Source organism: Python bivittatus, unplaced genomic scaffold (genome assembly GCF_059951505.1).
Source record: "Python bivittatus isolate LINGU-HERP-01145 unplaced genomic scaffold, Pbiv_v1 ctg000480_np1212, whole genome shotgun sequence".
NCBI classification, from domain to species: domain Eukaryota; kingdom Metazoa; phylum Chordata; class Lepidosauria; order Squamata; family Pythonidae; genus Python; species Python bivittatus.
The window spans coordinates 28,884,346-29,028,524 of NW_028277075.1; the positions used below are offsets into that span (position 1 = coordinate 28,884,346).

At 40.4% G+C, this 144,179-nt stretch overlaps 1 protein-coding gene and 1 pseudogene across 2 annotated transcripts; both read left to right on the top strand.

The window, feature by feature from the left end:
* The first annotated feature begins 23,393 nt into the window (after nucleotides 1–23,393).
* On the top strand, nucleotides 23,394–38,382 carry LOC103062272 (deubiquitinase DESI2-like; annotated as a pseudogene).
* A 13,276-nt stretch (nucleotides 38,383–51,658) lies between these two features.
* On the top strand, nucleotides 51,659–83,173 carry COX16 (cytochrome c oxidase assembly factor COX16). 2 transcript variants are annotated; one of them, XM_088145586.1, is made up of 4 exons: nucleotides 51,659–51,772; nucleotides 65,985–66,062; nucleotides 73,059–73,121; nucleotides 82,850–83,173. In XM_088145586.1, exons 1-4 carry the CDS (start codon nucleotides 51,674–51,676, stop codon nucleotides 82,940–82,942), a joined length of 333 nt encoding a protein of 110 aa, XP_088001712.1. In that variant the 5' UTR covers nucleotides 51,659–51,673; the 3' UTR covers nucleotides 82,943–83,173. The 2 variants fall into 2 exon arrangements, with proteins under 2 accessions (XP_088001712.1, XP_088001713.1); XM_088145587.1 differs by lacking the exon at nucleotides 51,659–51,772 and adding an exon at nucleotides 51,906–52,253.
* Nucleotides 83,174–144,179: the final 61,006 nt, after the last annotated feature.

Genomic DNA, 144,179 nt, shown 5'->3' on the forward strand with positions numbered 1-144,179 from the left:
CCATCAGTTCTGAGAAATGTTGATGTCTCTTCCAAAGTAAGGGCCCCAGTTACATGTATTTTTCCCTTGAATGCTAAATCAGAAGCAAACAAGCACATCAGCCACCAGAAATCACACTACCCCACTTCTTTTCTGAACAGAGCAAAGCCATCTGCAGATGTCCCTTTTTCCTACAGAAAGATTGGATAAATTATTAGAAGTGTAGTGCACCCTATAAGTACCTATTCATATATGAGTCCAAGGCTTATTTCTCGTAAAAAAGGCATCAAGATCACAGCTTACTTAATGAAATCAGGCAACCGAAGCTGAACGAGACAGCACTGACTGTGTTTGCAACTCTGCAGGACCTTCCTGGAAATAAACATTTCTTCATCTCTATCTCCCAAATTCACTTTTAAAAATACATTTACAGTATATTAACAAATTATCATGAGGAAAAATACATTTATAATTAGCACCTCCTTTTGTGTGTCTCTCGCTCATATCATTCAAGAATCTCTGGCTCTGCTCTGAACCATTCTTAAATAAATAGTAAACTCTGAGATCCTAGGTGTGAGGCTGCCAATTGGAAGACACTTCTAAGGTTGGTAATTATAACTTTGACAACAATCCAGTTACCCTTTCCCCTTAACTGATTGCAAAAAGATCACACTTCCAATAATAGGAGGAAGATAAATCTTTTATGGATAAACCAGGTACCAAAAGAGCATGCTCAGAAGAAGCCTCTTAGAAGGGAACATAAAAAAAAATGAAAATAGATCTTAAGGAAAGTTGATTCATTTCAGCGGCTTCGGGCCTGGGAGTGCACTTTGAAGAATGTGATGATACTGGAGAAATTCATCACAGCAAATGGGTATAATGTTCCAGTTTGTAAACAGCGTTTTAGAGCTTCCTGTGCTGTGCAAGCTCAGGCACTGGTTTATCCAATAAACCATTGTTAAACATGGTTAGCATAATGTGCAAACCCAGTCACTGTGAATAGGTCAACACAAGTGTAAGTTTGGGGCAAAGGGATTTATCCTTTTGTTGTATTTAATCCAAGTTCCATTCGGAATAGAAAAAAGAAACATCCACCCCCATTTTGCACTAAGTGGGCTTGTATTTTTCCCAGTGTGTTTATAAATATATACCCAAGATTATGAAATGTCTAGATCTGAAACATATTGAAATGTGTATTTTACATCAGCTGAGGAAGGAAAAGATGCCACAGCTGTAGGTTCTCTGGTCTCTTCCTTCCATTAACCTATTTTGGTCCCCTATGCTTATTTGCTATGCTTCATATTGTACTTATTCCATCAGGCAGGGAAATCTTTGCATTTACCCTCTAAAGCAGACCACCAAGTTGTCTGGCAAGTTTCCAATGAATCATCTCATCATCATCATCTCTGCAGCAAATCTTGTAAACATCATTGGAAAGGTCTTCCTATATATTCCTCCCATGGTCTGGGCATGCGAGATAAATGCCCAGTGTGCCCTGCCCATTTATACATTCCCATTTTTGGAAATTAGTCTGTCATCAGATTGCCTCATTTCTGATCGCAGATCAGACTATCCAGATGAATAAGATGATAAAGGGATTGTGAGAAATGAAAGTGATGGCCTGGAGGTCCTTCTCTGCTTTCCCATACCACAAAGTGGGGGCCACCAATTTACTGTAAGCTTCCTAGTAGGAGTATCTGGTCCCTACTCTTACATCTGTTTCACAGCAGGTGTCCTCCTCCAAGCCCTTTTAATTCCATTTTTTTGCATTTTGCTACAAGATGGTTGTTGAATAAATGCAATTTTTGATGGTTTTAATCCCTGGTGCTTAGTAGACATTTTTAATGATTCCTTGAATTCTGATTTGATATTTTAATAGCTTTATCTATTTTTTAATTTTCTAATATATGCAACTATTTTTAGATTATATTTTTAGAATAGGCTTTTTATCATTTTTAAGGTATTTGATTGCACATCATCTTGAGAAATTCTGTTTTTAAAAGGGGTGAATAAATCTAAAAATAAATGTATCCAGTCTAAGCTAGTTCCCAAAGGCATTTTTGGATCCAAAAGTTCCAACATAGTATTCCTTTGGCTGTTGGCTTATTGGATAGGGCTGTGCGGTGCTTCAGTTTCACTTCCAGCTTTGGAGAGAGTGGGAATGCAAATCTGCTCCTGGTTGCAACTATGTCTTTCCTGGATTGCAAGGCTGACCTACCGTATAATTCTGGGATAAGATGCAGCTGCTATAAAGAGTTGCAGAGAGGTGCTGTATTAGCATTCTGTGTACACTCCTAAACTCGTTTTTGGAACTGAATCCAAACTCTGCACAACCTAATATCTGCTCACAGCACCTGAGAAATTGTCTGCCATTTTGAATTTCCTTCAGTGCTCCAGGGCAGTCAACATACTCTAGGGTTCACTTGCTATGCTAATCTATAGTTTGTTTTAAGGTGAATTGATTAAGCTACAGTTGATGGGTTAATGCACCCCTTGAATCCTTAATGTGGTTTGCTTCGTTTTGTCTTAGTGTGTAATACTGTGATGGAATGGAATTATGAAGGCCAGACAACGGGAGAAAAACATTTTCTTTCATCTCCTGAGGCACGAGGGAGAGATAAGAGGATGAGACTGGCACCTCCCTGAAAAATTCAGTGTTGTGGCTGGCATTACTTGGGAACTGGGGTTTCAGTCTGGGAAGATTCTTGCTAGAGGTTGTAGCTAATAAACATTGCTGGACTGAATTTACATGGTCTCTTGGAGTTCCTTGGGCTAGGCCTGACAAATACTGACTTAGACATTGTTTTGATAGCTAGATCATATATAAACTCAGATCATATATATATATCAACCTGGTTGATAGCTTAGATCATATATAAACTCAGCTTGTAGCTGGCCTGCCCTAACTTAAAGCAAGTGTTGGATTTTCCATAGTGGGTGAAGTCAGATGATCGTAGTAGGGTTTGCAGGGGTTTGAAAAGGTCTTGCAATGAAGTCCACTTTGGAACAAAGTATTAAATATAGTTCCATTCATATATTTTGATTATTAGCTTGCTTATCAGCCAACATATACAGTATATAAGAAATGTTTGAACTGATGTTAGATGTGTGTGGATTGGAGATGTGAACATGCATATACTTTTGTATGTGGATGAAATGGTGCTGTTGGTTGAGAACCCAAAAGATTTGCAGTGAATGTTGAATTGAATGACGGAATGAGAAAGTATGGATCCGAAAATTAATGTACCAAAGACCAACATAAGTGTGTTTGCAGGATAAAATGGAGAGAACAATTGCAAGTTGGTGAAAAACTAGAGCAATTAGATTGACTTGTGTGAAGAAAAGTTAAGACATGCACATGCTAATAGAAAGGTGTGTGAGAAGCAGTGTGGTCTACTAGCTAACAAGTTAGACTAGGAGTCGAGACCCAGGTTCCAGTCCATCCTCAAGAAGGTCAGTGGGTAACATGGCCAGTCACACTCTCTCAGCCAACCTACCTCAAAGGATTATTGCTTGTGGGGAAAAATAGGTAGAGGGACCATTATGTATGCTGTCTTGAGCTTTTGAATGAAAAACAAGATAGAAAATAAATAAATCGATAAAATCAATAAATAAAGTGTGATCTTTTTAAAGTACTGAATGTCTAGCAAAAGAAGCAAAAATGGCTGTGTCTAAGACCATGCTTCTATCAAGAGAAATATAAAAGTAAGCTGAATGCAATGGGAATAGATTACATGTGATTATGTAAGAGCCCTTCCAAAAATCACCCATAACACATCAGTCAAATCGTGGCATAGCACGAAGTGTGAACTGTGAATTGGTTTGAATCAGACTCATATGATGTTCTCCTTGGCAAACAGGTGGTCTTTGTCTCATGGTGGATGTAGAACATGAGTAGACTGAAAGCTGAGTCAAGTAAGTTTGTGATCTTAATGACTTGATTACTCTATATGGGGCAGAGTCTTATCACTGAAGGTTGGAAATTAACTGAGATAATTTTTCAGTATGTGATTAATGTGTTTTTCACTTAAAGTTGTATTCATTATGTGATGAGCCAGTGTGCGTGGACCAGGTTTATATTTCTTTAGGGATGGGCATAGCTCATAAGCATATAGATGTAGTTCTTAAACTCTATATATAGTGATTTTTTGACATACTTCATGGACATAAAGTTTTGCCTAGGCTTAAATCCAGATGACGTTAAAAGAGAGGTCATTTAAATGTTAAAAGATGAGAATGGGGACAACGCAGATATAATTCTGTTTTACTGAGACAAGCCTGTGAGATCTTGAAAGGATTAATGGACTTAGTGAGAAATCTTGCATGAATTCTGATGAACAAAAAGGGTAGAGAGAGAGGGGGAAACTTTTTAAAAGTGCTCAGCATGCCAGAAAGTATGCAACTAGTCATTACTTTTACTTTTAAAATTTCCATATGCATTATTTTTCCAGCTGGTAATAGCTTTAATGACTCTGGAAATGTATGCTTAAAGTGTAAGTGGTGAATTACATGCTGCAAAATAATTGCATGTCACGGCAAGAGACTTGGAAGAGGTTTATTTATATACTGCACCCAGAGAGAGCTAAAGGGAAGTGAGTTGTGTGATTGGCTCCTACTTTTTGTTTTCTTACATCCCACTGAAGTAAGGGAAGAAGCAGAACAGAGGAATAGAGCTAAGGGTTAGCTTATTTTTCTTTTTTCTCCCCCTCCTTCTGATTCAACTAAGAGCAGGTTTCCTCATGCTTGTTACTTAATGATCAGGGACTGGGGACTGAAATGGGCTGCTAGGTGTGGCTGTTTTCTACCCACATTGCATTGCTTCAAAAGCATGCACAATGTTAATGCAAAACTCTCCAGCTTGAACTTCCCACAAGCATCTGGCTGACCCCTGTAGGATCAGATCTGGAGTCAAAAATTCTGAGCAGCAGGACTCCTTTCATGTTTTTATTACAAGCAAGGGAATAACAGCAAAACCTCTGCTCATTCAGTTAATTCTTCATCTCCTACCTCCTATTTGCCAAATAACTGAGGCTGTGACATCACAGCTTTAAATTCAGCACATCAGCATTCCTTATATTTTTCAAACGTCTCAGCTTTTCTTTCCTCTTCCATGCTGTTGTTTTATATAGGGTCACTACAAGCTCATGCTTTGTTCATGGCGAGGCTGTGCTCCTCCTTCTCTTCCCCCTCCACTGTCCCCTTCCACTTCCGTGCACCCAGCTGGTCCATGGAATCAATATCACACTGAGGAATAATGATTTGGGCTACTTTTCAATCTTGATATTAAAAATGGATTTTCTGATGCTTTGCGTGAGTTGTACATCTATCTCTTGTGGACACATGTTATTCTTAAGCAGTCCATGAAGGGCTATGCGTAAATACATTAAACAAATGGAACAAAACAAAAACAAAACTTGTACAGTGATCTGTCTGGTGATCTACTGCTTCTTGGCTGCCCACCTGCCATTAATTCCCAAGGAAGACATCAGGGAACTCCTCTCTTTGGGTTTTTCCAGTAACCATGTTACAATCACCACTGATATAGTCTCAGTGAAAAATTTGGGGACATTGCTTTAATTTTTATGCCAACACATTTGATGGAGCATTTCAAAATACCATTTGTCCTGAGCTGTAATTAAAGGACATTTAAAAGACTGCAAGAATCAACTCCTTTGCTTTGGGTTGTAAGGGGAACTCTGGGGGAGGGAATTTCTCAAACAAGTGTCAGCACTGAGAAAGCTGGTCATCCCTGCATATTGGAAACAAATGAAGGGGAAGCAGATTTAGCTTGACTTTCCCTATGAAGTGCAAGGTGGGGGGTTGTCTGTGCAAATATGAATCTCTTTCATTCACAGTATGAAGCAGGGCAGTCTTCAAATGATTTATAGCTGCAAAACTTGCTATTTGTGATAGGCCACATCTGAGTAACCTTTCCATGTTATACATTTTATGTGCTTGATATGACACAGTGGCTGGATTTAAAGAGCACACTAAAACATAATGTGGTTTGTTTGGTTTTGGCATAGTGAGATACATACACACACACACACACACACACACACACACATACAATATACAATATAATAGAGATAAACAATGCATAACTATGTATTGGTAGAAAAATGTCCATGTCACAAGTCCATGATAAACTTTTTTAAAAATTGCAAAACAGATTGTTGAGTGGAAGTGTAAGGCCGCTTTCTTCCCACGGGTCTCCAGATCCTTAAATATCTTTGTAAACACTCCCTCCCTCATACTTTCCTCAGGAGATCAAGGCTGCTTTTTATTATGAAAACCTATTGGGATTTTGTTCAACCAATTTGCTTTTACCCAAGGGCTTATATACTTGGCCGACCATGCATCTCTGTCCTAAAAAGGTTGCATACATTTGTGCACTTTCCTGTGGAAGGACAAGAATTCTTCCTTTGAACAAGATCTCTAGAAGGTTGTGTTGCCATGACTATGAACCTAATTCTGAGTATTGGCAGAATGATTAATTCAATCCAGGGATGCTTCTTTGGAAGGTAAATTGGGTACTAATGGCCAGTGACACTCAAGTTACCCTTGGCTTCTAGCCTGCTGAAATATAGGAGATTGTGTTAAAAAAGCAGGATCTTCAGTGAAATAAAATCAATCATTCTGAACTCAATTCTTTGCTTCTAGTTAAGATAGCATTCATTGTTGTACTAAATCCAGTACTCTTGAAGATAGTTGGAATCCAAGTTTAAATCCACATCCTACTCCAAATACTTTTTTCACTGATTGGCTCAAAAAGTCTCCTGGAACATTGTTCCAGGAGGAATACTAGGACCGCTCATCAAAACCAATATGTAGCTACCATGACCATTTCTTCTTCACTGATTCTCTCTGGGGAAAAAAAAATGTTAGAAGCAGCAATGGGTAAAGAATATTGTGTTACAAATGGAAATAAAAAGCAATATTTATTGATCCATTGGTGAAAAAATACCAAAACCTTAGCTGGGTGATACATTAATTATGGCCAACCAAAGTATCTGAAAATGGCATGCACATTAGGCCAGGTTTTGAAGCCAGTTCAAAGTGGCGCTGAGCAAGCCCCTGAGCAAGCCCCTGGATCTAAAGATTGAAACAATTCTTTAGAAAACATAGGAGGTATAAGCAAAGCCTTCTTTTTGATTTTTTTGAGATTTTCAGCCCTACACAACTGTTTCAGAAGTTGTACCTAGCCGCTTTGCCTCTCCCTCGTCCTCAAGCATTCCAAAATATAACTTTTGAAGACATGTGCAGCCCTAATTCAAAGCATAAGTGGAAAATGGTAACAACTGGACCCTCACAAAGTTCCACAAAGAAGGCCGGGCATATCCACAAGCAAAATCTCTGGAAGCGCTTGTCTGCAGAACATTTTATGGACTTCAACGTCGAATTTAATTTTAGTTGTTCGGTAAGGAAAATATCCACAACAGGTCCTTGTGCTGCTTCCGAAGTAGCCCTCCCTGTGCGTGGTCTCCCACTGTCATCTTTGTTCAGATTGAGCTGATTCATTTCTGGCTCAGCTGCAGTGTACTTAGAGTTGCCCAAAAGGCAATTTTACTATTTGCAGTAGTGAAGCTCTGCAGAACTTGTGGGCAGACCATTTCCCCATTGGTGGGAACTTGCTTTGTTCCAGCTCTTGGGTTGAAGCCAGCCTCTCCCTCTCTCCCCTGTAGAGGTTCAGCTGCCATGGCATCACGCCAAAGTGCTCTCATTTCAACAAACACTCTTAATGCTAAAGAGGGATAGTGCCTTCATAGCTTGGCTTTCTCCTCCCAACATCTGTTCATGGGGAGGGGGGATCTGTAGGAAAATATACACCACACGAAGTAAACCCAAGGCCCTGACTGAGGACTATTTGTTGCACTCTCCTAATGGACTACAGGGTTAGCTCATACCATGCTCAGTGTTGTGAGGCAGGTTTGTGGACAAGAAGGTAATCACAGAGGCTTCCAACTGTTTTTGCACAAGTAAAGATGGTGATAGTGTGGAAATGTCCATTTTTTAAACAAAGATTTGGAATATATCCCACTGTTGCTCATTTTCAAGCTGTTAACAACATTGCTGATTATTCCAATAATGTCACAAACTGTATGTGATGCTCAGCTCCTTAATTTTTTCTCCCCAATGTAACAGAGTGTTCCCTGCCCCTTCATCCCCAGCACATTTCCTCTAAAATTCAGCTCAATTTGCCTTTTCTTATGTTTCCCTCCCCCAATAGAAAAGGCTACAGAGGAACTTACAGTGGAAAAAAAAAAGTTGGAAGAAAAAGGGTCAAGCAATATGAAATTATGTAATCAATGAAATCTGGAAACACGTATAACTTCAAATCTGGAAGTTATGTAATCAATGAAATCTGGAAACATATATAACCTCAAACACATTGACTGGGTGTTTGTTCAGTTGGAAGTTGAAGCATTCTATGTATGGGTCTGAGCATTTCTAAGAGCTAGAATCTAGCCTGCACAAGGATTATCGTTTTGTAACTATAACAGAAAGGTTATTTATTTACTGGAAAAAACAATACAGAGACAGCCAAGCCTAGCACCCACCTAAGAGGGGTCAAAGAACATATGCTTCATGCTTGTCTGCTTGGAAGAAAGGCAGAAAGAAGTGACTCCAGACTAGCAATCTCTTAAACAAAGACCAGGCAGAGTGACAGACAAGAAGAGGACAAAGTAAATCCCTAATTCTCTATCTACACTGTACTCCCCCTCGTGGTCAGTAAGTCATGAGATGCTGAAGAATTAGTATCATTAGAATAGATTTCCAACATACACATCAAGGCTGAAAGTGACACAGATGAAGGACGTGAGCTATTCTCTATAATCCTACAATTCAAGAGAGAAAACAATGCATTATTCAGGTTCCAGCTGAATGTTAGAAACATACTTACATTTTAAAACATGATGCCATTGCTTTATTGCAATCGCAAAACAAAACAAAAAATAAAAAACAAAACCACAATGTGAACAGAAATACAAAAGAAAGTGAAAACCAAGCAAGCGGAAAAAAATGTTAAATAAGATACTGTAAGTTAAAACAGTAATAATAGATATATTGGAAATTAATACAACTCAGTTTTTCAACAAGTGAACCTTGTTTATATGGAATCATAGTGCCCAATTTTTCCTTTATGCCAGTCAAGAACCATTTCAAAGGCTGAGAGCTGAGACATTTCATCAAGCCAGCCTTTTGTATCTGTTGTTTAAGTGTCTTTCCTTAAACACATGCTTTTTTAGCATGCTTCTTTTTTCTGTTTACTGTCTTTTATTTTAAAATGTAAGCTGCACTGAGTTGTCCGGAATCAGGTACCCTTTTACATTTAATAAAATAAATAACAATAACTTTTGCAACAATCCTGGCATGGTAGGTTGAAAGTTCTTCATGAATAGAACATTCCACATTCTTGAAATAAAATTTAACAACGCATTAAGAACTTTAAATCTTAATTACTTTCCTAGAATCTGGTTCACCATGCTGAGAATACCCAACCAGTGTGAAGGAACAAAAGTGCAGGACTCAATAATGTTCTAACATACTTTCAAATTACTCCCACATGGGAAGGTAGACAGCCAACCCTATTTAAACATCTATGAAAGAGTTCAACAAACCTGAAAAAAACATTTTTTAAATGAATTACTTATTCAAAGATCACAAGAACCATAATTTAACATGTTTTAAAGCTTGAGAGGATTGACCTGGTTTTAAAAAAAACACTTCAGTTCTACATTTAAAATTTCTGCTAAATTATCTATATATATTTTAATACAATTATTTAATTAAAACTGGAACAGAATTGTTGGTTTGGCCTCTTAAACAATGTTTGTCTGTTATACTCAGGAGTTATGCTATACTATATAATACTTGGAATTTCTGAGGCAGCCAATGTATTTGGTCCAAACACAGAACATAGCAACATATGTTCTGAACATATTCCTATTTAGCAGTTTTAAGCAGATCATATTCCGTTTGTAACCTTTCAATAGTTTTAAAAATATCATTAATAATTAGCTGATCCAAGGTAATGCTTCCATTTCAATCCAAATTTTCCAAATCAAAGTTTAACCTGCCATCTTTAAGTAAGGGTTATTCTAAAGCAGTGTTTCTTAACCTTGGCAACTTTAAGATATGTGGACTTCAACTCTCAGAATTCTGGGAGTTGAAGTCTACATATCTTAAAGTTGCTAAGGTTGAGAAATACTGTTCTAAAGGGTCAACATAACAGCAGTTTGATGGCAGATAAATTGCCTAGAGAGTGGTGGCACCTCTTCACTGGATGAGCAAGAACTGGACAGTCATCTGTCATAGGATACTCTAATTTGGATTCCTGTCCTTAGCACCTGATGACCAAAATGGCCCCTTCAGCTTTTGAGATACTATGAAGAAAGAGGAAGATCCCATGCTTTCCTCATCCCCCCGCCCCCCGCCAAAGTCATCCTTCCCACTCAATTTTTTTTTTAAGAAGAAAGAAAACTCCACAGGAAACAGTTCTTACTCCTTCAGAGACAGATTATTGCAAGAAGAAACAGAGAGCAATTTACCAGGATAGAAATACTTCAGAAGTATTTCTCCTTAAGGATGCAATGTTAGAACTGTGATGGTAAGTCATCTCCAGGCATGAAGAAGGGAGTCAGGCAACTGTGGAATAAAAATGAAAGATGAGGGTGGTATGATACATTGCAATGAGGACTGGTACTTGGGCTCCAAGGAGGATTGTTATGTCTGAATCCAGATTTATTCAGCAAGAGAACAAGCAATAAAAGGTTAAAGAAAGGGGTGGGTGGTGAGTAAGATACAGAAAAAATAGGGACAAGACTACACAGTGAATGATAGAGCTGAAGAGGGAATCCAAGACCTAGAGGGTGACATGGGAATGTCTCTGATTCATTAACGTAAAACAAAGTTTGCCTGAGTTTTTAAACCAGCTTCTGAAAATATGGGCTAGCAGCTAATCCTTTAAAACAAGAAAAGTCCAAATCCTGTGCATGATTCCATATTTTAGACCTGTGGTTCACACAAGCTTATGTCTTTCAGTAACATTTGTTAGTTGGAAAAGGTGCTGCCAGTTTAGCAAGATGGCCAGATACAGAAAGAGGCAGGGCACTCCACCTTTCAAGGCTATCTAGATAAGAGAATTTCATTCAGTATAGACTGCCAGGTTTTGTTGTTGTTGTTCAGTCGTGTCTGACTCTTCGTGACCCCATGAACCATATCGCGCCAGGCCTTCCTGTCCTTCACTGCCTCCCTGAGTTTGCTCAGTCTCGTGCTCATTGCTTCAGTGATGCTATCTAACCATCTCATCCTCTGCCGTCCTCTTCTCCTTTTGCCTTCAGTCTTTCCCAGCATCAGGGTCTTTTCCAAAGAGTCCTCTCTTCACATTAGGTGATCAAAGTATCTGAGCTTGAGCTTCATTATCAATCCTTCCAATGAGCAGTCAGGGTTGATTTCCCTTAAGATTGACTGGTTTGACCTCCTAGCAGTCCAGGAGACTACCAGGTTACAACTGACTAAATACAATTTTCTGTAGAATTAGTCCAGATATTGAAACTCCATTCACTTTTGCATCTGATCGTCATACAAAAGTAGCCCAGCACCTCTGCATTACTAAAACTCCAAGAAACTCAGCCTCCTTCACTTCCTGCCATTTGTCCTTCCTAAGCAGAAGTCCTACAATGGGCTCAGACATAGCACTGTTTCTCACCTCTCAGACCATGCAGGTTTATTTCCCACTTATTCTTGGTTTATCCTACAACAAACAAGTGTTAGATACCACCAGCCCTTCTCTTTTCCTGTTTGAAGCCATACTTTGTAGTTAAACGTATGCGTACGCATTAAATTCTGCTGTATTTCCCTTGAGCTCTCACTTTTTCATACCAAGGTAATAAAAAAGCTCTCAATGAATAGAATTAAATTAAGCAATTGCATTAGGAAAGTGGCCAGTGTATGCACCTGCAGAAGAACTGAGCCATACAACTATCTGTATGGTTTTCATGTAATAGAGCAGTGAAGATGATATAGGAGCATGATCAAATGCTGTGATACCAGCAATTAATTGTCTGGGTAAATTAAATAAATTAAATAAATAAATAAATAAAATAAAATGTCTTATGGCCCTCCTGCTACCCATAAAAGTGATGAATGGACCTGAACCATGTTGTGACAACTTTATGTGGAATAGCTTCTCACATGGTTATCTGAACACGTCTTGTTTGAATAAGCCACAATCAACTAAATGCATGCATCATGCAAAACTATCACCAACAAACCATGATGGCTGTACCCCTATGGGGGACTACACCAAAAGCAGACCAACCTTTTCTGTGTCAGCACAGCTGGTTGCCAGGAAGCAAAGTAGAGGCTCTGTCACAGGCCAGACATAAGCAAGACTGGGCTCAATTTCAGCTAGCTGAAATAAAGCAGCCTTTGAAAAAGTCTTTTCACAATACTTTTGAGGACAGATTGTACCTGTGGTGCAACAGGCAAGCAAGATCGACTGACAAACCCAAAGGAAAAGCAAGCAACAGGATCAGATAAAATTCAGGGTCCAAACACAGGATATTCAAAAGCAAGAACTAAGTTTTCACAGGTTGTTCTCAGCACTGTCCAAATGGAGTGAGTGCCATAAATAACCAATGCTGAACCTCCACCCAACTCACATCTGAGTGTTATCAAAGCGTAGCTGCAGAGGCAGCTGTCTTGTTAGCACTTGCACACCTTTTGGCTAGCCTCTCAGTGTCAGGTTCGGTCAGCACGAGGTTTCAGGGAAGCACGGGGCTGCAGGGAAGCTCGCAACCAGACCACGCGGAATCCACCGGCGGTAGCTAGCGGGGAAAAGAGGAACCGAAAGCGCCGCTAATTAACGAGCCACCTGCGGCCAGCTAAACAGGAAAACCGCAGCGGAAGCTTTTAATTACGAACTGATAACGGCGCGAGCAAGCAAGGAACGGGGCCGCAGGGCAGCGAAACAAGATCGCAACGCAGCACAGAACCTGCGGTCTGCACGTAGCAGGGAGGGGCCAACCCAGCCGGAGGGGGACTGGCAATCAAGGACAATGGACTCTGACCGACCCTGCCATCATGAACGATCAGGGGGACATTGGGGGCCTAATAGCCCACAGCCGCAACGCGATCACGAGGCGGGAAAAAGCGCGGGAAGGGGGAATATAACAAGTGATGCAATTGTACCAAGCCAGTCCTGGCTTTGCTTGTGACTACTACGTTACGCATGAGTAAACCTTCTTTGTGAACCACACGTGTCACGAGAGTTTCTCTGTCGAACGGGGCAAATCTCACATAAAGCCAGGACTCACCGTCAGCGCTACCCGGTACCACCGAGGAGCGTTTTCTTTCTCAATACAGGCATGACCAGCGACGAGGAATCCGTGGGTCAGCTGGAGCGCGAGGGATCCAGGCTCGCGGAAGGGCGGTCGGAGCCGCCCGGGAGCGACGGGGCAGCGGCCAGGGCCGGGCGCACTCCATCCGAGCGGTGGTCGATGGGCGTGAATCAAGGACCAGACGATTCGGGCGTTACGATGACCCGGGGTTCGGGGTTCCGGAACCGTGAGTGGAGCGAGAAATTCGCCCGACTAGAGGAGAGAGTCGAGCGACGCCTAGACGCCGTGGAGGCGATGCTCCAGACCCTACTACAGAGAGTGGGGCCACCGGCGGTGAACGAGGAGGCGAGCGACAGGGGGCGGTCCGACACCCCCGCCGGCACCACCCACGGCGCCCCGGTCGGAGGACCAACGGGCGGCAGACGCCCTGAGACTTCGAGGTATCACTGGGAAGTTCTCAGGGGACCCCGAACAGCTGCCGCACTTTCTGACGCACGTCAGGGTTTTCATGCAGAGGGGTGGTCACCTATTCGCTAGAGACGAGGACAGGGTATCCTACGTGGCCGAGCTGCTAGATGGCCAAGCCGCCAGCTGGGTGATCGGGCTGTACGATGCCAACGCGGCGGAACTACGGAGTTTCCCGGACTTCATGCAGGCGCTCCGGGACAGATTCGAGGACACATTGAGCGCCAAGCGGGCGGAGGACGACATCCTACAATTCAGGCAGCGGGGCAAATTGGTATCGGAATATGCCCTGGAGTTCCGGAGGTTGGCCGAGAAGCTCGCGGACTGGCCGGAGTCCCTGAAGGTGAAGTATTTTAAGAGGGGACTCAACCCAGAGATCCTGGAACGGGCACTGGGGCGGGACGACCCGGCCACAGTGAAGGATTGGATCTGGCTGGCCGGAACGGCGGAATCGGCGTGGCGGCAGATCCAACAGAGCACAAGACGACGGGACCAGACGAGGGACCGGCCGAGGGAGAGGACCCCGAGGAGAGACGGAGCGGTCGACGGCAGTCCACCGGGAGGCGAGAGGCGACCAGAGCCCCGAATCTGTGCTTCCGATGCGGAGGCAGAGGCCACCGAGCGGCGCAGTGCCCGACGGAGCGGGAAGGCGCCCCACCACGGCCCGAAGTCAAAACCCCGCGTGCGAACGGGAAAGGACCGGTGACCGACCGCGGAAGGGGGCAGTGGCGGCGGTGACCGAGAAAGGACGCGGGGGGTGGTCGACCCCGGAGACAGCATCCTCCGGAGAGGACTCGGAGCCGGCGGGAAACGAGGCGCGCTCGCACTGAACGGCGTCCCAGTGCGAGCAGGGGAGTCGAGGCGCGCGGACCCAATAGGAGACGAGGACTGCCCACCGTTCCGGGTGAGGATACACGTCCGGGGGTGAGATCCGGAGGGGAGGCGCAGCTACGGGCGCTACTGGACTCGGGCTGCACCCACTGCTTGATGCACCCAGCGGTGGTCTCGGGGCTCGGGCTACAGCTGAGGCGCCTCCGGGAGCCCATTTCATTCAGCCAGTTAGATGGCACGCTGGCAGGGGGGGGGCCAGCTCAGTATTACACCGAGCCGGTCCAGATGACGATCGGGAGTCACCGGGAAGAACTGAGGTTCGTGGTGGTCCCGGTGGCCGACTACGCGGTGGTACTCGGCTTGGCGTGGCTGCGGCGGCGGAACCCACGAGTCGACTGGACGGCGGAGGCAGTGCGGTTCGGGGTCGACAGACCGGCGAGGGGCGAGAGCAGAGGGGACCGAGCCGTGGAGACGGAGGCAGCCGCAACCACCGGCGGACAAGCGGAGGGTCCGGGACACCGGGAGACGGGGCGAGAGCAGATGGGGCCCGAGACCCGGGCGGCAACAGCCACAGCAGCAGCAGCAGCGCCGGGACCCCGGAGACCCGCCACGATCCTGAGGCGAGGGGAGGCAGCGGCGACTGGCGAGGCAACCGCAAAGCGAGGGGCCGGACCCGGGGAACCCCCGACGGGCGGCGGAATCCCGAGGCAGTATCGAGACCTGGCGGCAGCGTTCGGGGAGAAGGAGTCTGACCAGCTCCCACCACACCGGCCCAGTGATTGCGCCATCGAGCTAGAGCCAGGAGCGACCCTGCCTAAGCCAAAAATGTACTCCCTGTCGAGGAGGGAGATGGGAGCCCTGCGCGAGTTCATAGACAAGAACCTAGCACGGGGATTCATCCAACCCGCGAAGTCACCATTAGCGGCCCCGGTGTTATTCCGGGAGAAGAAGGACGGCTCGCTCCGTATGTGCGTAGACTACCGGGGGCTGAACGCAATCAGCACGGAGTACAAATACCCCTCCCCCTGATGAAGGACTTGATGTCGCATCTGTCGAAGGGGAGGGTGTTCACAAAACTGGACTTGCGCGAAGCCTACTTCAGAGTTAGGATCCGCGCAAAAGATGAGTGGAAGACGGCGTTCAACACCCCGCTCGGAAGCTACCAGTTTTCCGTGATGCCGTTCGGATTAAAAGGGGCACCGGGGGTATTTATGCAGCTAATTAATGAGGTGCTGCACGACCTACTCTACCGGGGCGTCCTGGTCTACCTGGACGACATCCTCATCTACACCGAGACCCTGGCGGAGCACGTGAGCCTGGTGCGCACAGTGCTCCAGAGACTGCTGAAGGCACAGCTGTACGCAAAGCTCTCGAAATGCGAGTTCCATCGAGAGCAACTAGACTACCTCGGCTACCGAATATCCAGCCGGGGAATTGAGATGGACCCGGCGAAAGTAAGGGATGTCCTGGGCTGGGAAGCGCCGCGAACCCGGAGGCAACTCCAAAGCTTCCTAGGGTTTGCGAACTTCTATCGTCAGTTCATCCCGAACTTCGCCCAAATCGCCCTTCCCCTAACCGACCTGCTAAAACCCAAGGGCACTGGGAAACCCCCAAGCCCAGCATGGCACTCGCGTGGACTGCAGAATGCCAGGGGGCGTTTGAGGAACTAAAACAGCGGTTCACCGCGGAGCCGATCCTGCGCCATCCCGACCCAGACCGGCGGTTTATAATCCAAGTGGATGCATCAGATGTGGCAACGGGAGCAGTCCTGCTCCAACCCAGCCCGGAGGGGGCCATCCACCCGTGCGCCTACGCCTCCCGCAAATTCACCGAGACGGAGAGGAGGTGGATGGTGTGGGAGAAAGAGGCGTACGCGGTCAAGTGGGCGCTGGCCACGTGGAGGCATCTACTGGAGGGGGCAACTGAACCGTTCGAGGTGTGGACGGACCATAAGAACCTCGAGGCCCTGAAGACCCCGCGTAAGCTATCCCCCAAACAGGCACGGTGGTCCCAATACTTCGGGAGGTTCAGGTTCACACTGAAACACATCCCCGGGAAGCGCAACTTCTTAGCGGATGGACTGTCTCGCATGCCCCAGCACGCCAGCCTACGGGAGGAGATCGTGGACTCCGTCATCCCCGCCAGCAGGCTGGCTGCAAAGGCGGTGACCCGAAGCCAGACCAAGGGGGAGCGACGGGACGCGGCGTCTGAAGTAAGGCAAGGGTTCGCGGAGGCAGCGGAGCGGGACGGTTGGCTCAAGCAGAACCGAGAGGCGCTAACCGGCCAAGAGGGGTTGTGGTGGCACGAAGGAAAGCTGTACGTGCCCGAGGGTTGCCGACGGGAGGTCATGGAGAGAGCCCACGACAGCCGGAGCGCGGGGCATTATGGCTTCGTAAAGACACTCCACTTAATCCGGCGGCAGTTTTGGTGGCCCACGCTCCGGAAGGACGTGGAGGCGTACTCGGGGGGTTGCCCGGTGTGCGCAACAGCGAAAGGAGCCAAAGGCAAACCTAGAGGCCTACTCCAGCCGGTAGCGGAACCCGACGGCCCTTGGCAAGAGGTCGCCATGGACTTCATAGTGGAGCTCCCGGAGAGTAAGGGGAAGACCGCCATTTGGGTGGTCACGGACTTATTCTCCAAACAAGCGCACTTTGTAGCGTGCCGGCGAGTCCCCACGGCCGAGGGGCTGGCGAAACTGTTCGTGCAACATGTCTACCGACTCCACGGCGCACCTCGACGTATCGTCAGCGATCGGGGCGGCAACTTCATCGCGCGGTTCTGGCGGGAGTTCCTGAAGCGGGTGGGGACGAAACAAGCCCTATCCTCCGCGGCGCACCCGCAGACAGACGGAGCCACGGAACGCCTGAAGGGGGGCTCGAACAGTACCTGCGCTGCTACGTGGGGCACCAACAGGACGATTGGGCGGAGCTACTACCATTCGCGGAGGTGGCATACAACAACACCGTCCACAAGAGCACCGGGTTCTCTCCGTTCAAAGTAGCCACCGGGAGAGAATTCGTCCCCATGCCGGAGCTGCCTCAGCCGGAATCCCAGATCAACTCCCTGGACGCCTGGTTCGCCCAAATCGACGAGACCCGGCGAGCGGCGCACGCGGCATTGCAAAGAGCCAAAGCCGACTACAAGAAGCACGCGGACCGCAAGAGGCTCCCCGAGGAAAAGTGGAAAGTGGGGGACCAGGTGTATCTGTCAACCAAAAACCTAAAGACGCACCAGGCATCGACAACACTCAGCCCGAGGTTTGTGGGGCCGTTCCCCATTTCGGAGATCATCAATCCGGTGACCGTCAGGCTGACGCTCCCGAAAAGCCTCGGGAAGATCCACCCGGTGTTCCATTGCAGCCTGCTAAAGTTGCACCAGCCGGGGAACGCCTGGCACAAGGCGGAGGGAGTACCACCACCCATCATGGTCGGGGGAGCAGCATTTCGAAATCAACCGGATACTGGACGCCCGGAGGCACAAGGGGCAGACCCAGCTCCTAGTGCAATGGAAACATTTCCCCAAGTCCCACAGCGAATGGGTGAGTAAAACCCACATAAGGGCGCCGGACCTAGTGCGGGACTTTTACAGTAAATACCCCGGGAAGCCGAAATAGGACCGAGGGGGGGAGTTGTCGTCAGGGGGGCGGCATGTCAGGTTCGGTCAGCACGAGGTTTCAGGGAAGCACGGGGCTGCAGGGAAGCTCGCAACCAGACCACGCGGAATCCACCGGCGGTAGCTAGCGGGGAAAAGAGGAACCGAAAGCGCCGCTAATTAACGAGCCACCTGCGGCCAGCTAAACAGGAAAACCGCAGCGGAAGCTTTTAATTACGAACTGATAACGGCGCGAGCAAGCAAGGAACGGGGCCGCAGGGCAGCGAAACAAGATCGCAACGCAGCACAGAACCTGCGGTCTGCACGTAGCAGGGAGGGGCCAACCCAGCCGGAGGGGGACTGGCAATCAAGGACAATGGACTCTGACCGACCCTGCCATCATGAACGATCAGGGGGGACATTGGGGGGCCTAATAGCCCACAGCCGCAACGCGATCACGAGGCGGGAAAAAGCGCGGGAAGGGGGGAATATAACAAGTGATGCAATTGTACCAAGCCAGTCCTGGCTTTGCTTGTGACTACTACGTTACGCATGAGTAAACCTTCTTTGTGAACCACACGTGTCACGAGAGTTTCTCTGTCGAACGGGGCAAATCTCACACTCAGAACGCTGAAGTTCAGCTCTCTGATCCTGGATGTTTATTAAATGCTTTAAGTGAACGACATTTTGAATTTGAGTTATTGTCAATGGATGGAGACAAGAGGCCCTGTGAACTGGCAAAAGGGGGCCACCAGCTGTAGTACTGCTGGAATCTCAAGCCGCAGGACTGCTGTCACTTGATGCTTCTGGATCCACTTCTTCCCCATCCTCCTCGTGTGAAGACACATCCCTAGCAGGGCCATAAGACAATCGTCTTCTGGCTCAACACAGCATGTGAACCCAATATAGTGTGGCCAACCTCTTAACCCCAAAGGCAATATAGATTATTGGGTCCAGAGAGGCATCTGTGGCAGGGCGGGGGGGGGGGGGTGTTTAAAAAAAAAAGGTCAGGATGGCAGCTGCTACCTTTTGATCAAAGTCCATTCCCTTTCTTTACATGTGCTGCGCATGTAAAAAAAGGGCAAGGCTTTGATCATATAGTTGTGGCTGCCATCTGAACCTTTTTGACCCCACTTCTTCTGCAGATGCTTCTGATTTTCATGTTCCTCTGATAGACACATGCTCCTTCACTTGCACCATATTAATTGATTAATTATTTCTAGGACCCCATGTGTTTCATCACTCTTCCTCCCTGTAGTCTGGTCTCCAGTATCTAATCAGACGATCAGGTAGCTGTCAAGGACCAAGCTGCATGTTCTTCTGTTATTAATGACACCAGAAAAACTTCCTGAACAGCTTTCAATCAGTTAGTCAATTAAGTAAATTTATGTCCAGCTTTTCCACCTATAGGGCTCACAAACTGGCTAACTTTAAAACATAAAGAGGTTAAAAACTAAAAAAAGCCCAAACATTATTAATGGTACACATAGACTAGCATACCCATCATGTTCTTTCCTTTTGGGAAAGCAATTTATGCAAAGTGCAAAAAAGGGGCAAAGACTAGTAAGCCAAAGAAATTAAAAGCACGAGAAAATATAGAGAAAAGGAAGTATAGCTAAATCTAGTTTACACCAACGCCTTTCACTTACACCTCCCCGTAGCTTTCTATCCTTGCAAACTATAATGATTTCCACCACATCTGTATACCACTGTCCTTATTTGTGTTGTACTTTCTACTTCTTGATTCAGGCTCCATCCAACCACAATTCTAATTATTAAAATTACATTTAATTAACTAAAATTTAATTAAAAGTGAATTAATCTGTTTAAAAGTCTCCCTAATTACAAGGGACTCAGGGTGACATACAAAGAGGATTACAAACATATCATAAAAAACTGAGTAAGCAGAATAGAAATAATAACAGTGCCTTACAAAATACAAAAGCCTTAAAATATCAGAACATTCCAGCAGATTCAACCTGCCCAGAGACAGCTGGGCAGACTAAGTTACCAGGCTTAGTTCCATCTGTGCCACATGCAGCATTCCTTGCTGACAGAAAAGACAGTAAAAGTCAATTCTGGCACATTTTGGCTCATGTGCCACCAGTGAACCAAAACCCAGTTTTATCCCAAAGAAGCTCATGCTTTTTTATGCAGACTAGAATCTGACTGTGGACACTAATTTGCAAGCCAATATAGTGTTATCCACATCCTACCAACCCAGATATAGAGACAGTGTACTGATATACATTCAGGGTGCATTGTTTAATAGTATAGTGATGAATGATAATAGTATAATTTCTTAGCTAATTTCCTGAAAGTAGAAAGGGTGGAAGTTCAGTGCAGCTCTCTAGGACCAATGCCCTGGACAAGGTGCTTTCCAGACATATTAGACTTCAACAGCCACAATCATAAGGGAATTCTAGGAAGTGACGTCCAATAGATCTAGGAAACAGCAGATTGGGGAAGGAGATCCCCAACTTTCCCTGAGTAGTACAATTCTTTAATTCTAAGATTTATTATAGTCCTCATGCTAACTGATCTTCTGTAGTAATCTTGATTTTATGCTGAAATATATATATATGTATGTAGTTAGGACTGTGTTTTTTTAAAAAAAGAAAAACAAATTAAATTATACATTTTAAATTTAAAGAAATTAATTTTAAGTGAAGTTTGTCATTTATTGTTTTACAACTGAACCATATTTTATCCTTGTTATAATGTTGCTGTGTGAAGCATCTCAACTGCAGCCACACTATGGAATACTGCCCATCGTTGTTGTTGGTAGGGTTTGGGGGTGGGTTTTTTTTGGTTTTTCTCCTAACAATCATGGGAGTGTAACCAGGAAGCATACTTCAATCTCTTCAACTGGTTTTTCACTAAAGATATGTTTTACTTCTGCAAATTTTTGCTTCCCTGAAGCTTGCTGAAATTCCTCCGGAATACCAGTGATATCATTTTAGCTACCCAAACCATGGAACTTTCAGCCATAACATCAAAAATAGATGAAATGTTTCTGCTAAGTAGGCCTTCATAGAGAGATAGGGTTCCCAAATCTCACTAAATCATAGGATGTTTAAACATGATTTCCTAAACTTACCAAATGTGGCTGGGTTCACATAACTCATTGAACCATAATCCATTGCTTACTAACCAGAACTGCCAGGTTTGTACACAACAGTGTCCATAGCAAAGTATGATGTTGCCAGAATGACAAGTGCCCAATGTTGCCATCACACAGTACTTACTTACTTCTCAACATTCAATGCAAGTACATTAAGTCACAGCATTTGCATTAAGACATCATCACACACACCATCATTTCCCTCTTTGCTACCTGTGAACATCTAGGTTTATATAATATCTGAAGTGAAAAGCAAACCATATTTTGGCTTAGGACACTGTATGTGGTCCTCCAACAGACATGTGTCAGGATGAGCGCTGCATAAATTTGGAAGATTACATGGTACAGCAAGTTTTTAGAACTCCCTTCCTTTGCTGACAAATGTAGAAGATTATGCAAAGTTCAAAGTGAAGATGTCTACCTATTACAGATATATTGAGATTTATACCTTAATGGAAGACTTGACAGATTGACCAGGAATCAAAAAGACTTGGGACATTTCCAGGCTTTTTTCCTAACAGGTAAAGTTTCTCCTGTAGGTTAAGTCTGACTCCTGCTGACTGGGTTCATGCAGTTTTCTTGGCAGGCTTTTCCCCAGCATAGCTGTACATCTTGGTATTCCAGACATTGACCCTTATTCTGGAACAGACCACTTGGCAAAAGTCTCATAGAGAAACTCAGCTGGATTAGATTCTTTATTACAGACAAGAATGAAACCAGACCCATATCAATGTTTCCTATCCTAATAGTAACCAGACCCAATTCTGCCTAGCTTCGGAGTCTGCCCAAGATGAACCAGGTGTTTCCACTTGTTAAGGCTCTTTCCTAAATATCCTTGATTTCTCAGCCAGAGACCAAGGAACAGTAAGGGGCTTTCTGGCAGGGGACACACCTGTAAAACTGTGGACATTTGCTGGCAAGGCAGTTTGGAATTAGGAACTTACATTATTTGGGTTGCGGCTGTCTCCTTTGAAGCACCTTTGGGATTTGTTTGTTGAATAATAAGGCAACTCTGTTTTTATGTGCAACCGTAATGTACATTCAAAATGCATCTCCAGGTACTTAGTGAGCTACTAGGGCTGGCAGACTATCAATAATGCAAATAGAAAGGCAAGGCAAGTGGATTATATATATCAAGTATGAACATACTAGTTGATATTCCAACATATTAGGACCATCCAGAGATGGTAGCTATATACAGTCCAGATGGCAGGAAAGTCCTACTGAAGCAGAGGGATTGTTGACAGCACCGTAGTTGATTAGCTGAGAGAAATTACCTAAATATTCCAACTGATTCATTATCATCAGGGGATCAGAATCAGGGACGCTGAAACTCTAGCACGTAAAATGAAATCCAGTATCTTGAGAATACTGAACAGGTTTCTAGACCTTTGTGGTGTTTGAAAGTACATGGGATATGCCCAAGATCATACTAACATGCAGAGAGGAATTCAGAGGAGGTTAGGTCTTCAGTGCCTGTGACAGAAGGCTGAGATTTAAACTGAACAAGATATTAAATCTGTAACATGCGGCTTATCTCACTTTCTTCATTACAGTAGAACAGCCTATTTGCTTCCTGAATTTTACTTTCGCCTTTGTGGAGTTTCCCCCCAAACAACATACTTACTCCACTATAAACAAATAAAATAGGATCAGCTATCTGTAACATATTTAGAGGAATGCTCAATAAGAATTTGAGTGCCTGTCTCAAAAGTGAAAATCTGACCTTGGAAAATTCTAACCCTGTCCCAATACACTGAAGTCCTATGCCCTCTCCTGACACCATTCACCCAGCACTCTTTAAAACCGGCCAATCTTCAGGAAAAGCACTTTGTAGGTCAAAGATTCATTCTCTTTGTATAGTAGGTTTATTTGTTGTGATGTGTGAGAATGGAATCAGAATTGCTTTAAACCAGTACAAGTTGCTTGAAAATTATTTTAAAAGCTACTATAATTGACACAATTGGAACCACATTGCTGGAAAAAGCATCACACGTGCCTGTGCTGGATTAATGTATGATCTGAAAACTGATCAAGGACCCACTTTCTGTATAGTTATGGCCAAAGTTGTTGCCATGAAAGGTAGGATTTCTAGCGGCCCATCCCAGTGAGTATAGAGAGTAAAGAAGATTACAATGATGGAAATATGCAAGAACCATTATCTAGGCCAGTGTTGTCCAAACTTGGCCACTTTAAGATGAGTGGACTTCAACTCCCAGAATTCCCCAGCCAGCCATGCTGGCTGGGGAATTCTGGGAGTTGAAGTCCACTCATTTTAAAGTGGCCAAGTTTGGACAACACTGACCTAGGCAAAGGGGGGTAAAACATTTTTTAAGCCCTGAGGAACAAAATAACATTCAGAAGTGGCTCAGGCAAACCCTGCTCTGATTCACTGGAGTATAAGAAGGGAGAGGAAGTACAGCATAATCAGACTTACAAGATTCGGTTATTATAGCCAATCTCAAGAAAAGTAGTTCTAGTCTTCCTGTGGAGTTGATTTCCTGGTCTGTTCTTCCTAGTTGGGCTGACAGTGAACAAGCATTTACAGAAGAATTGTAAGAGTAAACTTTGTGAAAAGGCTCAGCACTCAGGCGAGTTGGCTCAGTTTTGGAATCAGCACAGTTTTACTTAACTGTCTATTTTTTTCTCTACCAAATATCTCTCCTCCCCTCTTGGAGCCTATGTGGCAACTCATTCAATAATCCCATACATATATGATGTAAAAATAAGTGCAGAATTTAGGGAAGGTAGATTTGTTTTTTAGGAGAAGGACCAGGGCATTGCTACCTAAATTCAAGCAATATACTGTAGTTACCTGCCTGGTGCTTCTTTGCAGCCGAACCTGAAGAGCCATAAGAAACAATTTTGTCCCCTAGTTCTTCAGCCCCTCAGGTAGAACTAGAGAGTAAAAGAAATTCCAACCCATCTGTAACTTTCATCTTTCCACAGTTGACAGACAGCCCCTTTGCTCTGCTGACACACCCCACAACCAAAGTTGTTTCCTCTGCAACAGTCAGGGTACCCGAAAGGAACCTTTCCTTGGCCTTACCTATCACTCCCATTCCGGAAGCCCCCTCCTTCAAGGCTCACCCCAGCCTTTTACTCTCTCCCATCCCATCTGCTGGCCCAGGGCTCCAAGGGAGAAGTGGGCGAGGAAAAAGGGCTACCTTCGCACCTCTCCCCTTCCAATCTCTCACCCAAATAAGGCTCAATGCTTCTTGTCCTCAAAAGGCCTACTGAAATTCATGAAGCAAAAAGCAGAGGGCACAGAAATGGCAGAGAAGGATTCCATAAAAGTCCCATCTTCCTTGTGATTGATCTCTGCAGAACTGAGTTAGTCCAGCAAGATAGTCCAGACAAGAGGCACAACCAGGAGTGCCAGCTCTATCTTTATCATAAGGTTACATTAACAGAATGTTCCAAGACTGAATGTATTTCTCCCCTCCTTTCCTTTTACTCTCCAGAAAACTAGGGAGGGTCTCTTTTGAAATGTTTCCCATGTCATCCCCTCTTCTGTGGGCTGAGACATTTTTTTACATGCCGGTTGTCCAGTCTGCAGCTCTCCCTTCTGTCTCCCAAGGTCATTCCCACGTGCCATTACAAGCTGTCAAGAAAAGACTAAAACGAATGTGGAGGCCCAGGCTAAAAGATGCACAGCAACGGCTAGTAAGCTAACCAAGATGTCACCATCCCATCAACCAAGTACAGTGGTGGTGATAGTTGTGAGATGTGTTTCAGCTTCTTTTGCCAGGATCGCTGCAGTTTCCTTCACTGTGCACTTTACTTGAAGTAAGCAATTCCTTTTCTCTAGAGATACAGATCAGCTGCTATCAACACATCACATTCTGAAATTTGAGAGAGCTGCCATCTCCAGCCTTATGTACCTCAGGCCACCTGCTCCTTCTTGTGCAAGCACATTAACCTTCCATCCCCTTCCCCTGACAATCTCCAGTGACAAATCTGTCAAGTGAGACACTAGTTTTGTGATTGTTCTGACACACTGTCACAGCCTGTATTCTAACTCAATTCTGCTGTTCCGCAGATTGTAGGCAACTGCAGTCCAAAAATGTGTCACGGCATTCAAAAGCTCAGGAAGTGATCATTCTAGAAGCATTTGAACATCTTCTAAGCCAAGGGTTCCCAACTTGGGGTGCCCACACCTCCAAGGGGTGTGAGAGGGAATTTCAGGGGGTGCAACAATTTGTGGCTCAAAAATTAGAAATTAGACTTCTTCATCTTCAAATGTGATATTACTTTTGTAGGAGGTGCGAACATTAATCAAACATTTCCTAGGGATGTGGGGCATAGAAAAGGTTGGGAACCACTGTTCTAAGCAGGCGTTGGATAAGCTATTCTTAAGGATTTCTTTAAATTATTTTTGTTGGCTTTTGTGCAATTTTATTTTCAATAGTTTAAAGGTTTTGTATTTTAGTTGTTTCTTTTTGTGCTTCAATTCCAGAGCTTGTGGGGCAAAAACAAAGAAAAAACTCTCCAAGCATTGCTTCTTCATTAAATGCTTTTAAATCTGTCTTTCTCTAGTACTGGATAAATGAATACACCTCCACATTGGGTATTGGAGTCTTCCATTCTGGTATTGAGATCTACGGCAGAGGTATGGAGCTTTCTGTGAATTATGCCTGAAAATGGGTGAAATATTCCACTTTGTTTTAAAAACAAAGGGGTGGTGGTGGTATCTCCTTGAGGCTGTTTTAAGGAGAATGAAAATGGTATTTTTCCTCCTCTTGATGTGTGCATAAATAGTATAGGTTGCAATTTCCATCTTTTTAGAAGAAAAATACTACATAAGTGGCGGGCTGGAAAAACTAAGTGTTAACAGCAGCTGTTAATTAGGAAAGCAAAGGTGCAGATGAAAACCCACTGAATAGATCAAAACTGCAGAAAAATTTAAAGGTTACCACAGTTAATGCAATGGTTTTTCTAGTAGTATAATGTATGGCTGTGAAAACTAGATACTGAGAAGGAGCAAAGGATAGGCGATGCCCTTGAATTATGGATTTGGAAACGGTTACTAAGATTACCATGGACTGCAAGAAGAATCGATCAGTCCATCCTGGATGAAATGAAGATTGATGATTCCCTTGAGGCAACAATCAGCAAGGAGAACTCAGCTACTATGGGCATCTGATACAAATGGATGACAGACTATGCTTGGCAAAGTTGAGGGAAGTAGAAGAAGGGGAAGACAACAGATACAGTGGATGGACAGGATCTAGATAATTGAAATGTCCTTAGAAGAGCTGTGGATTGTTGCTGAGACAGATTGAGATGGTGGTCTTCAGGGCTGATCCTGATTCAAAGGCACCTTACTAAGTGGTCCAACTGTTCACATCAAGGAAAGATTGTAAATAGGGAAATGACTGCAGACATGATCAGGTACATTAAAACTGTAACCCGATGCCTTATACAGCCAGCAGTTATTGAGATTAGAAGAAGCAATTTTTGAAACTCAACTTCTTTGAAATGGAAAATCTCTAGCAGTGCGGATATTTTTCTTTTTTCTTTATTTCAATATATTTCCTAGCTCACTCATCAAAAGCAATTAGTCTTCTGTGGTGGTTTACAATTGCTGAATCCATTTTGGAAGGCAGAAGGCAACTCAAATTACAGACTCTTTACAATTTTACACCATCCAGTTCCAAGAGCTATCAGTTACTTTAAAGAGTCAAGAAGATGGCCCAGGAGTGCAGGCAAAGAAGGGAGTCAAGGAGAAGCCAAGGGCTGGATGGGTAGCTCTGCAGAAGTTGAAGTATTGTAATTGAGGTGTTAGACTAGGATTGGGGCAACCTAGGGTGAAGTTCACCTTCAGTCATGGAAACTCACTAGGTGAGGTTTGGCCAATTATTCTCACAGGATTGTTGCAGTGAGGATAACATGAAGGAGGATTCTCATATAAGCTATCTTAAGCTTTTAGTGGAAAGGCAGAATATAAATGTAATAAATAAAAATAATCCAAAGCTCTTTGTCACATTGCTGTTGCTGCAAAAGCTGCTTGGTATTCTAATGGCTGTATCACTCAGCATTCCCATGACTGGGCCTCCAGACTTGGCCTGCAATTCCGATAATTCCTAGCAATGGCATGAGGTTGCTATGAAGCATAAGGTTGCCAAGGAACATGGTATTTTATTCTAGGGAACAGTTCCCAGAGTTGGGCATAATTGGTCCAATTGTTTCTGGCTGATCCAAGAATGAATGCAACCTCCTTCATAAAGCTATATATTTATTCAGCGAAGATGCCCTATTTTAAAAACAAATGCTAGGGAGTAAGACAGGCAAGACAGGTAAGACAGTCAAGACTGCTTTTTGGAAAAGAACAAGCATCTTACAAGCTTGCTCCTGATGATCTGACTACCATATTACTTCTTGGACTCATCTGTAGAGCAGATTCCAAGGGATATTCTAATTACAATAAGATAATCTGACAGTTCTGCTAGTTTCAGGTTGCTGAATTTTCTCCCCTGCTGTTCTATATGCCATCGCTTATTTAGGCAACTCTACTATAAAGATATGAAGAAAAATATTAAGGGAAAAAAAATTTAGGGGACTAAATAGTTCAGTGAGGTTGAGCCTGCTCAAGGGCCACAGAATTCTGGCTGACTCTTGGAAGATTGAATGGAAAATAGGATGGAAGGAGGGGACATTTTATGGAGAGTCGGATATCATATACGTACAGCCTCATTCCATGGATCAGCATTTTGTTGTAAGTTTTATTACTATTACTTCTTTCTCCATTTTCATCAGCATCACCACCACCACTCAGTCCAAAGCACCTGGGCCCATCCAGTCTGTCAGGCACAAGTAGAAAATCTGGTTGCTACCCTTTAATTCTGGAAAAGAAACAAGATGTGATCATGATATTTCGTGAATTCGAATTAGATATTTGTTTTTGAAGATGGCATTCTGCAGACTGCACCAGGCCACAGAATATTCCAGGAATTTACCAGCTCACCTCTCAGTTTTGGTGCTTGATGCTGACTGAAAGCCAACTCAGCAAGAAGGCTCTATTTGACAGAATACATTGGAGTAGATTTCAGACTTGTCTGGTCTCTTTTAAGGAGGGAAGAGAAGCAAGTTATGTAACTGTAGATGGAAAATGTCACCCCATACCCATCTTCTCTTGAGTCAGAGTCCCACCACAGATACTGCTGATACATTATTATTTACAGTCTCTTTCTTTTCTTGCTAGAGTTTGCCTATGGAGGACACCCCTATCCTTTCAGCGGGATTTTTGAGATCACACCAGGCAGTGCTGTGGAGCTTGGAGAGACCTTTAAATTCAAGTAAGGGCCTCTTCCACCCTTTCTCTGGACTGGCCACCCTGCAGGACATTGTCCCAATTTCTGCTCTCTTCCCCAGCCATTCTTTTCTTTGATTCCTTCTGATAACCAAGGAGGCATGTGAAGATCGGCATATACACAGATCAGTAGGGTTGTCATCTTGATTTAATAGTATAATATAAAATAGCCATGGACAAGCTTCCAAGTCCCCTGTTTGTACCTCTCAGAGCTGTTTCTTACCATGAAATTTGAAAATTGCCAGCAAAATTTCTCATTTTCAGGTGGAAAATAGAAAATAACTGTAGTAAAAGCCCTAAAATAGATGTATCACAGGTAGAAAACAAAGAACCTCCCCCAACTCCACCTTGCCAAAGTGAATGTGGCTCTCAGCTTCATTCCCCAGTCTTAAGTGCATTGTCTTAAGTGGAGGGGGGGACCTATTAAATGATCCCCCCCTCCATCATTTAAAACAATGCAGGCTGTGGATTTGAGAGGGCTTTCCTATCCTGCAGTAGGCAGCTTCCTCCAACCTGGTGCCTACCATGGGCCAACTCCCAACTCCCAACATCCCCAGCCAATACAGAGAATTGCCCTGGTGGCTGGGGTAATGGGAACATGCCTGGTCGACACCAGGTGGGGAAAAGATGGTGTAAGGAAGGCAATCTTAGCTTTTAACTAAATGTCAAGTTCTCTTTTAGTCAAGAAATTGATTGGGCAACCTTCGGGCAGTCATTATCTCTCAGCCTCCTTTATAAGATTGTTGTAGTGATAACATGTGAAAAGCTGTATGATGTGTATGGCTGGTTAAGAATGTACTATTTGCATTAAGAGATGCATAGCATATAGAAATGCATGAAGGAAGGAAGGAAGCAGAGCTTTTGTTATCTTCCTCCACTGAATGACTGCACCCTTTCTGGCATTATTTTAATTCAGAGTCAAGGTAAATTTACAAGAGTCAACAAAGGCTTAAGGACTATGGCTATAGTTCTCACATGCTTTTTCCTAGTTTCATCTTCTCCCCATACTTAAACTGCCAGGGGCAGATCCTTATTTTCCTCAAGCAGCACGTCAACTACTATTGCTGCAAAATTTCATCTCGTGCTACTGGAACATACTCTGGACTGTACAAACGCAGCCCACCCTGTGACTTACCAGATTGCTTTGTTGCCACTGGAGGGATAATACTAGTATCAGAATCAATTGTTTTCCACCCAGGCTTCTTATGTGGAAGAATTGCAGGAACATCCCCGCAGCTGTCAGCATATTCTAGGCTAAACTACAGCAAATGAAATCACCAATAAGCAGAAGGAAGTGGAAGGGGCAAACCATGCCCTCCCCACACAGATTCTGAGTATGGAGGCTTTTGATCAGCTAATCTAACCTATCTGTAGCAAACTGGGCAAGGCAACAGAGTAATTTGAATAAGCTGCTCAGTCTTAAAATCTGAAACTTCCGAAATAAATAATTTATGAAGTGCCTGGAGAACCTCGGATGATGGGTACAAACACATTTCAAGGGGGAGGGGGATTCTAGAAAAAGCAAGATGTAGAGCAGGTGTTAATCTGCCATGCAGAGATTCCTTGTAATTGTTCCACTTCGCTTGCTTGCTTTGTTAAACCAACAGAAGTTAGTGACGAGAATATGGGGCAAAGAAAGATACAAATATCTAATCCTAACAAATACAATCTGAATGAATCATTTGCTGTATAAACACTGTATATAACACTTTTTTCCAAAACAAAGGGAAGAGAACGACACAAATTTTATCTCATACTCAAAAGAACTCAAGGAAATTTGAATAGATTTGCTCCAAAAAATGTCTTCTTGACCCCACTATTTATTCAGTATTAAAATAGTCAGCATAGACATTAGGTGTTTCTCTTAAAGTATGTGACATGTAAATGCCAAATGAGTATAGTGGTACTACTATTTATACCCTATTTTATGTGTTGTTATTTCTCTAATGAGAATATCAATATAGACTAAACTAGAAAAATGGCTTTCAGTTATTTGGGATTTTAAACTGAATGCTATGGTGAATTACTTTAAAAGCATATTTAAATGTGTAATATTGCTGTGCTTGGAGGCTTCATTGAACATTAGTTAGACAAGGCAGATAAATAAACTGAGGTGTGTGTGTGTTTGTGTGTGTACTGGCATTGTGCAGAGTTTGAAAAAGACTTGGATAAAGTGCTTCAGTTCTCACATGAGTCTGAGTTCAGCTCCTTTCCACTTTTTATTAAAGTAGCCTGATTTTTTGCAGGCTTGCATGTGAGCCTGAAAAAAAGATGCTGCTGCTTTAAGGGGCCCAGTCTTCAAAGTTAATCCAGCTCTTCCAGCAGGAGCATTTTTTCCAGGCTGATGTGGAAGCCTGAAAAGAAGTTGGGCTATTTAAATGCATCACAGGGATGCATTTTCAAAGCATGCATGGTGTCTGTCTTTCTGTCTGCCCAATTTTTGTTGTTGACTTTTTTTTTACTTTTTTTTTAAAACCAGAGAATCCATTGCCTTGGGCACCACAGACTTCACTGAAGAAGATGTGGATAAAATCATGGAGGAACTGGGCAAAGAGTACAAGGGCAATGCTTACCATCTCATGCACAAGAACTGCAATCACTTCTCAGCTGCTCTGGCAGAGGTGGACTCACCTTCTATTCTTTCTCTGGGTATTACTTTATAATCCTCCAGCAATGTTGATGAGGCAGTTTGGGCCAAAATAATTCCCGTTATGATTAGAGCATGGTTGCTGAATCACTGATCATAATACAACAGATTACCCTAACTGATACCATCCCATCCTGCCCTGTTTAGAATCTGTGGTTTCCGTTTATTAAGAATCCAAGCTGAATTTTTTATACTCAGGGCAAGATCCAGACAGTTTCTTACCTGAAAGAGTTTCTTACCCTGAGATTTTCTTACAGCCTTTACATCCAAAAGAGGATGTGTAATTCAGACCCCAAGGTTCTTTTGGGCAAAGCTGTTATACAACTGTCCTGCTTCATTCACCGAAATGTATGGAAATAGTGGTGATTTTATATATAGTCTTCTATCATTTGGAACCTTCTCATGTTTCCTAATATTTTTTCTGCCTTCTTCTTTTCCTTATCACTGAACATCCCTTAAGGTGGAATGAAAGTGTGTCTTTTAGTGGATAGTGCTGGCAGCTGTCCATCTGGAGAGGGACAAGAGGATCATTGTGTGGTTCCCCTGTGCCCTTTTGTAGCCATAGGCAAACCCAAATGACACATCAATCCATTCTTGCTACTCTCAATTACTCTCTTGGTTGATGTGTTCTTAAGATGAAGTCTCCATTATTAAGAACAAAATGACTGGGTGGCACTCATTTGCTTTTCTTGAGCACTGAAATTATCAAGTAGGGTGTCAGTTAAGGATCAGATACTTTCCTCTTTAAAAAAGGAGGAAAAAACTCACACCTCTTTTCTCTTGACACTGATTTCTGAGATATTTGTAGGTGCAATCTAAATGAAGTGTCACAGAAAAGGTCACCAACTGCAGTTCTCTCATAGCAGTTTTCCATCCCCTGAGTTATTTATGTGTCTCTGGACTGTCATGAAATTGCTGTGCATTTTTTTAACATAATGAGAATGGAAAAGAGGAAAAGGCCAAATCAGTCATTCTGATCTGCTTGATGGTCTCTGAGGCCACAGATGAAAAACTTGTTTGCTTTGACAATCGAACAGATTCCACCATGTATAATGAAGCCTCAACAGTTCTTCCCTGACACTTGGTTTTCTACAGATATCCAATCCCAATCCCTTGCTGACTGGGGATACAGACATATATTGCAAGCCAGACCTGGGTTTATAAGGCTAGCAGACATGAAAGGAATCAAGGGGAGCTCAGAGGAAATCAAGTGGCAAGGAGGAAACAGTTAATTTTCCTTCCCCCAGAAAGGCACAATGCCCCTTCCAGCAGCATTTTGAAATACACAAAGGGGTTGATTGCTTCATGCAGATGACTGCAATGGAACTGCAGTTTCAGAGGTCAGATTACTGAGGTGTATTCAAGCTTCCTCTGCAGTGAAGAAATGGGCTGTGTAGGCGTGTAATGTGTTTTTTTTCCTAGGAGACTCTGTGGGATATTGAGGCAGAATTAAGCATCTCAATTTTCTAATTTGTTGCACTTTCACTCTCTAACTTCTGAAATGAGCTAAATAAATGTACCTTAAGTTGGAAGTTACACATCGGTACAGTACAGGATTCAAGCGCTATTTTAATCTGGAAGGCACTTGGTTCTTTTTTTTTTTTTTTTTGCTCTCTTTGGTTTGATTGACTTACGGAAAGCATTGTTCTCTTAGTGACAAAACCCTTTCCTCTTCTTTAAGGGATTGGCACCAGGGTTCCCATTCTGGGGATTGTAAAGTAGATTGAGTGATTTCTATAGCTGCCTGCGCAGCACTCAACGGAGGGCGGTGCATATCATTAATAAACAGCAATTAAATTCTTATAAGAACAATACACTAAACAAATAATAACAAAACATGAAAACAGTGTCAGAAAAAAAAATCACCCAAAGGGATCATATTGCATCCTGACCCTGTGCCTGGGGAAAGAGCCAGATCTTTAATATCTTTCAAAAGGCAGGCAAGGTTGGGCTGAGCCAAATCTCAGTGTGGATGCTGTTCCAAAGGGCAGAGGTGATAACAGAGAAGAGGCACATCTCCTGGATCCCAATAAATGGCATTGCCTAAGAGATGGGACCCAGAAAATCCTATTGGATAGGAAGAAATAATCAGAGATAAGCAGTCCCACAAATAACCCAGCCCTGCACCATAAAGGCTTAACAGATGAGAACCAACAACTTGAATTGCACTTGGAAGCTCACTGGTAACCAATACAGCTCATGAAGCAGAGATGTTACATGAGCATATTGAGGTATGTCCATAACTATTCATGCTGATGCATTCTGAACCAGCTGCAACTTTGTGTGGTTGTAAAAAGCACTCTATGTAGAGCACATGGCAGTAACCTGATTGCAAGGTGACCAAGGCATGAGTGAAAGTGAGCAGGGCCTCCTGATCCAAAAATAGGTGCAATTAGCATACAAGATGGAGCTGTCCAAAGGTCCTCTGAGCCCACAGTTGCTGCATGATCTTTGAGCAAAAGCCATGACTCAAGGAGGACCACAGGTTCTGTCTGAGCAGTGCAACCCTATCCAGAACCAAAGATGGAAGGTCTCCAAGTGATCCCCAAATCCACAACTACTCAGTCTCAAGATCTCTTTCATCCAGGTCCCTTCAACCCCCAGATACCTCATCTTGCTTGTATGTTCTGTCAGTTTTAAATTGAATGATCATAAAACTCATCCTCCTCCTTTTCTTTTGCATCTGTGGTTGGAACATAAACTTGGATAATCCTCATATTAAAGGATTGTCCATGAAGTCCAATTGATCATACTAGGTCATTGATTGCATTGTAGCCAAGTACTGTTTTTGCTATACCCTTCCTAACTAAAAAAGCAGTGCCATTCTTTCCTTGTTTTAAATGTCTTGACTCGTAAAAAAATGTGATCTTCTGACTGAAAGTGTCAGTTTTAGTCCATTTCAATCCATTGATGTCTAAGATATCAATATATAGTTGATTCATTTCATATTTCACTGTGTTGAGCTTCCCCCCTTCATGCTTCTTACATTCCACGTTCCTGCTGTCTTTGCAGTTTTGCATTTTTTCCCCCCTGTATGACAACATCAGCAACTAGATATCCTGAAGGCTTTAATCTAGCCATGTCATAAACACCATTAATACTCTAAAAGATCCTACATTTTTCCTCAGTATCATGCTGAGTGCCATCCAACCCAAGGGGTCCATTATTTAGCATTTTATCATCAATCATGATAATCCACCTCCAGCATCTTCCTATATTCCTGCTCTCCAGTATAGGTGCCTGCTTGCTTTAGCTGGGCAGCTGGGATGACCTTCATGCCTTGGGTGACCCTGCTGGGAGTAAATACTCTTGGCATTCAGTCCTGGCATTCTTCACTCATCTCTCCCAGAAATTGTTGTGAGGCAGCACAGCAGGACTTGGGGGGACTCAAAACAAAGCTAGGTCAGCTGATCAGGAAGCTAGGTGCTCCTGAAGTTATAATATTTGTGCAAAGGAGGAAATAACAGCCGTTCTTTTTCCCAGATGTGATATTATACCCGTTAAAACTATTGATTATATGATAGCAATTATTATATAGCAATTATTATATTGCAAGGTGGATGGACCCAATTATGGTGGCAATGGGTGAAATGTTGGAAGACCTGAAATACCAGGTTAGGGACAGATCATCATGGAGAAATTTTATCTATGTGGTCACTAGGAGTCAAAAATGGCTTGATCCATCCATCCATCCATCCATCCATCCATCCGTCCGTCCATCCGTCTGTCCATCCATCCATCCATCCATCCATCCATCCATCCATCCATCCATCCATCCATCCATTCTTATATTATTATAGTATAGATTATATAATAGCAATTATTTCTTGGGTATCTTAACACTTTCTACTAACTAATGGCTATGAGGAGTGCTTGCTGCTTGTGTGAGGCAGGGACTGGAGAGTTCTCTTGCATCCACCAGCTGCCCATCTTGCCACCACCCCACCTCTCTGGATATCATGAATGTTGGTTAGGAGTTGCCACCTGCTAGAGAACCCATAGTGGTTGGGTACATGCAATATGCTAGTATGGTATGGTGGTTAGGGTAGATCCAGGTTCAACTCCATTCTCAGCCTTGGAAGTTCACAAAGCAATTTAGACTAAATACTCTTTCTCAGTTCAATTTATCTCACAGGGCTGTTAATATGTGTAATAAAACTGCAGTAGTGGGACCAGATAAATTGCTAAGAGCTTCTGAAGAAGGGACAGGGTATAAATCAAATAAATAAATAAGTCAAAACCAAACCAACCACATTATGGCCGAGCATGATGTGTGAATTCAGGCAGTTGATAGGCCTATGTGACTCAACTGATATACACTTGGCAAGGTACTTCATCTGTGGAAGCATGGTGATCTACTCAATGTGGCAGTCTTAACAGAAGCTAAGATGGGGTTGATCTGCCCCAAGGAGGCAATTTATGTACTTTTTTATCAGCAACTTCTGCACAGATGCTGCATGTGTTAATAAGAGCCCATTACCAGAAGTGTCTGTTCTGCTCCAAAGGTCTACATTGTCCTGTTAGCTGAAACTGAACTTTGGAGGAGTTTGGTATTGATTAAGAGTTATCTGAAAAATTCCAAACTGGAAAAGTTTGTATTCTAAGCTCCCTCATTTCCAAACTGAAATCAACAATAAATATGACTCCTGTTTTTGAAGTGGTATATAGTTTGGTGAACTAATTTAATCCAGTAGGTGCCACTGTCATGTCAGTTTTGCAACATCATTACGCTGTTGTTGTTTTTTTTGAAAGACAACTCAAAGTTGTAATATAGATCAAATATCTAATGTAATATGTTTATACAGCAACGTTTGAACTATTAATTGTCTCAGGCTCAAAACACTGGCCTTGTAGCAATTCCTACTATAATGGGGGGGGGGGGATCCTTTCTTTTCTACCCACAGATTAAATTAGATGACTCGTAGTTGTTCCTCTATTTAGAGTGAAATCCATTATTCCCAAGCATCATAGACAATCTTAATTATAAGCAAACCATCCCCGGAGGGCCACTGATTACCTTTCCTGTCATCCTGCAGCTGTTCCCTGGACTTAAAAATCTTTGCCTTGGGACTTTCATGCCTAAAATGCATAGACCCATTGCAAGCCTGGTGTGTGTTGAACCAAAGGGGGAAACTATTGAGAGCAAAGAGGTCTTTGTTTGGCTGAATGCCAAGGATTCAGATTAGTTTTATTAAGGCCTCTATTCTGAAACCTAATTGGTTCTGACTGTTCCTATTGGTAAGTCCCCCTGCTTAGATTAGGAAATGAGAAATCACTGAAGTTTTTAGAACGTTAGCCCAACACACCCTTATGATTTGGTTTAGTGTTACTTTCACTTGGTTTGCTTAATATTTATGGAGTTTTTTTTTCTTTTAAAATAATAAGCAAGCAAACGTAGTATACATATAATATCCAAAATATTAAAGAGTGCAATCCAAATGCTTGGGTTTTGGCTGTTCAAAGCTGTAAGAAGAAATTAAAATGAGGCCCTTGTTACTCAGATGTAGCAGAGTTGAACTAGTTGGTCATCTTTCCTCCCCGCTTTTTTTTTTTTTCTGGGCAAAGGAGACTGAAGGGGCCTCTGGACCCTGCTAATAAGGAAACTCTAAACCCATGTTCAAAAGCATCCTGAGCAACCATTCACAGGTGCAGAAAGGGTTTTGCCAGGAAGCAGCAGAATGAGCACCCGTTGTCTTCCTCCTGCTTTGTTGTGCAGCCCCAGCGTGCACCCCCCCCCCCCATCACTGCTGATCTGCTATCGTTCTGGTGAGTATAGGGGAGAGGCTAGTTTGAAAGAACCAGCCTCTTTCAAAGACCTGAAAGACAGTATGCAGGGGCCAGAGGAGAGGGGGTACGCCTGCACAGGCCTAAAGTGCCCCAAAGGTGCTGGGCTCATCCCATCTCTTAGGGGTCACCTGACTGCACCATTGAGTGATGCAGATTTCATCCCCAGCAAAAACTGGTGGGGCTGGTTGCTTGCTTAAAGGGGAAAACACCACTATAACACCAGAACAGCCAACAACAACTTTAAGCTGTTTCAAGCATGAACTGGGGATGAAATGAAGTCAACCTGATGGCCTGGCAGAAAGCAAAGGATGCCAAAGCATGTTTGTGTTGTGGTTAGGTGTAAGTGGGGAAAGACACTTCGAATAGTAGAGAGCTTAGATAAGATTATCTTTTTTTGATTAACTTTCATCCTAAAACCGGAAACCATATGACCACAGAGGGCTCTTGGCCAAGTGCTGTTGGAGGGAGATCAAATGCTTATTAGATCTTTCACTGCATACCATAGAATAAGATTTCATGGTATGTAATGCAGGAACTGTGTTCATCATTTTCATCTGCCGTTTTGAACTATACACCCTCAGCACTGCAGGAAGAAAATTGTTCTATTTCTGGAATTTGCATGCAGAATAAACTATATTGCCATTTTCTCCAGATGTTATTGATTCCTTTAAACTCCTGTTTTTCTCTACAGGGAAGTTCTCCCCTCCCCTCCCCACAGGCAACCCCATTTTCAGGGTAATTGTAAGGTCTGTACTAAGATGAAAAATGGTAACATCCACATATCAATGATATGAGTGAATCAAGATTCTTCAGTATAGGGATTAAGCATAGATTAAGCTGTTGTGCACTGGCTAACTTGTTGAAATGTCATCTTGCAATCTATCCACCTATTGGTTAGTAAAGTTTGTTGGATTCTTTTCTTGATTCTGTGCCTCATGGCCAAGGCTTTGCATCTTTTCTCCTGCCAGGGGAAAAGGAGAGAGGGTGGCAGTAGCAAATTATCTTCAAGTAAAACAATAATTATTTTGTATGTGTGTGTTTCCCTATCATTTCTCAGATCCTGTGTGGGAAGGAAATCCCACGTTGGGTGAACCGCTTGGCCTACTTTAGCTCCTGTATTCCCTTTCTGCAAAGTTGCCTCCCCAAAGAATGGCTGACCCCCGCAGCTCTGCAGACTCATATCAACCTTGGCCTTCATAAGGAAGAACAGGGAGATACAACTGATGAAGAATCACCATCTACTTCTGCAGCTGCTTCAGCCCCAGGCCCTTCGCAAACCTGCCGGCATACAAGGGTCTGAACTCTGCCCATGGAAGCAGCCCTCAAGCCTCTTCCCCTATCTCCCTGGTTGCTCCCCCATCTTTTCCTGCAGCTGTTTGACCTTTCTCCCAAGAATCCCATGGAGCATCCTTTCCAGGACAAAATAAAACCCTTGCCTGTTTTTCAAAGGACTGCTGTTACTTAAGAACGCAACATGTTACTCTAGAATTGTATCAATATGTGTCTGAGATTAAACTCCTGGAGCTGACATCCACCATATTGTGAAAATAAAGCAAAAAGTGCTGTGATCTCCGGAATATGACACAGCAGACCTGAAGGGAAGCCATATTGAGGGACAGATGCTTCATCTGGAACTCTTTTAATTCTCTGCCTCCTGTCATACATGTGGAAGGCCTTCTCTCCCATTCCTCCAAAGCTGTACAGTATCTCCTTTAAGTATCGAAAGGAGGAACTGAAATTAGAGCTTCACTTTTCCTCTCAGACCAGCAGCAAGCTCCACTTAACTGTCTCCTCATTCTTTTTAAATCACTAGTTTCTTAAGCCACTGGAAGGATCAATGAAAGGTGCTCCTTTTCAACCACTGCAGATTTTTTGTGTGTGTGAATTCAAATACTGTATAATAGACTGAAGGACTTTACTCTTCAACCACAGTAGCAAAAATTATCTAGAAATAAGTGTCTGAGTCTGTTATTTTTTTTTAACTGAGAAAGAGAAAGTTTGTGATTATACAACATCCTAAATTGTGAAGTTCAGTTAATGAGTGGTATGCACCACCCTGTTGGAAGTACCTTGGAAGTGGTCCAAGTACCCCACCTTGGAAGTAATTCTAACTGAGGTTTGCAGTTTACCATGTCATCCTGACCCCAAAATATTCATTATTTTAGAGATATTTAACACAACTTTTGATACAAAGTCCAGTATTTGGACCTCCAAGATGGCATCATTTTGACTCCAAATAGAATAGTAAACTGCCACCTCATTAAGGAATTGTATTTAATCATGGCAACATGGTAGCACATGCATGGCTATTAATAATACACAACAGCTTCAGGGCTGTCTGGGGGGGTGGTGGTAAAAAAGTCAGAATGGCAACTGTGACCACATAATCAGAACTCTGCCTTTCTAAAATATATATTGTTCATGTGACAGATATAAAAAAGGGGTGGGCTTTAATCTTGTGGCCACCATCTTGACTATTTTGGCACACATGTGCACGCGCGTGCACACACATACACACACACACAGATGCTCCTGAACAGCTTAGATGACATGCAAATACAGGCACTGACCTATATACCATGCATAACCTTCATACTGTTCCCTCTCATATAAGCAATATTATGCAATTATTCCCAGAAAGGGAATAAGGAATAGTAAGTAAAAAAAAAAATTAAAAGTATAAAAAAGAAAGAAAAGGAAATAAAGCTAAAGCCAGTATACACTAACATTTATTATGTCTTGCCACAGCTTTCTATCCTTGCAAACCATCTTTGCTTCAACCATGACACACACCACTCTGTGCATTGCTTCTTGTTCTCTAAATGTCTCATCCCTCTCTTTCAGTAATCAACTCCATTCACCCACAACTTTCTTGGTCTTCCCCTTTCTCTCAACCTATCCACGCTTCTTTCATGTATTTGTTTTGCAATTTGATCCCCATCCATTCTCTCTATACTGTATAATCAAAACACCTCAATATATTCTTTTGTACTGATCACTCACTTTTCTATTCAGTCCACATTTATTCAGCCCCATTCATTCTTGACCCTATCCTTGTTTTATCTCATATCTTATCCCATTCTCACTAATTTACTGACACATCCAGTTCTTATCGCCATGTAAAAATATGTGCAGAATCACATTTTTATACATTGCAATTTTTGCTTCTTTTGACACACATTCATTCCTCACAACAGACTTCATACTACCTTTTTACCAGCATGTGCACACCTTAAAATTTACCCTTTCATTTTTTTCCCATCTTTAGGAAGCATTCTCTGATAGTTCCCATATTTATCTATTTTCTCTATTTTTTTTTACCAAGTATACATTAATCTTCAAAGCCATATACCTCACTGCATCATAGAATCTAACATTTCCTGCAATCAGTGGGCTCTCAGTCAACATGGCATCATTTGCATACAAAAGTACACACAAAAGTACACAGCTGCAGCCAACACACTTCTAATATCCCCATATGAATTCCTTATCTAGTCCTTTTATTTTCATGCATATATAGTGCTCTTTTCACATTCAGTAACCAACTCTGAACTTCATATTTATCCACATTTTTTGTAATTCAAGTCTATTCAATGTATGAATTGAATCTTCCTTTAAATCAACTTGTGTACAGTACAGTTTCTTGTTCATACACATACATTTCTCAGTGATCTGCTGAAAGGCAAAAATCTGTTCTACCCACCCCTTTTCTGGCATAAAGTTGCACTGCATTTCCCAAATTTTGTTCATTGACACCTCTTGCATCTTTTGATTTGAATTCTGCAAAATACTTTCCCAGGTACAGTGGTACCTCGGGATACGAACGCCTCTACTAACGAACATTTCGGGTTACGACCAGCTTCGGCAGGAAAATTTTACCTCGGGTTATGAACTTGCCTCTACTTACGAACCGGATCCGCGGCCATTTTCCCTGCTGTCACGCAGTTGCGGCTTCCTGTGGGCGAGGTCGCAGTAGCAAGGAGATGTTCGGTGAGGCTCGTGGTGTGTTTTGCGGTGTTTTGTGAAGGTTTTTGGTGTGCGTGTTAGCATGGCTCCAAAGAAAATGCAGAGCAGGCTTGGCGGGAGTCAGGCTCTGAAGAGGAAATTGCCTCGGGTTGCGACCAAATTCGGGTGGAGGGCGGAACGGATTAACCGGATTTACATTGAACCCTATGGGGAAATTCGCCTCGGGTTGCGACCAAATTCAGAGGGCGGAACGGATTAACCAGATTTACATTGAACCCTATGGGAAACTTTACCTCGACTTGAGACCAACTCGAGTTGCAACCAGAGTCACGGAACGGATTAAGTTCGTATCCCGAGGTACCACTGTACAGTTAACAAGTGCCCCTGTGGTTTTTGCATTCACTTTTGCTAACTTTCTCTTTTTATATGAGAACAATAACCACATTCTTCCAATCATCAGCACAGAAGAAATCATCACACACATTAAACAATTTGTACAGCCGCTATCTAAGTAAACCACACCCATATTTTAAGATTTCTCCAGTTATGCCATGTATACCTGTAGCTTTACTGTTCTTCAACTTTCTGACATCATTTATAACTTCCTTTTCATCATTTTTTCTTGGCTACTAACATTTATAGCACTTCATTTCCACTTTTTGACATACAACTATAATTCCAAATCTCTTAAATACTTCTTTCAGCATTCCCTTACTTCAGTTTCATCCCAAATCATTTCATCACTTTTATTTGTAATTCTGTTCGCCTTGCGGGAGGCTCTTTTTTTAGCCTCTTCAGTAACTTTCAGAACTATTTTTTAATTTCCATTGAGATCATTTGGCATTTCCCTACTTCTTTTAACTTTTCTTGCTCTTTTTGATTGCATTCTTCATAAATATATTGTTCTCCATATCCACACTATGCAATGTTTCTCTCATCCCCATTTTTTGCAACAATCACATTGTCATATGTATTTTTTTCATACATAGCTTATTTAACCATCATTCCACCAAGCAACATTTTTCATGCTTCCCATTAATTTCACTTCACATACTTATGCAGCATAATTCTTTTCACTCTGTTCCAAGCAGCTTCCACGTCCTCTTTTCTTTACATCTACTTCCCATTTATTCTGTTGGGAAACTTGACTGTTCTTCTCATACTTTTTGATACAGACTTGTACTTTCTCTTCCTGTAATTCTGCTTTCATTCTTCTTTCCTTCACTTCTTTCATTTTTTCATGTCCATTTCCCCCCCCCCAAAATCTACTCTTGATATTACCAAATAATGATTTGTTTCACATTTAGAACTTCTCATCAATCCTCATTAATTCTGTCACTCTTTCACTAGAAACAATCAAATCAGTTAAGCTTTTATATGCATATTCATTCCTCTATGTGCACTCAGCATGATATATATAGGTATTTATATATAATTATGATAATTATATGGTATATAATTTTAGTTAGGGATATCATTATCTTTAGGCATTTCATATATTTAATTCAGGGAGAGGCATCACTATGCCGATATACCCCTCCCTTGGTGTCTTCAGCGGCCCTCTGAGCTTCTTGAGTTTAAAGTTTTTAAAAATATTCTTTTAACTTGAAAAAGATAATAAGCTAGAAAACAAAGCTCCAGCCTCCAGGATAATCTTTACTTAGAAACATTCATCTCATGGGAAATAAAAATGATGGATCAATGCATCCCAATGTTTTGTTTAGGAGTGTACATACATGTCCAGTCAAATGACAAAGCTAAGCCAAGCTGGGAAGAGCATCTTGAGGGAATAGAGGGAGTGGTGGGAAAAAATTCCACCACTTTGCCTTCTGATAAAAGGGGTGTTCTTTGGTTATGTCTATCATGGCAGCTGTTTTGTTAAAAATCCAACTATAACTTTGCAATGTTCCAAACGTGCTCATTGGCCCACAAAGGTTGATCATGGACAAATGTAGCAGGTGCCAAAATTCTCATAATTGGACTGAATAATGGATAAAGCTGAGCTTCTTGCTTTGTTTTTTTTTTGGGGGGGGGGTAATGTCAAGACAAAAAAAGACAAAAAAAGAAGTCAAGAAGGCCAGCCTGGGTGGGTTTAGGAAGATGATACATGAAATCAGAAATCAATCTTTGGGCAGTAAAGAAAGACTTTTTAAAATATTAGCCTTAGCAGGTAGGGAAAGGGGGAGGTCTACATAAAAGGGCAAAGGTTTTGGCCCAGCACTGCACGGAAGCCTACGTCTGGAGTGGACCTGGTAATACTTGGTAATTTTAGCTGAGACTGGTATTTAGGATAAACTGATTGGCCTTGTTTTGATGCTGTTCATAATCTTTGTCTAGACAATATATGTGAGTATATAGAAATAGTAGAACCATGCAGGAATCAGCTGTTTCTAACTTTTAAGCTGCAGAGGATATTGTTTTATATACCTTACGGCTACAAGAGAAGACATCAATATGTCACATTTCATTTTATCTAACTGCAAGTTAGTACCCTGCATAATCTACTATACCTTTAATGTTATAAGTCAAGTTGCTGGATTTATGCCACCCTTCCCCAATCCAATGTCCTCCATTTATGTAGGGCATTAACTTCTATAATCTGTAACCAACACAGCCTTTGGTAGAATGTCATATGGGATATATTTCTGGCATCACTGTGTTTCCTATAATCTTGACAGCATCCAGTGATATGTTGGAATGGGAAACCCATGTTCTAGAATTATTTCTTGGAAATCTAGAAGAACTGTAGAGGGGCAATAGAATTTTCAGGGTTGATCTTAGAGTGGAGAAAAATGAATGGGTATGCTTGATTAGGATTTGAGAACTAAAAGTATACAATTTTTATATTACTTGTGTTCTGAACCATACATTTTATGACTGTTTGGAATTTTTTAAAAAAATAGTTGATGGCACTAGAGAACAGCTGAACCATTTCTAATATATCTGGTCAACTGAAAAGCAACCAAATCCAGACATTTGTCATATAAAAACACTTGTGAAATTTGTCAATCAAGTCTGTCCTGCATTAGAGAGATTTGATGTTTGTTCTTCCAACTGTGCCTGAATCCTGACATAACCTTAAAAAAACTCAACACAAGATATCAAAATAATAGTACTAAGGGTTACCACTTACTACTTTAACTTCCCCGCCTCCATTAAAAACAAAGCAAGAACAGTGGCTACTTTATAGGGCTAGCATTATTCACAATTTTTCAATCATAGCCCTACTTCCTACAACCTGGGTATAATAATTGTGGATTTAGCATGTATTAGTAAGCTGAAAAAAAATACAAATTCCCATCTTTGCTGTTGTCTTTGGTTGCTAGGTAGTCAAACTATTGACCAATCACAGCTACACTTCAGTTCTATGAACTGTTATAAAGGCACAGTAGTTCTCATTCTCTACCCCTTGACACAGCAAAGTTTCTTCTGTTACATGGTCTCTGACATTTCTTAAACTTAATTTGGATAATTATTAGACTGAACATTACTTGGATTTTTGCTATTCTTAGTTCTGCATTCTTTTTTTTTTTTTTTGCTACTTAGGACTAGTGACTCCATATTGTCTGCTATTCTGTTTATCCTCCAAATTGGCACCGCACTGTCTCTTCTTACCATAGCCACTGAGCATTTTTTATTATTATTAGAAACATAATAACAGTGCTTCCTATTAAAGGAAATAAAATCTAAGAGATTTTTATATACTTGGTCTATAAAAGGACAGCTGGAATTCTACAAACCCTGTGTTTTCTAGATGTTGCAATCATTTATCCGATCCATATACAATTTAGTTTTTAGGTTTTATTTTAGAATAGGCAAAGTTGTACTCTGGGTATCAATATGCCTATAGACATCTCCCTCCGTGCCTGTCAGACTCCTTACCTTACCTGATTAAACCCTTTATTTTTAGATTCGTTCATTTTCTGTGCCTGTCTGCGAAGAAGCAAGACAAAGGTAAACTGGAGATGGATGGAAGCAGCCAGGGAGTGGGGCCAGAGGAAATGGCAGGGAAGAACTTCTCCTTGGCAGTCATTTTATGAGAGTGCCCATGTAATGCTCCTAACATTGCAAAACTGGTACTGTATACTCCTAAACTAAAGGATTGATCTTAACACTTTTTCTGGACATCTGTCCTGGTTAAGGAGAAGGCATAGCTCTGGCATAAAACAAAGCAAAACCACTCTATATTTAGGATCTCAAGTGCAACTTGTGGTATCTCTGATTAAATTCTAGGAGCAGATCTCTGCTTCAGATTTTAGACAGGTGATCCTCGCACATATCAGCAACCTGACACCTAGCTAAATCCAATGCATTTTAAACTGGATTTTAAATGCACTGAAATTTCCACAAGATTGCAGTCGCAGGCTCGTAAGGCAATTCATCTATTTAGCATTTATTTTATCATTCACTCTATTTAATATACGTAGGTATAATTTGCCACTTCTCTTCTTACCTTTCCCCATGTTCTTTTTTTTTTTCAATTGCTTTTTCCTAGGAATCTCTGACTGCTTGATTCTTACCACTTTAAAACACTAACTGTCGATGTGGATTGCCAGCAAGCGCGTGGATAGCGCCACAGTACGCTTTATATCAGCGACAGCACATGGTCAATGGGCAGCTGTTGTATAAACACAATGCCAAATGCTTGTTGAGCTTGCCTAGACCTACTCATGTAGGGCAGCTGTACATGTGATCTACTAGGCCACTGAAATAAGATCCTGGTGCTGGCTTCCTCCTTTCCTATGTACGTGAGATCCACTCAATCACTGAAATAAGATGCCTGTTTTCTCTCACTGCATGCATGTCAATCCCAACTGAGGCCCGCGTAATGGCTAAGCATTAGTACCTTCTGCCTGTGGCTTGCAAAAGTGAGTGTCAGACTGACAAAAGCAGTGTTGTGATATTTTAATGCAAACCCCGCCCCTTTTCTACATGAGTCGTGATGCTGTATACATGCCCCAATGGCAGAGCTTGCGACGCTATGCTGTGGCATTGTTTTTATTAAAAAGCAGCAAGATCCTGTGAACGCTGCTGCCCCTCTCCAGCTGCAGCTGTGTGTGTAATGTTATGTGTTTCTTGTAAAAAAAAAGATAGAAACTTCCATTTTTAAACTGCTCAATTTAGTAAATATCTATCTTCTTCTGGACAGATATCTGTTTACATTCCACATAACACCTAACAGTAACGTAAGTGAAAAAACTGCACACACACACATACACACACACAATATTTCCATATGTAAAAAGAAAAGGATTTTCATTCACCAGAGACTAACTAAAAAGAAAAATAGGAAAAATGAAAAACATTGTATACAAATTTAAAGAGAATAGGATTTAAAAAACAACAACAACACAAAGCCAATACAACCAGGAAGGAAGGAAGGAAGGAAGGAAGGAGCAAATACTTTAATGGAGCCTCCTGTTCCCAGGTTAAGCTGGCCAATTCCCTGTGAAAAATATGGGAGGGAGGGAGGGAGGGAGGGAGGAAGGAAGATTGTTACTTCTTTGCTTCAAATGATCCCAGATCAAAATCCTTCATATAGGCCCTGGATCAAAAAATGTCCCCACACCCAAATCCAGGATAAAACAAAAATTGCTGGGGAAAAAAAGGGTTCAAAATGTTTACCCAAGCCCATATATTATAGAAGGAAATAACATTTCTGAACCTACAGGCAGATGTGGCTCTGTAATTACAGAAAGGGAACTGTTTAATAAGGACCAGTTCAGAAATGTTACAATTGCACATACTGTAGCTAATTTAAAATGGCAGAAACCAGGAAGTAGAAGCCCTTTAAGGAAAGGGGCAAAGAGGAAAATTAAGAAGAAATAGCTCTGGGAAATGTCAGTAGTCCTTAGAGGTCAGGCAGGAGCTTTACAATCATATTATCTCATCAAAACAAGCAAGCACAAATATGAAAAAAGACAGAAGGAGAAGCTGAAAACACTGGAATGCAGCAGGTAGCAATTATATTTTGGGGGATTCTTTTTGTAATCAGAGAAAGAATGGACAGGCAATATTAAGTATTATACTGCTTAATGGGCCAATTTCTCCTTCAAAAAGCTTTCCACAAAATTAGAAACTAGGAAATTTTACATAGGACTCGTAATAACCTTTGCATACTCCGGCTCCAGGAGCACGAAGCCCAGCAGGTTGAAAGACCATAGGCAATTCACTGTGATGCCCATTGACCTATATTAAACATACTAAATTTAATGGGACTAGGAGGGCAGTGAAAATCCCGCTGCACGAATCATTTGAAGACGGTCTTCTGTGTATGGATTAAAATATGGTATTGTTGTTCTTGGTGCAATGCAGCTACGTACAGTATTTATCCAGCAGTTCACAAAGCAGCAGAGAGTTGATTATAAACAGCTTATTTCTATTCTAGTTAAATGCTCTTGGACTTATATGACTATAGCAAGCCTGATCGCCTACGAGTGTTTCAGAAATTCTGTGGGAGTCGAGGTATCTCTGAAGCTGATCTTAATGAAAATTTCTGGGTCAGCTCTTAGGCTTTTCTTTTCTTTTGAATGGTATTGGTTTTAAAATATTGAATGCCTTTTCTTTGCTGTTTTACTGTCTGTGGCCCTTCCTGAGTTTTATTGTTGTTTTTGGTGCTGTTCCTACATTGCATTTTATTATTCCTAATTTTATAAAGTCATCTGGATTTTTTGAATCAGTAGTAGCTAAATAGTTCGTTAAATATTGTGTCCTTGTTTATCCAAATGATTGAAAGATCACATTCTAAGTGAGTTCTATTCCTATGTTATCAGAACAGGAGAAAAGCAGGGTTGGCCATTCCACCAGGCAGAAGTGAACCAACTGTCTTGGGCGATGCTGGGTTTTGTGCTAGGGTGGCTAAAAAGAGAATGGGGCATACAACCAGTGCTGTTGCCCTCAAAAGGATACTATCACATAATTAATCTTGAACTAAGATTCAACTGTTGATCCCGTTGTGTATGAAAGGAAGGCATCTTCATGTGAAACATCTGGGCTGAGCTCCAGAAGCAAGAATGCAATAGAAATCTGATCCATCACCCATTATTCTCTACTATATTTCCCTCAGTAACTGGATTGGTATAGGTACAACTATTTATCTTTTACATATTATTTGTGCAGATGCAACAAAAGTTATTACTGCACGAAGATTGGATTATTTAGCAAGACATTTATTCATGTATTTAAACTGCTTTCTGGACATTTAGAAATAGAGCTTAAATCTGTCATGTGCAAGAGTATAATAAAACCTGATTTTAAAATAATAATAACAAGAGAAGCAGCTTCAAAGGACTAATGTACAATGACAGACCCCAGTCATGAAACTCACGGTATGACTTCGGCCCAGTCTCTGACTCTTGGCCTAACCTACCTCATGCAGTAAGGACAAATCAGGTGCAATACGTACCGCAGTTTGGGCTCATGGGAGGCAGGAGGAATATAACTTCGGCAAAGAAAATAAAGAAATAAAGGCAAGGGAAAACTCATGACTTTCATCTTAGAATCTGAACAAATACTATAAATCTGAACCAATGGATCTGTTGCAGGAGAATACCATGATTGCTGATTTCATTACTAGAGAATATGAGTCATCCTTGCCCAGGCAAATGGCTTTCTTGTAATTGTAAATATTGCGTAACCATTTATTCCAAGTGTCATGAGCACAAAATGAAGCACCTGTGATGTACAGCTAGAAGCATTTCAGGTTCACCTGCCATCACAATATGGGACTGTTATTAGAATGCTGACACTTCATCATTTATATTTTCTACCATGGGATTTTCTTGGTAAAAATAGAGGAATGTTTACCATTGCCTTCTCCCATGCAGTATGAATCAATGCCTTTGCCATTGTCACTAAAGTTTGCCATTGTCACATCCTCTGCCTCCAGCATCTTCCTATATTGCTGCTGCCCAGTATAGGTACCTGCTTGCTTTATTGGGCAGCTGAGATGATCTTCACATCTTGGATGGCCCTTCTGGGAATATACACCCTTTGCATATGCTCTCGATGTTCTTTGCTCATCCTTCCCAGGAACAACTCCCCTGCCAGAAGAAGGCAGCACTGCAGGGTGTGTGTGTGTGCATGTGTGTGCTCACTAGAGGTACAGATGACCAGGCTCAAATGATTCTGTTTTGGACACATTATGCAAAGACCTAGCTCTCTGGACAAAGCTCTAATGATGGGAAAAGTGGAAGGAAAGAGAAAAAGAAGATGAGAGCAGCAAGGTGGATGGATTCAGTTACAGTGGTGATGGGTTCACCATTAGAAGACCTGAGGGACCAGGTTAGAGCAGATCATCACGGAGAAAATCTATCTATGTGGTTGCTAAGAGTTGACACTGACTTGATGGCATATAATCAATCAATCACTCAATCTCCATCCATTTCTAGGCTAAACACTTCTCAATCTATTGCTCGTGTACAGAACATTAAGGAATTAAACAAAAATGATGGACCACCTTCTTGAAATATAAGGTCACACTTAATATATTTGGGGACAGCAAGGGCTGCAGCTATGATGCAAGTGAAGCTGTGTCCTGCACACAGGCAGGGCCAGATTCCCCCCCCCCCCCATTTTGGTCGGGTTATTTGTTTTAAAACTATGCAAGTCTTTATGGCTTATCCTATAGATTCCATGTGTTTCCAACCTCAAAATGGCAGAAAACTGTGCCATTGTTGTTGTTGTTGTTTTTTTTAGTAACAGTGGTCCAAAGGAAATGTAAGCTGTAGAAAACAAGATAGGAAAACAAGCAAAGCATAGCTTTTAGAATTTTTCCTACCCCGTCCATTACTAGTAGTTCTCTGGGTCATGTGATCAGGAAGGAAGAGGGAGGAGGAATCAGTAACATTCTGAGCTACTGCTGAACTTTCTGTCCAATATGGATGGATTGCTGGAATTTGTTCTGGAACGTTTTTCTCCCCATATCCCTGGACCATTTTTGAACTTCTTGTTTCATTTGCTAGTTTCTCCCCTCATGACATATTTGATCCTGTCCCCCCCCCTTTTTTTAAGATTTATCCTGCTGAGTGACAGACAGACCCTGAGACCCTTTGTATAATTTCTGTACAACATTCTGATATTCTTTACAATCATCTGTTCAGTTGGAAAAATAACAAGGGGAAACCCAGACTGCATATTCCACAAAAAGCAATGCAATACTCATATGTGAATTCCAGTGTGCATTTCAGTACAAATCTAATTTACATCAGGAATTAGTAGATGTTTTTGTGCAATAGGTGTTGTTTCTACAATATATTAGTTGACTATAGGGCATAGTGCAGCACCCAAGGTCCATCTACTGACACAGCATTTCTGGTATAAATAACAGCCACTATGGTATAATAATTAAGATCTTGAACTGATATCAATGAGACCTAGATTCTAGTCCACCTTCAGCCATAGAAACTCACTGGATGACTGTAACTACTCTCAGCTCACTGATTTGGGAAAAATAGGAGGGAACTTTATGTATACCACCTTGAGCTTCTGAGTAAAAAGTGGGATATAAATCAAACAAATCCTGTCTCTTTGACCCTAAGACATACTGTTAATCTATACTGCAGGTTCAATTGACAGTGACATTATTACTGTTTTGCTATGGAACTACAGCTAGACTTCACTGAGAAATTTTATTTTTCTGTATTTATGGGGTTTATATATCCTGCTTTTCCTCCAGTAGATGGCACACAAGGTGGCCAGTAAGAATAATTTTAAAACAGTAGATTAAAAACTAATTATAGTACATTAAACATTCTATTATAAAGAAAAATATAATTGAAACATACATATATTAAAACACACTGTAAAACATCAAACAACCTTGCAGCATTTCAGCTTTTATGGCTCAAATTTATTTGGAAATAACAGCCTGTTGCTTAAGCTGTTCCAAGACTGACTGCTGGTGAATGTTAGCTCGGAATAAACTTTTTAGTTGATGACAGTTTTCACAGAAAGTCAGACTTGCATTTCAGTTTAATGCATTTGTATTGTTGTTAACGTGGACTTTTAAACATAGATCTTGTCCTACAAATATCTATGTAAGAGTCATTCTATATTAAAGGCATTACCTTGTCAAAGACACAATATTCTTGGTGAAAGAATAATAGCCCCATATTTATATCAAACATTACTCTACTTACTTCTCTAAAGCATAATTCTATTATAAAAACAATTCTTGGGGTTGATTCTTTGCATTCCTTTCAAGAACCTCTGATTGTAAAGCAGTATGACACAGTGTTGACTTGATTCTGATAAGAGTTTTGTGTAATCAAAAACCCTGCATACAACATATCACTGTTCATGTTTTCAGAATGTAATTCTCTACAAGCAGCAAGAAAAAAGTACTTTATGTCAAATCAACATTTGACATAAAGAAGGTGCCATCTAGTGGAGAAAGTAAGTACAATGTTCTGGGTCACCCTGAAATATTTTAAACACTTACCTGACCTTGAAGAATGCATCTATTTTTAATCAATTTTATGAAATCTGACTATTCCCCCCCCCCAATTCAGATCTGCATTCATTTCGTAGCCCCCAGTTTCAGCAAGTCATTTATTCACTGCTAAATATTATGTCACGGGCTGAGAGATCCGTTTGACATTGAGATCAGATGCTGGGATTATGCAATGTCCAGCACCAGCAACGTTTCACAGTCCAGAAAAAGTATTGGAAGAGGAAACGGCCTGATCCAGATAAAGGGGAGAAAGAGAAGTCTCTACAGATCTGTGGGTGATATTTAGTTAAAAAGATTAAGTTACTATTATATGTATGTTTAGCCCTTTCGAACTTGCTTCCGAGCAGACGCGCGTTATGACGTGTTCTCGCAGGATGATGCATGAATCATCTGGAGGAATGGAGTGTCGTTGGCGAAACTTTATGACATAGTATTGTTTTGCTTTACATCAAGAGTAGTAGAATTGCTCCGTGATTAGACTTGCCAGGGAGCCTCCACAAGGTTTTACGGGTTTCTCTCGACAAAGTTCCTTCTTTACTGCAGGCTCATCCTGCATACAAATCTCTGCCTGCGCGGCCCTTTCGCATAGCGGAACCTTGTTGCTTCCGGCCCCGAATCCAGGGGAATGAAATATCTGTGGGATCGTGGCACTGGTAAAGAGATGATCTCCCTCTGAGGCTAAACAGTGAGCCATGGCGTGGATGCGAAGGCTGCGGAAAAACAAGTCGCTGCAATACGGAGTCCCGATGATGGTGAGCGGTCGGTGAGATGACGAAGAACAGCTAAGTTGGCAGGGACTGGGAGGGGGACTAGAAAGCGGTTGCACGTTGCAACTTAGCAGGCTATAGCGGACGCAGTATGCTCGGACGTCGCGGCGTTCCGTGCGTTCTTTGGGACGAGCAAGTGAGAAATCCTATTGGCTGGAATCCTATTGAAGGATTACCGTTTTCCTCAAGGCTCGCTCATCGCTGGATGCCACGCCTGTCAGTCTGACGAAGGGGGCGGGCGTTTGTCAACTGAAGGGGAGATGTCGGAAAGTTCCTCATTCTGACTAGGGCATCATTGCTTGAATTGTGTGGTTTCCTTTCTATACATATGAATGGCCTATAACAGTAGTAGTAATTCAGCGTTGCTCAACCCAGAGCCCTCCAGAAGGATTGGGTTACACTTGGATATATGGATCAGGATAATGAGCATTGGACAGCACTTGGTTGAGGACCACTGTGTTGTAGTATTAACACTTTGATTATGTGCCATGAAGTCGGTGTTGACTCTTAGTGACCACATATGTAGATTTTCTCTATGATGATCTGCCCCTAACCTCATCTTTCAGATCTTCCAATAGTGCATGTGTTGCCACTGTAACTCAGTCCGTCCACCTTGCTGGTCCTCTTTCTTTCCACCTTTCCCAACATCAAAGTCTTCTCCAGAGATCTAGTGCTGCTAGGTAACGCTAGGCCTTCACATAATGTGTCCAAAATATGGTGACTTGAGCCTAGTCATTTGTGCCTCAGGTGAGAACTCTGGGTTGATTTCTTCAAAGATCCATTGGTTGGTTTTCTTGGCTGTCCAAAGTTTAAAAAAATGTCAATATTCTTTCTACCCTGCTCCTTTAAAGTCCAACTTTCACTTCCATAGAGTGACACAGGGAAAACCATTGCCTGAACCATTCTAATTTTGATAGGTATAGACGCATCCCAGCATCTGAATATCTTTCCCAAGGCCTTCATGGTTGCTCTTCCAAGTTCTAGTCTGCAGCGTATTTCTTCACTGGTCCTTCCTTTACTGTTGATGATTGATCCTGAAAGGCAGAAGATATCTACTACTTCATTAGCTTCATTGTCAATTCTAATGTTGGTTGCTGTATCTTTTGTGACTGGTTTGGACTTTGTATTTAATTTAGTCCCATTTTTTTCACTGTTCCTTGACTTTCATTACTAGAGCTTACAGATCCTTTGCAATTTCAGCTATTAGTGTCATCAGTATAGCTCAGATTACTAATATTTCTTCCTCCAATTTTAAAGCCATGCTCATCTTCTAAAATGAACAGTAACTGTAGTTTTGTTTTCAAGAGACTGTTTGTTTTTAAGGGTGTCACTAGAGGACAGTTATTAATCTCTTCAGGGAAGGAAAATAATCATTTGATTACTCAGGTATAATTTGATAGGAGAGAAACTGGAACAGCATACAGTGGGACTTGGAATATTTCAGCAATTACTCTGAATCCTATTGTAAGAGGGGCAAGAGGAGTTACAAGTGTAAAGGGTTAGGGGACAAGATTTAATATGCTTCATATATGAGGGAAACATAACACCTTGATTTATGTGACATCCTGTTTTCCATTTGCCTGACAATTAAATACATTCTAGCAAGTGTGAAAGAGTATTTGGTTTAAAGCAGGAATGCTGCTCATGTGAGATACCCCATTTGTCTGTCTGTCTGTCTGTCTGTCTGTCTGTCTGTCTGTCTATTTGCCTGGCTGTCCTTAGAGATTGGCTTGCCTAATTTTTTCAAGCCACATTTTCAAGCCAGCAGGCATAGTGCTGCTGAAGGGAGTACTGCCCTCTTCTGCTCACCCTGTCCACATGAAAAATAGTGCCATCATCAAAACATTCCTCCAAGGAATATTTCTTGAGGTCTTTTGCCTCTTGACAGACTAGGCTTTCAGAACAAAAGGTCTTCTGTTAAATGGACTGCTAAGGGAAGGACATGATTGTAACCTTTTCTGTCATTTTCTGGATTACCTTGCTGATCACTGAGAAAACTTAGAAACGCATGCAGGCTTACAAATTTTATTGTTCACTTTTTGAACTAAAAGCTTTTATTCATTCATTCATTCATTCATTCACTCACTCACTCACTCACTCACTCACATGTATACATACACCACAGCTCAAAGTTCAGTTGTCCAGCCTAAGCTTGAAATCCACCATGCACAATAACTTGTTCCGTGTGATGGCCACAAGTACTACAATTCCTATCCTCTTTATAATTTCCAACAAGATCCACCTCTCCAAGCTTGGAATTTTTCTCACATACCTCCTCTTACTCTTCAATTTGAGTGCCAATTTCTCATCCAGTTCACTAGAGAACTACCTATGTGTGCCTATAAGGAGATAATTTGTACTGCAATGTCACAGTGCAAACTCTACCCCTTGCATGTAAGATCACCACACACATTTTAGCATCATCATGGAACTGCCTGTTGTTTTGAGAACTATTTAATATTTTAAGAATCCTCTTTTTTTTTTTTTTAATGTAAAACTCTCTTTAGGTCTGCTTCATCCAACTAGGACTACCTGCAATGATGCAGCATTTATTGCTCTGAGTTGATATTTGCTGCCAGTACCTTTTTTTCTTCCCCTCCCTTAGGGGAGAAAGGCCAAGACCAAAAGAAAAAGAAAATCTCTAATTGAGAAAAACAAAGGCACCTTAAACCCTGTATCTGGGAGACAATCTAGCGAAATCTAGGCCTTCTGGGTCATTTGACCAGAATATAACTAGACTACTTAAGAAACAAATTGGCACAAAAATATCTGCTTAAAATAATATTTAGAGTTTATGAAGAATGTAGAACAACAATTGAAAACTGGATGGGATTTAGCTTAGAGAAAATGATTAGGTTTTAAGGGAGCGAGGTGAATCAAGGAACAATGGATAGGCCCATCTAAAATAGTGATGAGCCTCTGGAGAAAAAAAAAAAAACTGGTTTTGAAGGAAATTGGGTGAAGCTTCACTCCATACAAAATAAAACCAAATCATAATTGTAATTGTATCTATTTACTCACTGCATCTAGAAGTCTGGGGGCATTAGATTGCTTCCTGAGTCCTAGAAGAATTCACCTCACAACTTTGGGGGGGTACCATTCCTTTATTTTCTTCCCCACAGCCAGTTGCTGCTCTCTGAGGAAATTCAGAAGAACAAAATTTATTACATATATTTTTGTTAATTACATCCTGTCCTTCCTCCATGAGCTTAAGTTGGCTTACATGGAATCTCTTTTCATTTGATCCTCATGTGGACATATCTTGCTTGTGTTGTAAGAGATTGCTCTCCTTTTTGGATTTTCATATTTTCTTGCCGTTTCCTTTTTTCTAATGTCCCCAAACTGATTTCGAAGATAAAATGAACTATTCCTTTCCTTCTTGCAGCTCATACTTGTAGTGCACTTGGCTCTCAAATACAGTAGATGGTGCTCCAGTTTCTAAAATACAGTAAGTGAAACGCTAGAGTCAATTTCTGATCAGGGCTGCAGCATCTGGTGACTCACCATATGTGACTTTAGCATACTGCACTGGGACAGCAAGTTTTCTGACACTGCTACAATAAATTGCTATCAAGAGTCAGAGTCAGAGTCACTTGATTGTGAGATGGGCGGCCATATAAATATGACGAATAAATAAAGATCGTATTATATAATTGGACAAATGTGTTTTAAGGGCATTTAAAAGAGCCAGTTTAAGAAACAGGTAGAAAAAAGGATCTGACCTGAATGCTGAATTGCTCTCCATGCCTATTCCTGGGCCTGGATGCTGTGTTAGTCCAATTTTATTGTTTCAGCCACTGATTGTAAGAACTGACATTGTGCATCTTTGATGGATTGGTAAAGTCACAGGCAGCAATAGATAAACAAAGCTTGGAATCCTCACTGTCCCCCCCTCCCCAATAAAGCAGCATTACCCTGCAATTACAGGTGATCCTCATTTAGCGACTGTCAGTTACGATGGTAATTAAAAAGTAACTTTGCGACCAATCCTTGTATTTATGAGCTTCGCAGTCTGTAAAGCAAAGGAAAACTGTAGTAAGATCATAAGCACAGTCATGGTTTCACTTAGTGACCACTTCACTTAACAACCAAGTCGCCAGTTCCAATTGTGGTTCCTAAACGAGGACTACCTGTAGAGTAACCCCAATCCTTATGGAATTCAGGAAGGCCATCAAGACCTAACAATTCAGGAAACTTTTGGAGAGTGAAGTTCAGATAGCTGCCCTCAGGTGGTGTTTGTTTTATTTGGAAAAGTGTTTTCCTGGAGCATCACAATATTGACAATGTTATTTGTTAGATTAGTTTAATCTTTGTTATGAAGATATTTGCTGCTTAGAGTTGAAGCAGCCTACAACCGCAAGCAATTAGAAAATACTCTAAGTTGCAGATACCTGATGAGGTGATGGGATAGTGAACCCAAGAAAGCCACTGCTTTGTAGTGTTTGAAATGGTTCCTGGGAGCAGGCTTCATTTGACTTTGTGTTTCCTATTATGAGGACCTTGAAGTCACAGCTCTCAGAGAGCTGCTTCACTTCCTCTTGCCTTTCTCAGTGAGATACAGGTAGTCCTTGACTTACAGCCATTTGTTCAGTGACCATTTGAAGTTACGAATGCGCTGAAAAAAGTGACTTTTGACCAGTGCCCAAAGTTACGGCTGTTGCAGTGCCCCCGTGGTTACGTGATCAAAACCTGCACTTATGACTGCAGGGACGCTTCAGTTCCCCCGCCCACCTATCTTCCCCCCATCTATGTCCTTTTGCCCCCCTGCTGCCCTGCGCTCCACTGGCCCAGCTGACTTTTGCCGTCTTCTTGCTCCCACTGCTGACAAGGTGTTCCCAGCCTGGCTGCTGGGCTGGGCTGGGCTGGGCTGGGCTGGACTGGGCTTCAGCTGCAAAAAAAAATAAATAAATAAGCCAAAAGCAGCCCCAGAGCTGTGGCATCCCAAAAAGCCCCTTTGCAAAAGGCTCCTGGAGCACAAAAGCTCCCTTTTCGCTCCCCCCCCCCAGCATGAAGTAAAAGCCTAGCCCAGCCCCACCCAGGAGCATGATGCAAAGGGGAGTTTTGGTGCACTGAGCTTTTTGCAAAGGGGCTTTTTGGTACACTGCAGCTCTTAGGCTGCTTTTGGCTCCCCCGCACCCCAAAGCCCAGCCCAGCCTGGCTCAGCAGCCAGGCTGGGCATGCCTCATCAGCATAGGAGCAAGAAGATGGCAAAAGTCAGCTGGGGTGGCAGAGCATGGGCATCAGGGGTCTCAGGGTACAGGGTGGCAAGGGTGACTGCAGTTGGGACTGGGCTGAGGTGGCTGCGGCTTCCCAGGGTGTGGCAAGCGGCCCCAGAGCCACAGAGTTCTGCCGCTGCTTGTTGCCCTGCAAGGCAAGGTGCAGGGTGGCCAGAAGGGCAGAGATGGGGGGGAGATGGGTAGCTGGGAGGAATTGGAGGCAGTCCTTTAACTTACTGAGACTTGGGGCTGGGAGGGACCAAGCCCGGAATGGCTTGGATTAGGGTGGGTACTCACTTAACAACCCACAATTCTCAGTTAAGAACAGCAACCAGGACTGCCAGGATTGCGGTTGCTAAGCGATGCGATCATGTGATGTCTTGCTTTACGATCGCATCACTTAGTGATGGAAATTCTGATCCCAATTGTGTTCGTAAGTCAAGGACTACCTGTGGTTGCAGAGATGGGATGGGACATTAGAGAAAGTCTTTATTAGGGGCTCTGTAAATTGGATGGAGAGAGCCAGTTTGGTGTAGTGGTTAAGACATCAGGCTAGAAACTAGGAGACTGTGAGTTCTAGTCCTGCCTAGGCACAAAGCCAGCTGGATGACCTTGGGCCTGTCACTTTCTCTCAGCCCTAGGAAGGAGGCAATGGTAAACCACTTCTGAAAAATCTTGCCAAGAAAACTGCAGAGACTTGTCCAGGCAGTCTCCAAGAATTGGACATGATTGAACGGATTAAAAAAAAAAAGCTGTATGGGAGGATTTGGCAGCTGATGGTTCTCCATCTCTGTTTAAAGGCAAAAATTTTAAATTTATATACACAAATATCAGTTTCAGGAAGCTCTTCTTATGTGAACTTTTTCTTACACACTGGAGAGGTCCCCCCCCCCCTCAGTGAAATGAATGGGAGCCATTTATTTTTAAGGGGAAAAAAATGCTGAATATGGAGCATCCAAATGTAATCACAACATTGCTTAAGCGTACATTTATAGTATTGGTTTGTCTTTTGTAGTTACTAGCTCTTGATAGGCTTGTAATAAAATGGTGGATACAATGAAAAATGTAATCCTTTTCATGTAGTCTTGGAGGAATTGTTAAAGCTTGAAATTAAATCAATTACAGTATACCAAAAGTAAACAAATTTTAAAGCAACAAATAATGTTAATATTTTGGTAATAGGATCCTATCCCAAAGTGAAATATGATTGCCTTAAGAAAGTGCTTGTGCAAAAGGAAGAAAAATAGAGAACAATAAAGAACTACTTAACAAAAACTGTCTGCATGCTTTTGCTGTTTAAACATTTGGTGCAACGAAAGTGGTGAATTCAGCATATTCTGTCCTAATTTCACTGCTCTTAATCAAATACTCTTACAATTAACCAGTGTTTTGCATTGTGATTCTTATCACCTCCTACTATTATGTTCATGGGGATTGTAATTAACTAGCTTTGCTGTAGTTCATTTCAGTAATCAAGTGAGTGCCTATCTAATAGAAAAAATTGCAGCATTTAGCTTCTGAGCTAATGCTCTTGATACTGTATTACTCCTTTGTTCCTGGCTGGTATCTCTTATTATGAAATGTTTTGATTATGTGCACTCAAATTGGTGTTTACTCTTAGTGACCACATAGATAGATTTTCTACAGGAGGATCTGTCCCCAAATTGGTCCTTCAGGTCTTCCAATGGTGCACCCATGCTCATCTCCTTCCAGTCCATCTTCCCTCAATATATATTCCACATACAGGTTGAATAAATAAGGGGAGAGTATATAGCCTAGTGTCACTCCTTTGCCAACCCAGTCTCTTTCACCATGTTCTGTCCGTACAGTGGCTTCCTGACCTGGGTATATGTTTCGCATGCAGACAATGGGATGTTCTGGGATCTCCATATTTCCAAGCATGTTCCACAGCTTGATATAATCAATGCAACCAAGGCCTTTCTATAATCAATGAAGTACACACTGACTTCTTTTTGGTATCCTTTGGCGTTCTCAATTATTCAGCATGTATCAGTAGTATTGTGTGGTGTTCCTCTGTTATGTCTAAAGCCATCTTTAACATCTGGCATCTGGCTTTAATCTGTGTTGGATAATCCTAATCAGTATTTTGCTTTCATGTGAAATTAAGAATATTGTGTGACAGTCTGCAAACTCTGTTAAGTCTCCTTTCTTGGTATTGGTATGTAGATTTACCTCTTCCAATATGTTGGCCTCTGTTGTTCTTCAAATTTGCTGGCATAGCTTGGTTAGAACCTTCACTGCTTTTTTGTCAATTGCTTGTCTTATTTTTATATAATTATGAAATATAAGTGAAAAATGTATATTTCCTTGTTACATGGACACAAATTAAGAAATTTGAGTCAGTGTAGCATAGTGATTAGGTGTTAGACTAGGACTGGTGTGATCCAAGTTCAAGTTTACCCTCAGCCATGAAAACTCACTGAATAACTTTGATAACTTCCTCTCAGCCCAATCTACCCCACAGAGTTGTTGGAAACAAATAGGTGGAATGGTATGTGTGCCCCCTTGAGTTCATGGAGGAGATGTGATACATAAATCTAACAAGTAATGCCGAATTCTTTAAAACTCAATAATTTTTGATTCTACTGCAGTTGAAGAAGACAGCACATACTTTATTTTTTAAAAAATGGATGTGTCTTGCTTTGGGGAAACTTTTACAGGAAGCTGTTTTTGACTCTCCACAATAGACGTGCTCTTCAGACAGTTGCAACTGTGTTAATTCTGACCTGGCCAAGCCTGTAATTCAAAATGATTACAGTGTGGTTAGAAGAACCATTTGCTCCTGCTTGCACTATGGAATATACAGCCTGCCTTCTTGTTAAGATTGGATTTTGCAAAATACCTTCTGTATTCCCTCACCAATTTTGAAGTACACTTCTTAATCCACTTAAGGAACTTTCCCCCCCATAAACCTCCTTGTGAGTTTCATCCTGTACATGTATTTCCATGCTGAAAATGTTGTAGTTACAGAGGTTGAGATTGCTCCAGCCACAAGGAATTCCCAGTTGTTGAAGTATCACAACCATAGTGACAAACTGTTGACACTCCTGTATAAATTTCAGTGAAGCAAACTTATGAGTTAAACATCCATGCAAGGGAAGGGTAAGTACTCTTTATTCATGTGTTAAAAAGTGATGTAGAAAAACTAATCAAGCAGTTCTGGAAGCCAAATTTGTGGGAGTGTTGATAAATCCAGAGCAATCAAGCTGCCTTTCTTGAAAATTCTACCTGTTCCATAAGCAAGGGCATTTAAACAGGTAGAGCTAAGTAGTTTCAATGTGTGGATAAGAAGAGGGTCTGGGACTAGGGATGTGACTGAGGCTCTGAGATACCGTTTGGGACAAGCCCAGTCTGTACAAAAAGGATAGAATACACTCAAATTAGTAGAGTATCATACTGCTGATACCACCTCAAAAAGATGATAGAGCAGATGGTGTCAATAAGCAAGTAGAAAAGCGTGACCCAATTTATATTGTATATATAGACTTTCAGAAAGTCTTTGACAAAGGTCATTATCAGAAAACTCAGCTGCCAGGACATAAAAATACAGGGGGATCCCAGGAATTGGCAACTGGTTAATAAACAGAAAACAAAAAGTAGGAATAAATGAACAATTCTCTCACTGGCGAGTTATACTGGGGTCCTTCAGGGATAGATGCTGGAACCAGTGCTTTTTAACTTGTATATAAATGCAATGGTATTATGATTGAGTGGTGAGGTGGCCATTTCTGATGACAGTGCCAGTCTGAAGTGGTAAAATCAAAAAGAGATTGTGAAAGAGTTACAGAAGAATCTCTCCAGAGTAGAGAGCTGAATGGGCTTCAAAATGCCAAATCCAATTCAATGTAAACAAATTAGTGATGCACGCTGGCAAAGGGAAAAAATCCAAACTTCACCCGTGTAATAGTGGAACTAGCAATAATTAATCAGGAAATTATTATTTTGTAATCATTATTTGATAAAGAAATTGGTTGATAGTTTTTTGGTAGAGTAGGATCCTGAACTTCTTTATGAATTAAAGCAATATTCGCTCCTTTCCAAGTTTATGGTATCAGTCCCTTTTCCACAATGGAGTTCATCATCTTATGGAAAGGTTGTATCAGTTCATCTTGAAAACATTTATAATAAGATGCAGGTAGTCCATCTGGTTCTGGAGCTTTCCCTATTTTAGTCTTTTTTAATGCTTCATAAACTTATCTTATTGCTATAGGTCCATTCATCATCTTCCTTTGCTTCTTCATTGGGTAATTTTGATGTCTTTATGTATTCACCTACTTTCTCATTAGAAATCTCTTCTCCCTGACACTACTGTATTGTTGAAAAATCTTCTGCATGTTTGCATTACCTATTATCATAGCATTCCCTTTTTGTAATTTTAATATCATTTTTTCCCACTTTCTTTCCTCAGTTTATATGCTAGCCATTTCCCGAGCTTGTTTGTTAATTCAAAGTTGTTTTGTTTAGCAAAATTCATTTTTGTTTCCATTTCTTTAATCATTAACATAGAAAACTGACATTGCAAATGATTAATTTGCTGCAAGATATTTTTTTCCTACTGGTGATCTTTTCAATTCATCTTACGTTTTTATCTCTTCTAACATCTTTTGCATCTTTTCTTTTTCTGTCTTTTTGATTTAGAATTTTGCAGTATAAATTTTCCTCTCATAAATGGTTTACTTGCATCCCAAACTGTCCTTATTTCTATATCCTTGCTCAGATTGATCTCAAAAAATTATTTCAACTCTTTTTTACAATCCTCAATCATTTATTCTTTTTATAACAAAATTTCATTTAATCTCCATCTATAAGTTCTACATTTCTTTTTATATATCAAAGTCACTGAATTGTGATCTGAAAAGCTTTTTGGTAACATCTCTGCTTTACTAGTATATGCAGATAATTTCTTAGATAGATAAATATCTATCTTGAAAAAGATCTGTGTCTTTCAGAAAAGTACGTATATTCTCTGGATTTTTCATTTATATGTCTCCATATATCTATAAGTTCAAAGTTCTCCATCATATCAAAAAATATTTTTGGCAGTTTACCTTGTGTTAGTTTAATTCCTTTCACAGAAGTTTTATCTTTTTGTGGACAGACCACTCCATTACAATCTCCTAAAAGACACCAATTTTCATAGGTCAAGTACATTAATTTTCCCATCAATGATTTTAAAATGCTTTTTTAATGCTTTTACAGAATTCAACCTCTGTACCTCTGTTGGTTAAATGTCAAAATTAATCCTTTCAATTTATCCCAACAGAATGGTATCTTCTTCTGTTTATCTGTCAAAAATGTATATTCCTTTCTCTTCTGTAATATTCTGATTGGTATCTTTTTCAACAAAATTACATCTGTATTATTTATTTTTAATTTAGTATTGAAATGTCACTGGATAACCATATCCCTTATCTTGTTTCTGACACAGTGCACAAGTATATCCTTTACTACTTTTCTTATTTTTGCATATCTTGTATTAATTCTGTATACTTTGTCCACTTCTGATTCCATAACTTCTTCGTCCCATTCCAAAAATTTGGATAGTGACTCCACAACTTTCTGTCTAACATCTTCACCAAGTTCTTCTTTCACTGTTCTCAATCTGAAACAAAATCCTTTCTCTCTTAGTTCTAAAACAGCTTTGTTATCTAAGGCCTTTTCCATCTCTGTTATTTCTGCTTTATTTTCTGAAATTTCTATTGTTTCTTTATTCTGTTTAACTTCTCCAGTTATTTTTTTCCATAGCATCTTCTAATGTTTTATCCATATTTTTTCCATATTTATAGATCTCTGTTCCAACCTTTCTTCTAAATTAGTCAGCTTTTTTTCAACCCCCTTAACTGATGCTATAACACTCTTCCCCAATTCTTCAAGCATTTTTTGTAAAGCCTCTTGAATAATTCCTTTTTCTGCCATCTGCTAGCCTTCTATAAACAATCCCCTCCTTGTTGTAGTCATTTCTATAGCTTTTGCTACTTTGCTTGTAGTAGCCATTTTTTCCCTATTAAAAAAAAGAATTGTACAGTAATCTAAAAGAGAGAAAGGTGAAAAAAGAAAAAAAAATAGAGAAAGAAAGTCCCAATTAATAGCTCTTTATTCTCTTCTGCAATTTTGTATATCTATGTTCTCGGGATCTTTCATAACTGCCTGTTCCTGTTGCTGTTTTTGGATTATATCTTTGTTTAATTAAGTCAACTAATCATTCTCTTCAGTAACCTAAACAATTATTTTTCCCACGGAAGTATGTTTTATTTAATTAATTATTTCAACTGTTCCCAATTACCAAATTAATAAAACTCCAAATTTGACTGTTGCCTTATCCCATTTTTAACTTTTTTAGCCCAAACTCCAGGCAAGCTTTTTGCTTTTAATTCCTTTTATTTTCTCTTTCTCTTAACTTTAATTCTTTCCATGGGTTGAAAGTCCACTCACCCAGTCTGTATTAATTACTCTGTTACATCGAAGGTTTCTTTTCACTATAAAGTCTTTTATCTCCAAAATGTGCTTAAGAAAGTAGATTCAGCAAACCCAGCAGCCATTAATGGTCTCCATCTGAGGCTTCGAGCATGCTGTTGTCTTCTGCGGCTCCTGGCACTTTACTCGAGAGTAGCTGACAAGATCCCCCTGGATCTTGCCAGATTTCTCTCAAGGAGCAGCCCATTGGAGCATAAATGGGTAATCTCATGGCTTTCTCCTTGTCTGGGGAAGCTCCCCTGGCTCGGGCACAAAGCCCCGCTTCCGGTAATCACCTCAGGGTCATCTTTGCCATTTAGCACAGGTGTTTTAGTCTGCCATTGAACTACCTGGAAGTCACCTCTGTCACATCTCTTATTGTACCACACATTGTATGCATATCTAATAGCTTTTGGTCTGTATTCATCCGTGGAGTACCTGAAACATCAGTAAAATCCTTTTCAATGTTGGTGCTCTGTTTCTCCAACAATGTGTAAGTACAGTAATATGGATTATCACTATTGCATGATGTATTATGGAAAGGACGTAACTACCTCTATGTTTTTATAGCTTTACAGCAGCTAGAGTAAACATAAAACAATTCTGCATATAAATTTGAAAGTTGCTATTTTGTGTTGCATGTAGAATATTAATACTTCTTTTATTTTGTTAATTTAAACTTGAAAGACATTTGATGCAGTAAAAATTGTGTAGCAGGTAGTGCTTACTATGATTCCAACAGTGATACAAATGGGTTGTGTAAATTAGTCAAAATTCAGTTTGGATTCATGATTCAAAGATGACAAGTTTTGTTTTAAGTTTTTGATTTGAAGTTTAAAAAATTGACATTTAATTAGATAAAAGATTCAGCAGTATATATTACGGAATCATCAGAACACTCAGACTTGAGGTATTGGCATAGCAGAACATAATTACATTTTAAAACAAAGGCATTTTTAATGGCATCTCATGACAGGTCATTTTATTTTTCTTCATGCAGATATGCCAATTTCTTCTGTTTTTATTGTTCCTGCCCCTAAATCTCTACCTAAAATGTAGGTGCAGCAAGAATTTATTTATTTATTTATTTAGCCATATGATATGTAGGATCATAATTTGTTGGAAAGTTCCAGGAATATAACTGCATTTTTTTCACCTTGATGTCCAAATTCATCTAGTGATTATTGTTGCTTGAACTCTTAGAAGTTTGAAATTGCTGAATTTGAAGTTCCAGAGAAATGAAATACAAAAGCATAGGGTCAATAGAAGGCTGCAAGGATTAAGAAAACCTGGGTCTTCCTGTAATCCTTTGTGTAATGGTGAAAAACACTGATAGGTGTGTAAATGAAAGCTATCCCCCTTACACACAATTATATAATCAATTATTTTAAATTCTGAAGAATGAGAACAAACGTATCAGAGCAAGATCCATACCTTTCATGCATACAGTATATGCATGCAATTAATTGAGATTAAGCTCTGACTTTAATATCTAAGATGTGAGATGTTTGTAGATCTGTTTGGATCTGAGACTGTCATATTTATACTATGCTTTGTCTTTCCATAGTACTTTTTTTTTTAATGTTTAGGATGGGCTTTCAGTGAGGTCCTGAGATTGAGGTTGCAATAGGAGAAGAGAATAGGTGTTAAATCACTAGCTAAATTTCAGAGGGAAAATGCTACACTTAAGGAAAAAATTGACTCAATTTCTTAAACTTGGAGAGAATGAATGCTAGTGTAGTCACTTAAAACTATGTTTCTCAACCTTGGCAACTTGAAGATGTGTGGACATCAACTCCCAAAAGCCCCCTTGGAATTTTGAGAAAATGTGTCCTCTGGCTTAAAAGTGTTGAGGATACTGATATATAACATATCCACAGGTATTATTGTTGGAGTCCTTTTAAAATAGTTTTGCAAGAAAAGTCAGCATGCTGGGCTGACAATTTCTCATAATTTTACATGAAGTTCTGGATTGTTCTCTCCTTTCCTATCCTGATTATTTTTGTCTTATTTTAATATATTTTAGGTGTTAATAGTTGGTGGGTCATTTGGGCTCCGTGAATTTGCACAGATTCGATACGATATCCAAAAGGTTCGTGGCAAGGTAAGCAGAATTCTTCCCCTTGTAGCTACAGAATTCAAGATTCAAATATATTAGCCAACTTTTAAAGGGAGGGACAAACTCATTATTCATTCAGTATTTACTTCCCAACCAAAGATAGCTGAAATTTTGAAGTTCATCCCACACACAGCTGAGGGATAGCATCCATTTCCCAGCCCTTCCTATTGTATCCTTATTGCCCATTTTCACAGCCCAAGAGGACTGTATATCAACAACAAAACCTATTCATTCAATCAATCAATCAATCAATCAATCAATTTTGGCCCAAAAGACAGGCTCTGAGAGTCTATGTCTATCTTATTTTTATTTGCTACATTTATATACTGCTTTTCTGCGATTACACTGAAGGAAGTTCATGTCCTATGCCAGCCAGTGCAAAACCGAAAGCTATGCAAATAAAGGGTTGAAAGACTTTATTGCCATAGTATAAACTTCCTGAGAGTAGCCAGAGTAATTAGCTAGAGAACAGTAGGGCTTGCCTTGAAATATAAATTATCAACAATCTACTAGCAGGGAAAAGGTAGAAGTGGTGATAGAACTGTTTGTATATTGGTTTATTTATTTATTTAGAATATTTATGTGGCCATCCAGCTCAAACAATGTGACTCTGGGCAGTGTCCAAAATCATTGAACAAAAATACAAAAGAAAAGTAACACTCACCAGTATGGAAGCTGAAACAATTAAATGATGAACAGGACTAAAATATATTCTAGCTCACCAATTGGGAACTATATTCATCCTGACCCCTACACCCAGGGAGATAGTCAAGTCTTAACTACCTTTCTAAAGGCCTGCAGGGTTTAGAATATATGGGGGGGGAGGTCATTCCAAAGGGCAGGGTACTGCCACTGAGAAGGTAATATTCCCCCAAGGTAATATTGTTTCAGAGAAGGGACCTGGAGTATGCCCTCCCTGTTGGAGCATATAAGATGGGAAAATACCCTGATAAGGGTATCCATGACAGACAAAGCTTTTGGCATCAGAGAATTGCATGAGTTGGTCTGAATGTCAAGCCAAGGGTATAAATGCAGGGCAAGGAAAAATAGCGATAGGAGTTCAATGTTGTTTCCAATGGAGGAGCAAGGGCCTGAAGGCTGCCCTTGTACAGTCCCAGGGGCTGGGGTGGCTTGATTAGGGACACTACTGCCCTCTCCTCAGAAGGAGACACGATGATGGCCTTTGCTCTGCCCTCTATAACTGCTGACATGTTTGGGGGCTAAGTACCCCGCCCAAATGCAGCCTCTCATTATCTAAGACAGGCCCTACTTGCTCAGGCTCATTTTCTGCCAGAGCTGTCAGGGGTAACTGATTACCTGCTGACTCCTCAGGCTGATGGTTCATCTGGACTGCCTTTTCAGCCTCTGACTCAGAACATTCAGAGGAGACCATAACAGCTCAGAGGTTAACTAATGGTGTAAAATATAATAGCCACAGTACATAATGTCAGGGTGAGGAGAAGCATCTTAATGTACCCCAGGTGCTAAATGAGACAATTCTGGAGAAGAAAGTCGATTAATAATTATGTGGTTTGAATATTACTCCATAGTTTGCTTTAGCATGATTTATTAAATAAAATTGAAAGGTTTCACACATTATAATGAGCCATAAGCCATGTTTTACAAACAGCAGTGTCTGAGTTCCTACTCTCAAACCTACCTAGCTGTGTACCAAAATGAATGAATGAATGAATAGATAAGGTTTCATGGAATATGTCAACATTCAGCTACTGATCTGCATGATGGGCCTGGAATTGCTGTATATACACTATTCTCTCTTAGGAAAGTGAGAAAAACCTCACTTCTAACTTCTAATGTTGGGAAATAAGAAAGAACTGTTGACAATGACTGGGGATGATAATTTATCCAAAATTCATTGTGAGAGAAATGTAATATTGTTTCCTACTTATCTAAGAAAAGGCCACATAAAGAGAGAAAAGGACTGATACTGTATATTTTATAAAGACAGGATAAAATTAATGACAGAATAACTTATCCAGAAAGCACATAATGCTCTCATCCATAAATTTCTGGTAATTCCTCAGAATTACTTTTATGTTCTTGTTAGTTAGCACCAAGAATCCTTCTATAAATGCGTGAATTTCAAATCTTTATTTTAGAATTCCCCATCCATCAAAATCACAGATAATGCAGAAAGCAACTAAAGATTCTTGTGGAACTTGTTTGTTTAAGAACTCTAAAACACAATAGATTAAATGCTACTAAAACATATCGTTCAAAAAGTTGTATGCAGAGTGAATGTTACAACTACAATTTATGTTACATCTTCGTCAGAAGCTGTACCCTTCCGGCTGATCATCTAGACAACTCCTTCTCTGTTTTTCTCTGTAGCATTCACATTTGATATTACAGAGTGAACTATAATCTCTAAATCTCTTAATTGTTTTTTAGCATCAGGGCTAGCTATAGCTTGCTTTCACTGAAATTGTTCATTCCAGGGAAAAAAGATGTTTCCCTTGGGCTTTTCTTTCAAAAGTGTCAATTACTTGTAATTCATCATTGAATATGCATCACTTCTTACTATAATGGGAAAGAACATGCAGGTGCTTGGACTTGCTGGCCATGAGCATGCATGTGTGATTATAGGATTTTGAATTGGTAAGATTCCTGGACTTTTTGCTGCTTCCTATCTTTTCCAAAATGTAGCATCTGTTATTTTCCAGACCATAATATTTGACAATATAATGTAGTGCATATTCATGTACACTTAACATGGTATTCATTCCATTTAAATCTTTTAAAAAATTAAAGGATTTGAGTATAGTAGTCCTGTACAACAATATTGGCAGGGTTTATCAGATATAATTATAAATACAAGCAATATGGAATCAGATTTGAATATTGAATGCCTCATATTCACATTTAAAATAATGTTTCAGAGTGCATGTGATTATGAACAACTCTTTAAAGTGATAGGTGTTTTCCTAGGATCATGCAGCTACTCTCTGCAACTCCAACATGATCCTGGAAAAGGACACAGTTGTTTTAAACAGTTGCAGACAGGTGTTGCATTAGTACCCCCATGTGCTCCAAAAAGCTTTTCTGGAATCAAATCTAAAGCATTACACAGCCTAGAGTCCAACTTCTTAAGTTACTTGTAATGCCACCCAAAGAGTAACGGGGGTATTGGTTACAAAGACAAAATGGTATTCAAAAACAATTCCATCACTTCTGAGATAAAAGAGAACAAAACAAAGCAATAAACATCCTTATTTTATCTGCATTATAGGGGCTGTAGAAGTGATTCAAACTTAATTTACAGACTTCCCCTGTATTGCTGTAGAAGTTTACTAGATGTCACTACAGAAGCTATTTTAGCTGATATTTAACAAAACTTGAACTGAGTCCTGATTTTATTACCTTTAACCATCAAGGAGAAATGAATCAATTGGATGAAAGATCTAATGCCTTTAATGAAACCATCAAGAACATTTCAGTTGATATATAAATCAAAGGACTGGGTTAAGTTCCATAATTTATTTACACCCTACATAAATTAGACTTCCAAGTTGCTTTCAGAGATGCACCATTTAAAACTAATTACCACTGTGCAGATAGGTAATACAGGTAGTCCTTGACTAATGACCACAGTTCAGACTGGAACTTCTGTCATTAAGTAATACGGTTGTTAAGTGAGTCATACTCAATTTTACGACCTTTTTCGCCATGGTCGTTAAGCGAATCCAGTTTCCCCCATTGACTTTGCTTGTTGGAAGCCCCCTGGGAAGGTCGTAAATGGTGATCACATGACCCTAGAATGCTGTAACCATGATAAATATATGCCAGTTGCCAAGTGCCTGAGTTTTGATCATGTGACTGCAGGGATGCTGTGACAGTAGTAAGTGCAAGGACCAGTCGTAAGTCACTTTTTTCAGCACCATGATAACTTTGAACGGCCATTAAATGAGTGGTTGTAAGTCGAGAACTACCTGTACCTATTTGGTAGATAATAGAATTCGATTGTGATGTCTCTTTGGACATTCACAAAGAGGAATATCTTTGGGAATGTATTGTTTCAACATAGTCATTTTTTTTTTCACTTGGAGCTCCAAAGGGCCATATAGAAAGAAAAGTAAGAGTTATAGAAGAAACTAATTTAAATCAGAGTTAAAAACAAAAGCCAAACATTAGCACATGCTGAAGAAGAAATTATGGTGACCTAAAATTTCTGTCTATAAAGACACAGTATTAGATGAGAGTCCATGTTGCATATTCGAAGTTAAATTTTCAGACAAGAATACTCTTTTTGAAGAAGGAAAGTTTTGAAGCATTGCAATATAAAGCATTTCCCCTTTCTCACCCAAGCCTCAAGGGCATTTTGTTTTAAATCTTGTACTTCAGGCTATTTAAGTGGTTTGTAAAAGTACAGGTACAGCATATTAAACAGGCTTTACAAAGGCACCTTGAGGAATTGTCTTTTAATATTTTAAACATAGGTGTCTTACTTTTCTTATTCCCCTGCCCCTTATTCTTCCATTATATTTTGGATGAGTCAGCCAGCTATTCAGCAGGAGAGTTTCAGTTCCAAAAGAAGAACTTATATACTAAGGTGTGCATTTCTTAACAGGAATCAAGTCTTTTTGACACAATTTTAATTGGACAGGTGGTAAATAAATGGTCTCAATATGATCTTTTATTTCCTCTGAACCAGAGAGCAGTTTTTCATTTAAAAAAAGTCAATTCAAGAGAGCACATCATTTAATTTTGCAGGTATTTTGTAGTCTTTCAGATGGCCTCATAAAGGGTAGGAATTGCCTCAACAGATATGTAGAATGTTTTTCTCTCATGCATATTACCATTTTTTGTGCTTCAAAGTATATTCCATCTGCATGTTCACAGCTTTTTTAACCTCTTCCTGGTGTCAGCCACACCTTCATTTCTATTTCCTCTCTTCATTACAAGTTTATTTACCCTATTTTGCTTATTACTATGCAACTTTCTGAATTTCATACTCCATTTTCTTCTCTGCTGCATAGGATGTGCTCTCTTGTCTTTCTACACACCTATCTCATATGTTCTACAATTTGTATCTTGTTCTTCAGTAACTTTTCATTATTTTCTGCCTTGTGCAAGGCTGATTTTTTATTGATTTGGACTGTGTTAACTGTCTTCTTTCTTCCTTTTATATTATCCAAAGCTCATGTCACTCCATTTGGGGATCTTGTTTACAGCCAGAAAGAGGAAATAAGTCTTTAGTCCCAGGGCTATTGCGATTTAACCACTCATAAGAATGGCACCACTGCTATATAATTCTGTCTTTACAAGAATTCTGTGAATTAAATTAGGCTGAGAGGGGTTAACTGGTCCCAGGTCACTCAGTGATCCTTACAACAAGTGGAATTTAAGCTGGGCTACTCAACTTCAGAATGATCTTTGTTACGGTTAAACCATATTGGCTCCAAAGGATCCATTTAATCCATTGCTCTTCTGCAACAATTGCAAGTTGGCTGCTTCATGAAGTTTACAAACAAGGCTCAAAAGTACCCAGAATCCAGTCTCTGCACTTGAAAACTGCGATGGCTGATTAGATTGAGTGTTTATGTCCTATAAATTAACCTAATCCATTTTAAAGCTAAGCTTGTTTTTCTGTGGGCAGAAGAACATCATTGCCCTTCCAGTTTTAAACTTGCCTCAAATCAAGAATTAGCCCCTCAGCTCTCCCAGCTGGATACCATTAGAATAGCTCATTTCAGAATTCATTTCTAAAGCCTTGTTCACACAATGCTGGTAACAATCACCACACTAACATTTTATATAGACATTTTTTTTTCTGTTTTAGTGAACAATTGCTTGTTTTCTCTTCCTTTTCTTTTCCTTTTTTTAAAAAACCAGCCTGTCATAATAGCACAGCTAAAAATTCATCTGAAGATATGACTGGCTAACTCTATATGAAATATGTGCTAGGAGGTGTATTACGATAACAACAGTTGACATAAGCATATGTTTCTGTTCTAGTCATTATCTGAACAAGTGACCTGTTAATGTAGCTGAAAGAATACATTAAGGCAGACTTAAAAAATTTATGGGGCCCTTCTTGGCTACATTAGAATGAATAAAATCTAAAATATATATAAATTCATTTCAAAAAATAAATTGCACTACAGGCTACTCTCAGAATTGCAAAACTGAAAGTAGAGTAGAGGGAGAACACATTTTCTATAACTACATTCAAACATTCTATCTGTATGACAGAAGCACCTCTATGCACTCTTTTTTATGAAGCATTCACTTTTGCATTCAATCTCAAATGCTTCACTGTTGACCCTATCTCTTAATGGCCTTTCTTCCAGAGGATAAGCCTCATACTTCTGGAACTTCTTATCTGTTTAAAAGTTAGAAGTGCATTACAGTATGCATGCAAAATTTGTTCAATTCAGTATTTTTCTGAGAGCCCAATGTCTGAATATATGCTATCTTTTGGCAGTTGAATTTCTCTTCAACTTACTATCATTCCAGCATGCAAAGAACTTGGATAATGAGTTTGTATTCTAAATGTAATCAGTTTTGAGACATTGAATTTTAGTGAGGCTTCTGCAATCTGGAGCTATTTGTTTAGTGATTGCTATTGGATTAAACCAAGGGGGTGTGTGGAGAACATTTCTAACTTTGGAAATAAATAAACCTGAACTTCCTTTGAGATTTATTTCAACTTCCCATTTTATGAATAGAAATGAATGTGAGAGATTATCAATAAAATGTTTATGATAATGCAGATTATCTTTCCTCCTTCTGCATAAAATAATTAACAATTTCATGCTAAGCATGAATTATTGGCAAAACCTATTGCAATAGAGCCAGTTGGAATTATGAATATTTAAGAATGAATTGTGTAAGAATTCCTTCTCCTTTTCTCTATACAGGGAATTGTGTGTATTTGAAGTTGCAGAGAAATTATAGTGCTTCATAGGTTATATTTTCTTTCTGATTAGAAGTATTTGATTTATATATTTTATTTATCAGATGGATCCAGAATTGATAAAAAAGCTCAAAAAGAGTAACGTGACACTGGAATCTGAATATGAGGTATGATGCTGATATTTTTTCTTTACTACCTGGCTACTTGGTTATAATACACTTTCTATCCCTGTCTAAAATTAAATAAACCTTAACTTTGATTCATAGACATCCAGGAAAAACAAATTGTTTTGAGAATTCAAAGCTTTGTAGGACACAACCCCTGTTTTTCATGCTCATACAGTGCTGCAAATGCAGTTGTACTGTTCTGTATAAAAGAAAAACTGCAGATCCAACTGGAATGTGCATGTACCTATGCTGCAACTGCCAACCCTAAGATGGGATCCATGTGGCTAATTGCAAATATATGTTATTGTTTAGTGACACAGGCTGTTAATTTATCAGTCCCTTAGACCAGTTATACACTTCTAGCCTCATTTGGCACTCAACATTAAAATGCATGCCTGTGCAAAGAAATAATTCTAGTTTACCTAGGAAATTGAGGTAATTTGAAAAGATAAGACGTTTTCCAATAATTACTGGTCTGTAAATGTAGGAGTTTATTTCACGTCTGTCGGAGTAGGAGAGTTTCTCACAATCCTTTCTGTACTTGAGTAATCAAAACATAAGGAAAACTGCTTGGGCATACCAAAGGCCTCTGTAGTCTGCATTCTCTTGTTCTGCTCCTGTAGTGGCCAATCAGTTTATTCTGAGAAGTCTACAAGCAAGAGAACCTCCTTTTGCTTATGTTCTCCTGGAAATGGTACTGAGAAGTATTCTGCCACTCTGATAGTGTCAGATATTCATTCTTCAGCCAGTTCTAATAGCCTTTTCACTACTGAATTCCCTGTATCCAAACTGGCAACCATAACTACATTGTAGTTGGAGGGATTTGAAGACCTGGTTCTGCCGCTTGGCCTGGGGTGGGAAGGGAAGACATCAGGAGTGGGGATGGCTAGCCCCTTAGAGGCCTGTTGACTGCAGCTCTGAGAACCATCAGCCTCTTGGACTTTTTCTTTTCTTTTAGTAACATTTTGCACAGTTTTTATGTTTTAGGTAATTTTATATATATTTATGGTTTTATGGGTTATGTGAGCCACCCAGAGTCACCCCATCAGGGGAGATGGGCAGAGGATGGATGGATGGATGGATGGATGGATGGATGGATGGATGGATGGATGGATAGATAGATAGATAGATAGATAGATAGATAGATAGATAGATAGATAGATAGAGTTATGAATCCCACATTGTGTCTGGTTTGAATCTCCCACTGTTCAACTTCATTGGATGATCCCTCAGGTTCCAGTATTATGAGAAATGGTGAGAACCTTTCCCTCTGTCCATGGCAGAGATATGAATATGAGTGTGACATGTCCCACCCCACCCATTTTTCTCCTCTATTTTGCCACATCTGGAGCCAGGCCCAAGAAAGACCAAAGATACTAGGAATTTCTTATAGCCTATATAGGGTAGTCTTTCACTTCAGTTTTTATTGTTCACTTAAGAAGGGGTACTTGAAACAATAATCCTTTAGGTCTGGGTCTTTCTATCTTTTCCTAACTGTCTGAATTACTGATTCCTATTTTCTGAAAATGCTTGTTCCAATTTCATAACTTAAATTGTTACTTTGCACTGTGGGAGTCTTTTGTCTTCTGTTCTCCTTTAAGGGACCATCTGCTTCATTATCTTTAATAATCACATTTATTTAAGCACAAGTTTACTTTATCTGAATTCTACCTTAGTTTGCCAAAAAATCTGAAAAATGCCAAAGACAATGTGTATATATTTTTGCATTTTTGTGTATACTTTTTTAATCAGGGAGCTGCCAAAAGTGAAATATAGCTCTGCTCTAATTTGTGCGAAAGAAATTTCAAAATTCTGGTTTGCTGAGATATGCAAAACTTTCTTCCCATTGGATGTAGGTAGATACCTGATGCAGTATTACCAGAAGTATGTTGATTTTCATATGAAAATTCAAAAGTAATAACATTACAGTGCCTGGGAAAATATGAAAAGACCATCCACATTGTCCTTGCAAGAATTGTACCTGATAGAAGAAAGTGGCTTAAGGAAGTCTTGTGCTTTTTGTGATTTACTAAAAGCAAACCCAAGCATCTTTCAAATTTGAGGGAAACTGAAACTGTCCCAGATTTATGACATATTCAGGGGATTCAGCCATATATGCAGGCATGTAAACGTATAATCTCCCCACTCCACCACCCTGAATATTGATTTTTTTAAAATTATGTACAGAAATACAGATTAAATTTGAAATTAAATTTCTTCAAAAATTGAAATGAATTTACTGGATCCTGCAACATTTTGGCAGTGGCTGCTACTAAAATGGCCTTTTATTTTACACAGAATAAATATGTTCTCCTTTCCTTTTATGAAAAACCTCAATCTAGCCTAAGACAGGTAACTGAGAAAGACTTCTGTAAATCTACAGATAAAGCTTTGTCTCAAAATGGTTATATATGAAATCTATCCCAAAATAGTATTATCAATCAGGGGGCCTTGATTACTAGTAATATCTGAAAATGAGTAATGCTGCGTCTGTGAATCAAAACCCAGAATATCCTGAATAACATGTATCAGCACAGAACAATGTGTCTTTTTAAAATGCTGAGAGTAACAAGAATAATGCTGGAGAATATCTGCCCATGGTACCTCTCCCTACCACACTTCACTGCTTCTCCTTTCAGAGAAGCAAAGTCCAGAGCTAAACGGAACAACTATAGTACTGTAGAATCAACCACAGCACCCGATATACTAGATCCAGTCTTATGAAGGAAATAATGCTTGCCAATGAATCTGATTTTATTATTATGAACCACTAGGTGGGTAAAAATAGAAAAGAATGTAAGGCTAAAGGAATATAATTGCCTCCCAAGTATACTTGAACTGGATTTTGGTGGGGGCCCAGTGCCTGCTGACTTGATCAATTTCTGATTCCTTTAATGGAATAAACAAATAATATTTTAAGGTTCTGTAAATCACAGAGAAATTAAATTATTTTATTAACCTCATAGTTATTAATTAAAAGGATGGAATTTAGAGAGGGATATTAGAGCAAGTCAATAGACAAGATTCATAGTCTAGTGATATGTTCCACATCAGTGGCTTTACTGAAAGCATGAACTGGGGATTTAAAAATATCTTTCAGATATATTATTTGCATCCATGTGGTATCCTCTTGCATTCTGAAGAGCCCTTTTAGAATGATGCTAACTGACACTATAAACAAGTCCATCTAAAAATACATTGCTTTCTTGAAAAAGTGAACAATCTGTTCATCTGTAATAGAATTTTTACATTTATAATCTCTGAGCTGCTTGGGAAAAAGGTCAATACTCTTAATATTTGCAATACTGTATGCATTAGGGCAGGGAAGAGGTAAGTTTCAATCCTTTCATTTCACTGATAACTCCAAAATTTGTTTAAGAATTGTAAGAAGACTGCACAATTATCTGTATGCAGGCTCATATCTCATGGAAAATTTGTTTAAATGGGTGCCCTACAGTTGGACTACAATTCCCCAGAACTCCCAGTCAACATACTGGCTGGGAATTCTGAAAACTATGAACTTAGCATATTGGAAAGGCACCAGATTGGGGAAAGGGAAGGCTCACTTTTAATTCTGCCTTTATTATAAATACATGACAATAGATACATGCTTATCTCATTAGAAATTCTTCATTAATTGAACAATGAGTATAATCTACAAATGACATATTTTGAATTTTGTAAAAAAAATTGAATAGTTCATGTATTTTAAGAAAGACTGCCACCGATGGTTACTGAGGTATGCTGTATAGGATGTATGAAGTTCAACCACATAATGCTGCTTCTGATATTAATGTTCTTTTTAAGGTGCTGCTAGAGAGTAGAGGCAGCCACTTGGTTTCTGTAATACCTAGTTCTGCTCTCTTCCCTGGAGTGATTACATTCCTTTGCAGCCCACTGAGCAATGGATTGGTGAGCTGCCAGGAATATGAGGGGTGCAGGGATGAGGGCCCACCCATGCTTCTCCTAATTCAGAGCTAAGGGTATGACAATGATAAATTCTGCTTAGTTATAGTTGGCAGTGAAGAAATGTATGCCTGTTTGAACAGTTTAGACTGTTGTCTTTATCTACCTTGATTTGCTGCCTCTTGGTGTACTGTACAAAATGTAATATAGCATAGCTGTCTAGTCAGACAAAGGCTGTTCCCTTTCTTCCACTTAACAATCCATTTGCTTGTTTTGATATTTAAGTTATCCTTCTTTAGAATGAAATTTGAGGGAAACATCTCAAGTGCACCCTATACATGGGGTGTGGCTTAGCTTCAGTCAAAGGTAGCACTCTGAAAGGCTTGCTCATCCCTGGCCCAGCTTAACATTTTCAATTATTCAACTGCTTATCTCAACTGAATTCCTTCCTAAAGCAGTTAAAAATGCAAAATGTCCAGGAGAGGTACTTTGCAAAAAACTAAAGGGATCAAAAAGTAGGTGAAAGAGCTGAAAACAACCGGCAATCCTCCTCCAGTGGAGAAGACGCAAAATAAAACCAAAATGCAAGGTTCAGCCTGCCAAAGAGGACTCTAACTCTATCCAGCATTTACTTAAAGAATTTTACAGGACCTGAACTTGGAACAGGTGAAGTCCCTTACTTCAATAAAAGAAGCTTTATCAGGTATGTCTGAAAGGATTAAACAGTTTAAAGACTTTTCAAGTCAAATATTAAACATTGCTTAGACAGCTAGTAAAGCCTATGACTTAAGTACTAAAAATGTCTCTATTATAAAAAAGATTGAGAAAGACGTTACGGATGTTCAAGTATCTTTGGCAGTTGCTGAAGATACTAATAGATGAAGCAACCTGATATTATAAGTACAACAACAACAACAAAACAAACTGAGAATGACAACATGATAGATTGTATAGTAACAAAACTTAATTATCTCTTACCAGATTTACATTTGTCTGGATAGGACATAGTATGTGCACATACTATTCAAAACTTTGGGCTTGCAAAGCTGAAAAGAATCAAGGGATTCTGTAATTAAGTTTCTTAATGAATGGACCAGAGATAAAATTATTCAAGAAACTTGCAAGCTGAAGGAAATAAACTGGGAAGGAAACAAAGTTTTGTTTTTCAAGATATCAGTCAAACTGCCTTACAAAAAAGAATCGCATTCAAGTATCTAATAGAACTATTGATAAAAATGAGAACTTGTTATAAATGGGGATTTCCATTCAAACTTATAATTTTGAAACCACAAGGAATAGAGATAATTTCTGCTATTCAGGATATAAAATAAAACTTCAATGCACTTTTGTTGGAATCTTCATTTTGTAACTGTGTCTGCTTGATCTAATCAAATAAAGTTACTCCTTGTGCTTGCAGTAATAAGAGGGGAATACTGTGGATAAAATGGTATATGCTCTTTCATGTGCACTAATAAAGTATATCTCTTCTAGCTTTTAGACAGAAGAGGATGGTGGCAGACAAAGAGGGAGTATTCACTAACATAATCTTTTAACATGGTCCTCTGTAGGAACTGAAAGGAAATCTCAGGCATCTCTTTCCACCCAATAAAATTTCATAGTATTTCAGTATCTCCATCTGATATACTTATTTCATTGGCTACCTGGGGGGAGAAACGTGAATTCGGGGACACTTCCTTTAAAGATCATGAATTGGAATGGACAGAAATAAGCAATAGCTTTATATAAATTTATTCATCTATTTTACAGTATTTATAACTCCAAATTGTTGTATTGGGCAGAATACTACATCAACAAAAAGAAAACCAAAACCAAAATAATAAATAAGGTAATCAGATCAATGTCAAAGCCAAAAAATAATCACAACAATCAAAGATGAACCCAAGATAGGCACCCACAGTCAGTCAAATGACCTAAGAGATAAGAATAGAGGGAGAGTCTATTCCCATATAACCTCTCCTAATTTTAGACATACTAATGATTCTCTATTTTAAGCCTTTAGACAATGATGACTGGATCTGTTGTTGGTTAATTGTTAGGGAATTTAACTTTATTGGCTTCAAAATAGCATACCTTATTTTAATGCTGTAATCTACTTTGTACCTTTGAAAAACAAAATAGTTATCAGTTAAAAAGCTTCATCCAACACTATGTGGGAAACTCATATAATGAAACCTCTGTTTTTTCTGTCTGTGTGTGTGTGTGTGTGTGTGTGTGTATATATATATATATATATATATATATACACATACACATACACATACATACACACACATACACATACACACACACACACACACACACACACAATCTTCTAATCTTTCCAACAGGTACAGAGATGGGAAAGCAGTATGGAATTAATGTTTTTATTGAAACACACAGGCCTAGCAAGGTGCCCTGTCTAAGCCAGGTTGCACTTCAGATGTTTGAAGGATAATAATGATGTAACGATAACATAATGTTCTAATATGGAACATAATGATGTAATCTGAAAGCTGGGAGTGTTGTGTCTAGTCTATTAATTTTCAGTTTCTAGACACAACTGAGATTTTAGCTGGTATACAATCAAACACTCCCATTTCACCCTCTCTGAGTTTTAAAAATACATTTTATTGCCTATTTCAAAGCTCCACAGAATGTTTCAACCCTTCTCTCACAATCTTGTGCTTAGAATCAATTGCATTATTTTTGTTATTGAAGGATACACATGCTGCCCACCTCCTGATTCTAATAAAAAGAGATGCGACTCAGTTTGGCTGCAATATATTGTGCTGTCATTTACATTTTAGAATATCTTGCATTTTCAGTGCTGATGAACTTGGATAATAAACCACTCAGCAGTCTCTTATTTTTCATTTATTAGGGACAGTATTACCTAGATTTGAGCTAGGAATTTCAATTTGTTAGTCTGGGAGCTGAAGAAATAATTTGCATTAGGCTGGTGGATCATGCTCAGGAAGAAAATGTTTTCACACATTCCCTTCTCTTCCCTTCCCACCCTACAAAACATACTATTTTAGATAAAAGTTGTTTAGAACTCCTTTAGAAGGGAAGATGCTTTTGGAACAAGGGGAGGGGTACTGCTTTTTGATTTCTGTGTAGATTTCACCTTCCCTAGAAGTTGCCATAAGGTAATAACAGTTTCTGAGCATAATAAAAGGGGCTGTGAAGAGCCAGATGGAAATTAATGATTCCTACCATACCTCTGCAACCCAAGGATCCCAATTTTTACTTTAGCTGCAGAGAAAAAAAGTGATCATGCTGATATATGGTTTTATTTGAATTCATTTTTGGGATATTGCCTTACTATTTATCTCTACAATCCTTTATAGTCATAGCTATGTTTGCATAATGCAAATCCCTCCCCCCCACAACTAGCTGATCATATTTTAGCTTAACATTATTATTGTTGGTCGCACAGTCAGCCAGGTGTTTAGACTGGATTTGGCATTTTTATCCACCTGTCGAGTCCTTCCCAAGGACCTGGGATAGGCAGATGTTTGATGGTGTTAAAAATATTGTCGCAGGATGTAAGCTGTTCCAAGTAAAGCTGCCTTTTGCAATTGACTGATGGTGATTTTGTCAATGCCAGTGGTCTTCAAGTGGTACTCCAGATATTTTGGGATTGCACCCAAGACTTCTATTACTGTTGGTACTATCTTTCCTTTTTTCTGCTACAGTCATTCTATTTCTATTTGCAGGTCTTTGTATTTTGTGATTTTCTCCAATTCTTTCTGTTCTATTCTTTTGTCTCCAGGTATTGCAATGTACACTATCCAGACTTTTTTGTCTTTCTTATCAACAACTGTTAAGTCTGGGGTGTTATGTGGCAAGTGTTTTTCTGTTTGAATTCTAAAATCCCAGAGCACTTTAGCTTCTTCATTTTCTATTACAGTGGTACCTTGGGATACGAACGCCTCTACTAATGAACTTTTCGGGTTACGACCAGCTCCGACTACAAAAATTTACCTCGATGTGCGAACTCCGCCTCGGGGTATGGTCATTTTTCTGCCCTGACACGTGGTCCGCGGCCATTTTTCCGCCCCTGACACGTGGTCCGTAGCCATTCTGCTGCCGCGCCGTGCCCGGCCATTCTCCCACCGCGCGGTGTGGCGCCACGCCCGGCCGTTCTCCCGCAGCGCCGCGCCGCGCCCGGCCATTCTCCCGCCGCACTGCGCCGCGCCCGGCTGTTCTCCCGCCGCGCCCGGCCGTTCTCCAGCTGCGCCGCGCCACACCCGGCCGTTCCCGCGCCGTGCCCGGCCGTTCCCACACCGCGCCCGGCCATTCTCCTGCCACGCCCAGCCGTTCTCCCGCTGCACCCGGCCGTTCTCCCGCCCCTGACGCGTGGTCCGTGGATGCCAGAACAGATTAACGGTAATTACATTGAACCTTATGGGAAAATTTACTTCGGGGTGCGACCAAATTCGGAGGGCGGAACAGATTAACCGGATTTACTTTGAACCCTATGGGGAAATTTGCGTCGGGTTACGACCAACTCAGGATACGCCCAGAGTCACGGAACACATTACGTTCGTATCCCGAGGTACCACTGTACTTAGTCGGTTTTGTGGTCCCATGAAGGGCATGATTCACTGTCATTATTTTTCTGGTCTTCCTATCCAGGGCTTCTAGTTCTGATTGAGTCCAGTCCACTATTCTAGCTGTGTATCTAATGATAAGAATTGTGCAGTTATTAATTGCCTTGATGGTATTTCCTCTACTGAGTTTGGACTTTAAGATCTTCTTCACTCTCATGATGTATTCACTACTAACCTTCTTGACTTCAGTGTGCTTGATGTTGTCAGCTTGAAGGATGCCCAGGTATTTGTAGTGATCTTCTTCATCCAGACTCTTGATGTTTTTTCCATAGGGCATCTTGATTCCTTCAGTTTTCACTGTTTTTCCCCTGTTGATGTTCAGGGTGGCACATTTGTCCAGTCCAAACTCCATTGCAATATCTTGGCTGTATATTTGGACAGTGTTGAGCAGCAATTCCATTTCTGATGGTGTTTTTCCATATAGCTTCAGATCATCCATGTAAAGGAGGTGGGATAACCTGGCAGATGCTTTTGATGTTTGATAGCCATGGCCTGACTTGTTCAGTGTTGTTGACAGAGAAATAAATGCAATGACAAACAGTGGTGGTGATAGTGAGTCTCTTTGAAATATTCCTCTCTTGATGCTAACCTCTCCCAGTCTATCACCATTGGCCAACAACTGTGTCTTCCACTGCGCCATTGATCTTTGCACAAAGCTTCTGATGTTTCTACTGACTCCTGTTATTTCTAGGCACTTGATTATCCACTTATGTGACAGGGAGTCGAATATCTTCTTGTAATCAATCCAAGCTACATTCAAGTTGGTCTTCCTTCTCTTACAGTTTTCCAAAATCATCTTGTCAGTTAGGAGCTGATCTTTTGTCCTTCTGCTGTTTGGGCAGTTTCCTTTCTGCTCAGATGGAAAGAGCTTGTTTTCAGCTAGTGCTGTTGGACTATATCAGCTACCACATCAGTTAGCAATTTGAAAGTTATTATTATTTGTTGTATGAGCCCTTGTGGTTCATTGTTCAGTATGTTGTGGGAAGCCAGAAAATAGGGTTAATTCAATCAATTAATGATGCTTTAGTATGTTGTGTGAACACTGCCCATGAGTTTCAAAAGTGAAGATACAATTCCTATATAGGATGTCAACAAATTTAGCAATGTTTTCCAATTTTTTAATTGAGTAACATATATATTACAGAAATAAGTAAATAAATCACATTTATATGTTATGATTTTTCCTCTCCCTTTCTTTTTCTACAGAAAATTAAAAATGCCTCATTTGATGACTGGAAGAACATCAGAGGGCCCCGTCCATGGGAAGAGACTGGGTCTAACCAAGAGAAGCAGCGGTAGCAATAAAGTTTTGCCTAAAAGCCAGCCTTACTAATTAACTAGTTGTGCCCTTGAACTGTTTTTTCCCCCTTAAGATGAATAAAAAGGGTGAATTAATAGAATCAACTACTAAGAATATAGCTGTTTTTGTCATGTAAGCAGAAGCCTTATAAATAAATATTTTGAACTTTGCAGTGATAATTGATAATGCTACATGCAGCATTAGTAAAATAAATTTAGCTAAGAACATGAGTTTGTATTGGTTTCGTCTTAATCAGTTGAAGGTCAAAATATTGTCATAAAGGTAGGTTGAGTTCTAGTAATTTAGTTTCAGAAACTTACCTTTTTAATAGATCTGTGTTAATAGGATAAAATTCTGTTCCATACATATCGATTTACATTTGCAATTTTTCCTAACATAAAGAGTTTTTATATGCAACTTTATTTTAAACCATAATTAAAATATGGTTTCTTGGGGAATTTACATTAGCATAATTTTTCCTGACATAGTTTGTTCATGAGAATCTCTAAAGATAAATTACGTGCTGCTCAATTTCTGTTGTCCTGTTGTTCATCTGTTCTAAAGGTGAGAAGCATTTCATGGGCAAATCCAGTTCTAATAGCTGTCCAAAGCATGTCCTAAGAATTGACATCAACTTTATGGCACATAGTCAAAATAATTGCTAACCATCATCACTCCCTTATACACATTTTTGCATGTTCTCATCAGGGCCAGTTAAGGGCTAAGTATATCTTTAATTTTTAATTCAGGTTGTGTGGATATTCCATTTTGAATGCATATATTTATATTATATTTTGGTGCCTTCGACACCATAAAATTCTTGACTCCTGGCGACTGTCTGGACAAGACCCTGCAGTTTTCTTGGCAAGATTTCAATTAATATAATATAATATAATATAATATAATATAATATAATATAATATAATATAAATATAATTTCTATTAAAGATTTTTTAAAAGGAAGATAAAAACTAATACAAACTAATATAAAGTAAGAAAAAGAAAGAAATCAGATAGAAAGCTAAACGTGCAAGAAAGAAAGAAAATAATTTAAAAAACGAAAAAGAAAAAAGATACAAAGAAGTAGCCCCCAATCTTCTTTACAGTAGTTATAAGTACAATTATAAATTTACCTCTTACTCTGTGGTTACAACATAACTCTCTTCTTTCTATAATCTAGCCTGTCTAATCATCAAAATCATAAATCATAAGTTCATTTTTTTCTGTCATGCAAAAAGTCTGTAAGGGGCTTCCAGTCAGCAATAAATGTAGATATTATGTTTTCTCTGATCAAAGAAGTCAATGTAGCCATCTCAGCAAGTTCCATCATCTTCACCAACCATTCCTCCATTGTGGGTAATGTTGAATCTTTCCATCTTCGTGCATATAATAATCTTGCTGCAGTTATCATGTACAAAAACAAAGTTCCATAACGTTTTTCAAACTGTCCATCAATCCCAAAAGAAAAACCTCTGATCTTAATTGTATATTAATCTTTAAAATCCTCTAAATCAGTGTATGTATTTGAATCCAGAATTTTCTAGCTTTTTTACATGTCCACCAAACATGACAAAATGTTTGGTGGACACGTAAAAAAGAAAATGTCCCTTCTTGTTCACATTTCCAACATAAATTTGAAGTGCCTTTATACATTCTAGACAATATACTAATGATACATCATTTTATAAACATTCTCTTTAAGATTATCATATAGTGTAAATTTCAATCCTTTCAGCCACATATTTTCCCATTCTTCCATCTGTATATTGTAACCAAAATTTTAGCCCACTTTATCATTTATTCTTTCACTTGTTCTTCTTCTGTTTCAAATTTCAGTAAAAGTTTATACATTTTAGCAATTACATGTTCATCATTTGTACACAATTCTATTTCAAACTCAGACTTACATTGTTAAAACCATAAATTCTTTTGTCTATTTTAAATCTGTCTAATAATTGTAAATAACAGAATCACTGACAATTATATCCCTCTGCCACCAGTTCTTCTCTTGATTTTATTTTACATTCCCCTTGACAAAATTCTAGTATCTTGTGATAAGTTAGCCATTTGTGTTTGCCTATTATTTCTTGTCTATAAAATGCTTCTTGTGCTGAGAGCCACAGAGGTGTTTTCGGCCACAGCCTGGTTTTTATCTATTTCATATTCTCAATATGGCACAGCTAACATAATGATTTTTAACATCCACATTAACCTTGACTTTATCGTACCACAAATATCCAAGCCACCCAAATCTCAGGTCATGTTCTTCTAACTCCAGAAGCCTTCTATTTCTCAGCAACACCCACTCTTTCATCCAAACCAAACAGCAAGTTGTGAAGTACTATTTCAAATCAGGTAAACCAGTCCTCCTCTTTCCTTTGCATCTTGTAACACCTTATATTTAACTCGTGGTTTTTCCCCTGCCATACAAATTTAGATATATCCTTCTGCCACTGTTTAAATGGTACATCAGTTGTCAAAACAGGTAGTGTCTGAAACAAAAACATCATTTTGGGCAAGATATTCATTTTTATCACAGTAATACTCCCCAGCAGGAGCAGTTGTAATTTCCCCCATCTTAACATATCTTTTTAAACTTCATTCCATGTCTTAATGCGTTATTTTAGAATAACACACAATTCATATTTGTCATAGTGATACCCAAATATTTTACCTTCTTCTCAATCTTAAAACCCATTTTCTTCATCATTTCTGTTTGATCTTATATTTTCACATTTTTTGTTAACATCATCTTCTGTTTATTAATCTCGAAACCTGCTAGTGCACCAAATTCTTTTAATTTGTCCATTAATATTTCAATTTCCTTTAAAGGATCTTCCAGAACCAGCACCAAGTCATCTGCAAAAGCCCTTAACTTATAAGTTTCTTTTTTAATCTTTACTCCCAAATCGTCTCATCTTGTCTTATACAGTATCTCTAATCAGTATTTCAAGAACCAGAATAAACAAGAGAGGAGACAGTGTGCATCCCTGTTTTGTTCCTTTTTGTATCTCACAGGGTTTTGTTAGATCTCCATTAACAATTATTTGTGCTTTCTGTGAAATGTAAATTGATCTTACCGATTTTATAAAGTTCTCTCCAAAAGTCATATCTTCAAAAACCTTGAACAAGAAAGCCCAGTTCAAATTGTCAGAGGCCTTCTTTGCATCTAAGAAAATATATTTGGATCAATATAATGCGGTTTTTCATTATATTGCTCCAAATATTCCAAAACATCCAACACATTTCTAACATTGTCCTTTAACTGATGTTTAGGTAAAAACCCACATTGATCCTCATGAATAAATTCTTGCAAAATTATTTTCAGTCTATCAGCTACAATTGTTGTGAACAACTTGTAGTCATTATTCTTGTTAAAGTCAAATCTTGTCCTTCTTTAGGTATTAATGCTACATTAGCTTCTTTCCAATTCTCTGGCATATTTCCACCCTGTAGGATAGAGTTCATCATGTTTTATAAAGGTTGTAGAAGTTCCTCCTCAAAACATTTATAATAAGAACCTGATAATCCATCTGGTCCAGGTACCTTTCCTAGTTTAATTTTTTTCATAGCTTCAGAAATTTCCCTAATTGTTAAAGGTCCATTCATAATCTGTCTCTGTTCCTTTGTAATCCTCAGTAAATTTTGTTTTTTTAGATATTCATCTATTTTCTCTAGAGAGATGTCACTTCCCTTATACAAATTGGAATAATATTGATGAAATGCTTTTTGTATGGCTGCATTGTCCATTAATACAATATCTCCCTCTTGTAATTTCAATATCATTTTCTTTTCTTTTTCTTTACATAATTTATATGCTAGCCACTTCCCTGGTTTATTTGCAAACTCAAATTTTTTTTGCTTTACATTATTAATTTCTATTTCCATTTCTCTTACTGTTAACATAGATAATTGTCATTTTAAAAATTTAATTTGTTGGGAAATACTTATATTCTCTGGAAATTTCTTTAATTCTTCTTATTTTCTCTTTATTTCATCCAAAATAGCTTTGTTTTCTCTTGACTTTTCTTTTTAAGTTCACTATTGTGTTGTATAAAATGACCTCTAATAAAAGCTTTGCTTGCATTTGCTTCTTAAATCAGTGTCTTTCCCTAAATTATTTTAAAAGAATTCTTTTAATTTCTTCTTACAGTTCTCCACGATTGCTTATTTCTGTAGCAACATTTCGTTCAGTCTTCATCTAAAAGAATTAGATGTTCTTTTATAAACCAACTCACAGGATTATGATCCAAAAATGTTTTTGGTAATATCTCTACTCTAGAAATCTTAGTAGCCAAGTTCTTTAAAATCCAAATCATGTCTGTTCTTGAAAAGGATCTCCATCTTTCAGAAAAATAGGTATACTCTCTTGAATTGCCATTTTTCTGTCTCCATATATCAACCAGTCCTAAATTGCCCATCAAATCAAAGAAAACTTTTGGTAATTTGCCTTGAGAGACTTTAATACTTTTCTCAAAAGTTCTGTCCAGTTATGGGGAGATCACTCCATTCCAATCCCCCATCAAACCCAATTTTCGTAAGAGAAACCTATTAGTCTCTCCATAAGTTGTTTATAAAGCAATATATTGTCCTTAAATACCCAGTATTAAAGTCTTAGTCCAATGTGTATTAACTTCTACCCAACAAATCTACCATGCTCATCAGTCAATAAAAGTTCTGGTTTTAGTTGGGGATTTATATACAAAACAACTTCATTTCTTTTTCTTTTTTCTTTCTTTCTTTCTTTCTTTTTTGTTCCTGCTGAAACAAATTCTTCACCAAAATTTTAATGAATCAAATATTTTTGTCCTTTTTTCTAATGTGTGTCTCTTATAGGCAAATTATATCTTGTTTTAATTTTTTCAAGTAATGAAATAGTTTTCTCCTCTTTTGAGGAGCATTTGCTCCATTTATATTCCACATTAAGCATTTGTAATCCATAAACAAGCCAAAAATTTAGAAAAATCTATACCTGTAGTGCCTAGTTCAGTATCATCCCTTTCAGTTTCCTGTTCCACCTGTTGGAGTTTTTGTGTAGTCTCCTTCTCCAATTCCTCTTTGAATTTTTTAGAAATTCCCTCACCTTCTGGACAGAACAAGATTTCTTGGCAAGATTACAGAAGTGGTTTGCCATTGCCTCCTTCCTAGGGCTGAGAGAGAGTGACTGACTCAAGGCCACCCAGCTGACTTTGTGTCTAAGGTGGAACTAGAATTCATGATCTCCCAGTTTCTAGCCTGATGCCTTAACCACTACACCAAACTGGCTCTCACCAGACTGACATAGATTTAACATCTCATTTTCCATTAATCTAGCTATAATGTTAATCTAGCAATAATGAATACTATCAACATAAATTCAACATGATCATAATATTGTCATAAAAAACATAGTGCCCAGATTCATCGCAATTCAGGTGCATCTCCCATTTTTGTCTCAATCCTAAAACCCACATTAAAAAAACATGCTTTTCAAGCTTCCTGAATACTAGAATGAGTGTGCAATTCTTACATATTGTGAGAGGGCACAATATGAGGAACTCCTGCAAAAAATGCTTGTCCTCCAAGTTTCCTCTTGTCACACCTCACACAGGATTATGGGGATTCTCAATAAGCACCCTCCATAGACATGCTAGGGGTGGGCAGTTTCTATTTGGAGCAGGTAACCTCAAAAACACCCAGATCTCAAGCTATGTAGGACTCTGATCACCAGCACCTTGAATTGCACTTGGAAACAAAGCAGCAGCTTATCATATTAGTTATATGATTATACCAGGTTGACCAGGTTAATATGTGGATACTACATTTTGCCCTAGTTGCATTTTCCAGGTGGTCTTCAAGGTCAGTCACATGTAGGGTGGATTAACTACATGAAGTGACAAAGTCATGAGTGACTGTAGCCCATGACTTATCACCAGCAACAGTTAAAACTGGCACACTAGCTGAAGCTGGGCAAAGACTTCCCTGGCCACACCTTCAGTCTGCTGTTCCAGTAGGATTGAAGTCCCAGAGCATTCCTAGATTGTGCACTAGCTCCTTCTGGGGTAGCACAGTCCCATCTAAAACTAAAGTTGTTATTATCTCAAACTCAGTCAGTTTTCAAACCCACAGCCACTCTGTCTTGCTAAGATTGAGTCTTAACCTGTTTTTCCCATCAAGTCCCTTATAGCCTCCAGGCACATGTCAAGACTTACATCCCAGATCTTCCAGACAGCCCGGGATAGATAGATGATAGATAGAGAGATAGAGAGAAAGAGAGATAATCAATGTATTAATGATGCCAAACCCCAAACTGCTCTATGAGCTTCTCCAATAGCTTAAATAATGTTAAATAAGATAGGAGAGAGGATCAAGCCCTGATCTTCCAGAGCTCTTTGTAGTTGGTAGCCCACCACATTCTCATGTTGTGTGAACCTAGCCAGTATTGGTTTGCCTAGCCATGATTTATTCAGCAAACCAAAACTGAGTCCTGTACTAGGTCATTGACTCAGGATTACAGCCGATATTTTCTATTCTGAATAGAAATTACTCTGAGCTGAGAATTCTGTACTCATAATACTGAGAACTTTGGTTACTTTCCTTGAGAGCATTTCAGCCATCCTATGACCATTCATCAGGGGGGATTCCAAACTGCTTGTTTATATGAGAATATACTAATTTCTTGTTCTATACAGTGGTGGTGTTTGACTAAATATAAGTTCATGAAACCACCAGAGTTACTGTGGCCCATAAATTGCTCATTTTGCCTGCCAAACATTTCATTCTTCACTGGCCTCATTCTCTGCAATTTGCTAGCGGCAGCTTTTTCCTATATGAAATCAGTGAGAGTGTTGACATGCAACAGGTCATCCAATAAAGCTATGGAAATTTTTTAACACAGCAGTTTTAGGTACAGCATTTTCCAGCAATATTTTCTCATGCTCTATATGTATTTAGATTTCAGGAGGCTGTGATTTATTCACATGGGGCCTTCTGTTCATTTGTGTCTTTTGTATGTATCTTTATTTAAAACATATTTAATTCAGAGATCTTTATATCTCATATTAATGTAAGTTTATGTGGCAAACAAAATAAATAGAACTGTAAAACCTGTTTCTCTAAGACTATTCCGATTTAGAGAAAAAATTAAAGCTACTTAGATTTAGGCATGAGTAGGATTGAGCTGCGGTACATCAATCCTGTTCGTACTTATTGGGGTGTGAACCCTGTTTAATACAACAGGATTAGCTTGGGTAATCAAGTCATGGGTTGGATTGTATATGGCGTGTTTACCTAGATAGCCGAACAGCATAAGACAACACCATGAATAAGAGCTATCAGAGAGCTTTGCTTTGTTCACTTTTTATCCCTTCCACTACATTAGTGATTAGTTTTCCATTGTTTCATTTGAAATCCATATAGATTGTTGCTTGGAAGCTTATGTGCCAATTTGAGTACATTTGAATAAATTTAACCTATGCATGGAGTAAATGTAACCTGAGCACGGAGTTTACTAGAACAATGCTTTATGTACAAATGCATCCTGAAATTCAAAATTTTGAAATACCTTGTTGCTTTACCTTGGGCGTTTCGGAACCCTAAGTGAACAGACTGTAACACATAATTACCATGTGCCTAGAGAATACAAACTTGCTTTCTTTATTTAAATTTAGATTGCATTGCTTATACGCTATCCCTGTCAATGATTTGGGATGGCTTACAGCTTTAAAGAAAAATAAAAACCTGAGAAAGTTAATAGGCACTGTGCCATCCACACCTCCACAAAAACTGACTGCCTGTGCAGTTCTCAAGTATTAAGAAACTTCTTCCTCCTTAAGCCTCTAGGGATTTCTTTTTATTACATAGGAAATCCCCCAGGACATTTTGATAATATTCAGGCTTGCATTGCAGAAAGTCTCTTGTTTTGCTTGTGCTATTCTCTGGCATCTAAGCCACAGAGCATCATCTAAAGTAGACATATACTACCTGGGACCTCTAAAAGCCCTGGGTGCAGTCCTCAAGGGCTTTTCCCAAAAGTTCCCTTCATATTATGATGTGAAAAAAATGATTAAACATATGGGACTTAGCCATATGCAGTACACAAATACATTTTATTTATGTAAATTAAACTAAACCAAGTCCAAGTTTTGTCCTGGCTCCATCTGCTTTTTAAAATGGGACTCCTGGTGTAGCATATAAAGGTCTAGTGTGGTTAGACTCCTAAACTTCCCTGTCTAAACTTTATGTAGCTATACCAAATAGGGAAACTCCTTATCTAATATAATTTGATTACAGTACTGCGATGTCAAGGTCTTTATTTGTTAGGTTCAGGTCTTTATTGAAACAGAGTTAGTATCCTCCACTTCCTACAAAGGTGACCAATGTGATTTCCCTGTAGATGTTTAGGGAAAGGAAGGGCAGCGAAGGATGAGAGTTCTCTGAGATGTTCAGAATGCCTCCAAATCATCTTCATGGTATATTTCCTGAAAAAATAGAGGTATATTTCAAGTTGTGCTCGGCTGCTGGTGACTTCATGGACATATCCTTAAAGTTTTCGTGGCAACAATATGGAATGGTTTGCCACTGCAGCTTTTCTGATGCTTTCTCAATTTTCAGAATATTATTATTTAATATTATTCAAAAGATTTATATGGCCACCCATCTTACACAATACAACCCTGAGTGGCTAACAACCATCAAACCCATATAATGTATTAAAAAATACAAACATTCCCTCCTCCCCAAATTAAAGACCACCACATTCTAATCAGGTACCATAATAACCTCATACCAACTGTACATGTCCTGGGTTCAACTCACTTCCTGGCCCAGCACCTGGAGGAACAGCTAAGTCTTCACAACCTTCTGGGAGGCCAAGAGGGTTGGGATACTCTTTGATGGAGGGGAACTGGAGTGTGGCCACCTAGTCAGATATGGTTAGATTGGCAGATATCTTCTGGGAGAAGCAGTCCTGCCTACCACCCTGGGGATTCCCTGGAAGTCTTCCACCCAGGTACTAAGCAGGCCTGACCCCGCTTAAGTTTCCAACCCAGGCAAGAATACTTAAGGGGCTGCCACCTGCTGAGACTTTCCCCCCCAAAACATATGTATATTCCTGGGAAATGGGAAACTCCTCAGTTGGACCTTTAGTCGCCTTAGGTTCGGCTGGCTTTGTTGCTGGATGTCACTGTAGTACTTTGAGCCAAATACCAATTGCTGCTGTCCTAACCTGTTGCAGGAACTTCATGTCTCACAGTCTTGAGATCTTTTGCTGGGAGGTGAGAGGTTCACTACCAGCTCCCAGCTGGCTGTTGTGTGCCAGCATTTCTGGAGAAATTGGCTTGGCTGCCAGGCTTCACTGCTCCATTCAGTTTTTGGCTGTGTGTGCATCTGAATTCCACACTCACTTTTCTCATGCTGCCATTCACTCAGTGCACATTGCACTTCCGCATGTTCATGCAGAAACAATATTCAGGAAATTAACAAAGCCCTCTCTCTTAGGAACTGTGCTTACGTTTTGAAAGATAAGATGCCACGGTTGACATGTAACTTTCTAAGTTAGATTGACTTAGAGTTAAATTTGGATTTATAATACTCTGCTCCCCCCTCCCTAGAAAGTATTTTAACACCTTCCCCACATAATAAGTACATGGCTATTAATTTGTACTTTGTGTACTGTATTATTTCACAAGGATTTCTGTGTCGTGTAAACCCAAAGTGCCTTCCTTGTTATTCTTTTCTTGAGGTTGGTCTGAAATAATGGATTCATGGCAAAAGAGTATAGCACTCCACAAGCAGGTAAATGACAAAGGTGTATCAAGAGGTTAACCTAACTGGAGGCATAAGTTTTTTGAAGAAACTCTCAATAAAGCAAGTTCTCCTCTAGATTTTTAATAACCATATAATAAATATAAATAAAATGCTTGATAGGATTTTAATATTAATCCATTCATAGATTAAGTATAGAATTAATTATAATCAATGAATTATTTAGCATTTTATTTTATTTCTAGATACCTAAAGTTAGGCCATATGAGGGGGGGAAATAATGTTTAAAGGAGTCATAGATTCAGAATTAACCCCAAAATAAGCAAATTTCCAATAAAATTCAGCCCTCTCTCCATGTCTTAAAGGAGATAAACTTATATTGATAAAATGCCACCATGCCCACTAGTTTATCAGTGGAAGAATTTTCAGAGAAACCAACAGATTTTTAAAAGTGAAATCTCCTTTAAATAAAGTATGATACGAAAAAGATTGATTCTATTATCATTGTTGTTATTATTATTACTATTATTGGTTGTTTTTTCCTTTGTACAAAACTAGGTTCCTTTGGGCCTACTCTGTGTTAATTCACATTTTCCTGAAGTCAGATGAGAAGGGAATAGCTGTGTAATTGCTGATGTAATTGTTTGAGTCAGGAAGAGTGTAATTCACTGTCCATATTTGAGATATTGAAGAAAACAACAAGCACCCTCACAATCATACTGCTTGCACATTCTTTTCACATTGTTGTTGTTGTTGTTCAGTCGTTAAGTCATGTCCGACTCTTCATGACCCCACGAACCATATCGCGCCAGGCCTTCCTGTCCTTCACTGCCTCCCTGAGTTGGCTCAGTTTCATGCTCATTGCTTCAGTGATGCTATCTAACCATCTCATCCTCTGCCGTCCTCTTCTCATTTTGCCTTCAATCTTTCCCAGCATCAGGGTCTTTTCCAAAGAGTCCTCTCTTCGCATTAGGTGACCAAAGTATCTGAGCTTGAGCTTCAGTATCAATCCTTCCAATGAGCAATCAGGGTTGATTTCCTTTAAGATTGACTGGTTTGACCTCCTAGCAGTCCAGGGGACTCTTAAGAGTCTTCTCCAGCACCACAGTTCAAAGGCATCAATTCTTCGGCGCTCAGCCTTCTTTATGGTCCAGCTCTCACAGCCATACATTACTACTGGAAAAACCATAGCTTTGACTATGCGGATCTTTGTCAGCAAGGTGATGTCTCTGCTTTTTAATATGCTATCTAGGTTTGCCATAGCTTTCCTCCCAAGGAGCAAGCATCTTTTACTTTCATGGCTGCAGTCTCCATCTGCGGTGATCTTGGAGCCCAAATAAATGAAGTCTGTTACTGCTTCCATTTCTACCCCTTCAGCCATCCCCAACCTGGTACTCATCAGATGTACTGGGGCCATCAATCCTGAACCTCCTAAACTCCTAGCCAGCAATTCTGGAAATGGCAGTCCCAAAACATTTGGAGGTTACCATTTTGAGGAAGATTGAAGTAGAGTCTCTATCCATTTAAGAATACCCTTCTCTTTTAAGAATAGAAAGAAACCAAAAAGGGTTAGAAATTTAGCCCTTGGTCTGTTTGGGATTCAGCTAACTCCCACTAGTCAGCTGCGTGTTTTGAATGGATGACCAGGAAGTTAACTAACCCTTTTTCCAACTACATTAAGGTCATCCTAAAGAGAATGCATAAAACAGGGCTTGTTTAGACACTCCACCTGCATAGCTAGTTTGGTTTTCACACACCTCTTGTGGCCCCGTGGGTGAAAAGAATGAAGAAATGGCTTGGGTAGGTTATGCCCCCTGTATTACTTTTCTCCTGTACCCCATTTACAGTTGTGCCACCACATTTATTTTTCACTCCAACAAATGCAAATTAAAAAACAGGGGGGGGGGAGTATCGATCTCTAGACTTTTTTGTGATGGCTGGAGAATTCCAAACTGACTGACTGGAATATTCCCAAGTGTGTGCTGCTAGTGGGAAGGAAGTATGATAAATAGAGGAGGTAATATCTTAGTCATCCAAGTTGAACAAACATGACCAAACTGTTGGTGAATCACATTAGTAAGTAATTATGATTTCATCAATCTTGGTAAAACAATCCTTGGCCAGAGTAATGCCCTATTTTTATAAAGAGCTTTGTAAATCTTAATCTATCTGCTGAATATATTTTGTTGAAGTACTGATTTCAAATGATATAAGTTCAATCTTCTTTCTTATGTTTATTAAATCTCACCGAGCAAGATAACTAACAGTTTTGAAGGGTTTAAAATTTCATTTAAAATTAAACGACCTTTTTCAATACTATGTAAAATTCTTAAATACCATAAGTATGGTGGAGTGGGGAGAGGCGCACACATATGAAGTGGAAACAGGTCATGTCATCGGTGAAGGGCACATACCAATAGCCCAGAATTGGCTGGTGCTAGGAAAGCTAAAACTCAGAATGAGCTTGGATTTAGGAAAAATGCTAAGAACTACGAAAAGGACTTATTTAGATATGTTGGAAATGAAAGGAAGAGAAAAGATACATCAGTATCTCAGTGAAGGTGAAAAATACGTACAGATAACAAAGAAAATGCAAAGTTACTCAACTCCTATTTAGTTCAGTCTTTTCCAACAAGAAAATATCTGTTTCATTTGATAATGGCAATGAGGAAGGGGCAGGAATGAAACTGGTCGGGGAATAAATCTCCAGGGCTGGATGAAATGAATTCTAGAGTACTGAAGGAACTCAATAGTTTGGCTGAACTACTATCTATTATATTTAAGAAATCCTGGAGAATTGGTGAAGTGCCAGATGACTGAGGAACAAATGCTCCTGTCTCTAAAAGGGGGAAAGAGGAAAAGAATCCAGTGATCTACAGACCTGATATGGATACCTGGGAAGAGTCTAGAAATCAACATAAAAACACATTGAAAACAATACTTTCTTGATAGTAGTATCTTGCAATAGTAAACTGAGAATGAACCAGCTGTAAAATGTTGCTGCAAAGAAAACAAATGAATTTTTAGGCTGCATCAACAGAAGTATAATTTCCAAATAATAGCACCACTTTACGTTGGCAAAATCCCACCTTGAGTGTCTGTCCAATTTGGGGCACCTTACTTTAAAAGGGATGCTCAGAGAATGGCAATGAGGCCAATTAGACAACAAAAATTAAGTCCCGTAGGAAGAGACAAAAGGAGCTGAGCATGTTTGAAAGAGAATACTGATGGGAAATATGATAGCACTTTTTAAATACCTGAGAAGATATAACCCAGAAGGTCAAAACCTTCTCTCTATTGTCCCAGAGTGCCAGATACAGAATAATGGATTTATGCTGCAGTAAACCAGATTCTGACTGAACGTTAGGAGGGGATAAAAAAAAAAGCACAACTTCCTAACAGTAAGAACAGTTTGACGGTAGCACCAATTACTTAGAAAAGGACTGTACTTGTTCAGGAAGTGGCTAGATGTCAGGGATGCTTTAATTTGGATTCTTGCACCAAAGGGAGTTGGACTGAAAGGCCTAAATGACCCCTTCCAGTTCTATTATTCCATGATCAGAAATAGATTGTCATGGACAAAATCTGTCTATGTCAGTGCTGTCCAAACTTGGCCATTTTAAGATGAGTGGACTTCAACTCCCAGAATTCCCCAGCCAGCATGACTGGCTGGGGAATTCTGGGAGTTGAAGTCCACTCATCTTAAAGTGGCCAAGTTTGGACAACACTGGTCTATGTGGTCGCTAGGAGTGAAAAATGACTTGATGGCACATAATCAATCAATGATCAGAAAACAGTGATGGAGTGAAGAGAAACAGAATGGAGTGGAATAGTTGGAATGAGTCACCAAATGCAGAAGTTCCGGAGTCCTGAGCAGGTTTCCCAAACGGTGAGGTGTACCTCCCTTGAAGAGGTGCAGACAGAGTCCAGCGGAGGTATAAAGAACCTTTTAGTTGTACATTGTTACAATAAATCTACCTTTCCCAAAGTTTCATTGTATTGTTTTCATTGTTCATTTGTGTTCGTTTTGGTGTTGGTGTGTACATTAAGATTGCACTAAAGGGAGGTGTGATGGCAAAAAATTTAGGAACCCCTGGTCTAGAGACTTGTACAGCATCTCAGTGCACCCTTTCAAAGACATGATCAAATAATTAGAAAGCATTATGAAAATGCTTTACTCCACATCATTTCCCTTTTTTCACTCATGAAATGATTATATTTTCCATGAACCCAATTCCTAGGCTGGTTTGAAATATACATTGTGAGTACATTTCCTTCCATGCAGAATTAATATTGGAAATAGATTTTATAAAAATGAATCCTTGTCTGCTACAAACAAGGACAATGGAAATCTTTTAATTGGGAAACATTCTGTAAGATCTACTTTTCCCCCAGAAATGCAAGATTTGCATTTCGTCTCTTTAATTACTGCATCCAATCCACAATACATTCTTGTTATCGTCATCCATAGTATTATGCTCTGTACCATGTGTACGAAGGAAATAAAATGTACTTGTTCTTTAAATGGTTCTTCCACTATCTTCCAGTACCAATCATCAGTTAATAATAGAGGTTGCAAAAGACCGCAATTTCTATGTTAATTTAGAAGATCCTTTGCATTTCCATGAATCTATGGATTCAAGAACTTAGCAGACAAACTTTTATTGAACAAAGGACAGTAGGATATAGTCTAACTTGGTAAGGAAAAATTCACTTAAAGAAACTCATTGCAAGAGATTTCAAAGAAAAAAAGGACAAAAATAGTGAGAAGTGAATTTTCGAAAAACTTTTCTCAGATGGCTTTTCCCAAAGCCTGTTTTTAGTTCTGAGATTTTAGGTAGCTTTCTTGAAAATTTGTTTAAAGTCTAAAAACAATCTTCTAGTTCTTAAAATTAAAAAGAACATCTTGAGATGAGAAAATATGAAATCGTGTAATTATGGGGCAGTGTTACTTTTAAAACATGTTTTTGATCATTTCCTGTTCTCCTTCTGAAGGACTATAAAGCCAGCTGAGATTTCAACTTGAAATGGAGATTTGCAGAATCTGGTCAATTCCAGTACTAGATCCCTTAACGGTGCTTCACATGAGACATACATCTAAATGAGGTTGTGCCACAAGGATCCATAGTCTGGTTCTAGATGCATAAGCCAGCTCAAGCTTCCAATTTTTGATTTCTATCCTCTCCTTTACTGCCACAGCAAATAGGAGGGCTTAATTTTCAACCACAGATTATAAATACAATAAATAAATGCACTGCTAGAAATGAAAACATTTCCTGAGTCCTACTCACATATATTTCTGAGGAAGAGAAAGAAGGATGCAACACACAAGCCTGAAACTCCATGGTGGCAGCAAATCATTATTTAATATAACATCCAAAAGCAGCTACTGGTTCATCTCGCTGTCAGGCAGTGTGGAAATAACAGCTATAGATACTACTATAGCACATTACTATAGTAGGGGACTAAAGCTTTAACTCTAGTTTCTAGAAGTTCAAAAGGACTTCTATGAGGCATTGCTCATACATTTGCAAGTTGTTTTCTTCAAACACTGGATTTCATGCTTGATTATTCCAATATCTCTAGCTGGTGATCTAACACTAAAGGGCTTAGAATACTTCTACCTTCTTGATCCCACAGGCTTGGTTGGCTTGGAGTAATTTATTCGGTCTGAATGAAAAAGGCAATCTCTTTATTTTCTTCTTACATCTTTTAATCTGTATCCAGATTCCTCTCCTTCCTCTCCAAAAGTTTTGTGCAACCTTGCATGGCATGTAGGATGGGGTGGGGTGGGGTGGGGAGGCAAAATAATGAAAAGTGCATTGTGATGTTGCAAGGCAAAACACTTGATTTATGGATGTGTGCCCAACATTAAGGCAAAAATACAGAAAGCTTGATGACATCATGACATTGAAATGCATGTTATTTATTTGTTTATTTATTTATTTATTTGGCATTCCCTTTTGCACCAGAGATGTATCTCTGGGGTTTATTAAGAAGCTGACTTGGTTGTTTGCATACCTAAGTGTTGGAAAGTGAGTACAGATAAGAACACAGACACACACACACACACACACAGCTACAAGTGAATACAGTGCTGTTTATTAGTATACAAACTTAGTGCAAAGTGCATTTACAATCATTGTACTGATAAGTATTTACGTGTACCAGTGTTTCTCAACCTTGGCTGCTTTAAGCTGTGTGGACTTCAACTCCCAGAATTCCCCAGCCACCCATGCTGGCTGGGGAATTCTGGGAGTTGAAGTCCACACAGCTTAAAGCAGCCAAGGTAGAGAAACACTGATGTATACTAACAAAGTCTACCTACAAATATACTATCAGAATTTAAACTACATGACTCAAATCTCTACTCTTTACTTTATAATACAAAATCTTAGCTGCTATTTTCTTCCCTCCTTCCACACATAGTTATCTACAGGGCAGTTCATCCTCCCACATACCTTCTCCCTTTAGAGAAGGGTAGGGGTGTCCAATTGTTGCTCAGGGTCCAATTGTTTCTGTTTACCTGGACACACAGCACTTCCACCGTCTTACATTTCTAGACAAGAAACCTGCTATCTGATGGTGTTTCCCTGACTGAGGCTCCTCTTTAAACATGTATGGTTGAACAGCCAAATTGTCGGGCAGAGTGATAATCACAAACACTCCTGTTTGTGCAGAGCACAGCAAAAATTCCAGAAAAATATTAGCCATGACAGCAAACACAATGCAATGTCCATTTATTGTTTCCCAAAGAAATCCAGTCAGAAAATATATACTAACTGGTGTTTATTGATAAAAATGCAAAATTCCATAAAATGCAAATACCATATAAAATATAAAGAAAAACACATCTTCTCATTTAATGTAGCATCCAAGACTTATTAGCACCACAAGCTTAACAAAATCTCTAGCTACAAACTCTTAGAGAAGAGGTACGCTACTTGGTACTTTGTTACAACTACATAGCCCATAAAACCTACATAGTGGCTAACACTAAAACAACTAACAACTACTCAGAGAAGCTGAACATTTTCCTCCCCTTGTATTATAGCTCTATGCCACCCCCACTGGGTACCTAGCATACACACGCCAATAGGTGGCAGTAAATAGCACAATACACAACACACAATAACAGGTGTTTTTCACATGATCTCTGTAGTCAAAATATTATTTGTTATTGTTGTAAAGATAACGGGATGAATCCTTTCCCATGAGAAAGAAAATCCTGACACAAATACCATCTAGTCAGCCTTCTATTTTTGTTGTTTAGTCGTTAAGTCGTGTCCGACTCTTCGTGACCCCATGAACCATATTGCGCCAGGCCTTCCGGTCCTTCACTGCCTCCCTGAGTTTGCTCAGTTTCATGGTCATTGCTTCAGTGATGCTATCTAACCATCTCATCCTCTGCCGTCCTCTTCTCCTTTTGCCTTCAATCTTTCCCAGCATCAGGGTCTTCTCCAAAGAGATCTCTCTTCGCATTAGGTGACCAAAGTATCTGAGCTTGAGCTTCATTATCGATCCTTCCAATGAGCAATCAGGGTTGATTTCCTTTAAGATTGACTGGTTTGACCTCCTAGCAGTCCAGGGGACTCTCAAGAGTCTTCTCCAGCACCACAGTTCACAGGCATCAATTCTTCGGCGCTCCGCCTTCTTTATGGTCCAGCTCTCACAGCCATACATTACTACTGGAAAAACCATAGCTTTGACTATGCGGATCTTTGTCGGCAAGGTGACGTCTCTGCTTTTTAATATGCTATCTACAGCCTTCTATTACTGTCTTTCATTTTCTCTAACCGCACAAGAGACTGGTCATCTGTAATGACAGTGAACTCTCGTCTCCATATGTATACTTTTAAATATTCAATTACTCACTTTAAGGCATATGCTTCTTTCTGTATACTGCTGTACCTTTGCTGTCTTGCCACTAATCTTTTTCAATAAGTACTGCCCCCAAACCCACATCAGATGCATAGACATATAAAATAAAAGGTATTCCAAATTAGGTCCTTTTAACACAGGATTTGAGCATAATGTAGTTTTAAAGCTCTGAAAAGCTTTCTGGCATTTAGCTGTTTGTTGTACCTTGGTTGGACTTTGTTTCTTTGTGAAGTTGGTTAGTGCTTGAGCACTTGAGTAATAGGGAATAAATCGCCCATAATATCCTACTAGTCCAAGAAAAGATCACACTACTTTCTTAACTGTTGGTGTAGGTGTTTGCTGGTAACCTGAATTTTCCTTCTATCAGATTTAACTCCTTGATGGCTGACAATAAAACCAAGATATCCTAATCCCTTGAATCTCATAAAACATTTTGTTGGATTGAAGTCCAACATGACATGCCTTGATGTTGGTAATAATTTGTCTTAAATGTTCACCATGTTCTTGCCAGATAGAGCTGTATATGACAATGTCAGCAAGATAGGCATTGCAAACACATCCTTTTCCTTGCAAAATCCAGTCCTTTAAATGCTGAAATGTTGCAGAAGCCCCATGTAAACCAAACGGCATTTTAGTAAGCTAGAAAAGTCATTGTGTTGTAACAAATGCAGTTTTGTCTTTAGAGGTTGCTTTGAAGGCAATTTGCCAATATCCTTTGACAAATCCAGGTAGTCAGGTAACTGTCTTTTCCTAATTATCTAATAAATAATCTATTCTGGGCATTGGATAACTGTCAGATTTTGTAACCTGATTAAACTTTCTTAAATCCATGCAAAATCAGGTTTCCCCACTAGATTTTGGAACTAAGACAACTGGTGAAGCCCATTCACTAAGTGATGGTTCATTAATTCCTAACGAGCATTTTCAGTACTTCTTTTTCTACTGTATCCCTTAATCTTTCTGGAAGCTTATAAGGATGTTGTCTGATAGGTTCAACTTCTCCAGTATTGATTTTATGTTCAACTGATGTGGTAATTCTTGGTTTACTTGTGAATGTTGCTTTAAACTCTGTTACTAATTTTTTTCTAAATCTTGTCTTTGGGTGTGCTTGAATTTTAAACTTACTTGTATGTCAGCTGCCTTTAGTGCTATTGTGTTTGAACCTTGAAGTATGGATGGCATGACATTGTTTGTGTTCCAATAGTGCAAGCAATTGTCTTTTGATCTCTGTCTACCCACTTTCATAATAAATGAACATGACATAGCTTTGGCTTGCCTTTCCATATATCAATTCTATAATTGACTGGTCCTGCTTTGACAATGAATTTGTACAGTCCTTGCCATTTAGCTTGTAAATTACATTCAAAACTAAGCAGTAAGAATGTGACTTTGTCTCCTACCTTTTTTCTTTGGTATTTCTATCATACAACCACTTTGTTTCTGCTGAGCCTTCTCTAAGTTTTCCTCTACTAATAGTTTGCCTTTTTCTAATTTCTCTCTTTGGAGCATGATGTACTTAGGGCCTTCTACTCTCTTTATCCAGCTTTCTTTCACTATATCTAAGATTCCTCTGGGTTGTCTACCATATAAAAGTTCAAAGGGATCTATGGAGCTTCCCTATGTAAGTAGACCAACTACACATCCTAGAGCTTAGGATCCTCTGTTGCATATTTCTTTAACATTTTCTTTAGTATCAGCTTCAACTGTTCTATAACTCCACCTGTCTTGGGGTGATAAGGACTGGCATTCAAAACACGATCTATAGTACAGATAGTCCTTGACTTACGACCATTCATTTAATGTTCGTTCAAAGTTAGGACAGTGCTGAAAAAAGTGACTTACAACTGGTCTTTGCACTTACGACCATCACAGCATCCCCATGGTCACATAATCAAAATTCAGGCACTTGGCAATTGGCATGTATTGATGTTGGTTACAGCATCCCAGGGTCATGTGATTGCCATTTGCAACATTTCTAGGGGGATTTCCAACAGGCAAAGTCAGTGGGGGAAGCTGGATTCACTTAATGACCACAGTGATTCGCTTAACGACTGGGGCAAAAAAGGTCATAAAATCAGGTGCAACTCACTTTACAACTGCATTGCTTAGCAATGGAAGTTCCGGTCCCAATTATGGTTGTCAGTCAAGGACTACCTGTATTCTAATGCTGTTATCACTCCAAGCCAATAAAACTAATCAAATAGATGACTTGGGTTTCAATTATAATCCATATGTTGTGCTCACAGTTTTTCATTAGCTAACTTCAATAGGTCTGTCTTATACTCTTGTGGCACTACCACCTCTTTTAACCTTTCCTCTGTGCTTGGATCTCCCCTATAGTTGTACAGCATACCTTTTTAATGCAAACAGTTTTTTTTAATGAATATAGGGCTTTTTACCCATTTTTCCTTTTCCTGAAACAGGCCTATGTCTACCTCCCACTTTTGATTCAAGGGCTTCCCTCTAGTTTTATCTACACACCTTATCTCCTTTTTTGAACAGGTTAGGATGTAAAGGAAGAAATTCCTGAGATTTTGCCATCTCTTCCTCTTTCTTCTTTTTCTGCTTAGCTTGTGTTCTCTAAGGATTCCTGTGGTTTTCCTTGGTCTGCTACCATTGTCTCCTTTCCAGCTACCAGTCTGCCATAAACAGGTAAATTAGTGAGCTCATGGGGTAATCACCTTACCACTCCCACTATTAGGTAATAGGTTTATCCTTGAGAGTCTATAAAAGCCTTTACTAGGGGTACCTTCCTCGTTATAGCAAATGTAAGAAAATCTACTTGTACCCTGCATGCATTTTCTACCAGCTAAGGACCCACTGGAGTTTGACTCCCTGAGTCTATCAACCCAGTTACACTCTTTTCATTTACTCTGATTCTTTCCATCCTCTGGATGGATAGTATTTCTGAGTAGCTATTGTGGCTTTATTTCTGGTTTTTACAGGGCAAAATGGCTAATTTTCCCAGAGCAATAACAGGTCTTTCAATCCCCACCTTCCATCTTCTTAGACATTCTCTCCTCTTCTGGAGATTCTTTCTGCTCTTTCAGTCCTTCTCCCTGAAACATTCCTCCCTTCTGAACTCCTCTTCCTACTTCCTTCCCTTTATTCTGAAATTCTTCTGCCCTACAAGCTGCTAAATAATCCTCTGCTAATTCTACAGCTCATTTTCCAGTTTGTGGATGATGTTCTCAAACCCAAAACTTCACTGGACCAGAAATAACTTGTAGAAATTGTCCCAGGACCACTTTCTCTGCTATTTGTTTTGGGCTTTTTATATCATAACAATTTAATATTGTATGGCTTCCTTCACGTTCTGGTATTCCATAATGTCTCTGGTGGACAAATGTGAATATGCCTTAAGAACTCTCCCCATGAGACTAGATGCTCATCTGGCAACCTTTCCCTTGCAGACCATGTCTATGCCATTGCCACTCTTTTAAACAGAACAAAAAAGGATTTTATATCCTCCCCTTCTATCAACTTTGAGATTTTACTATCCTTTGGGCCATCCCTATGATAGGGTGGGGAGGGAGATTTAATTCTTCTTGCTGGAGCAGCTGCTTGGAAGTCTGTGAGTATCAGAATTTATTTCTTTAAACTCCCCCAACTGAGTTTCCAAACATGTTCTAATTTATCTTGTCTCTTTGCCTATCTCATCATCTATCTTCATCCTGCTGGTATAACATCAACTTCAATATCTTCAGCTATGGCTCAGAGATTCCTCCTTTAACTCCTCATTCTTTTCCTTTGGCCTAATCAGGGGACTCTCTCCATTTTCCACACCTTCCATTCCTGCATTTATTTCTAATTTCTACATATTCTGTGTATATGTATGTGTGTGGGGTCTAGTGTCCAGGTCTGGTCCTACAGCTTCAGTAATTTCTTGAACAGACTTGGAGTTTTAGAATCAAATTCCTTTCTCTTTTTCACTAATTTAATTCTCTGATTCATTCATATCAATATGTAATATGTCTGGATCTGTTTCCTATCCCACTATGCATTGCCATCATCTGTCAAAGGGTGAATACAGATAGGAACAAAGCCAGACACACACACACACATACACACAGAGAGAGCTAACAAATGAATACAGTGCTATTTATTACTGTACAAGCTTAGTGCAAAGTATATTTACAGTAATTCTAATAAGAGAGAGAGAGAGAGAATGTGTGTGTGTGTTTGTGTGTGTATATATAGAGAGAGAGAGACACCAAGCACATAGGTACACTAACAAAATCTACTAACAATTTAATAAATTTGATAACTCAATAACAAAGTATACTAACAGAATTTTAACTAAGTGAAACTCTATTCCTTTATTTTATAATACAAAACTCTATTCCTGTATTTTATAATACAAAACACTTACAGTAGCTGCTAGTTTCTTTCTTCCTCCCACACATAATTATGTACAGGTTTAGGAATCCTAATAGCTTTTCCTGTCAGCCTGACCCTAACTATATCAAAGTTTATTATTCTCTCTCCTTCTTAACTCACTCTTGCCCAGTCTTCCAGCACCTGAACCACCTGGTGTTTGCTCTGCCACTGTCTATAGTCCAGAACTGTGTTTTCCTTTCTGCCATCTCTTGACAGATTCTTCTCTGACTTCAGCTGCCTCAGGCTTCATCCTGGTCTCCTCTTCTCCCTGGCCGTGAATCATCTGGATCCTGCCTCTCTCAGCTGCTACTTTCTCTGCATCCTGTCCAATCACCTCTCACTCCAGCAGCTTCTCCTGCCACACCTAGAATACCTCCCACCTTTGTTTACCTGCTCTGGTTTCTTCTATACTTCTTTCAGAACCTACATGTCAGCTTGCAGGTGACTCTAAGAGGGTTATGCTTTTTTCTTCTTTTTCCCTTTTTCCATGTGCCTAAGATAGTCAGACCACCAAAGAGAAAAAAAAGTTGACCTTGGCAGACCCACGTAGCATTTTCTTTGTTTCCTTCCACACTAAGAAGGTACCACCCAAATTGCATAATACAGCACCGTAAACTAACCTACCTGTTGATGCTTTTCCATCCATCTCTTGCAAATCTGATGATGCCTTCTGTGTGTAATGTGTCAGATACCTGTTTATTTATATTTATTTGTTTATTTTAGATAATGGGAGCGGTTGCTCTTGTTTCTCCTCTTCACAAGCAATAAAAGCACAAAGGGTTTTCAGCAGTTGAAATGTCATCATATTGAAGAGTCACTGTCTGCAAAGAAAACTTCTCTTTCACCCTGTTGTGTGACTGCTTTCTGTTTGAAAGTTTGTCATGGCACGATAAGTATCTCCAAGACACCTTGTCATTCATGTCCAGGTACTCATGGATGAAGTGGAGACCCTTGAGACCGTGGATTGCATCAATTCCATATGGCCTTCAGCATCAGCTCTGCAGATGGCCTCATGCTCTCTAAGAATCACTTCATTGTCTGTGTCACAGGCACACACACACACACACAAGCACACAAACATTAAAGATAGAGATAAAGAAGGCATGGAATAACACACCAGTTAAAAATCTGTGCAGCTCTGAAGCTTCATCCTGTTTGTTTGCCAGCAGAGATGGACTTCTCCTGGGAAGAAGGGCAGGATAGTTCAGGGATAGGGCTCACCTGCTTCTCCAAAGCCAAAGGCCCAGTGCCAAACAACCTCTCCTTGCTAGCCTGTCATAGACAGTACAATGCAAAGAACCCTTTAACATCCCAGGCCATCTCTCTCTTGAAGCAGCATGCTTTTCAGCACTGGCAGGTACATGTTTAACTACAAATTGTCAAGCGCTGAGCAATTAACCAATGAGAAATCAATGGAAGTACATGTATTTGCAAACTCTTTATTTTATACTACATGGTCATTGCTGGTCAGTTGATAAAAGGACAAGTCTGATGGTTGCAATCATTCTTTTATTTGCAATAGTCACAGGGTCAGCATGTTTCTATCAAACCACCCCAAAGAATCCCAAAATGCCTTGAAATGGAATTTAAAAACAAATGTGAAGAACATCAGCCAGTGTAGAAAGTTCACTACTTCTTTTCTTGCAAAGTAATGTTGCTGTCTCCTAAAACATCTTATAGTCCAGCGTCTCTGAATATTAGGCTGGGGAAGGGTGAGCTAGTGTTTTCTCCTGCAGAAGAGGGCATTCAAAAGCTGGTATTCATTTGTGAAGGAGGAGCTACTGGCTCCCTTTATAGAAGGGAGGAGACTAAATGGCTTATTTCTGGGTAAGACAGCTATTTTTAGCTGGACCAGTGACAATAATGAGAATTCTGCTCAGACAGCATCCCTTCAGCTAGATCTCAATCTGCATGAGCAATGAGGTCAGAGCCATCGGCTTCCAGATCGCATCCAAATCAACGGAATGAGTAATGTTCAGATGTCTTCTACCATTAATGACTGTGTTGCATATGGTACTGAGAGGGTGACCCCCCCCCCCAAAAAGCTGGTTAGTTTGCCTTGTGCTAATTCTTTCAACGCTTTTATAAGGTACTTTCCCTTTGAGAGCAAATGCAAACTGAGCCTTGGAAGCTCTGCCCATTCTTTACATGTGCCATGATGCACATAAAAAACTGGCAGAGCTTCAATTATACCATCGTGGCTGCCATCCTGACATCTTTGACCACACTCCTGGAGCACCTGATAGTTTGAAGTAAGCGAAACACCTGAAACCAGCAGAACAAAGACTGAGCATGCTCAGGAGCCATTGTTTGGAAGGGTTTGCATGGAGGGAATGATTATCTGGAACTCCAAGAAGGACCCTCCTTCAGGGGTGTCCACAGGCAGGGGTCAAAAAAGTCAAGAAGGGGGCTGCAGCTGCTATCTTGTCCTTTCTGAAATCACTCCCCATCCCTGTATGCCCCTGCCCTCCCTTTAGAAGGAAGGATATTCCAGAACTCCCCAAACCCTCAGAGGGACTTTGAAGGTGATTGTGGTTGCCTTCACTTGTATTGACCTGAAATGCTCAGAAAAAGGAATGAAAAATCCTTGCCCCACCCAAGTTGCTGCAGATCCCAAGACAACAGAAATTTTACCTCCATCCCATAAAAAAACAGAAAGGACAAGTTAAACACAACTAGTCTGGCACAATATATGCCAGTTCCTCCCCTACAGAAGAGAAGGGGAAAACTGGGGAAGAGCTGCAAAGCCCATTACAGGAACTGGAGCCCTAGAGTCAGGAGGAGGGGCAAGGTGAAACCATCCCCCCCCCACTGGAGAAAATGGGGCTACAGCGTCTTTAAAAAGCCTAGCCTTGCAGCTGCTATAGTTATACTGCAGCTGAACCAGAAATTAATCATCCAGCACAGAGGTCCAAAGCTGCTTTTAGCACAGAAGCACTTCAATATAGTTGATGCAGCCCGTGCACTTCCACAAGTTCAATTGCCCTGTTTGCTCCATATGACACGAGACTCGATTTGATGCTCCGTCTGGGGCTTTTCCAGATCAATCCATCATAGATCTTGGATATGTTAAAATCACTGCGCCGTCACTTGAACTAGCATTGAAAGAGCCCGTCTAAGTGTATAGATAGCTATGGTCTTTTTTTCTGAACAAGCACGTAATTTCTCATGGAAAAAGTTTTCTCTGTATTTAAAATACTTTTTCTCCATCAGTTTCTTCCAATCTCTGGAATTTCCAATTTTGGAGGGGGGAAAAAAATCAGGCAAGCAGGGTTGGCAAAGGGCAGGCAATTTTGGGTTGAAGGGCCCAAGCATTTGGTCTGGGTATAACATGATTTCAGGTGTTCTTCATTTGGAAACTGGTTTTTGTTTTTGTTTTTGCAGGAGAGCTACTAGGGTGCTATGAGAAAGTAGAAAAATCAACCCTGTAAAACTAAAGGAGCGCTGAGGAGACAGGCTGGCTCTTGCCATTAGGCATGGCAAGGCACCCAGGTTTGGGTGACATGTAAAGGCAGAACATTGTCTGTTATAATTTGTTATTGTTGTTTGCCAGGGAAGGGGAAAGGGACCATCCTCCCTCTGGTGGTGGCCCAGTGATGAAGAAGAAATTGGGCAATGTTGATGAAGATGAGGAGGAAGCATGCTCACAGTGGGGTTCCACTGAGTATGTAGCATATCTGGTGTGCTGACTCTAACTCCAAAGATCCCTTGTTGTTATTAATCCTGCCCGTGAACTGGTTGTGTCACTAGACGAGGCACGCCAAATACATGGATGCCTTCTGAGGATGGGTAACATCTCATCCGTGCAAATAGCTCTCTGTTTGGATTGCTGTCAGTCCTTGAATAGCTTTTTTTTTTTTTTTTTTTTCCTGAATGGCTGTCTAGTCCTGGTCCAGTTTAATAAATCAACTAAGTCCCTTGATAGCTCCTGGAAAGCAGACTGAATGAGCACAGAAGACGTATGTTTTTAGTTGTCCCTAGTTGTATGGCTAAGTGTGTGTTGGATAATACACCTCCTGGGGTTATCACATCACATGATTCTTTGGGGGGGAGGAATCAGCCTAGGGCTCAACCCATCTAGACAGTATCAGGTTAAAAAAAGCTGCTCTAGATTACGTGAATTCTTTTTCAGAGTACAGTATTTGGAAAACATTATTTATAATGTTTAGCATAACACAGTAATTGTTTCAAAATTCTTTTTGCATACGCACCACATTTGAAGTAATTATTTACTTAGTAATAATTGTGACTGATAAATAGATTTTGAGGCTGCTTCTGTATGAGTTCTTCTAACAGCATGACAGCGTTCTGAGCATTCCATTTCAAAGAATATTAATTCTGCTTCAACAGATTCATCTTATCATTAGGCTACTGCAAAAGCTTGTCACTTGCCTTGTCTGACTGAATTGAAAAATAATTGTATAGAACAGATAAAATCTCCTGTTTCTGAACCAGAGCACTGGCTTACAGCATCATATAAAATGCCTGATACCAGAGCTGGCCCAACCATCAGACAGAGTAAAGGGCACTGACTTTGGGTGTTATGAAGGGCAACAAATAATAACAACTATAGCAAATAATAATAATAATTTATAATGTTGCTATTTTACTGCCAGGAAAGAAGGAAGAAATTTGTGGGGTTTTCTGCATCAAATATATTGTTTGTGCATGTGTGTGTGTCTGTAGGGTTGCACTTATTCCACTAAGGCAGAAAATGTCTTGGGTTCACTATGGCTGACAGCAATTTATGTCTTCTGCTCCTGATTTTCTGATGTTTTGCTAGGATACAAAAACAATTGGGCAATAGTAATAAAGAGGATGGATGTTCCCAGTGGAGTCCCACTGAGTGTACGTAGCCCATCTGGAGAGCCTCAGTTGCTGAACTGTGAGTCCAAATATCTCTTATCATGGCTAATCCTGCCTGGGACTGCCATGGCCTAGGAACTGAAGTTCAGCAACATCTGGAAAGCTATAAGCTCTCCACTCACCCCAACCTAATCTAGCTCAAGGGTTTCCCCAAGGGTTTCCACATAGTGATTGTTTTGTAAACTGCCGTGAAGCTCTGTTGATTTGGTGGTATGCAAGTAGAATAAATGAGACAGCTATCTGGGATTCTTTCAGTCAGCCTTTGTGGTGGGCCAAGAGTTAAAATCTGATGCAGAAATGCCATATTTCACAAGGCATGCCATATTTGTGGTTTCACACTGAAACACAGGAATGCCTTCTGAGGATAGGTAACCTCTCATCCTCCATGCAAAAAGTACCTTCAGTGAGCTGAAGACTAAAGCATAATTACACTTTGATGTCCAAGCTCAGGGAAAAGTTCTGCCAACACAAAGCTCTCACTGGGTTTGCTGCTCTAGATAATACATGCCATCTACAACACTGGCCTGGCACCCTGGAGAGGTTTTTTAGGCTTCTCAGTATATTTACTATCAGTTTGGAAAAACAGTCTTCACTTGCAACTCTCTCCATGCCCGCCAATTGGAAGATATATTTTATAAGGTTGACATGACTCCTGCTGACTTCATGAACATGCCCTCAGGGTTTTTCTGCCAACAACATAGAAGTGATCTGCCATTGCCTTCTTCTGGGTTTTTTTTAAACTTCCTAGATTAGCCTACAGCCTCCCATCCAAAATCTGACTCTGCTTAGTTTCTGAGCCTGGACTAGGTCAGCCAAATGTTGCCAAAAACTGAGTGGTTTTCAATATTAATCTTCTCTTGCAACTGGATCCATGCCAGTCTTCTAGGAGGAATATTTTGCAAATCACCAGACAATTGCACGCAAATACATGGGGACAAATGCATGACTGAGAGAAACAGAGAGGGCAAGGGAATAAATATATCTCTTTCTCTGAAGGAAGGTGGAAGGGTAATTCACAGAGTGCAGAAAGTTCTTTTGGAAGGGCAAAGAGTAAATTCAGTGACTGATAGTTTGAAGCAGAAAGAGAAAATGCTGATTGGCTAGCATTCTCTGTACCCAGGATAAGCAGTTGTTTAATAAGCCCTAAAAGGGCCCTCTGTGAGCATCAGAGACAGAAATATATAGATAATATGATGATCAGGTTTTTGATCTGCAGATGGTGACAGCGAAGTTGGACAAGCATGGGAATGATTAACAAATGGGAGTGTCGGTGGAGGGGCAGGGCTCCATAACTAAATGTATTTATTCATGAGTAGAACAGAATATACTTGGGGGAAAAAAATGCACTGCAAAATTTGTGCCTTGCTAAGAGATAAGCTGCTACTTTTACCGAACCAGCCTTTCCTTCTGTATGAGATGGATGGCATGTAATGCTCCTTGGCAACTCAGAGTGATTAATGACCATGATAGAGAAAGAAGGAATAAAGCTATTGTTTTTGACTGATTGTTGCTTTCCCTTACTACCTGTTTTACCCCCCCCCTTTTTTTTTTTTGGTAATGCAGTGTTTTCTAAAAATAAAATTCTGCATTCATCTCTGTGTTTTGGTAAGCTATTTTGGATGTTCACTGAACAGATGGCATGGTTATTAAATAGCAATCTGACCATCATTATCTATGTCGTGATAAAGTCCCACTTGCTGTGGTGCACTAGACATGGGGTAGCCTTTGAAGAAGGTTCACAAATCTACTAGTTCAAAATACAGAGATCAGAGTTTTAACTGATATGGCTCATTTGGATCCATATCAGAGAACTGGTTTCCTGTTCCCTGCTGCAAAGCACTGACATTTGCTTTAAACAGAGCTTGCTTTTCTGTCACACTGCCACATTAGACCAGGGTCTGTCGATAACCTTCTCCAGGTACCATTTCTCTAAAAACTAAGATGGATGGCCAACAAAATAAAAGATTTCTTTTGGTAGTGGCACCTTTAATTCTCAAATGCTTTACTCCAAGAACCTTGTTAGACACCAGTAAGACATCCCTTTGTATTTACTTAAGCATTTTCATTGCCTTTATTTTTAGGAAGTTTATATCTCAACGTTCAATCACATTATCAAGTTGGCTTATTCTTCAACAAATACTCCATAGGCACAGACTTGAAACTTGGCTGCTCTTAGAAGAGGTATGGGCAACCTTTTATAGCTACAGGGCTTCACAAAGCTGCAATGGGCATGGAAAGATCGGGGGGCCCTTCTGACAGTCACTCATATCCTGATCACCTCACAGCTTGACTACTGCAATACAACCTACATGGGGCTTCCCTTGAAGACCACCTGCCGGCTTCAACTGGTCCAGAATGCAGCTGCGGGAGCAGTGATGGGCATGCCTCAGTATGCCCCGTAACACCTCTGCTTTGCAAGCTACACTGATTGCCAGTTTGCTTCTGGGTGCAGTTCAAGGTGCTGGTTGCTATCTATAAAGCCCTGTATGGCATCGGGCCTGGTTACTTGAGGGAATGCCTGTCTTTCACAGTATCTGCCTGGCCAGTTCAATCTGGCAGGTTTGGCACGCTCCAGGCTCCATCACTTAAACAATACCACCTATCAGGACACCGGAAGCTCGTCTTCTCTGTAGCAGTGCCTGCCTTCTGGAATGAGGTTCCTCTCTAGATCTGAACAGCCCCCACCCTACTGGTATTTTAAAAGGCCCTGAGTACCTGGCTGTTCATCCAGGCCTTTGGTGAGGGTGATTGATGGCCCTTTCTTTCTTTTCCTTGTTCTCATCCACGTTTGTTTTCTCTGCCATCTCGGCTCTTTTGTTTTGTGTTGTTTTTGTGTTTTTGTATTGTTCCTTGTTTTTAAATGTTTTTAACACTTTGTAAACCCATGGTCACTGGGAGTCAGATGGCATATAAATTTAATAGATAGATACTGGAGAGAGAGAGAGAGAGAGAGAGAGAGAGAGAGAGAGAGAGATCATAGTGATGAAGTGGGCGTGCCACATAGAAATGGTCTTTTCCCCTGTGGATTATAGGAGTAGTTTGAGTTTCTGCTTATTTTAACGATGAGGTTTGTTTTAGAGGTCATCCAACAGTTTTTGTGTGTTTCAGTCCTCAAAACACCAATATGGATGCTATATAAATATATTTAAACAAATACCACTTCCCCAAGATTGAGTATTTGTTTCACCATCATGTGGATCATACCAAGAAAAACCACAGACACTGTGACTTCTGGGGGGTACCAGAATATGACTTTGCCTAGGGTGCCAATGTGTCTGTGGCCAGCCCTGCTAACAGGCAATCCTGGTGACATGATAGCCATTGGGTTATGAAGAGGTCAGAAGTGATTGAATGACTAAATAACAACAGCAAAACTAGATTTGTTTCCTGACCATGACATTGTGACTTACTGTTTCTTACTATACTGTTACTGCAGTTTTTAACTGCATTGTTTTATGTGAATTCTATCACACAAAGTCATGTTCTAAACCTCTTTGCATATTGAGATGACACTTTGTTCTGGGTGAAACATTCCAACATTTTAATATGCCTCCCTTTGATGTTAAAATGAAACTCTGACCCCTCTTTTCAGGCTCTAAAGCCTTGAAAGTATAATACTTCACAACATCTTCATACTAAGCCCATGACTTACATTTTATATTAATCCAACTATGTCATAATTTATTTTTTTGTTAATAGTAGCTTTAACAATTAAAAGAAGCTTTAAAAATTACAGTTGTACTGACATTTTCAGGCATTTGACAAGTCCTGGATACAGTGTCTGTAGTTGAAAACAGCAGTGAAGTCCATGTGTACCCTTTCCATAAAAAACATACCAGTTGTTTGGATTGCCAAATGATCACATGGCACCATATTAGTCCAGAGAAGGACCATCCCTGGGTAATCAGTTAGTAGGCACAACTTCAGATCAGGTTCTTGGGGGTGGAGGTGGGGGTGGGAAGCACCATTTGCTGCCCTCACATGAAAGCTGTGACTTCAGCAGCATTGCCTGAGGACAATGCCATAGTCAATTTCTCAGCAGTCTCTTATAATGTATATGCCATGTACACAGCTACTGAATCCTAATACTGAAGGAAGCACTGAAAGCATTTCTGAGAAGGAGATGGGGATAGACTTTGCCTCCAGATTTGAGTTAAATATTGATGTCAGCCCTATAAGGTAGTCCAGATAAGAAACCACAACCATGAGTACTAACACTATCTTTACAGGTAGTCCTTGTTGAACAACCACTTATTCAGTGACTGTTCAAAGTTACGACAGCACTAAATGAGGGGATTGTATGATGGGTCCTCGTAGTTATAGCTGTTGCAGCATCCCTGTGGTCATGTGATTGTGATTTGGGCACTTAGCAATCAGCTTGCAATTACAATGTCGCAGTGTCCCATGGTCACATAAACGCCATTCGCAACCTTTGCTGGCAGCTTCAGACAAACAAAGTCAATGGGGAAGCTGGTAGGAGGTCGCGAATGACAATCATGTGACCATGGAACACTCCAACTATGTGGGATTTGCCTAACAATGGCAACTGGGACTGCTGCAGCAGCTGTCATAAGCTGGTGAGGTCACATGACATCACGCTTTACAACCGCGTCGCTTAGCAATGGAGTTGCCAGTCCCAATTACCATTGTTAAGCAAGCACTACCTGTATTGTAAGGTTACAGTAACAGAATCTTGCAAGTCTAAAAGCACTTATCCCCTCCCTTGCCTTACTTTCCAGAGAACTAGGGAGGGTCCCTTCTGAGATGCTTTCTCCAGCCCCGTTCCTTCTGTGGGCTATCTTTTGTCTGATTGTGGCTCTTCCTCCTGTCTCCCAAGATTATTCTCACAGTTCATTACATTCCTTTCTTTAGCTATGGAAGAGCTACCTTATTTTTCTGATCTCCCTGTTGGAGAAGGGCACTTCCCACCAGAACCCTGAAGGCAGCACAAGGAAGATAATTAAACTTGTCTGATCACTGCATAACTTCTGTGTACACAGCGTAAAGAAAAAAGGATTTTCAAAATATTCAGATCTTTGTTGATTCAAAAAGAGGATAACAGAGGGAAGGATAACAGAGAACTTGCTTGACCTCTGGAATAATTTTCTGTAGTTCCTTTTTCATAATTCTAGGAGCTGCTGTTCTACTGCTATTATAACCAGTTCTGAAGTGATATTGGTTCTATCTTGACTTACATGTAAATAATTCTCAATATTGGTTTCAAGGAGCTGGTGGTTTAAACAACAAGAACAACAACAACAGGTTTTGCTTCCCAGTCTGTTGTGCAGTGTGCACAGAAGCTGACATTTTATTCATACCAATCTCTAAATTGGCTTGTCTTCACACTCCTGTTCCAGGGCTGTATAACAGAAATAACAACTGATGGCAGGAAATTGAACATGTGCTCCATGACAGAAGCCAAGGGGAATGAGATAGAGTTTGCTGTCTGATGGAATATCTTTTGGTGACTCCAAAAGCCTCTGAAAGACAGTGTCAAATCTTGTATCCAATTTCCTGTTAGTCTTTAGGTATGTCAGTTGAAGCCACTGCCTGTCATTATCAGACAATCCATCACAGAAAAACAAGGGGAGCAGGGAAATGAATGCAATATATCTTTTGAAAAACAAAAACCTCCCTAACTATCTCGGCCCATCAAACTATGATTTAGACTAGCTTGCACCCAGGTCCAGCTCTTGCCCAAAATGGATGCTCAAAAGATGCAGTGTGGAGCTAGGGATCCATAGCACCAAGAAGGTGTGAAGGAGCACGACTAAACTAGAAGCAAGAATGTTTGTCTTCTCTAATTCCCATATGTCATCTGGATGCTGCATTATGCTAATTTATTGGCAAACAGGGTAATACAAATTATATGAATCTGCAAAAGGACAAATTGCTTAACCTCCATCTGGGAAGAGTTTTGAAGAACCTTAACATATGCTTTAACATAGTGGCATGTTTGGCTTTAATTAATAGAATGGAACTGAAGATTCCTGAAACACTTACCATTGCTTAGAGGTAGCATATACATATACTAAAGATATGTATGGTCATCTCTGTAAGAATTTTCCACTGCCATTATCCACCCACTGCTCACAAGGGTGGATATCTGCAAACTGACTAAACTTGTCAAAGGAGGGGTGGGGAGGCCATTCAGATTCTAGCATTATATATCCTTCCAGTGTGTGATCCTACTCTCTCTACCTGAAGCATTTCAGGTTTCGGAGCCAAGACCTGGGATTGGGCAGCTATTGCCAGTTAAAATCAAGGCATAGGGCCCCGCTACTTGAGGCACCGCCTATATCCTGTATTATCTGCCCTGGTGCTTTGACCTGGCGTGGTTGGCACACTCCGGGTTCCTTCGATTAAACAAAGACCTCTATCGGAACCCCAGAAGTGCATCTTCTCTATAGCAGCACCTGCTCTCTGGAATGAGGCTCCCCTTGAGATCTGGAAGACCCCCCTCCCTGCTGGAGCTTCAAAGGGTCTTGAAGACACGGCTCTTTGCCTAGGCTTTTGGCTAGGATGGGTGTAGCCCCTTTTGAAGAGTAGCTGTGTGTTTGTTGCTGCCAGGTTTTGTCATCTTTGCTTCTTTCTTTATTTCTGTATTGTTTTTATTGTCATAGTTTTTACACTTTATGCGAACTGCCCAGAGTCATTGAGAGTTGGGTAGTCTGCAAACTGAATAAGTAAATAACTAAGCACTAAATTCAGGAGCTAACACAAAAGGGGCAAGGATGTATTTGAAATACTGAGAGCATGTTATGGACATGCTCAAAAAACAGCTGCCATGGCAGAGGTGGCCAATCACAAGGCACCTCTATACAAGATGGTAAACAAAGTACTTCCCTGTAGCCATCCACCATATTGTATTCTAACTAGATTTCTAAGGTATACATAGATTGGGCCCAGAGATATTGTTAGGTTATAGGTAATGCTTGCAGATCATACTTTGCTTTGCAGCACATTTGCATATTGTCCTCTCTAGGTTTCAGTATCCAGAAGCATAACACAGCTTTTTCAATATAATGGGTAGAATTTGTCCTGCCAATCTTTCAAATGTTCATATTCGCCAGACATGCTTTTTCCTTTTGCTAAGCAAATCCTTAACTGTCTTGCTTTTCAGTCCCGATGATGATGATGATAATGATGATGCACATACATTCAGTCAATGGACTACCCTCATAATTACAATAACAATATTTCCTGTGCTGGTAACTCTCATCCTCTTTTGCTTCACATCCCACTGGCTAAGATATAAAAAGCTCTTTGCAGGTATCCATGAAAGAGGTTAGTGGAGTGACTTGGCAAATTGAGAACAATTTTGCTGCTGTGATTGCATTGGCCACACTGAGGTTTTAGGTCTTCACCTTTTGTGTGAAAATTACACTTATAAAATTAAACAGTAATTTCACACATCTTGATACACTATGGAAATGATTAGCCATGGCTGCAGCTGGAGATCGAGAAGGAAAGTTCTACCATGGTCAGATTTCCGTAATAATCTTGTTTTCTGAATGCAGTTATTCCTCACTTAATACTGCCAGTCCCTGCAGATGGAAGGTCTGCATTCATGCACAGATGGCATCACTCTGGATAGCAAAATCATCATTAGTGAAGGGGGCTAGATAGATTCTCTGCTGCTCAGGTAATTATTAAGGGCTTATCTTCATATTCTCCTAGCCAAGGCATGACCATGACCTGGTATCTGTTTATGCACAGCATGTAAACATGATTGCTTTCCTCCTATCCCCAGCTCACAGTTGAGGCAGCATAACTATTGTGATTTTGAAGTAGTCTTTTCCTTTTCTCCCAACACAGCTGTGGCCATAGATATGAATTAGCATACTTCATCAAAGGTGTTTTGCTGATGTGGCCAGGGATAGGCTTTGCCCAGCTCCTACTGAATGTTCCTGCTGAATGCAGACCCACTCCCTCTTCAGTTGCTGGGAATTGCCCTCCATGATGATTTTGGTTTAGACTGTAGAAAAACCAGACATCTGACTTCCGTAGTGGCATCTTCCATCATAATGCCTGACTCGCTCTTTCCAAAGCACCTATCAGGAACTTTGTGGGCTTCTCATAAACCCCACTTTAACTTTCTTTTGAAAGAGCATTAGACATGTGTTTATAAAACAGGAGTAGTGCTTTCTTGATGAGCACTTTCCTTCCATCCTGTACTGTACAAGAGATTGATTTAAATTGGGAAAAACAGCCAGGTTCTTCTAGCTGTGTGTTGCTGGTTCTCCCACCACTGGTGCATTACAGTTTTTACCAACAAGGCATTTTATATCACCATACTTCTTATGCTTACTTGGTGGAGGGTGGGTGACACCATTTTGCTTACTTTAGTGACTATCTACAGGCTTTTTCTGGAATTGGAGGCTACAAGTCTGGTACTGAATTTGTTGCCAGCACTAGCACTGCAGCACTAGTTGAGGCCAGAGTTCACCTCTTATCACTCATCGTCTCTGACTTCATCCTACACTTTTCCTCCATGCCTGCAACCTGTCAGCCAGGCTATTTTTGAACACAGGTTTAGTGGTGTTTCAGAAAAGCACTAGACCCATATTCAGAAATAGCCCAGCTAACAGATCACAGGTGCAGAGTCCATTTGCTCCTTCTACCTATTACTTAGGCAACTTGACAAGTGGCAAAACATGCTGCCCCAGGACCTGCACATACTTGCCCCACTCCATGCTAGGAAGAATGATTTGTGCTTCTCACAAGCAGGAAAGCTTGGCGGGAGGTGAAACAAAGCCATGGAATCCACCTATCAGTTTTCTTAACTTGTCTTGCATAAAACTGTTGGGGCTACATGAATCCCCTGCCTCACCACTATGACAGAATAGGCTCATAAATCAGGCAGCAAATTTTATGTTGACATCCTTTTCTGCCAGCTCAAGGAGTTGTGAATAGTATTTCAATGTGACCATCTGACTATGCCTTATGACTCTACCATGTTGATACTAAACAGGGATTCACCTAGAAGTCTAAGCAACAGCCACCCAGTTTCAGTAAGATTTCTTGAGAGACTTGTCCTCCTCTTTCTATTTTTTTAGCTCTATGTGAGTTCAGGGATGGTTGCTATGATTTATGATTGGACAGTGATCAAAAAGCAGAATGACCTAACATGAACAAATATCAAACATGCTCTGCCCCTGAAGAAGAGTTCCACATTTATGACACCATCTACTACCAAGCACACAGATTTTGTTTTACGTGCTTTACAGGAGAAGGAAGGACTTGTCCTCCTACCTCCACAACCCATATATGACCCAGATCTCCTTTGAAAGGTCTCCAAATCCAGAGCAGAATGTACAGGGGGAAAGATGCACTGTGGAGTTTCCTCCCCCCCCCCATCCCCTTACTTCACCAAAGTTGGAGTGGTCACAACCAGGTTTTCCTGGGATGTCCAAGTTGGATGAGTGGAAATTGGATGGAGAAGGTATTCCTGCAAGTACTGTAATGCCCGAGCCAGTTTGGCATAGTGGTTAAGGCACTAGGCTAGAAACTGGAAGACTATGAGTTCTAGTCCTGCCTTAAGCACAAAGCCAGCTGGGTGATTTTGGATCAGTCTCTTTCTCTCAGCCCTAGGAAGAATGCAAGGGCAAATCACTTCCAAAAATCTTGCCATGAAAATTGCAGGGACTAGTCCAGGCAGTCACCGGGAGTCAACGCTGACTCAAAGGCTGTGTGTGTGTGTGTGTGTGTGTGTGTGTGAAACAAAACACAAACATACTCTGATGCTAAGCTATGTAGGTCAAAAGAGTACTTGGAAGCTAACACAGATCCAGTGCAGGGCCTGAAGTACAGGTGTGTGTGCTCAGATTGGTAGAACTATTACGGTACCTTATCCCATTCATTTTTTCCCCCTTTCACTAACTCTTCAGGATCCTGACTGAAGTTGAGGTGAGGCAGGTTCCATTAATAGGTCTGCTACTCTTTTCCCTGGCAAAGTTCCAGTGTTTTTAATAGCTTCAAATCCAATAAAAATTCATCAGGTGAAGCTGTTAATGATATGCCAGAAAAACTTGGTGTATTACACTTATATATTGGGTTTCTCCCATTGATTAGCAATGAGACTGAGAACTATTACGTAATTTAGATATCTGCTTTTGGAACAAAACCTTCTTGAGAGGCTGTTGCTGGGAATGGAATTAAAAGGCAATGGATTCACATAAGCATCCCAAAGTGTCCACTGCTCTGCAAGATCCTGTATTAATAACCCTAACCTTGGGTAACTTCTGTGCTGAGTAGGATTCTCTTGCATTAACTGAACAAGGCAGATAAGTGCAATAGTCATGTGAAGCTGCTGTACCAAAAAGGAGTTGAGAGGGGAAAAAAACACAGAGAAGTAAAACAATTCATCCTTTTAGTGTTTAGGTTTTAAATATGTTTTAATCAAAAAAACGCTGAAATACAATAACTACTGTATTACTTTAGACAGATCAATCAATAATGGAAATTAGGGAGAAATGGAATAACAGAAAAATAAGAATCTGGACCACCAATCCAGAAGCAGTTATTACAAATGCCTGTCATATAGATGCTCATGTTCTGATTTCCAAGGAAGCTGTGAATTCTAAGTAAATCTTCTGTTTATTTACCGGTATTTTATTTTCTATGCCCTTTCTCACTTTCTTTTTCCCCCCCTTTATGTAGTCATTTGTTTTATTCTTTAAATGTTTTAAAATAAATCAGTAAGAACTTTGACAAATGGGGGGGGGGAAGAGAGATTTGGAAGCTTCTATGGAAAGACAAGGCCTTGGAATGAAGGAGCACCATTGCTCTGCTTTCTGAAGCAGCTGGGAGAGAAGGGGGGCAATACATTGCTTTACACAAGCATTTGTTGAAATGAAGTACCCCTCTGAAGCTTTTTTATAGCCTAGTAAAATAATTGTGTATATGTACTATACATCATATCTGATGTTACATTATTATTGCCAATGTACTTGGCTTCACAAATATCCTTGTGTAATTAGACCATTATCTAACTTTAAATGGTGACACTTTTGTATGATGTCACTATTCTTTTGCATATCTGGCAGAATGTGGATTGGTGATTTTTATCTGGTGGTAACTGCAAATTCCTTTGATGAGAATGTAACGGTTTCCATAAAGGAACAAGCTGGGAATCAGCGATGTAGAAGGCCCCAGACTGGAGAAAGCTAGTTTAGTGACTTTTGGAAGAAATGCAAAATAATAGCAAAAAGATATCAGAGAAAGCAGGGTAAAGGTAGTTTTGCAATTCTTACCTTACACATAATTTACTTTAAACACAGGGCCCATTTCACACAACATGTTAAGCCATAAACTATGATTTACAAGTCACAATGACTGGATTCCCCCATGATACCAAACAAACATGATGGCTTAGCAGAAGCAAATAATTTGGGAAAGTCCATATCTAAGGATTTTTGCTAGAAAGTCTAGATAAGACCTTTTCTGACACCTTGGAAAGGCCCTTCTCTTAAGGGAAAACAGCCTCAGGCTAGCAGCCTGTTTCAACACCTACTACTTCATGGGGGTGAATAAGAATCAAATGCAGGTAGGCCTTATTATTGGCAGGAGTTCTATTCCAGCATTGCAGCCATAGACACCAACACCATTGATAATAAGACTTCAGGATGAGGATGTGGAACTTTATGCATGTACAAAGGCCTGTCCACATATAATGGAACTGTGGATGTGGGTTTCCTTTTTTTTTTTTAATAGTATTTTATTGGAATTTTAAAGTTACAAAGTTAAAAGTTAGAAATGAAAAAGAAAATTGAAAATGCAAATTATAAAGAAAAGGAAAAGAAAAAGTGAATAAAGTAAAAGAAAAAGAAAAAAGATATGAAAAATAGATAACTTCCAATCTATCTCTGGTCTTAGGAATAATAAGAGTATCATAAGTGCTAGTTTTTAATGCATTAAGTAGGAATAATTTTTTGTCAAAACATATCCCATTACATTTATAATCTAATCTTCAAATCCCCATGTAAGCTTCACCCCACCTGCATTTTGCAAATAGTCCATCAATGGTTGGTGTGGGTCTTCCGGGCTGTCCTTCAATGGTTTCCATTCTTTAAGGTAATAATTGAGTTTTCTTTTAATAAGCAAGTCAGTTTATCATTTTCTGCCATTTCCATCAGTTTTAACAACCATTCTTGTATTGTTGGTAGTGTCTGGGTTTTCCAAAATTGCGCATAAAGAAGTCTTGCTGCGGTAATCATGTGATAAGTGGGTTTCCTATAGAGGCACATGAGGAATATAAACCTCCATCCAGAATATTTGTTCTTAAAGTAATGTTTGTGACCATTCTTGCCATTCTTGTTTGTGAGCAACTGGTATTGGAAAAGACAGTGTCATATCTCACACCAAATTGGTTTCTTTGACCAGTTTGCTGAATAAACTACAAGGCCTGACTTTACACATTACACTATACATATTACCTAACCCAAAGCCATCAGTAGCAGCTATTACTAATATTACTAATCCTCCATGAGTCTGTGTAACTTCTGTTTTAAAGGTGCCCAAATTGGTGTCCATCACTACATTTTTTGGTAATAAATTTCTGAGGTCAGCTACATGTTGTGTGAATTATCTAGGTTCTAGTACTTTTGTGATAGTTTTCACATAGTCAGAAATAATCTGATACTAGATCAGGCCAGTAATAAAACACGTGGAAACTGTTTCTCCCATTCAAAAGAGTTTCACTTCTAGCCCTTTGCTTAGAAGGGTCAGAAGAGAGAGGTGTAGGAAATCTGAATATTGAGTTACTGCTTCAGCTCTTATATTTGATACGCAGCAATACCTGAAATTTCTCCACAATGGCTTCAGAGTTTTGCTACAGTAAGTCTACTTATTTGAGCCTCTGTGTCCTGGGAGGTATGTTTTTGAAGTGCCTGGCTTTGTTAGCCTAGAGACATCTGAACATTATGGAAATAGGGTGGTGGCGGTGGTGGGTGTCATTAGTTTTGAAAAATAAATATACACCATTATTATATTTATTCACCTGTGGCATGTCCCTCATTCACTTATTTTTCTAAGCAAATGACACAGAAAGGAGTTGTTCCAGCCCCCAGATTATTACAGTGGCCCATTTCTATACATTTCCCCAATATCCGCCTGAGTTACATCCTGTATTCCACCTATACATTGTATTCCACGAGACCTGTATAAAGACATTATAATATTGTTTAATGTGTTATTCCTTTTCTATTGATCTCACCATGGATTTTTCCTTTTTCACAGCAGCCATTTACTAGGCTGATATTTTAATTCTGCTATCCACCATTTCTCCAAAGCTCTTTTCTGATCAATCACTGATAGTTCATACCCCATCAGTGGATTTATGAAGCAGGAGGTTTTGCTCCAAAAGCACAGTATTTGATATTTATTCACAATGAACTGCATTTGCTAGTTTAGTGCCTATTTTCCAAATTTGAAGGGTATGCTTTGGAGCTTATTATTGCCCTTTTGCTTGAATTACCTTAAGTAGTTCCACGTTCTTAGCAAATTTGGCCACTTCACTTGTTTACCCCAATTATGATTAATTTGTGAATAACTCAAACAGCTCCAATACTGGTTTTTGAGGGATGAGGAACCCCATTCTTGTATCCCTCTGTTATAAAACTTGCCCAGTTTTTAATATTTTATGCTTTAACCAAGAAATAGTCTGTAAGAGGACCTCTTTCCTTTACGGCACAGTAAGTTTACTCTGATGAGGAATTTTGCCAAAAGCCTTTTGTGAAAACCCAAGTAAACAATATCTGCTACATGATCCCTATTAATACTTTCGCAGAACTCCAAACAATGAGACAGGCATTACACCTGCAAAAACACTGTTGATTCTTCAGCAAGATATATACATCAACCAATGTGTCTTTAATTATACTTTCCATTAATTCATCCAGAATAGACTGTAAGATAAGTAATGTATAATCTTCCAGACCCCATTTTAAAAATTGGCACTATACTGGCTACTTTACAGATTTTTGGTTCTCTTGATGATCTTAGGGACATGTTGCATATTTTTGTTAGAAAATCAGTAAGTTCTTTATGAATAGTTTGATAGATACTGTCTAAGGCTGGTTATTTGTTTTCAATCCATCAAAAAGATTTTGAAGTTAATCTCTTGCTATCACTGCTTGCTTCAGCTCCTCAGACCTTCTTCCTGAAAATAGTAATTTAGGCATAGATATCTGTTCTACAACTTCTACAGAAAAAAGACAGAGCTATCAAATTCATCCAGCTTTTTTCTAATGGTTTTTTGTTGTTGTTTGTTAAATTAATATGAACAAGGAATTTGACAGTATTGAAAAACATTTTGGTAATAAATGTATTCTAAGCTACAGTGTGTTATTAAGCCCTTTAAGAAAAGAGTGGAAACCTAAATAAATACAACAGTAGCAATAGAAAGATATTTGGTAGAATATCTTTGACCTAAACAATACTCAGTCTACAGAGAGTTGAAAGAGCCTCTGTAAAATTATGTATAGCTTATATATGACTGAAAAGATAGGATTTTGGATGGATGTTAAAAGTGCAATAAATTCCAGGGTCACGTGCACTTTTACTGAATTCTAATATAATTGAATGGGTAACAGGGGTCAAGATAAATCTGGATGCTTTTAATCTAGATGCTTTATACAGGTAAAAGTGAAGTCTCCTTCAAGTTGAGCTCAGCACCTAGGGACTTCATGGACACAATCATATTGTTTTCTTGGCAACAATATGCAAGTGGTTTGTCACTGCCTTCTTCCAAGATGTGGTTGTTGTTTTTTTAATTTCCCAACACAGTTCTGGTATTTCCTGGAGGTTCCCCATCCAAATGCTAACCAGGTGTGACTATGTTTAGCTTCTAATCTCAGACAGGTTCAGCTTGGTGCTGCTGCTGCTTGCTACAGCTAAAACTGCCTGTTTTTACTGGAGCTATTTGTAGTTGTTTTGTAAATAACAATCTAGAAAAAAAATACTCTGTTCTCTGTTGATAGAGGAAGAACTCATTCAGCCTCTGAAAACAAGGCAAATGCCTTCTTTGAAGTTATTAGGAAGAAATTGAAAATAGAATTACCTGCATAAGAATGCAGTGATGCAAGACATACTTGGAGTACTTGGTACCATGCTGGTCATATCTTAAGAAGGTCATCATAAAGCTGGAAAAAGTGCAGAAAAGGGCAACCCAAATTATGAGGAGGGCACAGCAACTCCACTACAAGGAAAGAATATAGCCCTTGAACCTGGAACTAATGTGGCTAAGGTGAGAATGCGAGGAAAGATAAGTTTTTCTCTGTCACTTGCAATGTTAACACCCCAAGTCATCCGTTGAAATTAAATGCAGGGAGATTCAGAACCAGATAGATTTTTTTCCCCTGGTCACATAAGCTTAACGGTGGACTTCACTGCCAGCAGTTAAGTGCAGACAATTTGGATGATATTAGAAGGGGGCTACACAGCTACACAGGAGATCAGGCTATCAGAGGTTACTAAAATAAATAGTTGTTTATCACTTTTTGAATTGTAAACAACAAACCTTAAATCCTGATTGTTGGGCTCCCTAGTCCCACTTGTGAGCTTCCCTAATGGATGCAGTTGCTGGCTTAGGTGGATTTATGGCCTGATTTAATAGGTCTCTTCTTATAATCTTATGGTATTTAATAACTCTAGGAAGCACTATTTTTAAATTTTATTATATATGGTAAGAATCTAAAGCAAAATAATAAAATACAGGAGGTAATCACAACTGAGAATATGCATTCCAATACAAGGACCTTTGTCTCACAAATGCATCATTTATTTGCCTTCTCTCCTGTACATCAATTTAACTATTGACATAAAATTTCAGATCTAAAGATTCATCCTGGTTATTTGCTTTTCCAGTGCTAATCAAATTTCATTTTGGGCATTAGTTTTTGACACCCAAGTTAAATATGGTTAAAACCCAAATGAGTTTTATAGCCTAAATGCAGTGCAAATTATCCAACATGCTTAAAAATGAGCCTAATTTTTAAGAAGCCTTATTTGAAAACATTTGAAATAAGACACTGCAGAATTGTTTTATTGTTATTTATAACACAGTGCCTTGTGACTGAATTTATCAATTAATATAAATTTGGAAACTTCTAAAAGATGTTCCAAGAGACAAATCAATAAATAATATTACAGGATCTCATATTACAGTGTAAATTATGCCCTCTCTATAACACTGGCACATTTTTATGTTACCTTTGCTGTCCACATAATAAACTGTTAATGACTTTAGCTATATTTGTCACTCTGTCATGATAGGGATATTGCAAAGCTGTAAGGCTTAATAAAATTGTCTATGAAACTAGGATTATGAACTCTGCAACACAGACATAGGTAAAAAGCTTTTTAAGATACTTTCCTACAGTCTGAAAAGTCCCCAATGATTGTAGTATATTGTGTGTTTTTAATTGATTAAAGATTGTACAGTCATAGACCAAAAGAATATATTGTGCATTCCCTTCCATGAAAGAGAGGGAGAATCTCCCTTGGAAAAGATCTGCTGCAGAGATTCTCCTATGACCAGTAACAGAAAGACTGCCTTCCATAACTGGCCCACATGGGTGACAAGAAAACATGTAGAAGCAAGGAAGAAGAAACTATGGAACAAAATCAATGGCAGGCTAAATGTTAAAAAGAGGGGGAAAGAGTGGAGGAAAAAAGGAAAGATAAAAATCCATTCATTTCCCCTTTGGCTCATGGGAACACAAGAGTAACTAGAAAGTGTTGGCTCTTTTGCCACTGAGCTTCCTCCCAAAGTTCATACTTTGCATTTGACCTTTATGGTAAGTGCAGGGAAAGAGACTACTGTAGTTTGAAAGTTCCAGACTTTTCCCCTCTCCCAGAACAGCCCTTGAGGATGGTCCAAGGAAGGAAGGAAATGTGTTTGCACCTGCCTAAAATGGCCAACAGATGCTGGGTGGGCAAAATACTAAAACTCACAAATGTAATTGGACTTCTGCCATACAATAAATTTACCCTTTCTCCTTTGCTGCTTCATATACTTTCTCCATATACTTGGAGGTGCCTCCCAGAGCAGCTGCATGGTGCCACCTGTCTTATTTTCTTCAAATCCTTCCTAGAGCCCATCTTTTCTGTTAATATAATGCCTTTGTGCCGTACATGGGAGAAATCCATCAGTACTGTAGAGGATAATGTACTGGGTTGCAGAGATGAACTAAATAAAACAGGACATCCTTCTTAGCTTACTATCAGCCTGTAATGTTTTAGTACCTTGTCTTAGGCAGGATAAAACAGTTGCAATCAAGCCAAGCAACTAGATTATGAATGCAACCCATCTAAAACTTAACAGCAGAGTGCAAAGCCAAGCCAGAGTTCAGGCAGAAACATCATAGTTCACAGTTCAAAAGCATCATTTTGAGCCAGCCTAAGATCTGGGGCTATAATGAATCGAGGAATAATCAGAAATTAATATAGTGAAGTAGTTCCTTCATTGGCTGGTAGGAAAGGAGAGCTTGTAAAACCAAGATTCCTGCATTCACGCAGTGGCTTCAACTAGAAATAATCCTTCCCATGAATAAGATCCTACTCGAGCAAGCTTTTACTTGGAAGTAAGCCTTTTTCTCACTCTAGTACAGGGTTTTTCTACCTCAGCCACTTTAAGATGTGCGGCGTTCAACTCTCAGAATTCCCCAGTACACTTGCTGGGGAATTCTGAGAGTTGAACGCCACACATCTTAAAATGGCTGAGGATGAGAAACACTGCTCTAGCAGTACACCCTTGGGTTTGAATTCTACTTCCTGGGGCTTCAGCCTCTTTTTCCAAGTGTAGCGCTGGGCTTTTGGCCACATAAAGGTCTGGAATGCTGCCTACAGTTTTCAGGACTCAACGGAGGCAGTTGGTCTCTGGGAAATTAAATGTGTCTCCTGATGACTGACAATATACCAGAAGTTGTTCAGAAACAAGCAGTACAGAAGTGTCTGGCTCACCTGACTCTGTACGCTCACTGCTGTTTACAAAGCAAAATAAAATGAAGACACTTAATCTTAAAACTAGCTTGGTGAAGTATTACAAATTCAGGTCGTCAGGTACATGCACATCTCTCATGCATTCCAATGGGCTGCTGAACTTCTCAGGAGCTTGCTCCCATGGAACAGCAGAGGGATGATGGGAGCTGTAGTCCATTACATTTAGAAGGCATCAAATCAAAGCAGGCTGCTCTACAAAGGGCCATTAAGGGAGAGCTAGGCCAGGTTTCTGCAAGCTCCTTTCCCAGTGCTTGCTTCTGACAAATATAAAAGCAGACAATTCTGGGTCGAGAAACTTCTCTGCATAGCCTCCCTCACTTCCAACATTCAGAGGTTAACCTCTTCCAGGCTGAACGAACCCACATTTTCCAGCATGCTCATTCCTTACTAAAGTCAAACGGTAATTTGCGAGGCGGCAAGTCCTATTTATAGCCTTCAAATATTCCCGCTGCCTCCCAAGTAGTTATTTGACTTTGGTGAAGAGAGATTCCTAAGCGGGCTGGCTCCTCTGTGCACGACCAGCAGGTCAGGCTGCTTCCACAAGATTGCCACGCTGCAAAACCCAAGGCGGACTCTCCTAAGCAATTTCCAGGGGCTAATTTTAAGGTCTGCCGGAGGTCCTTGGCAAACGGATCAAAAGACTCGGGCTAGTCCCGTTTGCTTCGCCACGTCTGCGCCCGCCATCCGCCCGCCAGCCCGCCCTCGCCGCTGTTTGTTTTTTCTGTCTCTCTGGCCGATTAAAGCCAGCTAGCTCGAGGGCTGCCTGCCCGCCAGCCCGTCCTTCCCTCTGCGGCCGCCCATTCCGGGGCTCCTTCAGCGAGGGGCTTGCCCGTGGCTTCCAGCCTCGCGGTTTGCTTCAAACTCCTCGCTTGATTCCGAAACGCCTCCCCTCCCCTCCCCTCCTCCTCCTTCCTCGCGCGCAGCGTCGCGAAGGATAAATATGCAGGGCTTGTAATTCGCTTGCAGTTCTCGCTCCCGGCTGGCAGGGTGACGCGGAGCTCGGCGAGGCTGGCAGATTGGCTTTGTTGATTTGGTTTCTTCCTTCGCTGCAGTTGTGCCCGAGGCGAGCTGTGCCTGCCTCTCGTCCCCAAGCCAAGCGGGCGCTGAGCTTCGCCGGCTGGTGCTGAGATGCTGGGAAACCTCTGAAACTGTGATGGTGTGAGAGGGAAGGGAAAAGCCCAGCCGATCCTTTGGCAACCCGGACTGCAAGTCGTCACTTCCCTCGCTTGCCTCCCCCCACCCACGGTCTGCTTCTTCATCCTCCTCCTCCTCCTCCTCCTCCTCCTCTTCTTCCCCCAGCTCCCTGCTCGCACGCCCCCCACCCCAATTCCTCCGTACCCGGCCGAAAGCTAAGCAGTTCCCAATGTTCTCCCGCGACTCGTAGCGGCCAAAGGCAAGGCAAGTTCGACTGACATGTCAAGGAGATCCCCCGCCTCCCCACCCCGCAAATACTGACAACAATTTACCACGCGATGCAATGAGACCGCTTTAAAAACCGGGAAGGATCTGTAACTGGGGAGTTAAGAAGGAACGCCCCCCGCCCCCGCCCCGAAGAAAGGTAAGTGTCGGGGGCTCGTTCCCATTTAATAGCACGATCTCCGCAGCGCAAGCTGGTGGTTTGCAGCCGAGAGAAGTGGACTTGGTATTGCTTTCTAATTAATTCCCAGCTTCATGAAGACAGCTTGGAGGAAGAGATGGGATGGTTTTGCAAAACCAGTCATCAGGAACCTGCCAGGTATAACACTGCAAATTAAAACACGAGGCGTTTTTTTGCCTGCTCTCGCCTGCCCGGATGGAGCTCTGTGTCTGGCCGTGCAGCTATGTGGGTGCGCGCGCGTGTTGAACCTGCATAAGGAGATAAGCCTGCTGCTGCTGCAGCAGCAGCAGCCGCCTCTTTCTCCAGCTTTGCACTCAGACCATCTAAAATTGCTGGAGGAAATTGCAGGGAAGGAGGCGACCTGCTGGGTTTGCGCGCTCCATCCGAGGGGTAGTTTGAAGCTTGCACCCGCTTGCTTGGGCGGCCGCTCAAAAACTCCTCTCCCTGACAGCGGTTATACCCGGGATCAGGCTGTGGCAGTGGGGAGAGCGGTCTGATATGAACAGAGTAATAAGCCGGGGCGACTGCTCAGACGGCCCGGCGCAGGAGGCTGCTTCTGAACCCAAGCCCGGCATTCCAATTCCTGTCGAACTTGCTGATAGACTCCGCAGGAAACGGGGAACGGAGGGGCGTCGGAGGTGGCTCGTCAGGGCCGGAGACGCGGAGGAAGGGGGGAGGGCCGCGGGAGCAAGCGGCCGAGTGAATTCAATTGCTTTTTTCTCCCCCAAAGCCGGATTTCCAGGTTCAGAGGCAGCCTGCGCGCGGCTTAGTTTGCTCTCGCGCCGGCGGGAAAGAAAACATGCCATTTGGTACAAAGTGGCGAAAATGTTACAAGGATCAGAATAATTCCGACGGGGCCGTTTCCCCCCTGTTTTAACAGTAGAGGAGGGATTATTGGGGCGGAGAAGGAGTAGCTACGGTGAGTTGGACAAGGGAGATCCAGCTGCTGGTGTAGGATCCGAGGCTGCTTTCAAACGGAAGCCGGCGAAGGATCCCCCTCCGAACACCTTGCGCAACCCTGCCGCTTTTTCTCAACGTGCGCGATTAATCTTTGGCAGCTGTTGTGCTCCATCCACGCTGTTTACCTCGATTTTCAAATATAGCTCTTGCACCATCCTCTTTCCTAAATAGGACAAGAAGGGGGACTTTAGGGAGTAGATGAGCAGTGGAGGCCGTGCTTGCCAGGGGCCCTTAGCTGTGCTCTGCTCTGCTTGGGCCTACCAAAGCCCCTTTCCTTTCTTTCAAGGGGGAAAATAGTGCCTGAGGAGGCAGGGATGGGCCTTAACTTTCTGCAACAGTTTCTGGGGGGGGGTCACCCTCTTCCTCTGGGGCAGCCCAAATAAAGAGTAATCTAGTGATGATTGCATAAGCTTCGGAGACCACTTCAGATTTTCATCCAGCTTACAATATAGGGCGCTTGTACAATTGATGCTGTTTCCTGTGCAGAAAGAGTGATGATTATTATAAATTGGAGGAAGTATTGTTTGTATGTGTTAATTATTTTAATCTTTTATGTTTTCCTCTGCCTCTCTTTTCCTGTATAATTACTAGAAGATGTTGAAAGCACAAGTTAGCCCAACAAGACCGTTTTCTTTTTTTAACCAAACAAACATGAGGAGAGCTTATCTTATTTTGTCTGGTATAGTGCTATTGCTCCTTTCAACAGGGGATAGTAGTTTTCAGGTTTGTGGAATCTGTGTCTCTTCCCTGAAATCCCAAGATCTATCAAACAGTACTTGATACAAAAGGCATGCATTCAGAATTAAGAAATGTTTGCATCCTTTTTCTGCTAGATAAGCAAGCTTTCTTCATATCAATAGTATAATGTGGGGGGGGGAGCAGAATTATGGCTGTATTAAAACCTATGGGAGTAAAAAGTCTGCTGCAAATCAGAGATGTAACAGTCTTTCCAGATGTGCCCCCTGTCCAGCCCTGATCTGGGCAACATAGTAGTCCCCAAAAAGTGAAGGAGAATGAATATTTGATGGTGGATTTCTGTAAAACCTCAGACTGTCCAACTGCTGCCTCTTTAATTCTAGTTCTGGTTTTTTCCTGGATGTTTTTAGATCTTGTGGTTCTGTGGTGAAGTCGCCACAAAAGTACTGGCATGGTGCTTTTGGAACTGCTTTGGTACACATGTGTTGAGATTCCCTACATTCAGATTTAACCCATATTTTGGAAGAGCATTCAAGTAATACTGAACAGTGTTCCCAGCAGATGCACAATTGAATGTGTGCATAGCAGCTCTAACATGGAGGTTTCTGAGTTGGAAAGATCAATTCTCAGACCAAGCTACCATTCTTCCTGTCTAAAATAAGGTTGCCTGTTTAGATTGCTACAGAACTGGGAACTAGACAATACTTTTTAATGTATTTCATCTTCATAATTAATCTGCAAGGAAAGGACATTTGTACTTGATTCAGAGATAGGGAAGCCGGACCAGCTAAAGATTGAGCTATATAATAAGACATAAATCCACTGATTCCTCTTAGCCTGACCTTCTCTTCCATCATAGAAAAGAGGTGGAGGAAAAATCTGTGGATTTATGTCCTGTTATATGGCTCAATCTTTGTATAGCGGAAACCAGTCTTAAGCTTCCTATTACTACTTGAACATTAACTTTTGGATAGACTGAGATTGGAGGGAGTTTTGTGTAAACAATGAAAGATGATTGTGGCTGATTCTTCTCTCCCCTACCAAAACCTTTCACTCATGTGTGGCTAGGCTCAGGCTATCTAATGGTCCCAAACAGTTTCTTTTCTTGTACTTTGGCTGATAGAAGTCCTTTTTCTAGGTATAACATTATAATTTCAGTGTAGTTTCTTGCCTGTGGTAGCTGCTAGCCAATTATGCTGAATCAGTGGACTTTCTGTTCTAAGGGAATGCCTTTTCTGCAGTCAGAGGTAGTTTGCTGTGAGGAGGTATACTTAGTGGAGACTGTGATTATAGGAAAAGGTAAAACCCAAATTAAAGAGAAGGATAGGCAGCCAGTAGTGGGATCTTTGATTTTTTATTTATCTGGGCATCAGTATTTGGTTGTCTAATCCAGACATGCCACTCAGATTTCTAAAATCTGCCTTTCTTCACTTAGCAGTCCTCAGATATGGTAGACTACAGATTCCATAAGCCCATCCAGCATAGCTTCTGAGGAAAGCTGCTTTAGATTAGCAGGTTTAATATCTGTCATAATTCTACTTAACAGGGAAGTAAAATGCAAATGCTATTTGCAGAGTAAGAAAAATTGTTCAAATGCTCCCATCTTCAGTTGGTATCATAGATGGCTTTAGATGGATTGAGCTGTTTGACTGAGCCCCCTTTTATGTTGATGGAACTTCTTGGACATACTTAGCATCAGCATGGCACTCATGGAAGGTGGGATTTTAGTTTCCTCCTAAGTATTCTGGGAAATTTAAAGATGATTTGCAGATCTGGCTACTTGCTAGCAGTGCTTGGGACCTGCTAAGGCCTAAGTGGTTTTTGTAGGGTGACTGATACTGAGCCTGGGTAATTGAAATTTCAGGCAGTTGCTTTCTCTTTAGAATAATTAATGGAATTCTAGATGGTCTAGAGAATCCTGGGTTTAATTGCTTTTTTTATTGGCAAAAAACATGAACTTCCTTTACACACTTTCCGTTTTCAAAGATTGAAGGACAAATGTATTGGGAGTTGGGTTGAAACTGATGTACCTAGAAACAGGCATGGCTTATCCTATATTATGGATGTTGGATTAATTCCTGATCCAGCTGCATGTGAAGAAATTGAGGCTCTGCAATTTCTTCATTTTTGTGGAGAGCAAGAAAGCTATGAATCTACCATAGTGAATAACATTACGGACAAGTCACAGAGAGGGGAAGAGGGCCAGAGAGTGAGAGATGCATTACAGACATTTATCTGAGTCACAAAAGAAGCAAGTAAGCTGCATTCACAATAAGAAAAATGCAAGCTAAACATTGCTGCTCCACATGGAGCCTAATTTGTATGTGGCAGTCTCCTCCCATTCTGATCATTCTGCTAATACAAACTTCAAAAACTTTGAGTCAAACCAGCTTTTTCTCCTCTTCCAGTTGCTTTTTGCAACTCGAGTGATGAAGAGATATGAGGATCTTGAAAATTTCTGTAGCATTGTGATCTCTGAGTGAGACGACTAAAGATTGTAGTGGTGTGTGTGATGAGCTTTGAAACATTTGTTGATTGAAGTACCAGTGAAAATGCATTTCCTTAACACTCTATGTTTAGGGTCCTCTGTACATTCAGAATGATTGTACAGAGTAGGTGGGCTGCTGGAAACGTGGAGGAAAAGTTGACTCTGAAACAGGGTATCTGTTTGCTCTAAACTCAGTTGTGACAAATTTATTTATCTACTAGATTCATATGGCCACCCAGAGTCATGTATCTGAGATGGGTAGCCATATCAATCTAATAAATAAATAAAATAAGTCTCTGAGAATGGTGATCTAATTTACAAAGTTATTGTAAGAAGTAGTATGTGAAGCTATTTTTTTATCCATAAATAATTTTTTTTTTTAAATCTGCGCTCAGTCGTTACCGACTCTGCAGTGACTGCTTGGACGAGTCCTTGCAGTTTTCAAGGCAAGGTGTTTTGGAAGTGGTTTGCCAGAGCCTCCTTCCTAGAGCAGAGCCCAGCTGGCGAGCGCAGGAGGCGGGGTTTCCGTTGCTTTGCGCCCTTTTCGGGCGAGCGCGGTTTCGTGCTTACCGGCAACTGCTCCTGACTCCTTTTGCAAGGCGCCGCCAGCATTTTTCCTCCCACTGGAGTGAGAGTACCCATTTATCTACTCACGTGAGTTTTCGAACTGTTGGGTTGACAGGAACTGGGGAGGAAACAGGCGCTCACCCTGTTAACGCGAAGGCTGGACTCGAACCACTGAAGCGTCGACCATTTCTGGCCGGCAACTTTCAGCGTCATTAAGCTGCTGCGCCACCACGTCCCCCCCATAAATAATAAACACATGCTATTATAATATATATTTGTATGCCTGAAGTCAATACATTTTCACTGGTACTTGAATCAACAAATGTTTCAAAGGCATACAAATATATATTATTTGTATGCCTTTCTGTTAAAGGTCTGCATGGATTGCTCCTCACTGATTTTACTATACAACCAAGTTACTTAATACCTTTTACATCTACCAAAAAGTCAGATTAGGTGGGCTTGTTCCAAGGCATATGACATACTCGTTGTGGGTATAGATCTGTTAAAAACTCAGTTGTGGTTATTTATGAGTTTAATTTGTTATCCTGTCATATGAATTGGCTATTTCTGGATCCCTTGTGCTGATGTACCTCTGCTTCCAGGGACAGAAAAATGAGTCAACAGCTTCTGATTAGAAATCAAACTAAAGTTAAGCACTCTCTAAAAATTTATGTCTGTAATTTAATACTGAAGTTTATAAAACGCTACAGCTAACCAACCATTGTACCTCATTCTACTGGAGATTGCAATTTCTCTGCTGCTGTCCCCTCACAGAAATGCACTCTTAATTAGGGATTCTCCAAAACCTGAGAGATGCCAATGATTTTCCTGGGTTTATTAAGTTCAGGCCTATCTATTTCTTTCAGAAACAGTAACAGGAATTAAAGTGTTATTTTTGGATAACATAAGACCTTTTGCTGTATTGGAATTTCCAGATATTGCTATTGCCTTAGGACTGTTTACACAAATGGAGGAGAAAAGATACAACAAGCTTGACAAGTATCCTGGCGGGATTTGAATACTAAGCCGGGTAAATTTCCAGTGTCTGCATTAGCCAGGACTAAAATTACATGTTTATTAAAAACTGATACTTAAATGTAGTAAATTTAGTTCCATAAACAGTTACTCCTTTCTTGCTTCCCATAGATATAAATTATATTTATGACATGTTGAGTTTACTCAGCATAATTTTAAAAAAATGTTAGAGTTAATATCTAGCATTTATTTATACCTCCTTCTAAAACCTTTCTTAGAAGAAAGCTCACTGGTTTTAGTGCAGCTTTCATCTGCCAGCTGTGGGGTTGATTGATACTGTCAGGCATGGATATCTGTGAGGAGGGGAAAGTGAAATCACCCAAATTATGGAAAATATGAAATTTGTGTCATTCTGACATCATTATGGCTTGTGTTGGACACCTGTCTTGTCAGTCTATAACTGACGTTCTTAAACCATTGTCATGATGACTAAGAATACCTAAGAATACCATGGACAGCCAAGAAAACAAACCAATGGATCTTCAAACAAATCATCCCAGAGTTTTCACTCAAGGCACAAATGACCAGGCTGAAATTGTCCTATTTCGGACACACTATGTGAAGATCTAGCTCTCTGGAGAAGGTTCTAATGCTGGAAAGGAAGAAGGGAAGAGAAGAAGAGGATGACCAGCAGGAAGGTGGATGGACTCAGTTATAGCGGTGATGAGTGCACCTTTGGAAGACCTGAAAGACCAGGTTAGGGACAGATTATCATGGAGAAAATCTATCTATCTAGGTCTCTAAGAGTCAACAGCAACTTGATGGCACATAATCAAAATCAATGATGACTAAGTGTAATAGTCCAAGAACATCTGAGAATTATTATATTGTGCTTAGATTTTCTGATCAAACCTATGATCTGTTAATCAAAAGGATGTGGAAACAGTAATATTTTATTACATCTGTTTATTTGTACTATTATAATAAAACATAGTTAAAGTATCTTAGTGGCAAAGTGCCAGTTTTTAGCAAGTAGAGTATCTGTCTTCACAAAATTTCTCTAGTTTAAGCATAGAAACTTACATACGGTATTGGCTGGACTTGAACACTGTGCAATTGAACAAATTTGTTTGTTAGTATGTTGTGTGAACTTAGCCACTGAGGTTTATAAACTGTAGTTTATATCTTAATTTGTTGTATGAATCCAGTTGTCATTTGTTCAGAAAACAATGGCTTAGTATAATGTGCATGAATTCAGTCATAATCATCTTGTTCAGCATGCCTAATCTCCATTATGTGTACAATTGCACTGTTATAATGCAATTTTACCCATAGCTACTCAGAAGAAAATCCTGAATAGGATTCCTATTCCTATAAGAATGCCCAGAATTCTGTAGCACACAATAGAGGCCAACCCTGTACAACACATGATCTGTGAGCCAAATATAGACCATCAATGAGACATGGTGGAGCACTTTCGTATGTTGCTGGAGGTAGACAGAATGAGAATTTAAGCAGTGGCAGACCAGAAAGGCCAACTTTGGTGGGTCAGAGGTTGTACAAACCTGATCAAGGGCATTTCAAGATCCTTGAATATGGTTGTGTGTGTGTTTAGAAAATGGGTAAAATAAGAGCTCTTTCTTTATATGTTTATGGTACTATAATGTACTAGGAGTATTTAATAGTTCAGTTCCTTAAATTGGAAACGGAAGGAGGCTGGTCCTTGAGATTATGCTTAAATCTCAAGTGCCTTATTTGGAGTGAATCTGAATAAAATAAATAGCACTTACTTCAAAAGCAAGATGTTTCAGGACATTTCTGCAACACTATTTTTAATTTCTAGTCCTTCCAAAGCAATTTAAAACCAACCTGCACTTTTTACTCCTGCTGGTTTGGAAACACAAGGAACATGCTGAGATCACTGTGAGCCATTTAGCGCTTCTTCCAACTGACCAACAGGAGGGCCCAAACCTCAACATTCAATCAGTGTTCTGCCCCCTGAGCTGCCATAGGCCTTGGAGAAAGAAGAATGTCCTTTCCCCCATTCCGCACCAAAAAGGAAATAAAATAAATAGCTACCCCTCCACAGCCATGTTGCTGTAATGGGAAGCTGTGCAAGGGAGTATAGTTTGTAACAGAAGACATCTAAGCCATCTTGCGTCGTCATTACATTGCACATAAGAGCATCTAAAAGAGTGATACCACATCTGTAGTTCTGTAATCTAGTGCTTTCCACATTATTGCTAACCATGTTTGCAAGGTGATGACCACTTGGAAGCTAAGTCTGGTACAAAATGTGGCAGCAGAAACAGTAATGGACAAGCCTCATGGTGCCCACATAACACCACTACTGTGTGAGCTGTACTGGTTGCCAGTTGGCTTCTGGGTACAATTCAAAATGTAGAAGACTATGGAGATAACTTTGAAAAAGGAACATAAACATTGTTAAATAAATATTACCTTAGCCCTGGAAAGGAAGAGGGGGTGAGAATGAAACTCAAAATAACTCCACCTTGATTCTGTTTGGAAGAAGAGGGGGCAGAAAGAAACTCTGACAAGTTTTCAAGATTCTGTCATTATACCCTGTAACAGTGTTTCTCAACCTCAGCAGCATTAAGATGTGCAGACTTCAACTCCCAGAATTCCCCAGCCAGCCATGCTGGCTGGGGAATTCTGGGAGTTGAAGTCCATACATCGTAAGGCTGCTGAGGTTGAGAAACACTGCCCTATAACAATAGAGTTCCAGTAGTCCTTGTATTGTCCGTTCCTTGACCTGACCTATGTTGAAAGGCCGACAAGATGCTGTTATTACCTATCAATCCTAAAATCCTACCTGGCCTAGCTATCTGAAGGACCGTCTCTCTCTCACAATGTCTGTCCATCCTGTGTGTTCTGACAGGGTTGATTGCTTCAGGTCCCTTCAGGTAATGTCTAGTGGGACCCAGGAGGCAGCCTTTTCTGTCATGGCACCTGCCCATGGAACAATATCCCCCTGGAGATCCACAAGGGTCCTACTTGTCTGTCTTTGGGTTGAATGGATGGGCTCCAGGAGCTGTGAGGATTATGGACAGAGTTTTGCTCCCTGAAAAGACACTGTTTTTATTGCTGTGTTTATTTTGTATTGTATTATTGTTTTAACTTTATAAAGCTGCCCAGGGCCAACTGGAATAGGGCTCTTATTATTCAATAAAGAAGTCCGAAACAATATAGGAATTTCATTTTAAAATGCAGATGGCTTTGATTGAAATAATTAGCTGTTTGCAGGTCCTTGAAAACTGCAGGGTTGAAACTGCCAAATTTTGGTTCTGTTTTCTCTTTCCTTTTGGCAAGGGACCAGGTCACCTGCAAAGCAGCTTTTAGGATTGATTGATTGAGAGTTGTTGCCTTGAAAAGGGTGGAGCAGGGAGGCGTGGGACAAGATTTCCCACCAGTAAGAGAACAGACCAGCAGTTCCAATGCTAAAAAACTGTTTTGCTCTGATTTCAAATAAAACTGGTATAAAGACAGAAAAAAGACTTAGCTTTAGACATGAGTTGACATCATTTGATTAGACAATTCCTGAGCCAATTTTGCACTGGTGCAAAGCACTTGTGTAGAAGGAGCCTTAGATAAGGTTAGGAAATAAGGAGCTGTGGGTATTGTCTATGATCCAATCAACACTGTCCGCCATTAGGAAAGTTCTGTTGATTGTACTAAGTGCTGTGTGCTTAGTGGTCTCCAACTGGAATCAGTAGGATTCCTAAAAAATAGCCCCCCCTCCTTTTTTTTGTTTTTGAGTCAGTAGCCTTTTCAAAACTAATTGAGGGACCTGCAGTCAAGAGTTCCTCTTGTCAAGTTCTTGGTACTCTCTGAGCTTGTTTGTTTGCTTGCAGACGTTTCATTACCCAACTAGGTAACGTCATTAGTGTGAGTGAGTGTGTGTCATGGGCGGCTCTGAGTCCGATTCAGAGTCAGAATCGGAGGCTGCACTGGATGAACAGCAGGCTGAGCGGTCAGCGGTGGGGCTAGACAGCGTGCAGCCGGAGTTAGTATCCGATAATGAGGTGAAGAAGTAGAACCACCTGATGTGAGGATGAGGCGCATGGAGAAAAGAATGTTGCAGAGGCGTTTGGCAAGGCTACTCGTGAGAAGGGAGCCTCGCCCTCTGAAATGAGGAACACCGGATGTCATTATAAAATAGGGCGATGGAAGGGGAGGCTTGGGGACAACAACCGTCTAATACCCCCTCGTGCCTCCTTTGTAATTACTCATGTCTCGTTGTGTCTCACCGGTGTCTCGCTCACGTCTCTGCTGCTGGGTAACCTGTCTCATGCTACGATGTGCTCCTGCACTGCCGGACCAGACCCAAGAAAGCTGCTGTCAGGCAAGATACTGCTGTACCAGAATATAGGTTCCTTTGTGTGTGTGTGAGTGCATCAGGATCACGACAGCGTGGGGTTTGCTGCCTTTTTATATGCAGTAGCTTGCTCTGCCAGTTCTGGTGCCGGTGTGGGTTTCCTTGAACCTTGAAGGCAGCAAACCCCACACTCACTCACACTGATGATATTACCTAGTTGGGTGATGAAACGTCTGCAAGCAGGCAACCAAGAACTCCACAATTCCTGAGCTACAGATATTCTCTTCTGTTGAGATCCTTTTGTCTACAGATTTGTGTGAGCACTCCAACGTGTTTGACCTTAACAAGATTCAGCTTTGGAGTCTACATTCAGTCACAAAAGTTTATGGGGTGATTTTGGGCTGGTCACTCTCCCTCAGCTCTGCTTACATTACGATATACATTTCCTTGAACTCCATAACACAAGGCAGAATATACTGTAAATCTAACAAATAAATGCTAAACCATAATGTAATTCATGTTTGCCCAATACATTGTGTGAACTCAGCTATTATGGTTTATAAATCATGCTTTATCACTTATATTTGAATCAGGCTTTTGTGTTTTATTTAGCAAACCATGGTTAGAACAAGCCATGCCTGTATGTATGAACCCAGCATTGGTAATTCTTTTGCATGAATTTTAAAAGCAATCTGATATTCTAGCTACAACTTCAGTTCAATGACCATTTTGGGGATATCTGTTGAAAAGTGCTTCTTAGTAAACTTTTGTACAGCTGAGCAATTCAGAACTCAGGTTTATAATACTAAGCTTGTAACATGGATTGTTTTTATATTTAAATACAATAAGGAATCAAATAAGTAAACATTTAGACTTTCTTCCTTTTAGCCAGACTGCATAATATTTTTTTAAAAAAGCCTTCATGCTAATGCCCGTGGAAAATTTTCTTCAGCTGGTCTCCAATATTTTTTAATAAACTCCCAGTCAAAAACAACTTTGATTGCCTGCCAAGTTTCATTTGTTTTTCAGTCAAGCAATAATATGATCTAATTCAATATTTCAAGAAATTAAATAAATGCACAGAAGGTTTTCATGTTATGGCCAAAGCTCTCATCAAGACATTTATCTACAAATCTCCCAACTGAGATTTATATTCTTGCTTTTGGTATTTATTGCTTATTTTGCAGAGGATTTTAATTGATTCGCCTAGAATGTTCATGTTTTAATGCAGTTTACTGACATGGATCAGTGTATCTGATGGATCTGTGAAAGCAGATGTTGTGCTTGTTTTTTATAAAGCAACTTTCCCCTCATTAGTCATTTGTGACACATCACCAGCCTCAAAGAGAAATATAAGTAACTTTCATGGACTCTGGGAAAATAATATCTCTGACCACAGGTGAATATGTGAGAGGGGTTTTTCATTCTTCCTTTTGCCTTGCCCTGAGTTATACATCTTGCTAAGCTACAGTTTGTTTCACAGTAGTTTACTGAGAATAATAATGATAATAATACCACTCTTGTTCCCGGGGAGCCCAGAATGGTACATATATCAATAAAAAGATGAAAAGAAAATAATCCTAACATAGCACCCAAAAAGAACATAATTTAGCTATATAGTAGTTTAAACTAAAATTGATCTAAAAGGCAGCCTGGTCTTAGAGCAGTTGTTATCTTGCTGATGCCCAGTTGAATAAGTACATCTTAACTTGTTGTTTAAAGCTAGAAGAGATGCCTGGAGCACCGTTGGAGGAAGACATGAAGTGTGTCTAGCTGGACATGGGTAAGAGCCCATATTAGGGATTACCTCGTGATGATAAGGATGGCAAAATATCAATATTTCTTCAACCTCATTGCATCCACTGATAGCCATTCAGTGGTTTTGTTTATGGTGACCTGGTCCCTACTGGGTAGGGAGGGGCCCTCAGAACATCTGTTGGGCTGCTGTGAGAATTATTCAAGCTGGACAAAGTCACTCAGATTTGCTCTGATGTGGACTCTGACTGGACGGGGAGGCTGAGGTGCCTGGGGCACTGTCTGGAATGAGTTTGAGCTGGTGACTCCTGAGGAAGTGGACAGGGTTCTCTGACCTGTCAGGTCAGCCACCTCTTTACTGGATATTGGCCCCTCCTGGGTCTTAAAAGCAGCAGGGAGATGTCAGCCCTTCAAGGTAGACCAGACTAGGAAACCAAAGTTATGAATGCTAATGCTACTTTTATTATAAGGTTACAGTAACAGAATCTTGCAAGTCTGAATGCCCTTCCCCCCACCCCTTTATCTACACGAGAACTAGGGAGGGTCAAGCCTGAGACGCTTTCTCAAATTACATTTCTGCCTCGGACTCAAATTTCTTTTGTCTGACAGTTGTTTTGGTTCTGGCTCTTCCTCCTGTATCTCAGGGTTACTCTTACAGCCCATTACAGGAGGTGACCAGCAGTTGGATCTGGGTCATGGTGGCAGACTCTCTGAAAGAGGGGACGGTACCTCCTCCCTTGAAAGAGGAGATGATGTGCCCCCTCCTGAAGAGGCTGTCCTTGGATCCAACAGTTTTTGACAACTACTAACCAGTCTCCAACCTTCCCTTTTTGGGGAAGGTTTTGAAAAGGAGGTTGTTCTGCAGCTCGTGAGAACCCACAGAGGAAACAGATGATCTAGACTCATTTCAGTTGGGTTTCAGGCCAGGATTTAGTACTGAGACAGCCTTGGGCATACGTGTTAATGGTGGTGGAGCTGGGATGGAGGTGGTGCATCCATCTTTGTGCTCCTTGATCTCTCAGTGGGCTTTTAGTACCGTCAACCACGGTATTCTGCATTGGTTCTGTGGTTGGGGAAGAGGCACCCTTTTATGGTGGTTCTCTTTCTTTCTCCTAGGCTGGTTGCAATCAGTGTTGGTTGAGGCAGGGGAGTGGGGAGACATTGCTCCTTGGGCCCTTCCTGTGTAGGGTGCCCAGGGTTCTACTCTCCCCTCCTTTTCAACATCTACATGAAACTGCTGGGTGAGGTCATCTGCCGGTTTGGGGTTCAGTATAATCGGTATGCTGATGACCTCCAGTTATATCTTTTGACCCCAGGCCAGTCAAGTGAGGCTGTCAAGATTCTGTCCTAGTGCCTTGAGGCTGTGCAGGTTTGGATCGGAAGGTACCATCTCTGACTCAGTCCTCCCAAGATGCAGTGGCGGTGGGCCACCTACCTCTGGGGATATTCCATCTTTGACCTGGGATGAGGTTGCACTTCCCTTTTCAAGGTTAGTGTGTAATCTGGGGGTCTTCTTGGACTCATCACTCCTGTTTGAAGAACAGGTGACAGCTGTGGCCAGGAAGGCCTTTGCACAACTCTATCTGGTGCACTTGTTCATAGTTTGGGGAGCCTTTCAGACAGTCACTTATCCCCCTAGTCAGCTCATGGAATGCACTTTACATGGGGTTGCCCTTGAAGACCACCTAGAATTGGTCCAGAATGCAGTGGCACAAGCAGTGATGGGCATGCCTTGATATGCCCATGTAACACCTTTGCTTTGTGAGTTGCACTGATTGCCAGTTTGCTTCCAGGTGTGATTCAAAGTGCTGGTTGCTGGTTGTAACTTATAAAGCCCTACATGGCATGGGGCCTGATTACTTGAGGGACCACCTGACTGATTGCAGGGTTGGCATGCTCTGGGTTCCTTCGATTAAACAATGTCATTTATGAGGATGACGGAAGCGTCCCTTCTCTGTAGCAGCATATGTCCTCTGGAATGACATTCCCCCCGAGATCCAGATGGCCCCCACTCTGCTGTTATTTAGAACTATGAAGACCTGGTTCTTCACCCAGGCCTTTGGAGAAGAAGAGTGAGACCCCTTGCTTTATTCCATCTGGTCTTTTGTTCTTGGCATCTTTTATCTTTTTGTCTTTTTTTCCTTTTGTTGGTTTTATTGTAATTTCTTTGTTTTGATTGTTGTGAGCCACCCAGAGCAGTTGGGAGTCAGGCAGCATGTGAGTTTAATAAATTGTTATTAAATTGTTATTAAGGCTACATAGCTGAGGAGGGTGGGTTGTGTTCTATCATTGGGGTATCCCCATAACAATACCCTACTTCTACTTTTAATGTTTAGGTTGGGGGTACTCAGGAGGATGCAGTCTTGGGTACTTTGTAGATTAGTATCATCCTCTTGCATCAGGCCCAGTAGCTCATAGCACTTTAAGGATCGCTGCACTCTTCCATTTAGATGCACTCCATATCTTGCAGGTCCAAATAGAACTTCTGTAACCCAGCGTCTCCAATTTTTGTCCCCTTAGAGTCACTCCACTGGCTGCAGTATCTCATGATCGCCAATGTCAAAAGCTGCTTAGAAATACAGGGAATCCACACAGTAAGAAGTCTCTGATAAAAAACATCATCTATCAATCCAGCCGAATAGCCTATAGGCTATTTTGGTATTATAACCTCTCCGCAAATACATCTGCCCATCCCATCAGGTCTGGCAGAGAAGGCATGCTATGCATGCCCACCTGCCAGGGAATTACATTTGGTGGGTCCTGGAAGGCCGGCCTTCTCTGGCGTGGTGCCTGCCTTGTGAAATCTTCTCCCCCTGGAAGTGAGCTTAGCTCCATCCCTCTTAACATTCTGCAAGTCCCTCAAGACCTGGTTATGTGATCAGGCCTGGAGGTCCCAGAGGACCAGGGAGATTTTGCGATGGCCCCCTTACTACAGTTAACATCATCCTCTCCTGTCTTGTCTGTTTTTTATAGTTTTTTCATTTT

Bases quoted from the DNA above. Each gene is read 5' to 3' on its own strand.
- COX16 (XM_088145586.1), top strand. From the start codon at position 51,674: ATGTCCAGCACCAGCAACGTTTCACAGTCCAGAAAAAGTATTGGAAGA. The intron at 66,063-73,058 runs GTAAGCAGAATT...TTTATTTATCAG, and splicing joins TCCAAAAGGTTCGTGGCAAG to ATGGATCCAGAATTGATAAA. The intron at 73,122-82,849 runs GTATGATGCTGA...CTTTTTCTACAG, and splicing joins CACTGGAATCTGAATATGAG to AAAATTAAAAATGCCTCATT.